Source organism: Papio anubis, chromosome X, assembly GCF_008728515.1.
Source record: "Papio anubis isolate 15944 chromosome X, Panubis1.0, whole genome shotgun sequence".
NCBI classification, from domain to species: domain Eukaryota; kingdom Metazoa; phylum Chordata; class Mammalia; order Primates; family Cercopithecidae; genus Papio; species Papio anubis.
The window spans coordinates 42,632,584-42,776,762 of NC_044996.1; the positions used below are offsets into that span (position 1 = coordinate 42,632,584).

Below are 144,179 nucleotides of genomic sequence, written 5' to 3' on the forward strand. Positions count from 1 at the left end.
ATCTTTGATACTTGTTCACTTTATATTTGCCTGAGTGTTATGATTTTACATGGTTTGAAATTATATATCGACAGTTTTGGAGGGTGCATGGAGATGTTCAAATTGACTCACCTGATGGAGACAAGTAAACTGTGATCCTGGAGAAATGCACCTCAAGTCTATTTAAGCCCAAGCATATTTTTCTTGGCTGCCAGAAGAATCCCAGGCAGCAAGAGAACTTTAACATTGCTGATTCTATTTCTGTAGCTTTAATTTTCTTCTTGCTATTGATTTTTGTGTTGCACATGACAAAAAGTTATTTTCATTTGGTGGCAGCAACAATTGGGAATTTGTTTTTATTGTTTGGCCATTTGGTGATCTCTACTGGGCAGATGGTGAAGTACTGTTCTCTGTTGGGTGAGAAGCAGAGAAACTGGTTCGTTTAGGCTTTTTGCTTGTCTATTTGCAAAATCAAATCAATTAAGAATTTTGTGCCTATTGTGAAGGAGAACAATTCTTTCATATTTAGACTAACAGAGTTTTGTATTTATACGTTTACACTCGACCTGTGGTAGAAGCTGTAGAACTGAAGCAATAAACTCTCCATATATCTTATGTTTTTCTGTAAATTAGAAAGTTCTTTCTCTCTCATGTAAAGTATAAAATAATTTCCTACCCATGAAGGGCAATACTAAATCTGATCATAATGTATCTCTGAGGAGGTCAGTTGTGATTAATTTATAGATAATGACATATGAATCTAACAGTGCTATAAATAACAGAAAATGTTTAAATGAACTTCTAATACTTTAAATGTGCCATATATTTACAAAATTCTTACAGAAATGTCTAGCTCAGAAACATTTTAAGAATTAATGTTTACTTAAGATGAATCTTTGGACAGTTTAGATTGGTTTGATAATTTAGATTTAAGGTTGGGCGCAGTGGCTCATGCCTGTAATCCCACCACTTTCGGAGACCAAGGTGGGTGGATCACTTGATGCCAGGAGTTCGAGACCAGCCTGGTCAACATGGTGAAACTCCGTCTCTGCTAAACACAAAAATTAGCTGAGTGTGGTGGTGCGCACCTGTAATCCCAGCCACTTGGGAGGCTGAGACAGAAGAATCGCTTGAACCCAGGAGGCAGATGTTGCAGTGAGCCAAGATTGCACCACTGCACTCCAGCCTGGGCTATAGAGCAAGACTCTGTCTCAAAGAAAAGAAAAAAACAGTTTGAAGAAAGAAAGAGGAAATCTCTAGGTCTTTTTCTCAAATTTTTATTAAGTATAATAAAATTTACATTTTATTTTTATAAGATTGTTTTCTTTCATGAAGAGACTATTTAATGTGAACTTCTTAAACATCTTTTGGTTTACCAATCAAACAAGCCAACACTCCTACATAATCTGTAAGATTATGAAAATGTAGATTCGTATTTTATTAAATGTCATCTTCTGACAAGTGTTTTACTTCTACTCTATGTTTTGTAGCTTGAACATGATTTGCAATATTCTTAGGTAAATTAAACACTTAGATTTCAATCAAATTAAACCAATTAATGAATAATTTTTGATTGCTAGATAATTTCTAGATGAAGTAGAATACTAAAAATAATGATTATTGAGCATAATTTAAAACTGTCATACATTTACTTCATATTTTTTATATGCTATAGGGTGACTATGTCTTTGGTCATGTTAACAGACATTTGCTTTTTGACACATTAAGATGTAAAAAGAAATTTGAGTCTGTAAAAAGTTGTGCATTCATAAGCTTTGCTAGTTGGCTTAAATTCTAGTGTGTGGCATTTCTCAATTATTTACCTCCCAGTGTTTTCTGTGAGTGGAATTTAGTTACTCTGGTTAAAACTTATTATTAGCATGAGTGGTTGAAACTATTCTAGGAAAAACAGTAACAGAGAAATAAACCTGGGTATATAAGGTTATGTGCTTTTTTATCAAGATAAAAAGTTAATGCTTTTTTTTTCTTTAAAGCATCTGATGTATAATTTAAAAGAAGATGGGAAAACACAAAGCTTTAAGTTACAGAAAGTTATAGATTTTCAGAAAGAACATTTTCGTTTGCCATAGTTTATAGTACTGACTCTGAAAAGAAGTAATAAAATGTGTAAAAAATTGCCAAAATTTGACTCAATTTTAAAGGATTTGTTCATAAGCAAAAACAGAGCTTGTGAAATTTTACTGCCAATATTACTGCAAAACTAGAATTTGGCTCTCTCTGTATTAAAATGATAAATTACCAAGGGACATGCAAATAGATCAATGGAATAGAATATAAAACCCAGAAATTTTAGATTGGTGCAAAAATAATTGTGGCTTTTGCCATTAAAAGTATAGCAAAAACTGCAATAACTTTTGCACCAGTTTAATATATCCCCACAAATATGTCCAATTAATTTCTGACAAAGAAGCAAAAGCAATTCAATAAATGGGGCTGAACAAATTGGATATCCATTAGCAAAAAAAAAAAAAAAAAAAAAATGAACCTTGACCTAATCTTCATACTTTATGTTTGACCTAATCTTCATACTTTATGTTAAAATTAACTCAAAATGGATAATGAACATAAGCATAAAATGTAAAACTACAAAACTTCTAAAAATATATATAGGAAAAAATCTTTGAGACCTAAGTAAGACTAAGCAAATTTCTTCGAATTGACACAAAATAACAGGATTGATCAAATGAAAAATTGATAAATTGGACCTCAACAAAATTTTAAAATTTTGCCTACAAAAGATTCTGTTAGAAGAATGAAAGGACAAATTCTATATCCAATAAAGGCTTTGTATCTGTAAATAACTCTCAAAACTCAATATCAAAACAAGCAATTCAATTAAGAAATTGACAAACAATATGCATAGATATTTAATCAGTGATGATATACAGATGGCAAATAAACATATGAAAAGATGTTTAATATCATTAGCCATTAAATAAATGGAATTTAAAAGTACAATGAGATATCACAACACACCTGTCAGAATGGCTAATGAACAGAATGAAAGATAGTGATAACACCAAATGCTGGTGAGGATGTGGTGAAACTGGATTATTCATACATTGTTAGTGGGAATGTAAAATGGTACAGCCACTCTGAAAAATTGGCAAGTTCTTTCAAATCTAAAAATGGGCATACCATATGATCCAACAATTGAACTCTTGGCATTTATCCCAGAGAATTGAAAAGTTACTTTCATGCAGGAACTTGTACATGAATGTTCCTAGCAGCTTTATTCATAATAGTCAAAAACTGGAAACTATTCAAATGCTCTTCAGTAGATGGATGGTTAAAAAATACTCAGCAATTAAAGAAAGAATGAATTATTGATACATGTAACAACTTGAACGGATCTCAAGGGCATTATGCTGAATGAAAAGAAAGCCAGTCTTAAAAACTCACATACCACATGATTTTATTTGTGTAATACTCATTAAATAGCATAATTGTAGAGATGGAGGAGAGATTTGTGGTTGCCAGGAAATAGGGGTGGAAAGGAGAAAAAATAACCTGAAGGAGTATTGTGGTGATGGTACAGTTGAATATGTTGATTGCAGTGGTGGTTACACAAGGCTACACATGTGATAAAATTGCATAAAACTACACACACACACACACACACACACAAATAAATGCATGTATAACATTTAAAATCTGAATAAACTCTGTAAATTGTACCAATATCAATTTCTTGGTTTTGATACTGTTCTGTGGTTGAATAAGTTGTCAACACTGTGGGAGGCTGGGGGAAGAGTAAATAGAACTTTTCTGTACATTTCTTTGCAGTCTCCTGTGAATCTACAGTTATTTCAAAACAAAAAAGATTTTAAATGAGAAATTGATCTTCAAGCTCTCCTCAGGGGGTAATAAGAAGATATATTTACCTTCTGTATAATATGCCTGATAGCAGAGATTTCATATATCCCAAGAATAACTTAATCTGCATTGTTTTGCCTCTATCATGTCCTTGATTTAAATATACATAAATACATATTATATATATAATGTATATATACACCCAAAGAGGGAAACAAAGAACATAGATGAAAGAACTAAGTTTTCTTATAACCATGTTACCTTCCTCTATAATTACTTTAAAATATTTTATTGTCATTTTTATTAAATAGATAACCAAACATTGTTTTTAAGGTACTCCTGATTCATCTTGATCGACAATCGACTTTGGCTAGTTGTTTTGATTTTGTCTTCCCAAGAAAGGATACCAATTTTTAAAAACTAAAATACAATTTTGAGGATACCGTCTTCATATTGCGTAAACTCAACACCATTGTAAATTCTCAATTCTGAACCAATGGTTAGCCATACTAGGTTAAATTTGAATAGATAACATGGTATTAATGTAAATATTTCAGAAATTATGCACTGTATGAGAAAACACTGGAGATTTGTCAATGTCCTCACTGGGAAGTATGTTTTTAAACTCAGGGGAAAACATTGATCAAACCCTTACGAAATAGTTCTGTTCTGTGTGCCAGTGGAGAATTTTACTGTCTGCCAATCTAATATTTGTGACTGTAATAAACTAACCATACAATACCCTCTCAGCCTCATTATTAGACAGATTTCTGATTCCTGATGCATGTGTAAAGTCTCTACTATAAGGTTTTGGTTGGAATTTGTGTCTACAACAAAAGTACAATCCCAGTGACTCGTGGATAGGATTATATCAGGTACTCTAAACATCTTTTTTTTTTTTTTTTTTTTTTTGAGATGGAGTCTCTATCTGTCTCCCAGGCTGGAGTGCAGTGGCTTGATCTTGGCTCACTGCAACCTCCGCCTCCTGGGTTCAAGTGATTCTCCTGCCTCAGTCTCCCAAGTAGTTGGGACTACAGGCACCCGCCACAATGTCCGGCTAATTTTTTGCATTTTTAGTAGAGATGGGGTTTCACCGTGTTAGCCAGGATAGTCTTGATCTCCTGACCTCGTGATCCACCTGCCTCGGCCTCCCAAAGTGCTGGCATTACAGGCATGAGCCACCGCGCTCAGCCCTCTGAACTAGTAATACTTTAAGAATACACGCTTGCTCAGATCTCATGTTGGAGGAGGGGCCTGATGGGAGATGATTGGATCATGGGGACGGATTTCCCCCTTTCTGGTCTCATGATAGTGAGTTCTCACAAGATCTGGTTATTTAAAGGTGTGTAGCATCTCCCTCTTCACTCTCTTCCTCCTTCTCCAGCCATGTAAGATGTGCCTGCTTCCCCTTCACCTTCTGCCATGATTGTTAAGTTTCCTGAGGCCTGTCCAGTCATGCTTCCTGTAAAGCCTGTGGAATTATAAGTCAATTAAACTTCTTTTCTTGTAAATTACCCAATGTTAGGTAGTTTTTATGTAGCAGGACGAGGCGCAGACAAAACTCCTCAGACACTGGATTAAAGAAGGAAGAGGTTTTTTATTCGGCCGGGAGCGTCGGCAGACTCGCGTCTTAAGAACCGAGCTCCCTGAAGAAGAAATACGTGGCCTTTTTAAAGGCTTACAATTTTAAGGGATCCATGTAAACGGGTCATGATAAATCAAGCATGCGTGGAAAACGTGACGAAGGGCTACATGCATCAGCTAACAGAACAAAAAGTTTTACAGTGCTTTCTCATACAATGTCTGGAATTTACAGATAACACTAGTAGTTTTGGTCAGGGGTTAATATTATCATTATTATTTTAACCACCAGCGCCAGGTGGTGGTGCCAAGGTCGTCTAGCTATTTATCTTACTTCTGTTTCTTTCCAACTTTTTGCTTTCTCTCCCTTCTCCTGTCTTATAAACTAGGGAAAAGGGGAGATGGGGAAAAGCTGGGAAAGACAGCAGAAGTGGTGGTCTCGTTCTATATTTATAGTGATGTGAGAACGGACTAGTATATTGCTTACATAAGTTTCAGACTGAATGGAGTGAGTGTTTCCAGGACCCTTTATAGTATAGAAATAGAAGGAAGACTTTCATCCAAAATGCAGTGGACACAAATGAAACAAGAATTAATTGCACAGACATAAATGAACTTATGAGGGCACAGGTAGTAAGCCATGTGGGGGCAGGGCCACTGCAGAGAGTTCCTATTAGGGTAATGCCCAGAAGAGCTGTGGGTACAGGGTCACCACTGATCCCCAAGAGTGTTAGAGTCTCACAGCTCCATTAGGCACTGCCCTAGTGGAGGCTGTCTGTGGTAGCTTTGCCTTCGGGGTGGCACGCGGCCTCGGTCCTGTGCCTGAGGGTCCATGGGCCTCCACCCTTTGAATTCTTGGCTGAGACAGACATGCCCCCACAGACTTAAAGTCTTTTGATCCACCTACTGAAGGATGAATAACAATGAATGAATAAAAATCAAGACTCAAATACATGCTGCCTACAAAAGACTCACTTCTCCATTAAGGACACAAGTAGATTGCAAGCAAAGGGTTGGAAAAAGATATTACACGCAAATGGAAATACAAACAGAGTGGGGATAGGTAGCTATACTTAGATAAAATAGACTTGAAGTCAAAACTGTAAAGCAAGACAAAGATGGTCATTGTATAATGATAAGGGGATCAATTCATCAAGAGAATAAAGTGATTGTAAATATGTATGCACCCAACATGGGAATACCTAAACATATAAAACAAATATTAATAGATCTGAAGGAAGAGAAAGACTGCAGTACTATAATAGCAGTGGATATAAACGTATCATTTTCAAAAAAGGACATATTAAGACCTCTTTATACCTAGATCAATTTTCTCAATTACTTTGTAAAGGCTTTAACAGTAAAAACCGTATTTTATATGCTGTGCAATGCTTTAATGTAATGTCAGTACTGCACATGTGTTAAAATAATAATCACTAGCTCCAATAGTGTGGGTAGTTTTGAAGGTTAGATTTGTTAGTTTTTTTGTTTGTTTGTTTTGTTTTTGTTTTGTTTTGTTTTGTTTGAGACGGAGTCTCGCTCTGTCGCCCAGGCTGGAGTGCAGTGGCACCATCTCGGCTCACTGCAACCTCTGCCTCCCGAGTTCAAGTGATTCTCCTGCCTCAGCCTCCCGGGTAGCTGAGACTACAGGCGCGTGCTACCATGCCTGGCTAATTTTTTGTATTTTTAGTAGAGACGGGGTTTCACTATGTTGGTCAGACTGGTTTCGAACTCCTGAGCTTGTGATCCGCCTGCCTCGGCCTCGCAAAGGGCTGAGATTATAGCCGTGAGCCACCGCGTCCGGCCAATTTGTTAGTATTATCTGAAAATGAGCCCAAAATTCCAACTCTGTTATGCAATACAAATCTGTCTGCCCAAATCTAGAAGATGGGTCACTGAGACATTGATACTAACAAAATTTTAGACACATAAGAGTCATATTTTCTGCTCTTTATTTATGTAAACAACATCAAAAAGCAGGCACATATGGAACCAAGGATAGATGAGCTGCCAAAATTTAGAATACACGTCATGTAATGAGGAACAGCATCTAGACATAGCAATACAACTTTAAAAATACCCAGGAGACATAAATTTACTAAAAATCATTGAATACTATACTTGAAATGGTAAATTATATGATTTTTAAAAATATGCCTCAATAAAGAAATACCCAGGAGAAAGAAAAAACTATAGTTCTTGAGTTACTATATGAATTTTAGAAAACATACAGATAACAAAAAAGTCCATTATAGTAAAACAAAAAAAACAAAAACAAAAACAAAAAAACAGGCAACCTGTTAGGTATTGTAGATATTTAAATCAAACAGATGTCTTACACAGCTGTAGTTTAATACAGGTGATACATGCCACTTTGGAAATGGATTTATTAATTAAACGTCAGATGCAATTAGAACTCTAGCTATTCAGGAATAAAAATTTCAACAAGTCTATTTTTTTTTCCTTTTCTGAAACATTTATTATCATGCACACATTCAGAAATGTGCAGTTCATATAACCAACCCATCAATGACTTTCACCTTGACCACAGACATTGTATGGAAAAACACCAACAGTATTTGCTAAATAATGTGCAGTTTCTTCTACCTAATTAGTACCTCAGGGCAGTTTGTTTATAAACAGAAAACAATAAGGGACATATTAAATATTCCCAGCAGTACTTTCTGCATACTGTCAGGTTTAGATATAAGGAAGATTGTTTGCATTTGAAACAATAAGCCAGCTAGCTACCAGACTTCCATTAAGTACAAGGGAACCAACTAGAATAACTTGTGATCCGTGAAAAAATAATGCTATCTGTAGCTTCGTACGCTGAAGAAGTGAATATAATTCCTTTTAGCTTCAAATCAAAAATATGATTAGAGGGCAACATGGACATAGATACTATACTTTTTGTTTCAATATTAATAAAAAAGAATGATACTAAAACTATTTCACCCTTGATGCTAACTATGGCCTAATTTTGTCTATCCCCCAATTTCCAATAATCACCCCCAAATGACTACCTAGTATCCATTTACGGATCACTATATAAATCAGCAACTAATCAGGGAACCTCTGGCTCAAGGGACCTGTAATGGGTTGCAGAGGATTGCACATCACTTTTCACATGTAGATGAGGTTGCCATCTGGTGGATTTTCTCTAACTAAAACCTAAAAACATTTATAGATATAAGCAAAGCAACTTTTTTTATAGTTGCAAAAGCTGCCATTTTTAGAAAACATATAGTTTCTTTTAACATTTATTGTGTCCATTTTCTGATTTGCACTGAATGGGTGCTATTCTTTATAACTATAGTATGAGAATACTAGGAAAGTGAATATAATAAAGCTTTAGATTTAAATGGTAAATGTGACTACATTTTTTTAATTTAGCAAGTTCTAAAATATCTAGAAGTAAGGCCTATGACCTCACAATGGCTGTGTTTTAAATAACAAAGTGACTTTTGATGTCATGTATGTCTTTACCTGATAGCTTTGCCATGAGAATTTGGGTTCAGATACATGCAAGAACTGTAAATGGTTCAATCTCTAATCTACTCTAATGCAGAATAACTGTTGTTTCACACACCACTACCCACATTTTCTAGTTTTGCTCTTCTCTCCATCATTTCCCTATTGGAATTCTCTAAAAGTGATCCCCCCATATATTGTAATATGACATTTGTTCCTTAGAAGGCATGGTAATTGATTAAAACAGTGTGCTAGAAAATTGGTCATTCATTCTGTGTTTACACATAGGCCAGTTACCTGAACTCTGTCCCATGGTCATCAGTCATCTCACAACTATATATTGTCTGTTAATCACAAATTACAGCAGGGGTTAAAAAAAAAAAAAAAAAAACATGGGCTTGAGTTAGATCTGGATTAAAATCTTTGCTCTTTTTTTTTCCTCCTTCATAAGTTAGTTCTCCTTCATAAGTTAGTTCCACCTACTAAATAGTAAGTTTTAGCACGTCTCAGTTAAATGTGAGAAATTTGTTTTGGAAAAGTATGTGTTTTTCTGGCTTAATACAGTTGTCATGTGAATCATTGCCTTTTTTTTTTAAAAAAACTGGAAACCTATCTACTTTTCTACTCCAAAGGTTTTTATTGACACTATGATGTTTGCATGAAATAACCCACATCAAAGCTAGTCTAAAAATAAATATTAAACATGAGCAAGCAAATGCATATACATACATACATACATAAAAGTATGAATTTAATACTAATGTAGCAGCTATTCCAGGGGTATGACATCGCCACTGCATATGTGATATTATGTGAATGGGTATTTGTCACCTGGGATAAAATGTTCTTGAAAGCAAGATGATAATAATAGTTTTATATAATATGTCATGTAACCTAGAAATGAGGACAATGAGCTCTGAAAAACAGTTATATAACAAAACTAGACTCTAGTGATGTTCAAAATGCATGTGCATAATTCAAATGAATTATTTCATGAAATGGGATAAAGCGACACAGCAAAATTCATGTATTTATATAATGTAGCTTTAAATAATTATTTTACTAGATTAAAATTTCAAATGCCAAGAATAAGCATTTGATTCATTCATTGATATCCATAAAAGATTTTATAATCCAGTTGACAAGGGAAACTTTCTAGTGTCTTCTTTTGAAGTCTCCTTATATTTGAGGAATATAACACATCTTGATTACTACTAAATCTGTATCTCTAGCCTAACCCTTTCTCTTAAACTCCTGATATCTACATACCTCCTAGACATCTCCACTAGCATGTTCCACAGGAAAGACAGCAGAGCCAAATAGTTATCAGTACAGGCCACAGGAGTTAAACAGACTGGGTTGGACTCCTGACTCCATCATTTACCAGTTCCGTATCTATATGGGAAAATATATTATCCATGGGAATATCCTATATGGGAAAATACTATATATGGGAATATCTATATGGGAATATATATATGGGAGAATATCTATATGGGAATATATATATGGGAGAATATCTATATGGGAATATATATATGGGAGAATATCTATATGGGAATATATATATGGGAGAATATATGGGAATATATATGGGAAAAATATATGGAATATATACATGGGAAAAAATATATATGGGAATATATACATGGGAAAAAATATATATGGGAATATATACATGGGAAAAAATATATATGGGAATATATACATGGGGATATATATATGGGAATATATATATGGGGATATATATAGAGGGGATATATATATATGGGGGAGTTTATTAAGTATTAACTTAGAGGATCACAAGTTCTCACAGTAGGTTGTCTGCAAGCTTGAGGAACAAGGAGAACCAGTCTGAAGAGCTTGGAGTCTGATATTTGAGGGCAGGAAGGATCCAGCATGGGAGAAAGATGTATGCTGGGAGGCTAGGTTGGTCTTGCCTTTTCACATTTTTTTCCCTGCTTTATATTCGCTGGCAGCTGATTAGATTGTGCCCACCAGATAAAGGGTGGGTCTACCTTCCCCAGTCCACTGACTCAAATATTAATCTCCTTTGGCAACACCCTCACAGACACACCCAGGATCAATACTTTGCATTTTTACAATCCAATCGAGTGGACACTCAGTATTAACCATCACAGCAAGTTACTTAGTTTCTCTGAGCCTCACTTTCTTCATTTGTAAGGTGGTGACAAAAATAATACTGACCTCCTATGGTTATTGTGAAATTAAATGAGATATATACCTAACACAATTGGCTGAATGGAATGTAGTTAACACTCAATAACTTACATATTCCATATGAGCCAAACACAAAAATACAAGTTCTGATTTGATATGCATATCAGCACCATGGAAACTGGCAAGGCATCGCTGAACTCAGGGCAATTGGCACAGAGCAGATGAGCTATGAATCAAAGCCTGAAGAAAACTGTTGTTGATGGAATTATGGACACAGATTGCTTCCCACCCTATGGTTCCCTTTAATTCTGAACCAGGAGACTTAAACTTGACACTTTGATGGACTAGATCATCATAGGGCATCACTTCTCGTTTGTAACCCCAAGTAACAAAACTGTTAGCCATTTAGAATACAGACATCCAAGCATAATATTGTTTCCATTACTATTTCCGGTTACAAGGAATACATTTATAGAAATCTTCACAATGTTGTTTTCTTATTCGAACAACAAAATAAATACTTTTCTATGTCAGGCATTTTAAAAAGTTTTGCATTCCATTGAGATAAACACATACACATGTACATCTTTGAAATCAGAAATTTTTTCCCTTGCATGACATAGCTGGCAGCCCTTTTTCTAGACTTGCTGTACCTAAAATCCTTTCAAGGGTGTTTTGTAGCTGTTATAGAAGATTGACATGTATGATTAGGGTACAAAGAAGCACATATATTTGGAATGTCAGCTATATAATTCATTCTATATATATTGCAAGTTGGCAAAATGGAAAATGAAAATATTTGTGTCATTCATGTGGTATTTTTCACATAATACTGTGTAGAGTTTGGCAGTTATTTTGTATATGTCTTATCCTCAACACTTGATTATGAGCTTCTTGGTAAAATAGATAGCATCTTAGACTTTTTAATATTTTTTCCTCCATAATGCTTATCACAATGCCTTGCACAAAGCAGGTACTCAGTAGATAAAAAGTAAGTAAGAAAGAAATCTACCTTCTTTTTTCTTTTTTTTGAGACAGACTCTCACGGTCACCCAGGGTGGAGTGCAGTGGCGCGATCTCGGCTCACTGCAACCTCTGCCTTCCAGGTTCTTCCAAGCGATTCTCCTGCCTCAGCCTTCCAAGTAGCTGGAATTACAGGCATGCACCACCATGCCTGGCTAATTTTTTTGTATAGTAGAGACGGGGTTTCGCCATGTTGGCCAGGCTGGTCTTGAACTCCTGACCTCAGGTGATCCGCCCGCCTTGGCCTCCCAAAGTGCCAAAGTGCTGGGATTACAGGTATGAGTCATCACACTTGGCCTCTTCTTTTACAATAAAAAAGAATAATGGAAATTCTGATTCTTAAATAATCTATAGGCTCAAGTATATCTTACTAGTCTTTTGGATAATTATTTATATTCTCATTTTCTAGATTATTTCCATTAATCCTAGACCAATTTTATACATGTTCCAGACTTTTGCGTTCTTGTTAATTTGTTTGACTGGATATGTATTAAGTCTTCCCACGCTGATATTATTTAAGACTTTTGTAAAGGTTTGGTCATTTGAAAACAGCAGCCACATTCCTTTCAAAAACAGATTTTAAAATCGTAGTAATGCCTTGGCAGGTTTCTCTTTCTTCTCTCTCTCCTTTTATTCTATCTCTTTCTTTACAAAGTATCTGATGGTATATTTTGGAAAACAGTAATCTATGTGTGATTTGAACATTTACTACATATGCAAAATCAAAGCTCCTGCTTGAAGTTTCAAATCATTAATCTTCAAATTCAAGTAGCTAAGATGAACTATTTAATATTAACATACTAAAAGAACATCAAAAAGCATGATAACGTTCAAAATTATGCTATGAATATAAATAAGTCTAGAACAGTCCTTGAGATTGGAAGGCATGGGGATGGAAAGAAAATGAGAACACCATAAGTATTTGGTGGTGTTTGCAACCTCTCTCCTCCTCCTTTCTCATTTATCCTTCCTTTTTTACTGCTTAAATATATTTATCAAATAATCACTAACCATTTGCTATTAAATAATTTATGAAAAGTGTTTAGCACAATTATTGGTACATAGTAAACACTCAATACGTGTCAATAAATGTATTGTGTGAAACTCTACTTCTTTGCTCTTACTGTACCCTTTTATTTAAATTTATATACAGGCTGGGGTGTGGTCAGGATTATGATAGAGGAAGACCATGCAGAGTCTTTTTTAAAAATACTTAAGTTCTGTCTGAAAATTTGTTTAAAAACTGTGTCTGCAATTCACCTATTTCATAAATCTAAAACATTAAATGCCTTGCTCCATCCTTCCATTCTGGAGCTGTTCCAATGAGTCACTAAATAGCATGCTTCTTAAGGTTCCTAAATGAGGTTAATTAATGTCTAAAGGCAATTTTCGTAAAATACATTCAATACATTCTGTATCCACAAATCACTAGACAAGCCCATATATCTTATGTTGATTTATTGACTTATCTATAATTTTAAGTATTTGAAAATTCATGTAATCCAGTTTTCTATAGCAACAGAGCTTTTGCTTTTTCACAGAGCAGTGAATAGTCATATATATGGCTTATAGAATTTTTAAATTTCATCTTTCTCTGAAACAGATTTTCACGTTTGTGTTGCAAAGTGGGCTTCTTATTTTCACACCCTTAGTGTTATCAGCTTTTGGCCATATTATTTCTCAATATAGAATGTGCTATAAACTTCCAGTTAGACAAGGCAGATTGAACACATGCATTTATCTCTGCTGTTTTGTGAGGTTCCACTAAAATAACAGTAAAAAATTTTGTGAGGTGCAAAAGGACAAATGCAGTATAAACGCAGAAGGATACTGGGCATGGTGATGCACACCTGTAGTCCCAGCTACTCCAGAGGCTGAGGTGGGAGGATTACTTAAGGCCAGTGGTTAAGAGGCTGTAGTGTGCTATGATTACATCTGTGACTAGCCACTGCACTTCAGCCTGGACAACATAGCAAGACCTCATCTCTAAAAAAATGCAGAAGGGGCCAGGCGCAGTAGCTCATGCCTGTAATCCCAGCACTTTGGGAGGCCGAGGAGGGAGGATCACTTGAGGTCAGGAGTTCAAGGCCAGCCTGGCCAAAATGGTGAAACTTCATCTCCACTAAAAATACAAAAATTTAGCCAGACATGATGGCTCACGCTTGTAATCCCAGCTACTTGGGAGGCTGAGGTGGTAGGATTGCTTGAACCCGGGAGGTGGAGGTTGCAGTGAGCCAAGATTGCGCCACTCCACTCCAGCCTGGGCGACAGAGTGAGGCTCCCTCCCCACCACACTCCCCGCCCAAAAATGCAGAAGGATAAAGAGAACAGGAGAGAAGATAACAGAAAACAAGTAAATTCATCAAAAATTCAGAGGCTGGAACACAATATATCAGATGAGTGCTAAACCAACATAATTGGAGAAAGCTGAACCCTGAGGCTGGTGGTGATGGGCTCAGTTCTTAGAGGTACTCTATACCTCTGAGGTACAGTATACCTCTGAGGTACAGGGTAAATGGAAAGCTTGCAAAGGAAAATTGATTGAAAGTCCAACTCAAGAAAAAATTAGATCAGGCCAGATGTGGTGTCTCAGGCCTGTAATCCCAGCACTTTGGGAGGCCAAGGCAGGTGGATCACCTGAGGTCAGGAGTTTGAGACTAGCCTGGCCAACATGGTGAAATCCCGTCTCTACTAAAAGTACAAAAATTAGCTGGGTGTGGTGGTGGGCACCTGTAACCCCAGCTACTGGGGAGGCTGAGGCAGGAGATGGCTTGAACCTGTGAGGCAGAGGTTGCAGTGAGCCAACATCACTCCATTGCACTCCAGCCAGGGCAACAAGAGCAAGACTCCTTCTCAAAAATAAATAAATAAATAAATAAATAAATAAATAAATAAATAAATAAATGCAAGATAAAAAATAAAAAAGAAGAAATTAGATCTCAAGAGTCCCTTGTCCATTTCAACAAAAGATTCAAGTTTTATTTTCTGGAGTAATTAAATCATCTCTCCAGAAAAGAAGCTCTAGTCATATAAACAGGCACAGCTGAGGGTTGAGATGATGAACTATAATGAAAATGGTGATTAAGTCTCTATATACTAAAAGGTAAGACACCCCACCCTAACTCCACACCCCCATCCCAAGCATTTTCTGCTTTCTGCTGCTTACTCTTTTTCTTTTTCTTTCTTTCTTTCTTCTTTCTTTCTTTCTTTTTCTTTCTTTCTTTCTCTCTTTTTCTTTCTTTCTTTTTCTTTCTTGTCCTTTCTTTCCTCTTTCTTTCTTTCTTTTCTTTCTTTCTTTTTCTTTCTCTCTCTCTCTTTCTTCTTTCTTTCTTTCTCTCTCTTTCTTTCTTCTTTCTTTCTTTCTTTCTTTCTTTTCTTTTCTTTCTTTCTTCTTTCTTTCTCTCTCCCTCTCTCTCTCTCTCTCTCTCTCTCTCTCTCTCTCTTTCTTTCTTCTTTTTTTTCTGTCTCCCTCCATCACCGAGGCTGGAATGCAGTGACGTGATCATTGCTCACTGCAGCCTCAGTCTCCCAGGCTCAAGCAATCTTCCCAGCCTCCTGAGTAGCTGAGACCAGAGGTGCACACCACCATGTCTGGCTATTATTATTATTATTATTATTTTTGAGATGGAGTCTCTCTCTGTTGCCCAGGCTGGAGTGCAGGGGTGAGATCTCGGCTCACTGCAGCCTCCGCCTCCTGGGTTCAAGGGATTCTTCTCCCTCAGCCTCCAGAGTAGCTGTGACTACAGATGTGCACCACCATGCCTGGCTAATTTTTGTATTTTTAGTAGAGATGAGGTTTTGCCATGTTGGCCAGGCTTGGTCTTGAACTCCTGACCTCAGGTGATCCACCCACCTCAGCCTCCCAAGGGGCCGGGATTACAGGCATGAGCCACCACTCCTGGCCTGGCCATTTTTTTTTTTTAAGTATAAGTGGGGTATCGCTATGTTGCCCAGGCTAGTCTTGAACTCCTGAGCTCAAGCCATCCTCCCGCCTCAGCCTCCCAAAGTGTTGGGATTACAAGCATGAGTCACTGCACCCGGCCTGCCACTTGGTTTCTAAGATATTGGCAGCTCAGCAGGAGATTGGAGGATTCTTGAGAAACAGACTAGCTCTAAAGTAAAGCCTTACAGATACTGATGTTTGAGTTTTTCCTATAGAAGACTGGATTTATGCCCAGTTACTCTTTAGTGAAGCTCAAAAATCTAAACACAATTTCCAGTCATCATTTTAGCACCTCACTTTTATTTATGGTGGCTAAATCACTAGACATTGACAACAGTTTCTAAAATGAAAGAGACCAAAACAACAACAATGACAACAAAAGTAAAAGGGAAAAGAGAAAACAGAGGGAATGAAAATAAAAAGGACTTAAAATATAATTAATAATATTCTTCAGAAAGATACAAGAAGATACATTAGAGACAAAAGATCAGCATGCTATAAAAAATGGAACTGTTAAAGAATGAGGAGATCTTAGAAGGTCAAAATATTATAGCAGAAATCTAAGAAATAAATAGAATACAAATTTAACGTTGAGGAGATCTACTAGAGAGTAGAATGAACAGAAAAAGAAATGAAAAATAATAGAGAAAATATGAGGAAATGCAAGGATTTGGTACTGCAGGGCCAAATTACAACAACAGAAGTTCTAGAAAGTGAGGATAGGGAAAGTAGAAAAAAAAATAAATTATTAAATAAATAATGCAAAGAAAATTCCTAGCACTCTAGGATAATGATATGATTTGGATTTGTGTCCCCGCCCAAATCTCATGTCCAGTTGTAATCTCCAATGTTGGAAAAGGGGTCTGGTGGGAGGTAATTGGATTATGGGGCAGACTTCCCCCTTGCTATTGTGATAGCCAGTGAGTTATCACGAGATCTGGTTGTTTAAAAGTGTGTAGCACCTCCAGGTTCTCTCTCTTCCTCTTGCTCCAACCATGCAAAAAATGTCTCCTTCCTCTTTGCCTTCTGCAATGGTTGTAAGTTTCCTTAGACCTCCTTAGCCATGCTTCCTGTACAGCCTGTGGAACCATGAGTTAGTCTCTCTTCTTTCTAAATTAGCCAGTCTCCGATAGTTCTTCATAGCAATGCGAGAATGGACTAATACAGATGATAATACAGATAGAAAAGTTCCACAAATGTACATGACAGTGAAATTTCAGAAGATGGATTAAAGAGAAGATTCTAAGAGCTTCCAGAGAGGAAAAACAGGTCATATACAAAGGATTGCAAATAATATTAAGTACGAACTTCTCAACTGTATCCCTAGACTCTGGAAGACAAGTTCTGAGGGAAAAAAATTTCCAACTGTAGTAGGCTGAATAATGTTCCCCCCAAACCCCACCCAAAGATGTCCTAATCTATGGACCTATGAATATGTTACCTTACATGGTAAAAGGTATTTTGCAGATGGCAATTAATTAAGGATCGTGAGATGGGCAGATGATCCTGGATCATCTGGGTGGGGCTGAAGTAATCACAAGGGCCCTTGTAACAGGAGGACCAAAGTAAGATGTGAAACCTTAACCAGAGGTTGGAGTAATCTGTTTTGAAGATAGAGGAAGGGTCCATGGGCCAAAGTATGCAGGCAGCCCCTAGAGACTGTAAAGAACAAGAAAAAAATGTTCTTCGGAAGAGCCTCCAGAAGAAAGCAGTGTTGCCAACACCTTGATCATTGAAAGCGATTTCACATTTTTGATGGAAACATAATAAACTTGTGTCATTTTCAGCCACAAAATTTGTGGTAATTTGTTATAGTAACATTAGAAAACAAATACACCAATCTAGAATTATATATCAGTTGAACTAACAATCTGATGAAATATTAGAACAAGGTGTTTTCAGACGTGTAAAATCTAAAAAATTGACCATCTTTTCTCATGAAGTCATTGGAAGATATTTGCCCACCAAAATGAGGAAGTTAAATCGAAAGTAAGGAAGACAGAGTCCAGAAAATAGAATCTGACATAAGAGATAGGCAAAAGAGATTTTCAGGATAAGGGTGAGGGGAAATCCCAGAGGACAGCTATTTATAAGGACTAAACCAGTTCACATTGGAGAAGGACAAAAATATCTAGCACAGACATCTTTACTAATCATAAAAAAGAAAGTTATTGATAACCTAATGTATTTGAACATACAAAGGGAAGATGTACAGATCTTTTGGAAAGATCTGTTTGAGAATGAGTGATAGATTCATAGAGAAAATCTTGAGCAAATAAAAATTAAATAAAACATGACAAAATTTTATAGAGAAGGAAATGTTATAACATACTTAATACATAGTTAAACTCTGAAAAATGTTTACAAAGTCATAATAATATAATCACTAAATATTGATTTCACCAAAAATTGTGGTATGAATATTCTGAGAGGAAAGACGGTATGTGTTTACGGCTATGTAAGAGAGCCTAATTGTCACCTATTATAATAAAAATATCAACAGATTAAAGCTGAACAATCAAGATATAGCAATACAAGCATGTTATATGGAAACGTGGTAGTAAACACCATAGGGAATAGCGAAAACTGTTTAAAGTTATTGCCCTTCAGTAGTGAGAATTAGAAATGGAGATGGGATTTTCTCAGTATACTATTTTTTAAAATCTGTGCATATGGCATTAATTTAATAAAATTAACATTTTAGTTTTCAAATGAATTATTCCCATGAACAGGGCCAGGGGCAGTGGCTCACACCTGTAATCCCAGCACTCTGGGAGGCTGAGGCAGGAGTATTCCTTGAGCCCAGCAGTTCGAGGTTGCAGTGAGCTATCATGGGACCGCTGCGCTCTAGCCTGGGCAACAGAGTAAGATCCTATGTCTAAAAATCTGTTTTTTTAAAGGAGTTATTCCCATGAACAATACACTTGGACTTAGCTTAATTATTCTGGGATGTGTTGTGTGCATGTTCTAATCTGGAAATCATAATTTTTAAGACAAGTAAAAGCCATCTAAATATGTTGTCATGTTTTCCACTTGCTCAATTCTTGAGGAATACAAACCAAACTCTTTCCCATGACCTGTAGGGCTTGTTGAGGTCTCTGCTGGCTCCTTTGCTTATTGTGCTCTACACATACTGTCCTTTTTCATTTCTTTGTTCAAACAAGCTAAGCCCCTTCTGTGATGGCCTGCTCACAATCTATTCACTTTGTTTGGAAGGTTATTCCCTCTGTCTGCTCCTGGTTGGCTCCTTAGTTTTCAAGCCTCAGCTTAAATGTCACTTCTGCCAAGAAGCTTTCCCTGACCATTAAATCTAAAGTTGGTCCCCACCCCAGTTACACATCGCCTGCTCTCTTGCATGGCTCTGTTCTTTACCACAGTTTGTAAAAACATGTTTGCATTCATGTTTGTGTGTTTCCTCTAGATTGCAAACCGTCTAGTGCATCTGTGCATAGCAGAGGCCTTGCACATAGTAAGTGCTTAATGAATATCCTTGAATGAACTTGTTTTAAGTGATAGAGCTGTGCATCTGACATTTATGAACAATGGTATGTTATATTCTTTTATTTTTGCTGTATGATAGTAAAAATTAAGGAGGATTGAAACAAACTAACACAATTCAGACTTTTTTTTTCCCTTTTTCAATTTTTATTTACGTATCGGGGGTACATGTGCAGGTTTGTCTCAAAGTTATATCGTGTGATGCTGAGGTCTGGGTATGACTGAATCTTTTTGAAAACTTCTTAAGAAACTTCCAAGTCATAATACATCCTGTCTCATTTAAGCACTAGCCCTTTATTATACAACAGATTCAGAGCAAGGTCTAGATTTTGAGTACTTATTGATTGAAGGGGCTATACTCAGACTATATTCAGTCTCCTTAAATCAAACATTTTATCATTTGTAGCTTAGTTGATTACGATAATTTTACAAATCAGGGGATTAATTAATAACATCACTGATCCATACAGGAGGCATATACTCATATAATCAAGTTCACATAAATATATTTTCCTCCTTTTCAAAATACTTGGTATTGAGATATATTTAGCCTAGTAGTCACCATAATACAGTTAAATGTTTGACCAAAGTGACTTGCTCCATATTCAATGGATTTTACTTAAAGAGATCCTTTCATGATTTTTAAACTTTGTCACTGTGGCACAAGAGGGCAGGGTTTGGTGGCTCACACCTGTAATCCTAGCACCTTGGGAGGTCAAGGTGGGAGGATTACTCAAGGCTAGAACAGCCTAGGCAACATCTCTACAAAAAAATTTAAAAATAGCCAGGTGTGGGCCAGGCGCAGTGGCTCACGCCTGTAATCCCAGCACTTTGGGAGGCCGAGGCGGGTGGATCACGAGGTCAGGAGATCGAGACCACGGTGAAACCCCGTCTCTACTAAAAATACAAAAAAATTAGCCGGGCGTGGTGGCGGGCGCCTGTAGTCCCAGCTACTCGAAGGCTGAGGCAGGAGAATGGCGTGAACCCCGGAGGCGGAGCTTGCAGTGAGCCGAGATGGCGCCACTGCACTCCAGACTGGGCGACAGAGCGAGACTCTGTCTCAAAAAAAAAAAAAAAAAAAAAGCCAGGTGTGGTGGCATGTGCCTGTGATTCCAGCTACTCAGGAGGCTGAGATGGGAGGATTGCTTAAGCCCAGAGGGTTGAGGCCGCACTAAGCCATCGTCATCCCATTTCACCCCACAGCAAGATCCTGTCTCAAAACAAAACAACAACAATAAAAAAAGCACGAGTTTATTTTAATTATTTCCGTAATATTATAGCTTTACTATGATTTGTAGTATAATTTTCTATAAGCAGCAATTTCATGTAAAGATTGGTTTTATAAAAATCTTTAAATTGTATTTGGATAAAATTGGATCAAATATATAATGTGTTTACCACAATGCTTGGCACATAAGGAGTGTTCAACAAAAATTAAGTTTCTTTCTCTGCCTCTGGTGACACAAGTAGTGATACAGCCAACTCTCATTTATTATAGTTCATTAAAACTCCAATTTTGTACTGCACAGTTGCTTTTTTTAAGCTAAGACTGATCTGATTTATTTCAGCTGATGTTTCGCTACTTCATATTTTAAAAAATTTCCTTCATATCTTTTTTCATGTATCCAAATGAGTTTATTTCTTTCAAAAGAATCACAACACATTTATTCTTACAAAGTTGCCATTATTTAATTCTTTTTGAATCTTGATTTTGTCAGTTCTCTTGCACGCCCTTGGGTGAATGGAGCAATTTGTTTTACTTGCTAGAATCTTGAGAAACAAAGCTACCTACTATAAACATTTTAAAGATAATTTCAGTAAAAATATCCATTAATAAATTAAACAATTTTGAGGTTATCCAGAAATTGACTCTATTATAGTATTATTTTAACTCTGGATTTGACCAATATAGCCAGAAAATAATTATTTTGGTGTTCCTAAAAGTAAGACAGTTGCCAATAATAATAATATTGTGATGGTTAATACTGTCAACTTAATTGGATTGAGGGATACAAATTGTTAATCTTGTGTGTGTCTGTGAGGGTGTGGCCAAAAGAGATGAACATTTGAGTCAGTGGGCTGGGAAAGGCAGACCCACCCTTAATCTTGTGGGCACAATTTAATCTGCTGCCAGTGAATATGAAGCAGGCAGAAAAACGTGAAAAGGAGAGACTGGCCTAGCCTCCCAGCCTACATCTTTCTCCCGTGCTAGACACTTCCTGCCCTAAAAAATCAGACTCCAAGTTCTTCAGCTGTGGGACTCGGACTGGCTCTCCTTGCTCCTCAGCTTGCAGACAGCCTATTGTGGGACCTTGTGATCATGTAAGTTAATATTTAATAAACTCCCCTTGAGATATATATGTGTGTATATATATGTTAGGTTTTGGCAACTTCCTAAGAACATAAACATCCACAAAGTGGAGATTATAAGTGGGTTTTATAACTTGAAACTTTTCAGCTTTGCTCGAAGACATTCACTATAATAATAAAGAAAAAAATATACAGAAAGTTTTGATGAATGATGGAAAATTAAAGAAATGAATCTAAAGTCACCTCAAGGATTCTGCAATGTGCTGTGTTTAAAAGATTAAGAAGAAACATTTATGATTTATCATCCTTTCAAGTTACATTACTTTATATTTTAATGCATATGCCACTATTGAAGGCTCTTCATTAAAGGAAAGGTCAGCACAGTGTAGAGGAGCACAGGGCAGGCATCAGAAGGGCTGGAGTCAAGCCTTAGCTCTGCTATTACCAGTATAATTTTGAAAAAAAAAAACCAAAAAAACTATTGATTTGAGCTTCTGCTTCTTGTCCATAAAATAAAAATAATGGATTCCATAGTTTTCTTTTTAAACTTTTGAAATTTCACAAACCATTAATCAACCCATGAATAAGACAAATCATCTATTGTTGGGATAGAATAGGAACTATGTTTTATTTATCTTTGTAATCCCAACAGGCCTAGGTATCCCACTAGGTAACTAGTAATTTATTTTTTGTTCAATAAACATTATTGAGTATCATCTAGTTTCCAGGAATAGCACTAAATCCTGGGAATTTAGAGATGATTTAAATCTGGTCTCCACCTTTTAAGATTTTACAGTACAAAAGAGGAGAAAAGTATACAGGTGATTTAAACATCAAGAATTATGACAGAGGTAGCCAAAGAGTGTTACTGGTGGCACAAAATGGGCACAATCTTAAAAGGGGTGGAGAAAGGCTTCCTGGAGGAAATTACACCTCTGATGAATCTTGAAGGAATAGTTAGCCATATTGATGAGGCAGCAGAGGTTAATAGCAAGAGCAATAACAAAGAAATGTAAAGATTATAAATAAATGAATATGTCATACATTCATTTCAAATTCCTTCTAAATTTTTAAAATAAAATATATCCTGTTCTATAAAATGGGTATGAAATCACCTTTATCATATAATAACTTATGCTACTTTATTTTCCATATTTCCTTTAGATTCTCAGAAATAGCCACATGTTTATTTTATCTGGGTAAATGTATATATTTCTTTAGAAAAAATAGAAAACCTGGGTTTTATATTTATATTAATAACATTTTATCAAAACAAACTTAGGGAAGATTGAATGTCACTTCTGTATAACAATTATTCCCATGCAACTTTTACAATAGTAACACATAACAGTTTTGATCAGGGTTACACCTGAAAGTAAAATAACATTATGAACAGGGAGGGCACTGAAAAGTGCCAGGGACTTCCCATAAAGCACACAATTTCTGAAATACTTATTTTAATAACATTTTATTAAAACAACTTAGAGAGGGCTGAGTATCTTTTTTGATCTAACAACTATTTCCAACATCTCTTTTCATAAGGTCAAATAATGAATCTCTGTGATTTTCCAAAGGCCCTCTGAGAAATTTCAGTGGTTTTAGGTTAAAACTTTTAGTTTTAGGTATAAAATATATCCTAAAGGGTCGGGCGCGGTGGCTCACACCTGTAATCCCAGCACTTTGGGAGGCCGAGGTGGGCAGATCACGAGGTCAGGAGTTCAAGACCAGCCTGACCAACATGGTGAAACCCTGTCTCTACTAAAAATACAAAAATTAGCCTAGTGTGGTGGTGCATGCCTGTAATCCCAGCTACTCAGGTCTGAGGCAGGAGAATTGCTTGAATCCGGGAGGTGGAGGTTGCAGTGAGCCGAGATCGTGCCACTGCACTCCAGCCTGGGGGACAGGGCAAGACTCCATCTCAAAAACAAACAATTATATATATATATATATATATGAAATGTTTATTTTATTTGATCAAATTTAGGAACTGATTTTGAGAGGGCAAAATTAAGAGTTGTGGAGTTGATTAGGTGAGATCATGAGTGCCTGAGAAATAAGACTTCTTTACCTATTTAATCAAAGTAAAAATAAAGCATTTGAAAAAAAACACAGAAGGTAACACTATCGTAAAAATGTTCATTATTTCATAAGTAAAAACCATATGTTCTATGGGATTTTTTCCCATAGATAAGGACATAATAAAGACAATGTAATCATAGAACATTTTTCTTGAAAGGCACAGAATCTCTTCTATTTACATAGATTACACAGAAGATAAGGATTAATTTTTTACATTGCAGGTAGAAGCATTAAGTTCTAAATAAAAGAAGCAAAACCCATCTAAGAAGAGGGACCATTGTAAATATCTTACTATATTTAATAGTTTATTTTCAGACTCAAGTATTATAAATCAAGGCAAATAAAATGCACTTTCCAAGTTTTGTTTTTCTTTCTGCTCTTTCATATTTGTTTTAGAGGATCTGTGAGGTCAAAACAATTTTCATAATAACGTCATCTGCCTATTTGACTCTCATTCTCTCATGAGTATACAGTGTTGTTTTCCATAGGTTACTTAATATATGATATTGTAAAGGATTTAAACTAGAAGTTAGGCCTGGCACGGTGGGTCACACCTGTAATCCCAGCACTTTGGGAGGCCGGGGTGGGTGGAACACTTGAGGCCAGGAGTTCGACACCAGCCTGGCCAACAAGGCAAAACCCCGTCTCTACTAAAAATATAAAAATTAGCCGGGCATGGTGGTGCAAGCCTGTAATCCCAGCTACTTGGGAGGCTGAGGCAGGAGAATTGCTTGAACCTAGGAGGCAGAGATTGCAGTGAGCCAAGATCACGCTACTGTACTCCAGTCTGGGCAACAGAGTGAGACTCCATCTCAAAAAATAAAATAAAATAAAATAAAATAAAATAAAATAAAACAAAATAAAATAAAATTAGTAGAAGCAGATACAAGGATCCAGGTGCCTTCTACCAGCCAAGATAAGAAAGAGATATGCGAATATGTGAAACAATTATATTCTTCTCATAAAATTTTCTGTTTTAAAAAATAGTTACTTTTTGTAAAAAAAGATCATTTATGTCAACATGCAATGTGTTCATCATTGCTATTTTTCACTGAATCAATCAATATTTTAAAATTTTCTTTTTTCTCTAATATGGTAAATATCAATATTTATAACTCACATTATAAATCACATAAGCAAAAGCTCTTTGAGGTTCTCAATAAATTTTAAAAGTGTAAAAAGGTCTGGAAACCAACAAGCTACTTAAGGAAAAACCTAATTTTTTCCTTTGAAAAACAAAAGCACAGATACTGTTGTAATTCTCTGTCAGTGTTATTACTTAAAGAGTTTAAACCACCCATATTAATCATAACTTTTAATCAAAGTAACTAATTTCTGTTTTAAAAAGAAAAGAGCCAGAAGGAAAATAAAGTGTCTGGCATATACAACCATTTTAATAGAGTAGCAGAGGTTAAGAATACATATGACAAAACTTTCTATAGCCACACAAATTCTTTTTATAACTTCCTAAAGTGGCAAAAATAAATGCATTCATGACATGACTCCAAGATATAGCTAGCCACTTAACAGCACTTAAAAATAAGAAACAAAAACATTTAAATTTAAAATTCTGTTTAGGTTAAACCAGTGTTTAATATTCTATTTTACTTAGAAAATAAAATATTTCTGGCCGGGCACAGTGGCTTACGCCTCTAATCCCAGCACTTTGGGAGGCTGAGGCAGGTAGATCGCGAGGTCAGGAGTTCAAGACCAGCCTGACCAACATGGTGAAACACCGCCTCTACTAAAAATACAAAAATTAGCCAGGCGTGGTGGCGTGTGCCTGTAATCCCAGCTACTCAGGAGGCTGAGGCAGGAAAATCACTTGAACCCGGGTGGCAGAGGTTGCAGTGAGCCAAGATCGCACCACTGCACTCCAGCCTGGGCAACAGAGTGAGACTCCATCTAAAAAAAAAAAAAAAAAAAAAAATTCTGTCCAATGATTACCCATTAATTAACTCAATTTAATGTCAGTCCATGATTTTGAGTTGCTTAAAGATCTTGGAAATAATCTTCAATCTGGCCTACTTCAAAGCATAATAGCTGTTGATATAAAATTTATCACAGTAATGATTTCATTTTCTTGAATACAACTTTACATCTTTTATAATCATAAACATTTTTTGGAATAATGTCAATTTATTTGATCAGTAAACCTATGCAAGTTTAGGAAAAAGAAATCCAAGTAAAATACAATTTATGCTTGTATTTCACTTTACACTAATAAGTCAGAAAAAACCATAATTGTCAAAATAATGTTAATTATGTAATCTTGGTTTCTGAATTAGTTTCTGTAAGAAATGTTTTGTTAAAGTCCAGTACATTTAAAGTATTATAAGTCAATTTGTTTGTTTTCTGGGAACTTAACATTTAATTCATACATGTACTTATGTTCTCTATTCAGAACAGTGCTCCTTTAATTTATTTTTTTATTTTTAATATATAAAAAAATTTTTTTAAAGCCATCAGCAGCTTATATTCCCAGGCAGTCTCCCATCCAAGTACTAACCAGGCCCCACCCTGCTTAGCTTCACGAGATCAGACGAGATCAAGCACATTCAGGGTGGTATGGCCATAGACTAATTTAATATCTTATAGGAAAAAGTTTCACAGATTCAATGAGATGTAAAGATCTTTCTGAATTATAGCCACACAGATTCACAGAGAACTTATAACTTCAGATCTACAACTTCAGGCACAGATCAAGATTAAACATAGAAACACAAATATTTGCCAATCCTGATATCAAAAACTATTCTTCTTCCTGGCAGCATAAATTTTTAATTGACTTGAAGACAAAATTGGCAGACAGACAAAATTCATAAGGGAATTCTGTTGTCTCTTGCCTAACAGGAAATAGTCCTTTATAATACATTACTATTAATCTATATAACCCATTAATGCAGAGATTGAATAATCATGCAATAATATCAGATTCCCAGCTATTGCTGCTACCAAATGGGAATAACCTAGTGGTCATGTATAAATTAGAAATAAAATAATAACCCCCAAAATAACCCAGGAAGGAGAATAACAAATGAAACAGAGTGTACAAAGTTAAAGTTCATTGGTTGCTTTGATTTACCTCAGGGAGGCAAGAAAAGACCTGCCCAGGCTTAAACAGCTCAAGAGCTGGACTTCTTCAGTAAGTTGCTTCCCAGATATGTGATCTTGAGCAAACAGCTTAACTTCTCCCATTCTGTTACTTCATAGGGAAGTTGTGTAATTAAAATATGATGATGAACATGAAGACGTTTAGTAACACTGTAAAGTGCCATACAAATGTTAGTGATAAATATAAGAATCAATATGATCAGTACAAGATGTGACATTAACATTAAATATGGATTTATATTATGTATTAAGAATTTTATTTTTTCCTGCTTTGTCATCAAACAGCAGAATATTTGCTCTTGGAGTTATAGAGTGTATAGTTAAAAGACCTAATCTGAATCTGTCATTTTCATTGTAAGTGAGAAAACTAAGGCTCAACAGAGGTTAAATGATTTCTTTGAGGTCATATAGCTAGAGTAGCGGGGTGGTGTGATATCTAGGACACATTGGTCTATTCTGCTTCTATTCTAATGTATCAGCTAGAAGTGGTTTTTTAAACTATTTTTAGGGTTTTATTTTAATAGTAAATGTATTTCTTTCTTAGTCCACATATAAGAAATGGTCTCTGTAGCTTATTGTGCTTTGTGGTATAATTCATAGCAAATGAGGCATTATAGTCTCTGATTCATGTGTAGAAATCTTAAGTCCTGGATTTTTTTTTTTTTTAGGACAAGTAATACTTTTGAATATTTGTGTCTTTATATTTCACTAAATATTCATATTTTATGCTCTATTTGGGCAGAAAATGATTATGCTTGTTTCATTATTCAACCATGACCTTTCTATATTTATTGTTATAAAACTGTAGTTTCACCATTATCATTAATTTTGTTAACAAAAGACCATGAGGTCTGCAAAGGAAAAACAAAGAAGAGTTTTCTTTTTTTTTTTTTTTGAGACAGAGTTTCACTCTTGTCGCCCAGCCTGGAGTGCAATGGTGCAATCTTGGCTCACTGCAACCTTCACCTCCCAGGTTCAAGTGATTCTCCTGCCTCAGCCTCCCGAGTAGCTGGGATAACAGGCATGCACCACCATGCCCGGCTAATTTTGTATTTTTAGTAGAAACGGGGTTTGTTCATGTTGGTCAGGCTGGTCTCGAACTCCCGACCTCAGGGGATCCACCCGCCTTGGCCTCCCAAAGTGCTGGGATTGCAGGAGTGAGCCACTGCACCTGGCCGAAGAGTTTTATTTTCTAAAAAAACAATCACAGCCTCTGTTGTAAACTGAAAGCATGCTATCGGGAAAGTTCCCACCCCAGCCCTCAATCAGGTCCATATGTGCAAATGAAGAATGCAAACTCTTTCAGTCCGAATTGGTTGAAAACTGCTGACTACCAAACGGGTAGTTTTCAAACCAGAACCAGAAGTCTGTTGGATGCTCCTTTCAGGCTGCTGGTGGGAGTTTTCCTGCCACTGTGTCTCAGCTCCAATTACTGGTTACAGGCACTGCCTTAGCTCAGAGGCTCAAACAGGATGTTCATCTGGAACTGCCCTGTCTGGGAACTATTTTAAATTTTAACATGTCAAAAAATGTCTAAAATACACAGAATTCCCAAAGCTATGACAATCAAGGCAAAAATAAAGTAAATGTAAGGGCTGAGCATATTACTCATACAGGCCTGGTCTGGAATCCTGGGTTAGTTGTCAACCTTATATGTTGTCTTCTTGGCCTGGAGATGGGGTTTTAGTGATCTGAATTTGGTATTAAACACTGGCATTGATGTCCAAGATTCTCCAGGAGTTGGTGCCATTTTTAGGTGAGATATATGTATCCAAGAGTCAATACACTGTAACTTGGCAGCACAGAGATTGATTAACAGTACCTGAAAAGAGTTCTTCTTCCAATAGGGCTGAAGGTAGTCTTTCAATTGATGTCTCTACCAACGTACATGATCACTAGGGTGGAGGCTGCGATGCTAGAGGTCGCCATCCGATTTGGGCCTGTAAAAGGATTCCACAACCTGGTGGTGGTTAGTCTTTAAAGCTTTGACAAGGCCTTGGTAGTAGGTTAGGAAGTCTCCCTGTAACTGAGCAGGGAAAACATTTCTTCAGTCAGGTACATCAGCAGACCAGCAACGATCTCAAAAGGGGAGAGAGAGTGTTTCCTAGTAGGTGTGGATTGTAAAACTAGCAATGTCAATGGGAGGGCCTTATGCCAGGGCAGGTTAAAAATACGTAGGTTCTCCGCAAATTGGGTTTTTATAACCCCATTTATCTATTCAACCAGCCCAAAAGATTGGAGTGGTATGCATAATGAAAATGCTGCAGAATGGGCTAAATGTTCCAAATTTTTGCTAATACTTGGTCAGTTAAATGAGTTCCTTGGTTACTATAAAGGGAGTTACTTGTAGGGCTGCAGCTTCAGCAGCTGCATCAACAAGATGCTTGCCCTTACTGTCTTCAGAGTTTTCAGGGGAGGGTCCTTGGATCTTGATAATGGCAAGAGATAATAGAGCCTGAATAGCTTTTAAAAATGTCAAAACAAAAATCTTTATTTTTAATAGGTTGTCTGGAGGAGGTCAAAAAACCTCATTGTTTCCAGGGCATACGAAATTATGTGCAACCCAAAGGCGAATCTACCATCTGTATAAAATGTTAGTTGTTTTGCCTCCAGCCAGCAAACAGGCTCATGTGAGGGTATGCAATTCTGCTTGTTAAGCTGACTAGACTGTGGGTAGGGGGACCTATTCAATAGTCTCTGCTAGGGAAACTATGGCATATCTTGTGAGGTAAGAGCCAGCAGGGCTCTTGAAAGAAGACCCGTCAGTGTACTAGACAAAGTCCAGGTTGGGTAGAGGCGTTTCCTTTGGGTATATGCTGGTTTGTAAAAGGAGGGTATCTGTAAAACTGACACAGTCACAGGATGTCTTCCACTGGATATGGTAAAAGGGTTTTAATAGATTGCAGTGGCCAATGGCTAAATTGGGAGAAAAAGAAAATAGTATCTCATAGGAGGTCAATCGGCTGGCTGAAAGATGTTGGGTATGATGAAAAGTGAGGAGGCTTTCAATGGAATGAGGGGCATACATAGTGAGAGGGGACTGTATGACTATTTTTTAGTGGCCTTTACAAACATAGAAGTAATAACAATGGTTCTCAGATAGGGGGGCAATACTTGTGCCACAGGGTACAGCTATTGACTATAATAGCCAATCAGTTGATAGTTGCCCTCAAGGGGCTAAGGCAAACCCCCTAATGTGTTACCCTCTCCTTCATGCACAAAAAGGGAAAATCATAATAATTTGGATGTCATAAGGTAGGGGTAGTGGACAATTGAGTTTTTTAAACTTGGAAAGCTTGTTCACCATCAGTAATCCAGACAAGGAAATGGGGAAAAGAGGCTTTAAGTAAGGAATATAACGGTTGTACCATTAGAGAGAAATTAGGTTCCATATTCTGCAGTAATCCACAGGCCCTAAAAATTCTCTGAGCTGCCTTTTTGTAGCAAGTAAGGTGAGGAAAAAGATGACTTGAATGTGAGAGGGATCAAGGCTTAACCCTGAGGAAGTTAATACATATCCAAGAAATTTAGATGAATCTTGACCAAATTGTAATTTTTCTTTAGAGACCTTATGACATTTATTGAGGGTCAGTTGACAGAAACAAAATGAAGAGTGTCAGCAAGGTAAGTGTTTTGAGAGGGCGAACATAAAAGCATATCATCAATATATTGTTACAGGGTTGAACCTTATAAAAAGGTTACCTTTTTCAGGTCTGCTCAAAGAATCTGGAAAAAATAGATAGGGCTCTCAGTATATCCCTGAGGAAGCACTGTCCATGTATATTGCTGGCCTCTCCACATGAAGGTGAAAAGAAACTTTCAGGTAAACAGGGATGCTGAAAAAGGCAACACAGAGGTCAAGAGTAGAGACATATTGGGTGTCAGAAGGCACATTATGTAAGAGTGTAGGTGGATCAGGCACAATGGGGTGTCAGGAATAACAATATTGGTTACAGCTCTAAGTTGTTGAACAAACCTCCATCCTCTCCCATTATGTTTCTGCACGGGTAAAATTGAGGTATTGCATGGGCTAGTACAGGGGACAATGAGTCCCTTAGAAATAAAATAATCAATAATAGGTTCCATGCCTGGTAATGCCTCAGAATTGAGGGGGTATTGTTTCGCATTTAGAAGAGAATTGTTAGGATCTATCTGAATGAAAATTGGTGGTGCTGTGTGAAAAAGACAGATATTGGTATTCGTTTTTGCCCATAGGGTCTCAGATAATTCCCTTAAGGTAGGTTATTCAGAAATGGCTGGACAGACATGGGCTCACAAGGGAAACACATAAGTGATGTCTTAGACTGGGTGCAGTGGTTCATGCCTGTAATCCTAGCACATTGGGAGGCCAAGGCGGGAGCACTGCTTGAGCCTAGGAGTTTAAGGCCAGCCTGGGCAACATAGTGAGACCTCGTCTCTATATGTAAAAAATGAGCCAGCTGTGGTGGCGACCACCTGTGATCCCAGCTACTCAGGAAGATGAGGTAGGAGAATCACTTGAGCTTAGGAAGTCAAGGATGCAGTGAGCCATGGTTGTGCCACTGCACTCCAGCCTGTGTGACAGAGCAAGTCCCCCTTGTTTTTTGTTTTTGTTTTTGTTTTTTAAGGTAGAGGTCTCAGGTGAGTTTATTCCTAAAATAACACATTTCCCTTATGGGTAAAAAATGTTGGCTTGACTCTTTTCAAGGAAATCCTTTCCTAATAAATGTACGGGAAGAGAGGGGAGAAGGAGAAAGCTATGGTATCCAATGATGGGTTCTATCTGATAAGGAATTGGATTTGGCTTGACTATCATTGGCTGGCTGGGGACCCCTATCATCTGGGTGGTTTGACTACTCTAGGGAAGGCGATCTGAAAAAGAGTTGGAGTTCAGCACTGAGAGTGTGGCACCAGTATCTATCCATGCCTGGACCAATTTGTTATTTATTTGCAAACCAACCTTCTTTAGCTGGTTCACAGAAGGAATAAGATCGCCCTTATCTCCCTGAAGCACCCCAATCTTGTAATGAAGAAAAATCTTGCATTTTTCTTAGCTTTATCTGGGTTCTTCTGAAGCCATCATTTGTATTTTTCATAACCTCTTTTGTAGTGATAAAAGCCCTTGTGAAAGAAATAGATCCTGTTTCCCAGAATCTTGAGAACATTTTGGTTCTGTGATTGTTTTTTAAATTGCTGAATATGTAGGGCCATGAACGTGGTGGCCTTTTCCTGATAATCAAGTGTCTTATTTATTCTTCCTTTGTCTCTTTACAAAGTCTTAGAGAGATAGTTTGCCAAGGAGGCAGTTTTGTGGGATTTCTTAAAGGTTCAATTGAGGTTATATTGTTTGACTAAGGCATTAAGAGTTCATTTAAGCTCTGAAAGAAAACTGGAATCAAAAAGATTAATGGTATCCTCTGTTAAGTCCTTGATACCAGAATTTTGCTGGAAAGATTTTTATTTTTATTCTTATTTTTTCAGACAGAGTGTTGCTCTGTTGCCCAGGCTGGAGTGCAGTGGTGCCATCTCAGCTCACTGCTACCTCTGCCTCCTGGGCTCAAGTGATTCTCGTGCCTCAGCCTCCTGAGTAGCTGGGACTACAGATATGCACCACCATGCCCAGCTTATTTTTGTATTTTTAGTAGAGATAGGGTTTCGCCATGTTGGCCAGGCTGGTCTCGAACTCCTGTCCTCAAGTGGTCATCCTGCCTCAGCCTCCCAAAGTGCTGGGATTACAGGCATGAGCCACCGCGCCCAGCTTGGAAAGCTTTCTTGAACCAGTCAAAATAATCTAAGACAGACTCATCTTTTATTTGAGTGAATCGTTCAATGGCTTTCCAATTAATTTGCCAGAGGAAAAGCACTGGAATGACCTTCAACAAATCACAGGCTATTTTCTTTGCTTTTGTTACGGCCATGTCCCTTTTGAAATGGAAGTCCTCTAGAGGTTTTATCCATTTAGTTAGGCATATACATGTTTAAGCTACAACAATGACCCCTAGCATGTGAATTAATTGATAGATTTTGGTGAGTCTGTGCTAGTACGCACTTACGATGAAACCAAAGTGGCATTCAAATTCAAGGAAGTCAGTTTTAGGACAATCGCCAAGAGTTGAGATTTAGACTAAGGAATGTAAGATATGGTCTAACCTCCCTCCGCATTTTCACTTATTTTAAATGGGGCAATAAGAGGAGTTGAGGGGTTATGGGTAGTGTGCCTGGGATAGACAGTGAGGAGAAAAAAGGAAGTTCAGAAAGTGAAGAAGGTAGTGGCAGAGGAGAATAAAGTAGAGGTAGTGCAGAGGGAGTGAAAGGAAGAGGAACAAAGGGTTTGAGTCCTTCTTGGGAATATAATCTGGGTTAGGAGGATTTTCAAGTTTTTGGAGGCACTAACTGAGTTCAGAATTAGTTTCTCTCAAGAAGGCAATCTGAAATTCCTGATTGCATTTGGAGTTTTCATAGTATCTATTAAAGAAAGCCTTGTATTGTCTTTGAGAGACCTAGATTCCTCTGTTCTAATTGCATGCATAAATAAATTTGATTAGGGATACAGAAAGTTCCCCAATTTAGTCAAAAGAGTTTTAAATCACCCTGGGTTAATTTTATCCAGAGCCTTAAATAGGCACAAGAATGTTCTCCACAGGTTTTAAATATAAAATTCATTGGTGCACCATCAGGTGGCTGGTTGGAGACCATTACCTTAGAACATGGGTTACCCACAGCACTGTGACAAAGGCATCCCTTTGAGTGCAACAGAGCATGAGTGTCCCCACAAAACTTGCAATGTGAGCATACTCCACCAAGCACAAGTACATTGCAAAATGCAAAAGTACTCCACAAAGTGTGAGTGTACCCCGTAGGGCCCATAGAGCCAGGTGAATGTGCTCCTTGGAGAAAACAAAGTCTCGGAGACCTCAACCTAAAAGCAGGAGATCTGCAGATGGGGAAACATAGCCTCCAATGTAAACTAAGTGTGCTCCAAAGAACAAAGAGTGGGTCCGGCTTAAATAGGGAAAGTTCTCCTCCCAGCCCTTAATCAAGTCTGTGTATGCAAATAAATAACTCAAAAGTAGTCCCCATTAGTTGAAAACAGCTGAGTCCTGATTGGGTAGTTTCCAAGTCCCAACCAGAAGTCTCTGTTGGATGTCACTTTCAGAAAGGCAGATGGCAAGTTTTCCTGCCATTGTGCATGTTACTCTTCAAAAAGACAACTGCCTAAGCTTCAAGATTTAAAGGAAACACCCTGTAGAAATAAGCCCAAGGGTCTTCTCAGGCTATGTTCTAGGCCCAATTTACCTCCAATCCTTTTTCTCCTTGAAATAATTTCTTCTCACAGCCTGTCTTCTGTATATATCCAGGCAGGGCAAAGCACAAATATAAGCTAAGGTGATATTTTAAATAGGGAATACACAAAACATTAGAAGGAGATAGAGTGAGCAATTATCTTAACAATGGTATGATGGTAGGAGAAAAAAGGGGAGTTTTGAGAAATAACCTCTCCTATACATGCCTGCCTAAGTGTAAGTTATCTGTAGTACTTTATTGTGCTAATGTGTAATTTTACATTTAAATGGTTCAGTGGAATAATTCAATAGATTGTAGATCAAGGCTTCAGGCTTTATCACCTCTATTTTACAAGTCATGCTTGCTAATGGGGGTTAACTGCTTGCAGCTTCCAGGGGACCCTGGAGGGCCCTGGTTTTTTGAGAACCACAGTTCGTAAAGAGCCCAAGTTCCAGTGATTTTTTTTTTTTTTTTTTGAGATGGAATCTTGCTCTGTTGCCCAGGCTAGAGTGCAGTGGCACAATCTTGGCTGACTGCAACCTCCACCTCCCAAGTACAAGCAATTCTCCTGCCTCAGCCTCCCAAGTAGCTGGGATTACAGGCGCTCACTAGCGTGCCTGGCTAATTTTTGTATTTTTAGTAGAGACAGGGTTTCACCATGTTGGCCAGGGTGGTCTCGAACTCCTGACCTTGTGATCCACCCGCTTCAGCCTCCCAAAGTGCTGTGATTACAAGTGTGAGTCACTGCACCCAGCCAGTTAGAGTGATTTTCTAAAAGCCACTTTTGATGCACCTGTAGGCCCAGCTACTTGGGAAGCGGAGGCGGAGACGGGAGTGATCTCAGACCAAACTGAGGGTGGGCCTACTATTTTTCGTGACTCAATAACAAGATGCAAACAAACTGGGGAGGAAGAGAGTTTTTTATTTCTGTAACTGTTTACAGGGAGAAGGCCTGGAAATTATCACCAGACCAACTCAAAATCACGATGATTTCCAGAGCTTATATACCTTCTAAGCTATATGTCTACATGTAAGTGTGCATTCATCTAAAGACATAAGTGATTAACTTTTTAAAATCTATAAATAAGGTCTGAATCTTGAAGACCTTCCTCTGGAACCTCAGTAAATTTACTTAATCTAAATGGGTCCAGCAAGGTGCAGTGGCTCATGCCTGTAATCCCAGCACTTTGGGAGGCCGAGGCGGGCAGATCACAAGGTCAGGAGTTCGAGACCATCCTGGCTAACACAGTGAAACCCCATCGCTACTAAAAATACAACAAATTAGCTGAGCGTGGTGGTGGGCGCCTGTATTCCCAGCTACTCCAGAGGCTGAGGCAGGAGAATGGCGTGAACCCAGGAGGTGGAGCTTGCAGTGAGCCGTGATCATGCCACTGTACTCCAGTCTGGGTGAGAGAGCGAGACTCCGTCTCAAAAAAAAAAAAAAAACCCTAAATGAGTCCAGGTGCTGGCGTGATTACCCTTATCTTGCCTCCTGCTAAATCACAGAGGTTTGGAGAGTTCCTTCCACTCCCAACAAACTTGTTTGTGGAGCCCTGGGGGAGTTTCTTCAGACCTACAATAAAACTTGTTTAATCCTGAATGGGTCAATAATTCCTTTGTTATTTTGTCATGTTTTAAGGTCCAGGAAAGGCCTAGGCAAAACTCTTGGTGGGCTTTAGTTACATTCCAGCCTTTGTATAAGGGCACTGACTTTTTTTAGCTTTTAATATTAACTTCACCACTCAGTACTGAAACAGTTGTTATGGAGGCCTTCGTTAGTGAGACATGGCCTGCCATAGGAGGACTGCTTGAGCCCAGGAGTTAGAATCAAGCCTGGGCAACAGAGCAAGACCCCATACCTTATAAGATGCCTTTTATTTTTAGTTTTTTAAAAATTTTTTCGAGACGGGGTCTCAATGTCGTCCAGGCTGCAGTGCAGTGGTGTGATCATGGCTCACTGCAGCCTCAGTTTTCTGACTAGCTAGGACCACAAGTGGGTGCTCCCACCCCCGGCTAATTACATTTTTTTGTTTGTTTGAGACAGGGTCTCATTCTGTGTCACCCAGGCTGGAGTGCAATGGCAGGATCTTGGACTCACTGCAACCTCTGCCTCCTGGGCTCAAGCAATTCTCCTGCCTCAGCCTCCTGAGTAGCTGGGATTACAGGCACCTGCCACCATGCCTGGCTTTTTGTATTTTTAGGAGAGACAGGGTTTCACCATGTTGCCCAGGCTGGTCTGGAACTCCTGACCTCAAGTAATATACCTGCCTTGGCCTTCCAAAATGCTGGGATTACATACTTGACCATTGGCACCTGGCCTAAAAAATAATATTTTTAAGAGACAAGGGTTTTGCTATGTTGCCCAGGCTAGTCTTAAACTCCTGGGCTCAAGCGATTCTTCCCAGTAGCTTGGGATTACAGCCACTGTGCCTGGCAAGGCACTTTTATTTCTGATATTCCCTTAGCCAACTCGAAGTAAAACCATCTCTTAAATATATCTTGACAAAACTTGGCAGCAAACAAAAAAATCTCAAACTTGTCTGTCATTAAAAGATTGTGGTACCCACGCAATGACACCAACACAATACTTAGGGTATGGTGTTTTTTTACCCACCAGTTTTGAAAAAGTTAATTACATTTGGCAATTCCCCATTCCCTTATAGTGAGGGGTCTCAGGAGCTGGCTCCTACACATAAAGGGGCTTAGAAGAGTGGCTGGCACCTAGGCCACCAATAGACTTTTGCCCCACCCAACCGGTGACACAGCCCGGGGCCCCTCCGCCCCCTGGCGGCCATTACGGATTTCCGCCTCCCTCACAGAAGGCAGCCGCTGCAACGTGCGTGGCCTCAGTTGCGTCACATCCGGCCCTTGCGATCAGGGCTTGAGGAACCCGCGCCATGAAGTGCGTGTTTGTTACCGTAGGGACCACCAGCTTTGACGACCTCATTGCGTGTGTGTCGGCGCCCGACAGTCTGCAAGTGAGTGAGGGAGGCGAGCAGGCGGCGGCTTGGCTCGCCACCCGCCGTCTCCGGCCTTACTAAGCCAGCCGCGGTAGCCTTGCCTGACCGTCACGCTCGGAAAGAAACCCCCGCAACTCTACCACAGGTGCCGCTGCCCCTTAGCTGGCTCCTGCCTACGCCCGGCGGGGCCCTTCGGCTACCCGGCTACTCGGGGTCGCATGTTTCCTCTTCCCATTTACCCAGGCCGTTCCTTTCCCTCATTTCTTCGGCTCCTTTCCCGGGCTTCCCCCGCGCTGTATTCTCCGCCTCCGCGTCCTCCGCCCCTCCTTCCAACGGCTCCGCCCCTCCGAGCCCGGGTTTTCCACCGGGCTAGGCAGTTTCTCCTCAGCCCCCCTGTGGACCGCGCGTCGGCGCCGGCGTCTCAGTCAGCCGAGCTCGCCTCAGAGCCCGGCTCCTTCCCCTCAGCGCTTGACCGGAGCCCGCGCGGTTCCCCTCAGCGCGCGTGGTCCCCTCAGGGCTCCCGGTTCTCGCAGTTCAGCAAGTGAGGCAGAACGGGTAGTCCCTGGGTTCCCCCCGAGTTTGCGACTCCTTTTCCAAAGTCTTTTCTTGCTGTGGCTTTCGCGGGACTCTGCGAGCTGGGTCGCTTAGATTCACGAGTGCTCGGGAGGTTCCTCGTCGGGCCCCGGACCGGAGAATACGTTAGTTTTGAAAACTAAGTGAAATTGGCCACAGGTAGGCTCTTTGGCGGCCGTGCTCCGGTCTTAACGTCAAACTTGAGTAGTGATGGTGGTTCCTGCTCTGTTTTACATAGCCAGTTTAAAAGGCCCTCGTGTTCTGATTTCCTCTTTCAGAAAATCGAGAGCCTCGGTTACAACCGACTTATCCTGCAAATTGGTAGAGGAACGGTGGTACCTGAACCCTTCAGTACTGAGTCGTTTACTCTGGATGTTTACAGGTACAAGGATTCCTTGAAAGAAGATATCCAGAAAGCAGATCTTGTTATTAGTCACGCAGGTAAAGGTGCCTTAGAATCTCAGGGTTGGGTCTTTTAATTTTAATTTTAATTTTTTTTAAGTTCTGGGGTATTCTGGGGCACATATGCAGGATGTGCGGGTTTGTTAACAAAGGTAAACGTGTACCGTGCATCATCTAGGTATTAAGCCCAGCATCCATTAGCTTTTTATCCTGATGCTCTCCCTCCAATAAGGAACTGACACTTGAACCTTTTCGAGGTAAAATAAAATCGCTAGCTGAACTCACTGTAGCCCTTTTTGAATACACAACTTATTTGAATATGATAATTGAGAACTTTATTGGAGAGAACTTAGTATTTTGGGGTGAGAGAAGAATGGGAAATTAATCACTGTAGCCCATCTTTACAATAAAAAACCCTAAACACTGAGGGGCAAAATAATTCACCCGGTGAAGTGTAATAAATTGTCAACCTGACATTAGTACTTGGGCTTAGCTAAAGGAGTGTTCTGCCTGCTGATTGGTTGGATTGGTCATGGAGTAAGTGGAATTGTAAGATTGTTTACACTTCTGTTGAATGTGAGTGAAATGAATCCAGTCAAAAATAGTAACAGCTACATACTGAGTAAATTGTTTCCTCTTCAGAGGACCGCCCTGATGGGCTACTTAATTAGACTTTTAGTGCATTCAGAAGAACTGCTTTTGGGGAGCAATGCAGTTTTGACTTGTTAAAGAAGGTTTATTTTTATTTATTATTTTTTTAAGTCTAGTTTGAGGAGAGAAAAGTCTTTAGAAATAGACATTACCAAAAGATTGGTGATTAAAAAATGTATCTCCTAGGAGGTAACAGCCTTTGGCACTGCTCTGAATGCTTTGTGTATATTAACTTTACTCTTTTAAACAATCCTGTGAACTAAGTACTGTTAGTATCTCCATTTTACACGAGGAAACTGAGGCACAAGAGTGGTTAAGTAATTTGTCCAGCCAGGAAGTGGTGGACAGATAACAATCTGGTGCTGGAGTTTATGTTCTTTTTTTCTTTTCTTTTCCTTTTTTTTTTTTTTGGAGACAGAGTTTCGCTCTGTTGCCCAGGCTGGAGTGCAATGGCGCTATCTCGCCTCACTGCAACCTCCACCTCCCAGGTTCAAGCGATTCTCCTGTCTCAGCCTCACGAGTAGCTGGGATTACAGGCGCACACTACCACGCCCGGCTAATTTTTTTTTTTTTTTTTTTTGTATTTATTAGAGACGGGGTTTCACCGTGTTGCCCAGGCTCGTCTCAAACTCCTGAGCTGGGGCGATCCACCCGCCTTGGCCTCCCAAAATGCTAGGATTATAGGCATGAGCCACTGTGCCCCTCCGGAGTTAATGTTCTTAACTAACCACCCTAGCGTAAGATACCCAAAAAGGATTTATCTATTCACGTATCAATCTCTTTGCTCTCATTTAAAATAGCTAGATGATTTTACATTTCAGAATTTAATTGATCCTAATATTTTATATTTGCATATTTATGGAAATCCATTCTTGACTGTTTCTGGGATAGCACTTCACATGTAAACCCATACAAAGTGGTCAAGGTTTTTCGTTATTGATGCCTGCCTGTCTCTATTGTAGGCTTGCTTTTCTACCTGGGGTTGAATAGAAATGAAATATAATTTCACATACAGTATGTGAAACCTCGATCTTATCTGCATTGAAGGCCATGCCCAAAGCATACTCCAGATGGCCCAATGTACAATGGTTTCACTTAGTTTTTCAACTTTATGGTGGTGTGAAAGCAATACACATACGCATTCAGTAGAAACTGCTCTGCGAGTACCCATACAACCATTCTGTTTTACACTTGCAGTATTCAATAAATGGCATGAGATATTCAACACTTTATCATAAAATAGATTTTGTGTTCGATGATTTTGCCCAACCACAGGCTAATATAAGTGTGTTCTGAGCACGTTTAAGGTAGGCTAGGCTAAGCTGTCATGTGTGGTGGGTTAGGTGTATTAAATGCATTTTCTACTTAGAATATTTTCAACCGCTTTTTTTTTTTCCTTTTTTTGAGGTGGGTTCTCTGTCACCCAGGATGGGGTACAGTGGTGCAATCATAGCTCACTGCAAGCTCTAACTCTTGGGCTCAAGCAGCCCTCCTGCCTCAGGCTCCCCAGTAGCTGGGACCACAGCCACCATGCCTTATTAATTATTTTTCTTTTTCTTTTTCTTTTTCTTTTTTAGCAGAGACAGGGTCTCTCTATGTTGCTGAGAGTGGTCTTGAACTCCTGGGCTCAAGCGATCCTCCCACCTCGGCCTCCCAAAGTGTTGGGATTGTAGGCATCAGCCACTGCACCCAGCCTGTTTTCAACTTATGATGCGGTTATACCCCATCATAAGTCGAGGGTCATTGGTACTAGAGAGCAAGTAGCATAGCACTGAATCATAGGCCATAATGTCATCATCAGTGATAAAATACTGTATTTTTCAAATAAAGTTTCTAACACTTTTTATTAGGGAGCAACTGATAACTATACTCTTGTCATTTTGAATGTATAATTGAAAGACCTAGCTTGTAGTTCTGTCAACTTAAGTTTTTTAACTTTTGAGTTCTAGCTATAAAACTTCGTGGGGACCTTAACTTATTTTAAATTGTGTTAAACAAATTTAATTTATATTTGTAGGTGCAGGAAGCTGTTTGGAGGCTCTGGAAAAAGGAAAGCCACTCGTAGTGGTCATAAACGAAAAGTTGATGAACAATCATCAGCTGGAACTGGCAAAGCAGCTACAGAAAGAGGGTCATCTCTTTTATTGTACCTGCAGGTATACTAGAGACTGATTATTTTTGATCTTTTGCTTTAATTCGTCCCTTGCTGTTCCTCTTATCCACCTACCTACCTCATCTGTCTCTTCTGCCTCTTACCTTCTCCCACTTACCAAACTTTTTGATTTTCTCAGCTCTAAAACACTCCCATTTGTTTGTCTCCCACTTTGCAATCTCTGTGTTATATTTCTATGTGTATCTGTGGCTGTTTCTTTGCATATGTGAATATCTGAGAGAGAGTGTGTGTGTGTGTTTAGACGCGCATGTTTCTGAGACACTAATTTTGGAGTTCTAAATTTTGAGTTCTTTATTTAGATTTTCATTATTCAAGGAAGACATTTGCTTATTTTAGTTAAAAGTTTTGCTTATAGTAAATCCACTAGAATCCATAAATTATGTTTACTCTTTCATTTAATCAGTTACACCGAATATATAAAAGACACTGTTTTAGGTGCTGTGGATACAGTAGTAAACATGAGATAAAGTCCCTGTTCTCATGGTGCTTACATTCTGGTCGTGGAAAATTGATAGTAAACAAGTTCACAAATGATCAAGGTATTTCACATGGTGAAATGTACTATGAAGAAAGTAAGACAGGGTGATGGGGTAACTGGGGTGAAGACTGATTAGAATTGTCAGAGAAGGCTTGGCAGAGTACCTAACATTTTGATCTTAGACTCGAAATACAAGGAAGAGCCAATCATATGAAGATTTAGAGGCAGAAGGAACAGCAAGTGCAAAAGCCTAAGTAAGGAATGAACTTGGAGCTTGGTGTGCTTGAGGAACAGAGGGAAGATTAGTGTTGCCAGAGCATAGTGAGCAATATAGCAATATAATAGAAGATGAAGCTGGGTGGGGGTAGCTTATGTAAGAGTTCTGATTTTATTGATGTTTATTGAGAAGCCATTGAAGTGTTTTAAGCAGAGAAATTATGGTAAGGAGTATTATTTTCTACAAGTATATTAGAATTCAACAGGAACTGATCATCGTAATAGAAGGATGAAGAAAATTGCTTGTTTGTTTTCTATTAGTTCTTCTTTGAGACACTAGAAGCTTGCCAAAGGGCCAGGTCAGTAATTCCCAAATGTTTGACTTTAAAACCTATCCTAGTTTGATGTTTCAAGAAGTAAATGCCTCATAGAATTACTATATATGTGTATATATATGTTTATTTACGTTATAGTAAAATGAAATTAATTTTAAAATAAAAATCCTGAGAAGAAACTGGCTAGAGCATAAGCTTTTCTTTTAGTTTTACTGCTTCTGTCTCTTAGGCACTCAGTAAATACTTATTCATTCATTAAATATTTATTGAGTACCTTCTATGTGCCAGGCATTGTTCTAGGCACTTGGTATACATCAGTGAACAAAACAGACAAAGACTCCTGTTCTTATTGAGAGGAGGAAGATTCATTGATTATTTCAGGAGTAAAATTGTTGGTGTCATTATCACTATAATGTTGGAGAAGAGGGAATGTCAGGGTAGCTGTGTAATATAGAAGCCAGTCTTGAACTATTTAGTGAGTCAGGAGAGAAGCTGGATTAAAGAGGAATAAACTTAATTTCCTAACTGATTTATGCAAGTCAATTTTTTCCAGATACTTTTAATTAGTATTTTCATTCTAAATGTTAAATCAGCTTTGATTTTATGTTAGCACATTAAAAGGAAACATTGATTTCATAAACATATCCTGATTTTTTACTCATGCTGAAAAGGAAGGAAACTGTACAAGTCTCCAATTTCTTTTCTTTTATTTTTTTTACAGTTTTAAATGGCTTTTTTTCTATATTAATTTCAAGAAAGTCACATAAAAGTAGTAAGCAGTAAGTCAATAATTGGTTATATTTTCTTTTCTTTTCCTTTTTTTTTTTTTTGAATTTCGCTCTTGTTGCCCAGGCTGGAGTGCAATGGTGCAATCTCGGCTCGCCGCAACCTCCACCTCCCGCCTTCAAGCGATTCTCCTGAGTAGCCAGGATTACAGGCATGTGCCACCATGCCCGGCCTAATTTTGTATTTTTAGTAGAGATGGGGTTTCTCTGTTGGTCAGGCTGATCTCAAACTCCTGACCTTAGGTGATCTGCCTGCCTCGGCCTCCCAAAGTGCTGGGATAACAGGCATGAGCCACCGCGTCCAGCCAGTAATTGATTATATTTTCATTTTCGGTAAATCATTTATTTTCCCCAAACCTAGGCTGGGGGGTGGTATGTATGTTCTAATTTAAGCGATTGGTTTAAATAAATTTCTGAAGTAATAGTTCTATGTTTAAAAGCTTATTTCTAGCATACATGGCGGTGTGGTATATTGTTTAATTATATATGAAGTCATGATAGTAAATTACTGGCAAAGATTATTTCACAATCTTCATGCGTGGTCTAGTAGTTTCCCCAGCTTATCTTGTCTAGCAGCTATTATTTTTGGTTTCAGTTTTTAAATTCTGTTTTCATGAATGAATTGTGCTTCAGTTTAAATATGCCCAGTCCTGAGAAGTATTACAAAGCCATGTGAAGACATTTTTTCATGAAATATCATTTCTGAAATAGTTGACATAGGAGATAAGGTACCTGCTGAATTTATATTGACATTTTATAGTACTCTTTGTATTGCTTTAATAATCCTAGTATGTATACTTATAATATTAAAATATATACAAATTCGCATGTGCAGTTCTTAGAAGTACCACTATATTCTTGGAAGTTAGATTCAGTCATCAGTGGGCAGCAGGTAAAGTATGGAATTTTCTCCCATGTTGCCTAATATTTTTCTTCTTTTGTTTTAGCACGCTTCCTGGGCTGTTACAGTCAATGGACTTATCAACACTGAAATGTTATCCTCCTGGCCAGCCAGAAAAATTTTCTGCATTTTTGGATAAAGTTGTTGGATTACAAAAATAAACACTAAACTCTCAACACTTTAAAAGCAACCCCCAAATTCAACCTATGGAATGTGATTAAATCAAATTAAATACATAATATATATATTTACAAAATAATATAATTAATAAACTTCCTACATCTATAGAATGTATAGGAAATTTTATGGTGTGCACATTTGCATTGGGTCCAAATCCTAATTGCAGTTTAGTAAACTTTCTAGATTTTTTCTAATCTTCAGTATGTAGTAAGCATTCACAGATTTTCTCCTAGAATCTCAAGTGGAATTGGAATCATGAAAATGAACGAGATTTGAAAACTTTCACAAAGATTATAAATGTAGTTTGATGTTCCTTAGAATAAAAAATGAAACAGTAACAACTTAAAAAAAATTTTACATAAGAGTTAGCATCTTTAGCTTTATAATCTAAGGAACCAAATTTAAAAAATGATGGATTACGCTCTGTGAAATGAAAAGACTATCAAGTTAGTTGATCTCTTGTACTGGGAAAAGCTACTTTTTTCCTAAAGAACACAGTGGAGTGGATATGTTCACTTTTTTTTTCTAAAACATATATACAAAGTGTTAAAAGAATCGTGCCTAATGTCAAAACTTTACTGGTTTGAGAAGAACAATCAAAAAGGATTTATACCAATAGGACTTACTATTGTTTTTTAAGGATCCCCTCTCACGGTGGTAATGAAACATTAACTGTAACAAATTTATAATTTATGTGCTTATGAAATTAGTTTTATGAATGAACAATAAACTGATGCATATAATGGCTTAAATATATGGTTTTAAAATTGACTTAACTTGAGCAAGATACATTATGAAGTTCTTTGATCAGAGTGTGTGGTCTCAAGACCTTTACAATAGATTATCCTTAAGTGTCCATAGCTCTCTGGTACAGTGTTTAGATATAGTTTATCTATCAAAATAGAACATTCACTATGAAGACCTCCCTTCCATTCCAGTCATACTATCCCAAAATGCTAAATGTTCCAAACATTTTATTTGGAATGCATTTTATGTTTTTATAGGTTTATTTTTCTGATTGTGTTTTATTTAGGCTAATATTTAAAAAATGCTTACTAGTGGTAGAAGGTGGTGACAAAGAAATACTCTGGGTAGCAGGAGGAAGCCAACTTGGATTAAAATTTTGCTGAGAATAATCTAAAAAGTGAGTAATCTGGTTGAGAATTCACAGCACCATAATCATAATTGCATATCGGTGTCATACTAATGTTTTAGGAAAGGTCCTATTCAAATCCAGGGAGAGAATCTTTAGTGTTTTCTGGGCCCTCATAAATATGTTTTTCTCATTTGAGAAAATTGTGACTCAAAGTTTATGTTGGTCACTTAGTTTATAGTTTATGATGAAGAATTAAAGAGAAACAAATGAAAGGCAAGGTCTACTCAAATATCAGACAACTAAAAGCCTATACAGCCCCTAAATCCTTTGCTATCTACTTTCCCAGAATAATGCATAACCTAAATTCCATTATTTCATTTAGCAGAGGCTTAAGCCATTGTTGTCAATTGTGTGCAGTAACATCTCTGACTACGCTTTTGTGGAATTTTGTGTCAATTTGGATTTTTAAGTCAAAGGAGACTTTAGAATCATTTTGATTTGGCAGGGATTCTTGAAATTATCTAGTCCAATTCCATCATATTCAGATTTTGCCATTTGCTTAAAGTAATACCTTTTGGCAGAACTGCCCCTAGGAGCAGCTCCTTGATTCCCAGTCCCCTGCTCTTTCTACCATATATAATATATGTTGTAAGCTTTTTGTTTCTTTATAGTGGTTTGCCTAGTATTCATTTTAGTTACTTGAATCCCTTGCAAGGTAGGTTTTGTTTGTTTGTTTATGAAAGTTATTTAGTAGGAATTTCACACTTAACTGGGTTTTCCTTTGGCATATGACAACCTTACCTAGGACTTAGAAATCTGTGATTTCTGAGTTTTTGGAATTTAGGAAAATGCTCTGGGTAGGATTGATAGTAGATTGAATAAATTAAGACTTTAAGACATAATTGTAGACTTTGGAGTTTGGAGATAATCTAAAGAATATTTTAAACCACCAGCTTTACAGGAGGAAACATGCTAAATTAATCACCACATTTACATCTTATTAGTCCTTATTAAAGAATGGTAACCAAAAGTCTGTTTGAAATGTTTGCTCAGTTTGTTTGGTTTCATTACATGATAGAGCTGCAGGTTCTTGATATTAATGAGTAAGAGGAATGCAATTTATTTAGCAGTTTTCTGTTACAGATACTGAAATTTTCAGGGACAAGGAAATGAAAGAGAGAGTTCAGTATTGGGAAATTTGCACCATGGATAGATTAAGAGGTGGTAGACAGTTAATAGAACATTTATGGGTTGGAGTAGATGAAAAGAGAGGTGATGTTATGGGATGACCTTGGGAATTAAGCATTTTAGATGCTTATAATTTGGGAGGAAAGAAAGCCTGAAGGATTTGTTGGTAAGATAGTATAACCAATGAATTTGACATAGGGTTCTGGAACATTTAAAAGTAGTCATTATCTGCAAGTACCGTCAAGTATCTGATTTTGGACACCTTAGACCTCTACTTTTTTAGTAGAGGCGGGGTTCCACTGTGTTGCCCAGGCTGGTTGCAAACTCCTGAGCTCAGGCAATCCGCCCGCCGCGGCCTCCCAAAGTGCTGGGATTACAGGCGTGAGCCACTGCGCCTGGCTTTACTTTGTATTCTTTTAAAGGCAAGTCATATATAGGCACAAAAAAGACAATACAAAAAGATTGTTTGCCACTTTAATATTTAGTTTGAGGAGTTTTCCAAGACTAAAGTAGGTAATGACTAGTAGTAATATAAATATTCTTCCTGGCCTTTTATTATGGTATAAGCACGTAATTCCTCTGATTTGTTCATAATGTAAAATTTGTGGAGATGACCAAAACCCTGCATATAGTCTGAGAAATAACACATATGGACAGATTATTTGAAATTAATTTTTGGGAAAGATTTGGAAAGGGTCATCATGATAGCCATGTGGTGATCAATTTTCTGCTGTACATGTAATACCATTTATTTATTTATTTATTTATTTAGAGACCAAGTCTCGCTCTGTCACCCAGGGTGGAGTGCAATGGCGTGATCTTGGCTCACTACAACCTCCACCTCCCAGGTTCAAGTGATTCTCCTGCCTTCGCCTCCTGAGTAGTTGGGATTACAGGCATGTGCCACCACGCTGGGCTAATTTTTGTCATTTTAGTAGAGACTGAGTTTCACCACGTTGGCCAGGCTGGTCTCGAACTCCTGACCTCAGCTAATCCTCCCGTCTCAGCCTCCAAAAGTGCTGGGATTACAGGTGTGAGCCACTGCACCTGACCGTAATACCATATTTTTATTGGGGAGTGGGGAGTGAAAAATAATTTTGGTTAACAGTGCTTTCTGTGTATCAGGTACTGTTTGGAGCACTTTATGCATATATACTCATTTAATCTTTAAATAACCTATGTCATTCTACAAATGACATAATGTGAAAAAAGTTGTATTCCATTTTAGGGTCCAAGAGATGTTGTGGAAATTGTAATTTGAACACAGAATTCCAGTATACTTCCATCCTTTATGGGGACAGTAGGAGAGAATATTTGAAATCAGAGGATTTTCCTAAGAAATTTGGATTGTATGCTAGCCATAGGTGTATAACCTTTTTGAATTTTTACACTGTTACTTAAAAAACCACAGTGATGGCTACTCGTAGAATCCATGTGGAGAAACTCTTCCAATTGGTTTACCTGATTGAAAGTTATTCACAAATCTTTTTCTTTTTTCTTAAATATTTATATTTTAAAGTTTCATTTTGGTCCTTGCTTTATTTATTTTCTTGGAATTTTCATCATTCCCACAGCTTCTACTGTTGACTCCTTTATCTGTATCTCCCAACTCTGATTTGGACTCCTAAATGGTATTTCCAATTGCCTTTGGTCCTGTCTGTCTGTTAATTCTGTAAGCACCTCAAACTCAATGTGTGCCCCAAACTGAAATAATATTTCTTTTCATTCTTCTGAGGTGCTTATCTTTATTAATGGTATCATCATTTAGTCATTCTTCTAGCCTTTAACTCTGTCTCCAACCCCTTATGTCTAATTGGTTTCTAGGTACTCACAGCTTTATTTCCTAAGTACCTAAAGCTCATGTATTCATCATTGACTCTTTTAATATAAATGCATAATGAGAATCTACCTTTTGTATCGGCAGGATCCAAGACATGATTCGTGCTCTGGAGGACCTATGTCTTACTCATTTTTGAGTTCTTTGCCTGAAACACAGTAGGCTTTCCATAAATGATGAAGTCACTTTTGTAACTTAGTACTCTTTTTTGATTACCTTGATTAGGATTAGGTATTGTTCTAGGAAACACTGTCATCTTGCACACATTTATTTCATACTGACTTTGATTTGACAGCAAAGTATCTAGTAAGTCTCTTGTTCAGAAGATGTGACCATCATATTGTATGGTAAGTTTGTAGGATCAAGCACATGTAAGAATAGCGTACCAAATATAACAGTGCTGATTCTATGCAATATCTCAATGGTATTTAAGGGTCTGTCAAATAATGGTACCTGTTGGGGATTTGTGGCAAAACATGATGTTAAAAATCAGGTATATAAAAAGCAGTAACTATAGTGTTTTCTAGTAAAAGCTTACATAGAGGTTTAGGATATTACCAAATGATTTTTTTTTTTCTTTGAGACAGGGTCTCTCACTCTGTCACCCAGACTGGAGTGCAGTGGCAGCTCCTCTGCCTCCCCTGGTCAAGTGACCCTCCCACCTCAGCTTCTGGAGTAGCTGGAACCACAGGCATGGGCCACTACACCTGGCTTATTTTTTGTAGAGATGGGGTTTTGCCATGTTGCCCAGGCTGGTCTTGAACTCCTGGGCTCAAGTGATGTGCCCGCCTCAGCCTCCCAAAGTGCTGGGATTACAGGCGTGAGCCATTGCGCCCAGTCATCAAATGATGTTTAATTACTTATTAAATGGCTAATGGCTAATTCCCTACATTAATGCTCTATGTATTGTATAGTTTTTAATTCTTTTTTTTTTTTTTTTTTGTAGGCGGCTAAACAAATCTGGCTAGGTTCAAACAGGAATGTAGAATACATGCTGCTTTTTTTTTTTTTTTTTAATGGAATCTCGCTCTGTTGCCCAGGCCAGAGTGCAGTGGCGTTATCTCAGCTCACTGCAACCTCCACTTCCCAGGTTCAAGCATTTCATCCTCCTGAGTAGCTGGGATTACAGGTACCTGCCACCACATCTGGCTAATTTTTGTATTTTTAGTAGAGACGGGGTTTTGCCATGTTGGCCAGGCTGGTCTTGAACTCCTGACCTCAAGCGATCCACCCGCCTCAGCCTCCAAAGTGCTGGGATTACAGGCATGAGGCACCTTGCCCGGCCAGAATACATGCGTCTTAATGTTGATACTGAGTCTTTAAAAATATTTTGACAGGCTTTTAATACCGTTATATACTATCGATGTTGGTATTTCTAGATCTTCATTGTCTTATAAATTTTTTTACCATATCATGGCCAAAATTACTTATTTTGATTGACACTTGTATCATAGCTTTGAACATGATTTTATTTGATGGCTGCAGTCCTGTTCTCTGAGGCAGTGGTTCTTAAGCTTCTTTCAGCCATGGAACTCTTTAATTTAAAACTATGACTTTTCTTAAAACTATGGCTTTTCTTCTATATATACATGATTTTGCATTGACTTTCAGGAAGTTTGCAGGACCTTGTGGCCCCACGTTAAGAATCCGTAGGCTGAGGCAACTTCGTTAACTTCATTTCTTGGTCATTGTTCATTATTATTTTGGTGTTAACTCCTAGACTCATTTGTAATTAAACCCTTTTGATTAATTACGTTTAAATTTAGTAATTCCCAGTTATAATGTAACACAAATTCAATACTTTTTTCGTTAAGTTTAAAGCATACCAGCCAATACATTTTTGAAACTAACCTTAATATTCTTATGCTATTAACTCAGTATCTGTAACCCATAATGTCTTATGTAGTGCCTTTTCTAATAGATAACAAGGACTACATGGAATTTTTTATTTGTAGTAATTATTTTAGAATATCCTACAATAGACTGGTGAAGAAATCCAGTAAGGCAATATAATATTGTATTTACTCATGGTTAAGTGTGCTTCTAAAGTACTTGTTTGCAGGACCCTGATAGTCACTTTTGGAATGATGTCTGTGAGACGCCTATAGTACATCTTTTTGATTGATCATTTCTCCTTTTGTGCAGGATTACATACTGGTCAATTCTCCACTGCCAGTGTGAAGTGAGTGGATAATACACTCCCCAAATTTAGTAGTGAAAAACATTCCTAAGTCCCTAGCCTAAATTAGTAGTTTTCTGGATCTCAGTTTTCCTGTTTGTGAATTAATAAAACTAACTTCTCAGGTGATTTCTAAGACATAAACCTAGTTGTGTGGCATGTTTTAAAAATTAAAAATGCTGTTGAAATAACACATTTTCTCTTGGTTAGTTTTCATTTTGAGAAGTAGGACTAAGATTTATTTTTAGAATTTGCAAAATACAGTCCTAAATGATTCAGAAAGCAGATTTTTCATTGAATTTCATATTTAAACTTATACTCAGTTTCTAATTGGGGTTATAGTTAGATAATTTAAGTTTATTTAGAAGTTTAAGTGAATGGGTCTTTCCAGTGCTTCAAATGTTCTGGATTTTTTCCCTCCTTCCCCTAATCCTGTCTCTAGAGTGATCAGACACTGCAGGTATCTTAAGTCAAAAAACAACCCTCCGCTGGGCATGGGGGCTTATGCTTGTACAATCCCAGCATTTTGGGAGGCCAGCGCGGGCAGATCAGCTGAGGTCGGGAGCTCGAGACCAGCCTGACCAACATGGAGAAACCCGTCTCTACTAAAAATACAAAATTAGCCAGGCGTGGTGGCACATGCCTGTAATCCCAGATACTCAGGAGGCTGAGGCAGGAGAATTGCTTGAACCTGGGAGGCAGAGGTTGCAGTGAGCCGAGATTGCGCCATTGCACTCCAGCGTGGGCAACAAGAGCGAAACTCCGTCTCAAAAAAATCCCCTCAGTATTTCTGTGCCAGTGTGATATATTTTAAAGCAAAGTAGTATTTTCCTTTTTTAAAAAAATCTGTATTGTCATGCTATCAGGTGGAAATGGGGAAGAGAAGAAAATGAAAGCAAGTGGTTCTTGGTAATATCTTATTTTGCATTTCCGAACAAGGATCACTTCTTTGGGAAATCCATTCTTTATCTTGCCTTTATTTTCTCCTTCCTAAAACTTGAGGAGGTTGAACAGGGCTGCCAGGCCACGCTTTGTTTTAGAACCATTGTGTTCCCTTCCTTCATAAATCTTGCTTTACTAATTCTGCTTGAATGTTCACCCTGAAAAGTTGATAGGCTGTGGTTCCACGGTTCTGTTAAAATATACTTTTAAAAAACATTACCATTATGTTTTCAGTAATGAAAGACCCTAAAAAGAGGTTCTGTAGAGTTATTTCCCTTAATTGGCTTCATGTTATTTGGTACTAAAAATAATTGAAGTTATTTACAGCTAATTTTTAACATACTGGCTTTTCAGTAGGTTCTGTTACAAGTTGTTATGTGTTAATACATGGGTTTGTTACCTTAAAAATCTAGGTCTGTTTATGTGGTAATGTCAGATTTATTCATTTTTATGTGGGCCAGTCATCCCCACTTTTTGCCAAGATAATAGGCTAATACCCCAAAAGCTATTTTTAATATTATCACAAATTTGACCACTTAAAGGAAGGTGTTATCAATATTTTAAAATTGATTACAAATTTTACCACCTAAAGTCTGTTATCCACTGTTGAATCACAGAGTAATTCCCTACATTTGGAAGAGTGCTAGAGCTTATATAGCCCATCTACTTTATTTTACAGATGAGGAAACTGAGACTTAAAGTGGTACAGCCAAGTTCATAATATTCTTTTCATGATACCATATTGCCTCTCAGAAACTAATAACTCATAGCATTTTGTCATATACATTTACAACTATACCTTGTGTGTCACAGGTAATGTATGCTTTAAAAAATAATTCCAGACATATAGCTCATTTAATTGGTTGAAACGTGAAGTGTTATTTTAGAATTAAAATCATTAGTATTTATATGTCACACTACAGTTTCCTCTTTTGATCAGTGGCGAAATAAATATAGCATTTAAAAGGACAAATTATATATTCTAGCTAAATTTCAGTATAAAAAGTAATAAAATTAAAGCCCATCAATTTCATGACAGGTAAACTATGTTATTTAAAGTTACTTTAATATTTTTTCAATTTATTTTAATTTGTGCCCAGAGGTACAGTGCTTAAAACGTCCTTTTTAAGACAATCATTTTCTTTCCATTATACTTAGATGTCAAAGGGAATAATTTCATTAGGGATGGGGAAACAGGATATGGACACATGTTAGAACTTTCATTTCCAGTAGAATTTCAGTGAAATTGCTCTGGTTCTTACCTTTTTTTTTTTTTTTTTTCTTGTACCAAAGAATGATTACTTGGTGAATGTTTTGTCAGGTAGCAGCTAACAGCAATCCATATTTAAGCACGAATGTGCTAAACACTGAATATACGGTATCTTATGTATTATTCTAACAACCTTAGGTTTAAGTCACAAAAATTTCTAGAGCAGTGTTTCTCAAACTTTGAAACATTGATAGGTGATCTATGGAGGGAAAAAGGTGTTTGGTAAAGGCTAGGTCAAAAATGTGAAGCATTTACTGTAAGCATTCGTTAGGACCTTTAATGTTGCTAATGGGCACTGTGAATCTCAAGGATAGGATTATAATATGCAAAGTTTGCTGTAATTTTGGCCTTGAAATTCTCTTTTTAGGAATACATTGTTCTAGAGCAGTGGTTTTCAAAGTGTATTCCCTGGACCAGCATCATCATCATCACCTGGGAACTTGTTAGAAATGCAAATTCTTGTGATTCATCTCAGACCTGCCTCAGAATCCCTTGGGCAAGAGGCAGTCTTTTAACAAGCCCTCCACTTGAGAACCACTGTTCTGGAGGTTTACAGGACTAAAGTAGTTTGCTGTGGAGAAAGCCAATTGGGATTTCAAGTGCGATATTTCAAAGGGCAGTATTAAACACCTTGAAGTGGCTTTTTATTATATGCGAGACAAAGTCTAGCATCGACCCACAGGTCTCTTTAAAATATTCTATTCTACTAATCTGCAGAATGGAACCTCTGCTTTACCACTTCTGGGCCTTTGTTCATGTATTTTCTGCCTTGGTATGTAATTCCTCTTTATGGCAATTGTGCAAACATCAGGAGATTTTATATAGTTTTAGTTTCAGTACTGTTGCTGATTGGATGTGAAAACTTAGGTCTTAAAACTATTTCAGACCTGTTTCTTCATCTGTAAAATAAGAGGTCCTTTGGAGCTGTAAAATTCCAATTACTTGTTTTCCCAGTTTATGATGCTATTGTTTCTTGCTCACTAATGATAAAATGTTTACATTTACTTTTTAAAATTAAGGTAATACATGTGAATAGTTAAAAATGTTAATTCTGCAAGGCTTACAACAAGGAACAGCAATTGTATGTCTTACTCCTTCCCATCTCTGTTACTTGCTTCTTACAGGTGACCATATTACTTTATGTTTTATAAATAATATGCTTAAACTGGCTTTGTTTTGATTTTTAAATTTGAATATCAGTTTAGGCTTCCTATATGGAACAGGAGACTTTCAAAAATTAATGTTTTTAATTTACAAGTCACGATTGTATATACATTTATAGGGTACAATGTAATGTTATGCTATTTGTGTACAATGTGGAATGATTATGTCAAGCTAATTAACATATCCACCTCACTTACCTATCATTTTTTATGGTGAGACGTTTGAAATTCTTATTTTGAAGTACACAATATATTATTATTGACCGTGGCAACTCTGCTGTACAAAAGATCCCAGAACTTGTCTTCTATCTGAAGTTTGTACCCTTTGATCAACAACTCCCATTTTCTCTTTTCCCACTCACCCCGCAGCTTCTGGTAATCATCATTCTAACTCTCTACTTCTATGAGTTCAACTTATTTAGATTCTGTATGTAAATCTTGCCCTCTTTGTCTTTCTGTGACTGGCTTATTCACTTAGCATATAATGTCCTCTAGGTTCATCTGTGTTGTCACAAATGACAGAATTTCCTTTTTGTAAACACTGAATAGCATTCCATTTTGTATATGTACCACATTTTCTTTATCCATTCATCCACTGATGGACACTTAGGTTGTTTCCTTATCTTGGATACTGTGAATAATTCTGCAGTGAACATGGGAGTGCAAGTATCCCCTGACATACTGATTTTATTTCCTTGGGATATATATCCAGAAGTAGAATTACTAGATCATATAGTAGTTCTATTTAATGTTTTGAGGAACTTCCATACTGTTTTCTATAATGGCTGTACTAATTTACATTCCCACCAACAATGTACAACAGTTTCCTTTTCTCTGCATCCTTGCCAACACTTATCTTTCATCATTTTAAATAAAAGCCATTCTAACAGTTGTGAGGTAATCTCATTGTTTTGATTTGCGTTTCTCTAATGATTAGTGATGCTGAGCATTTTTTCATGTACTTGTTTGCCATTTTTATATTGTCTTTTGAGAAATGTTCATTTAGTTCCTTTGCCCATTTTTAAATTGGGTTACTTGTTTTCTTGCCTTGTTGAGTTGTTTGATTTCCTTACAGGTTTCTTTTTTTTTTTTTTTTTGAGTTATTTGATTTCTTTACATATTTTGGATGTTAACCCGTTATTATATGTATAGTCTGCAGGTATTTTCTCAATTTCTGTGGGTTGTCTCATCACTTTGTTAATAGTTTCCTTTGCTGTGCAGCAGCAGCTTTTTAGTTTGGTGCCATACCATTTGTCTATTTTTGCTTTTGTTACCTGTGCTTACAGGGTCATATTCAAAGAATCATTGCCCGAAGAACTGTGGAGCTTTTCCCCTATGTTTTCTTCTAGTAGTTTTGCAGGTTCAGGTTTTATATTTAAGTTTTCAATCCATTTTGAGTTGATTTTTTAATATGATGTAAAGGATCCAACTTCATTCTTCTGCACGTGGATAGTCAGTTTTCCCAATACCATTTATTGACGAGACTGTCCTTTCCCCATTGTGCATTATTCTTAATACGTTTGTTGAAAATTGACCATAAATGTGTAGATTTCTTTCTGGGCTTTCTATCCTGTTCCTTTTTTTTGATGTGTCTGTTTTTATACCAGCATGATGCTGTTTTGATTATACTCACTTTATATATGATTTGAAGCCAGGGAGTGAGATGCTGCCAGCTTTGTTCTTTTTACTGAAGATTATTTTGTCCATTTGGGATCTTCTGTGGTTCTATATAAATTTAAGGATTGTTTCTTCTATTTCTGCAAAAATGTCATTGGAATTTTGATAGAGATTGCATTGAATCTGTGGATCACTTTGGTAGTGTGGACATTTTCACAATATTCTTCCAATCCATAAACATGGGATATTGTTCCATTTATTTGTGGGTTTTTGTTTTTTTTTTTCAGTTTTTTTCATGAGTGTTTTATAGTTTTCAGTGTTATATCAGTCTTTTACCTCATTGGTTACATTTATACCTACGTATTTGTTGCTATTGTAAATGGGATTGTTGTCTTAATTTTCTCTTTGGATAACATAGAAACACTACTGATTTTTTGTATGTTGATTTTGTATCCTTCAACTTTACTCTTTTTTTTTTTTTTTATCAGTTCTAACCATTTTTTTGTGTGTAGTCTTTAGGTTTTTCTATATACAAGAGCATGTTATCAGCAAATAAAGATAATTTCAGTTCTTCCTTTTCTAGTAGGATGTGTTTTCTTTCTCTTGCCTAATTGCTCTGGCTACAATTTGTTGAATAAAAGTGGTGAGAGGGGGCATCCTTGTCTTGTCGCTGATCTCAGAGGAAAAGCTTTCGATTTTTCACCCTTGAAAATGGTCATAGCTATGGGTTTATCATATGTGGTGTTTATTGTACTGAGATACATTTCCTGTATACCTAATCTGTTGACAGGGTTTTTGTTTGAGACAGAGTCTCGTCCTGTCACCCAGGCTGGAGTGCAATGGCACGATACCAGCTCACTGCATTCTCCGCCTCTCAAGTTCAAACGATTAACCTGCCTCAGCCTCCTGAGTAGCTGGGATTACAGGCGCCCGCCACCATGCCCAGCTCATTTTTGTATTTTTTTTTTTTTTAGTAGAGAGGCGATTTCACCATATTGGCCAGGCTGGTCTCAAACTCCTGACCTCGTGATCCACCCACCTTGGCCTCCCAAAGTGCTGGGATTACAGGTGTGAACCACCGTGCCCAGCCAAGAGTTTTTTGTTTGTTTTTTCATTATGAAGGGGTGTTGAATCTTGTCAGATGCTTTCTCTGCATCTATTTAAATGATCATGATTTTTATTCATTCTGTTAATGTGGTGTATCACATTTATTGATTTGTATATATTGAACCTTCCTTGCAGCCCAGGGATAAATCCCACTTGATCATGGGGAATGAGTCTTTTAGTGTGTTGTTGAATTTAGCTTGCTAGGGTTTTGTTGAGGACTTTTGCATTTATGTTCATCAGGGATATTGGTCTGTAAATTTCTATTTTTGTGGTGTCCTTGTCTGGCTTTGGTATCAGGGTAATACTGGTCTTGTAAAATGAGTTTAGAAGTATTCCTTCTTTTTCAGTTTTTTGAAAGAGCTTAAGAAGGATTGGTACTGGTTCTTCTTTAAATGTTTGGTAGAATTCAGCAGTGAAGCCATCGGGTCTTGGACTTTGGTGGGAGACTTTTATTACTGATTCAATCTCCTTATTATTGGTCTGTTCAGATTTTCTATTTCTTCATGATTTAATCTTGGCAGATTGTATGTGTCTAGGAACTCATCCATTTCTTCTAGACTATCCAATTTGTTGGCATATAATTGTTTATAGTAGTTTCTTGTGATCGTTTGTATTTCTTTGATATCAGTTGTAATGTCTCCTATTTCATTTCTGATTTGAGTCTTTTTCTCCTAGTCTAGCTAAGGGTAGGTCAATTTTGTTTATCTTTTCAAGAAACTAACTTCTAGTTTCGTTTATTATTTTTCTATTGTTTTTCTAGTCTCTTTCATTTATTTATGCTCTGATCTTTGTTTCCTTCTTTCTGCTAACTTTAGGCTGTTCTTCTTTTTCTAGTTCCTTGAAGTATAATTAGATTATTTGAGATCTTTCTTCCTTTTTAGTGTAGGCATTTACCACTATAAATTTCCCTCTTAGAACTGTTTTTGCTGCATCCCGTAAGTTTTTGTTTATTGTTTCCATTTTCATTTGTCTCAAGGGTTTTTTTTAAATTTCCTTTTTGATTTATTCTGTGACACATTGACTTGTTCAGAAGCATTTTGTCTAATTCCCACATATTTGTGTATTTTTCAAGATTCTTTCTGTTACTGATTTCTAGTTTCATGCCATTGTGATCTGAAAAGGTACTTGATATGATTTCAGTTCCCTTAAATTTGTTAAGACTTGTTTTTTAGCCTAATAATATGATCTCTCCTGGAGAATGGTCCATGTCTGCATAGCAAGAATATGTATTCTGTTGCTGTTGCATTGAATATTCTGTATATGTCTGTTAGGTCCATCTGGTGTAAAGTATAATTCAAGTCTGATGTTTCCTTATTGATTTTCTGTCTAGGTTATCTGTCCATTGTTGAAAAAGGGGTGATGAGGTCCCAAAGAGCAGACTTTTTCTTTTTTCTCTTCCCCATTTTCCTTCCCATCCTCCTAATTTAGTTTTATCAGTTCTGTGAGATTCATTTTCAATGTTGATATTGCCATGACTGCTTAACTACAGTATTATTCACATCTGAGCCATGTAGTGTTCAATGATTTGTTTCCTTTCCTGTAAAACTTCGTTTTATCTCATTTTGTTATTTTCTCATTTTCTCAGTTTTTAATAGTAACATCTCCAAACTTTCCAACAGAAGTGTACATCTCTCGTTATATTCAAACACATCGAGTTATCTAAACCTTTATTATCTTTTTCGAGATATCCACACTGGAGTTCTCCATCCTGTTTTTGGAAATACTTATTTTCTAGTCCTACTGAGTGTCTGTCTTCCTGTGATTTCCCCTTCATCCTTATCCTGTAATTTGTCTTTGCTTTTCTCTTGTGTTGAATCTCCTATCTCCAAGATTGCTCCCTGACACCCCAAGACTTTAAAAGAAAATTCTTTATTTTGGTTTCACATATCTTCAGTAGCTTTCTGAGAAAGGGTGGCAACATTTTTAAATTTTTTTTTTCTGAAAGCACCTTGTTTTACTCTTTCATCTGATAGTTTGCTATAGAAATAAAGGTTGGAAATAACTTCCTCTGTAATCTGGAGCTTCATTGTTTTCCGAATCCCAGTTTTTTGAGAAGTATATTGTGTTCTTATTTGTGTTCTTTTGTGTATAAACTGTTTTTCTTCTCTGAAAGCTTTAGGATCTTCTCTTTCCCCTGACTTCAGAAACTTTATTATTATGTCCAGGGATGATGATCTTTTTTGCTTTCATTGTTGTGACTACTTCATGAGCCCTTTCAATTTCAATATGGATACTCATGTTCTACAGTGCTAGAATTTTTTTATATTATCATCATCATCATCATCATCATTTCTTTCCCTCTGCTTCATCTCATTTTGGGCTTCCTGTTGGTTAGATGTTGGCTTTCCTAGATTGATAATCTAATTTTCTTATTTTTTCTTTCCAATATCGTTGACTATTCTGTGAGCTCCTCAACCCTATTTCTTCTGCTTTTTTGTTTTACTTAACTGTTAAATTTAAATACAGTAAAATTAGCCTGTTATATAGTTCTATAATTTTGACAAAGGCATAATCGTGTAACCACTGCCACAGTCGAGATGCAGAACAATTCCAGTGCCCCCATTTATCCCTTCTCTTTGTAATCAGCTCTTCAACCCCAACTACTGACAAAAACTAATCTGTTTTCCCTTCCTATCCTTTGGCCCTTTTCAATATGTCATATAAATGCAGGCATACAGTGTGTAGCCTTTTGAATCTTGTCTTTTTTTGGTTCACATGTTACATTTGAGATACATGTTCTTTTATGTATCATTATTTCATTATTTTCTATTCCTAGGAAGTATTCTTTTGTTTGAATGTACCACAGTTTTTGTCCATTCACCAGCTGAGAAATGTTTAGATTGTTTCCAGTTTTGAGAGTTCATGATTATGGATAAAGCTACTATGAACATTCACATAGAGGTTTTTGTGTTACCATTTCTCTTATGTAGATACCTAGAAGTGGGATTGCTTGATCATATGGTAACTCTGTTCAATTTTATAAGAAACTGCTAAACTGTTTTCCACAGTGGTTGTACTATTTTACATTCCCACTAGCAACATATGAAAGAGTTCCAGTTGTTCTATATCCTTTTCAACACTTGGTATTGTCAGTTAAAAAAATTATTTTAGTTATTCTAAGATGTATGTAGTGGTATCTCATTAAAGATATACAAATGGTCAATAAGCAGATGAAAAGATGCTCAATATCATTAGCCACTGGGGAAATGCAAATCAAAACCACAGTGAGATACTACTTCACACCCACCAGGTTGACTATAATCAAAAGATGGAAAATAACAAGTGTTGATAAGGATCTAGAGAAAAATTGAACCCTCATACACTATTGGTAAGAATGTAAAATGGTGCAGTTGCTCTGAAAAAGTTTGACAGTTCCTAACATTAGGTTAAATAGAGTTACCATATGATCCAGTAACTCCACTCATAGGTATTATGCCTAAAATAATTGAAAACATAAGTCAAAACAAAAACTTGCATGTGAGTATTTATGGAAATACTACTCATAATAGCCCAAAAGTGGAAACAACCCAAATTTCTATCAGCTAATGAATGGATGAACAAATTTTATACAGTGGATTGAACTATGTAGTGATGCACCATGCTACAACATGGGTGGACTTTGAAAACCTTATGCTAAGTAAAAGAAGCGAGTCACATAAGACCACATATTTTATGATCCCATTTATTTGAAATGTTCAGAATAGGGAAATCTATAGATTCAGAAAGTAGATTAGTGGTTGTCTGGGGTTGGTGGGGATAGAGGGATTAGAGGTTGACAGCTACAGGATGCAGAGTTTCCTTTTGGGATAAAGACAATGCTCTAAAGTTGATTATGGTGATGGATGCACAACTCTATACAACAAACCATCAAATTGTATGCTTTAGGTGAGTGAATTATATGGTATGTGACATACCTGAAAGCCGTTAAATTTACCAGTTTTAAGAGTACAATTTAATTTTTAGTGAATATACAGAATTGTACACATATCACCACAAAATAGTTTTAGTAGATTTTTGTTATTCCAGAAAGATTATTTGTGCTTATTTGTAGTCAGTGCCTATTTTCACTCCATCCCCGGGCAACTACTTCATCTGCTTTCTGTCTCTAGATTTACCCTTTTGGCATATTTCTTATAAATGGAATCATATTCCTTTTGGAATCATACAGTTTTTGCTTCCATCTTCTTAGGACCAGTTTCTCCAATCCTTATTAATGCTATTGTTTGTATTATTTATTATAGCTATCCTGGTGGGTATGTAATGATGTCTTACTGTGATTCTAATTTCCATTTTCCTAACGATCGATGATTTCAAATATCTTTTTATGTGCTCATTAGCCATTCTTGTATCTTTGGTGAAATGTGTATTCAAATCTTTTGTCTATTTAAGAAATTGGATTTTTTTTATTGTTGACTTTTCAGAGTTCTTCACATATTTTAGTACAAAGTTTTTCTGGTTAGATATGTTATGTAAAAATATTTTCTCCCTGTTTTGGCTTGTGTTTTCATTCTAACAATGTCATTTGCAGAGCAAAAGTTTTAAATTTTGGTAAAATCGAGTTAATTTTTTTTTCCCTGTTATGTATCTGAGAACTCACTACCTAATTCAGGATCTTAAAGATTTTCTCCTATATTTTATTTTAAAAAATTTTGAAGTTTTATTTTACATTTATGCCACTTTGAGTTAATTATAGTACAAGATGTGAGGTATAGGTTGAGGATCTTTTTTTGCATGTGGATGGTCAATTGTTCTGGCACCACTTGATGAAAATGCTATCTTTTTGCTATTGAACTGATTTTGCACCTTTATCAAAAATCGATGGACCATATTTGTGTGGATCTACTTCTGTGTGCGTCCCTGTGTGTTTTTTCTTTTGCTCTCCTTTTGTCTTCCTGTCCCTACTTATGTTTTTCTTTTTTCAGTTTTCTATTACTTTTCTGATTCTCTCCCTCCCTCTCCCATTTTCCCTTCTCCCATTCCCTTCCTCAAAATGAAGCATTTAGATTGCATTGTTTTATATATCATACTTATTTTTAGTTTAAAAAGCAGATGTGTGAAGCATTTGTGTTTTTCTCTACAAGTACAATATGCTGGAAACAAATTAACTTTTAAATTATCCTTTTTTTTTGAGATGGAGTCTCGCTCTGTTGCCCAGGCTGGAGTGCAGTGGCGCAATCTCAGCTCACGCCATTCTCCTGCCTCAGCCTCCGGAGTAGCTGGGACTATAGGTGCCCACCACACCCAACTAATTTTTTGTATTTTTAGTAGAGATGGGGTTTCACCATGTTAGCCAGGATAGTCTCGATCTCCTGACCTCATGATCTGCCCTCCTCGCCCTCCCAAAGGTTTGGGATCACAGGTGTGAGCCATCACACCTGGCCAAATTATAACCCTTAATTAATTTTTCTCAGTGAATTAGTGACCTTGTCGAAAGATGGCAATCTCTCTTCCCAAACAGTGTGTTTCAGAACTTTTGCAAAAGGCATCACTTCTCCAGTGTGACAGTTTCTTTACAAAAGAAATTAGTGGCTGGACATGGTGGCTCATGGCTGTAATTCCAGCACATTGTGAAGCTGAGGTGGGAGGATAGCTTTAACCCAGGAGTTTGAGACCAGCTGGGCAATGTGGCAAGACCCCAACTCTACAGAAAATACAAAAATTAGCTGGGTGTGGTGGTATGCACCTGTGGTCTTAGCTACTTGGGAGGCTGAGGTAGGAGGATTGTTTGAGCCCAGGAGGTTGAGGCTGCAGTCAGCTGTATTCACACCACTGCATTTGCACTTCAGCCTGAGTGACAGAGTGAGACCATTAAAAAAAAAAAAAAAAAAAAAGAAGTAGAAAAAGAAAAAAAAGAAAAAACAATTTTGAAAGCAGCTTAATGTTGTGCCTTCTCTAAAGCCAACTTTTGACCTATTTATTTTTTTAATACTTAAAAAATGTAAGAAAGGAATTGGATTTTTGCGTTTAAATAAAAATAAAAGACGCTAGATAGCATAGATAATAGGAACAAATAATACAAGCAATTGGGCCTGCCTTTGGCACTTACTATTTTCTGTGGTTTTTCTCAGAATCCAGAGTTATGTTTCTGGAAAAGTATGCTAGTAAAACATTGAAACACATCTCTCATTGTCTACCTCATCTCATACTGTACCATACCATTTCAAATGTAGTCTATTAGAAAGTTTATGGATATTTTCATGCTGCTTCCATTTAAATTTTTATTTCCATTTTTAAAGAAACACACTTTTGTTTTTGCATTTTTCTTTTTTATTGGTGCCATATAATACTTTGGAGGCCTTAGTCAAGAATTGTATAAGGTTTCCCTAGCATGGCCAATAAGATTTAGTTTCTGTGATCCTGGCAGAGATTATTATCTAGAAATAGAAGATTACTTCAACCCTATATCTGGAATATCCAGGTAATAGCTTTGGTACTTAGCTTGAACTGTGTCCTCTGCCACTATAGATTAAGGGAAGTTCCTTCTCCTTTTTTGTGTGTATTAAAAAGATATTAATGCAAATACTCACAGGTTAACTAGGTTCATCAAGATTCCCTCCCTCCATGTTTCCCTGAAACTATGAAAGGAGCAGGGAATTTGGGGGAGAGACTAGTTGAATATTCAGCTAGAGATCTTAAAGCAATGTAATGTTGACCAGGCTGCAACCTACACACCTGAGCCTCATTGTAGTCCCTTTTCAGCCTCGTGCAGCAGTTGCCCTGAGTTAAGCTGCAAAGTCAGTTTCCTTCTAGTCCCAAAGCTCAGCTGCTTATGCATACTTTTCTCAACCTTGGTCTGATTGGGTTAATCCCACTCTTACCCAAGGAGGTAACTCTAAGCACTTTCTCCTTCCCTCCCACGTCTCCTCCTCAGTCTGAGTTCCCTATTCCTAGGAGGATTGGCTCTTCCTCTTCTTTTCACAGGGTCCTGACTTGTCCTGGGCAAGCCAAGTCCATTGCTTCTGCTCCTGGGAAGTGCCAAGATTCTGCAGCGCTGACTTCAACTGCCTTCTCAGGCCTAGACTTTGGGCTGCTTTCCGGATACCTGCATAAGCAAGCCCTTGTTACTGCTACCCATCCTACCTGCACCCTGCTTTTTCCCTCTTGCCACACTTTTTTTCCTCTCCCTCTCACCCCCACCCTGTACAAAATGCATAAAGGATGGAAAAACTACTGCAGCCAGAAGTCTTTGAATGAGGCATCAATGGATGAATATTTAGGCAGCTTAGGGCTGTTTCGAAAGCTGACTGCCAAGGATGCCTCTTGCCTTTTTCGGGCTATTTCGGAGCAGGTAAAAGGAAAACATATCTTCCCTGTACTGAGTTTTCAGAGTTTGAGACATGGGATGGTCCTGTAGTTTGCCAAAAGAAACAAAAAAATTCCCCTGCTTTCTAGTGAAAACATCAGGCCTATCAGGTCCTAGAGAGAAGCTGCTTGCTCTTATTAGCTTGGCGCATGCCTTTGCTGAATAGCCTATATTGCTGTACCTTTGCTATCTTTTCTGTTTTTTAAATGCTAGTTTGTAATGTAGGAGGGGTAAGATGAGGCTAAAGACAACTTTGAAATATATCTTGATCCTTTGTAAGCATCCCCTGCTTCCTCTAATACCTAAGAAAAAAATTATAGGCTGTGCACATAAGGAGTAGAAAAGGGGATGGGGCATGACAGTCATCCTTCCCCAATTTCGTTGAAGATGATATTAAGAAAAACTTAGATGATTTAATTTCTCAATTTTCTACATATGTTCTGAATAAGGAAGGCTTAAGTGTCCAGTTCATAGTCTTGATTTAGAAGTGCCTATTTTAAATGACTACTGACAGTGGGCTGGTCTTTCTCTTCTTTTTAGTTGTTTTGCAGCCAGGTCCATCATTTGGAAATCAGGAAGGCTTGTGTCTCATATATGAGGGAAAATCAACAAACTTTTGAGTCTGTAAGTAGAATACATACCCAGGGGAGTGCTGGTAGACTATGTAGCAGGTGGGAAAGTAATTGTGAGCACCTACCAAAATTAAACTATATCATGCAGTCTCCTCAATAGCAAATATTTAATTCCCAACTGGTTCCCTTCCCAGTAGCTAACGTGCTTCTGGACCCTCTGCTAGAATTAGGTTGTTTAAAAATCAAGGTTAATTAAAAATCAAGAATAATCTACATTTTCCCACTACTTACCTCGTCCTACACCAAGAACTCCAGACCCCAAAAAGTTACATTTTGATTGCTGTTTTATATTATCCATACAGTTTTATTGAACAATTAATAATAGTTCATGAAAGGTTTGGCTCTGTTAATGTTTTGCAGTGCATATTTTAAAATATGTACAAATGGGAACCCCCTCTATTTTCTTGCTTAATCCTGTGGACAGTAATCTTCAGCCAGTCAATTTGAGGAATCTTGTAAAACTTAGTTGTAAGGGAACAAATGAGTCTAAGTATCTAGTCTTTCCATGTGATAAATTGTATAATTAGAGCTCTGCCACTAATGATTAACTTTAGGTAAAACAACTTACAGAAGACATTTGTACACCTTCATGTATTTGAATTCTTGTTAATGAAATTGGAGGCTTCCTTTTGTTTGTGTGTGTGTGTGTGTGTGTGTGTGTGTATGTGTGTGTTTTAAAACACTTCTGGCCCTTCCAGTGCTATTTGTTTCTTCTATTTATTGTGGGTATTTGCCTGCTGTTCGAGTTTTACTCTTAATTTTCTCAACTGGTTTCAGTGAATTTTAAAACTATGTGAAGACTTCTTGACTTAAAAGCTTGTTACCTTGAAGTTGATTGTAGTCTTCTCTACACCTGGAGAAAGGATTATTCGTGACATTACTTCAAATGCAAGACCACAGTGTAAAGCAGTGCATCTCAAGTGTTTCTGTGCATACAAATCACCTGGAGATCTTGTTAAAATACAGGTTTTGATTCAGTAGGTCTGAGTTGTGGCCCGAGATTTCTTTTTTTTCTTACCTTGAGACAGGGTCTTACTCTGTTGCCCAGGCTGGAGTGCAGTGGCAGGATCACGGCTTGCTGCGTCCTCTACCAGGCTGAAGCAATCCTCCCACCTCAGCCTCCAAAGTAACTTGGGACTACAGGCACACACCACCTCACTGGGCTAAGTTTTTTGTGTTTTTAGTAGCAATGGGGTTTTTGCCATGTTGCCCAGACTGGTCTCAGACTCCTGGGCTCAAGTGATCTGCCTGTCTTGGCCTCCCAAAGTGCTGAGACTACAAGTGTGAGCCACTGCGCTCAGTGGAGATTTCTGCATTTTTAACAAACTCTGAAGTAATGTTTGCTATTGGTTTGTGGACAACATTTTGAGTAACAAAGATGTGTGTAAAATTTTAAAACTACATAAATGAATTTCAATTCAATACTGAGTGATAGAAACCAAATCCCCTGCAAAGTTTATACTGTTTGATTTCCCTTATATAAAACTCTAGAAAAAATACAAGCCAATCTATAGTGACAGAAAGCAGATCAGTGGTTATATATGAGTTATAGAGGGGCACAAGGATACTTATGGAAGTGATATATTCACTATCTCAATTGTGATGATGATTTCATGGGTGTATACATAAGTCAAAATTTGTACTATTTAAGTTGGGCAGTTTATTGTATGTCATTTATTTATTTATTTACTTATTTATTTGAGACGGAGTCTTGCTCTGTCGCCCAGGCTGGAGTGCAGTGGCATGATTTTGGCTCACTGTTACCTCTGCCTCCTGGGTTCATGCCATTCTCCTGCCTCAGCCTCCCAAGTAGCTGGGACTACAGGTGCCCGCCACCATGCCCGGCGAATTTTTTTTGTATTTTTAGTAGAGATGGGGTTTCACTGTATTAGCCAGGATGGTCTTGATCTCCTGACCTCATGATCTGCCCACTTTGGCCTCCCAAAGTGCTGGAATTACGGGCGTGAGCCACCATACCCGGCCTGTGTGTCATTTATATCTCAAAACTTTTTAAAAGGAAAATTTAAATGATTTTTTTAAAGTCTAATGATATGTATCCATGGAACTAGAAATAAATCTATTACAGTCCTGAGTTTAATTTCATTTTTATTGAGGCATATTTTACATACAATAAAACTCATCATTTTAAGTTTACCATTTTTAGTTTTGGCGATAATATGCAATCATGGAACTGCCACTACAGTCAAGATATAGAATGTTTCCATCACCCCTAAAAAGTTCCCTTGTCCCATGGTCTTTTTAGAAACTAATGAAATTCTCTTTAAAGTTCCTCAGTTTAATTTTGTAAATGCATGTCTTGTGAAATTTGAAATCCTTAGAAATACTGGTCTTGCTTGATTTATGAAAATTGTCATTACTTAAATTGGCGTTTCAAATGAAACTCAAAAGCATACCATTTGATGAAATGCACTGGTATGTGGATATGCCAGGACCATTTCCTAAGATACTTTTATACTCCAGTTTTTCTCCACTCATGACTTTTGTGTATGTGCAAATCTTCTTGAGGTGCTGTGCAAAGTAGAAACTTACTACCATAATTGTTGAGCTGAGCAAAAAACCCATTGCAGGATAATATTGTAGAATATAATCAGATTTCAGTAATGCTGTGTATTTGGTTAAGTCGAGTTTGTTTTATTTTTGAAGTATGTGGAGGGATCTTTTGAGAAATACCTGGAACGGTTGGGAGATCCCAAGGTAAGATCAAATATGGGGGTTTAATCTTTTCAGAGTTATTTGGAATAGTAATGTAAATTTATTCATTCAGCTGTATTATTTTAGCCAGACCCCAACTATTTTATTTAGTAGTCAACTGTGTTGAATCCAATAGTTCTTGCATAAGTTTAGAGGCTGAAAATTGACCTATTGGTTTGTGTCGAATATTGATAATTGTGTGTTAAGAATCCCATCAACCATAGACTAGCAAAAGAGTATATACTACTTGGAAACAGGAGAAGCTTAAGCCTTTTCACTTTAATGGAGGAGGAGGGTGGTAATGAATTTTACCAAGAGGTCATTATTTTGTTATTAAACAATTCCCCTGATTTGTAGTTTTCTTCCTTTTATGTGGGAGTAAAATTCATAAGTTCATACTTTATTTAGAAATAATTTTTATATGATAAAGTTAATTCCATGGTTCTGGACTTAAAAAACACATTTACTAAATCCCTACTGCCTTTTTATTATACTAGTTCCATCTTTATTGTGTTTTCAAAATCTCTCCTATTAACTGTCCTTGTTACTTAATGGCTAAGTAGGGCTTTAGATCCTTTTTTCAGGATAAGTTTATGTTAATAAGTAGTTATCACAGTATTCCAAGCCTTAAAACAGGTTATAGTGTGTTCTACAAATTCTTCATCTAAAATAGTGCTAAGCAGCTAAAAATTTGTTGAACTTGAAAAAACTACCTCCTAGCTACAGAATGTTTTTTTAAAACTCTGTACACTATTTATGTTTAGGAAAGTGCTGGCCAGCTGGAAATAAGAGCTCTTTCTCTAATTTATAAGTAAGTTATATCCTCTTTTCTTTGAGAGTGGGTGTTTGCATGCATGTGTGTATAAGATCTCAATTAACGGTCTCTTCGGGATTGGGGAAATTTGAGGTTTGATGTGTTGATATCTAGAATGAAGAAAGCTAAGAGAGAGTGTTAAACTATTTTAAATGGTTGAAAAGTCAAAAGAAGAATGTTTCATGGGATGGAAAAATTATATAAAATTCAGATTTCAGTGTCTATAAAGCTTTGTTGGAACACAGTCATGCTCATTCACTTATGCATTGTCTGTGCTGCTTTCATGCTACCAAAGCAAAGTTGAATAAATCATATAGTCTGCAAAAGCTGAAATGCCTATTTTCTAGCCTTTTGCCAAAAAATAAAGGAGAGCACCACCCCCCAACTCACAGCCATACATACAATTAATAATTCATTGTCTTTACCCCTTCTCCTCCCAAATTAAGATACATTAAAAAAAAATCCATAGGACTTTAGGGGCAATTAGCCGTCTACTTTGAATTAACGTCATTTAGCCCTTTTGGATTATTTTAAAGCCAAACATTAAACCGGATATTTATATTGCTTTATATGAATAAGGTAGGCAATTTAAAAGCAGAAATAGTTGTTTCTATAACTATCTTTTACATATGCCAAATTATGTCTTCCCACTTAACCTTTGTTTTCCCCATGTAGTCGGGATTTCATTCTTTATCGCTTTCCTGGAAAACCTCCAACTTATGTCACAGATAATGGCTATGAAGACAAGGTAAGAAGATGAGTGAATGTTGACTTATATAAAAGAAGTTGAATGATGCTTCTGGCTTGCCTGGATATTAAATCATTTTTTTAACCTAATTAATGAAAAGCATAGTCTGAATGACAGGTTTCTCTGTTACTAGCATTTTCCTCTCTAGTCAGTTAATCTCAGTGTTGTTAGCCCTCTAAACAGATCTGATTGTCATTTCTCTGTGATAGGAAAAAACCCACCCCAAACCCTAAATGGCTTCTCAGTGACTAGAAAGGATAAGGTTCAAACTTTGAAGCTAGGCATTCAGCATCCTGAAAGGTCCCAAAGCAGCTTTATTTTCTTCCATCCTTATTATGCCATGCTTCCAGGTATTCTGCCTTTCATACTTTGTGTCTTTGTGTTTGAAACTTTCCCAATGCCCCTGGAGTCATTTTCTCACTTTGTTCTCCCCTAGCAGCTCCCAAGTAATTGTAGTATTTATTATATTGTGTTTGTCTTCATATGTATTTCTTTCATTATCTGAAAGTTTCTTGAGGGAAGTGACAGTGTCTACTACTGCCTGGTAAAGTACTTGATTGTTAGTTGAGAATACTCAGCAGATAAATTGTTTTTCAGCATACAGTTTCTCCTCCAAAAAGTTTATAAAAGAAAAACCTTTATCCTGATTATTTTATTAGTGAAATATAGACTACATAGTGTTTGAGTTTTATATGTCTTATTTCACAACATGGAACACAATTTAGACAAAATTTTAATGATGGCAAGACAAGACTAGAGACCAGGAGAACTGTTAGGATGCTGTTATGGTCATTGAGGGGGAATATCTGAGCTAAGGAGAAGTAGCATTAGGAATAGAGAAGACTGAGTAGGAGATAACTTAGAAGATAAGTACGAATGAGGTACATTAATTATCTCTTTTCTGAGCTTTGGGGACACCAAAATGAATACAGTGAAATCCTTGCCCTCCAAGAGCTTAAGGGGCAATGAAGACAGAACTTCAAAGGGTTAATTACAGCAAAGTGGTAAGTTTTATAATAATAAAAACTGTGCTAAAAGCACAAAGGAAAAACCCCTTCTTTCTGCTTGAGGGAATTTGGAAAGCTTCATGGTGGTAGTGACATTTAAATGGAATATAAAAGAGTCCGTCAAATATGAAGAGCAGTGTATTCAGAGGAAACACTATATACAAGGCATAGAAGCAAGAGACCCTTTGGCACTTAAGTAGTTGGATGTGAGGAGGGTGATGCTGGAAAGATAGGCTACAGTTACATAGTAAGAGGTAGAGCAAGCCATGCCAAATAATTTGTCTTTTCATTGTACAGAATAGTCATTTGAAACTTTTTCCCAACATTTTATTATGATGTTGAAACATACAGAAAAGTTAACAGAATTTTACGGTGAGCATCCATATACTTACCCACCACCTAGAATCTGCTGTTAACATCTTAGTATTCTTATAACATATCTATTCCTCGATCCATTCATCTGTCCATCTTTCTTTTTTGATGTATTTTAAAGTAAATTTCAGACACCAGCACACTTGACCCGAAACACTAATGGAAAGTTTTTAGGCAAAGGTGTGACATAATCTGAATTGTTTGAGGAAGAGGAGTGTTAGCTTTTGTATCTAAGCATTTGTACATAGCATTGCTTGAGATGAAATTTGGATCTTTACCAGGGATCTTTAAACTTCCAGTTCAGTTTTTCCCCAACATTGTATTCTGAAATTTTTCATACAGAGAGAAGTTTGAAGACTCATGTAATAAACATTCATGTACCCACCACTTAGTTCCTGCAGTTATACAGTTCCATTTTAAATGTCTTGTGTATCTTACAGAGAGATTATTTAGCTAATTTAGGGGGAACATTACCCATTGGGAACCATGAGTATACAAAAATGTCAGACCTTTTGAGTGTGTACAACCTACAAATATCCATACATGTATACAGAGCTAATGCTTACCAGCACTTGGATATTTGCATGTACAGGATAGTGCATATATATGTCTGATTTGGGAATTTATAGAGTGGGGGTGTGTGTTTATATTGAAAAGCCAGGTGCTTTTATTCTGTGATGCTTTACTTTCCCTAAAACTTTGTTGCTTTATCTCAGTTCACCCTCCTAAGATTGGCATCAGGACCGAGTTTTTAAAAATGAGGCCGGGTGTGGTGGCTCATGCCTGTAATCCCAGCACTTTGGGAGGTCAAGGCAGGTGGATCACTTGAGGTCAGGAGTTTGAGACCAGCCCGGCCAATATGGTGAAACCCCGTATCTACTAAAAATACCCAAATTAGCTGGGTGTGGTGGTGCATGCCTGTAATTCCAGCTACTCGGGAGGCTGAGGTAGAAGAATCGCTGGAGCCCAGGAGGCGGAGGTTGTGTGATCCGAGATTTCACCACTGCACTCCAGCCTGGGCGACAGAGCAAGACTCCATCTCAAAAATAAATAAATAAAAATGACTTTATTATAGGCGTGACCATTATTAACGAACCTTCTAAAAATATTTTAGAACAAACTTTCATAGAAGTAAATGTCTAATATTCACTTCGGTATCTTTCACCTTCTGTGTTGACTTAATTCTGCATTCTACATAGTTATCTTCAGTTTCTTAAGTGTATTCAGCTGAAATCGAGCCATCTTCACTCAGCTCATTTGCTCTATCTAAATAGAAGTACATACTTACATTAAAAACAAAATAAAATTAAGTCTGGAAACGTAGAATAAGAAAGTCCCCACTCATCCTCTTCAATCTTATGCACTTCGAAGTAACAAGTATTGGTTCTCATGCACTTCAAAGTAACAAACTATTAAGTATTGGTGAGTATCTTTCTGTATCATTTTCTTTGTATTTGTCTTTTAAATGTAAATGGGCTCATATTTAACATTGTTACTTGTTCTTTTAAAATATCCTTCTTAGTAATATAGATCTACCCCATTTTTTCACTAGTTTACTGCCATTAATTACATCCCATCTGCCCACTCCCAAACAAATCACCCACAAGTATGTATGAATTATTATTTCATGTTGGGATACCATGAGAAACATAAAAGCCATCATGCCTTGTTTTGCCTCTTCCAGTCAAAATGGAAATTCTTGCTACTTTAATAGAGAAATTATATAGTTGCCTGTCTTCTTTCTATAAGAACTGCTTGTTCATCAGTCTGGTTAACTGAATTCCTTTATTCCTTAACAGCTACCTCTAGTTATTAATACTTTTTAGAGTTCCCAGTTCTTGTAGCCCAAAGTACAAAGGGTTTCTCTGCTCACAATCTGCTCACTGTTCTTATGGGTTAATAAACTCTTAAATGCAGATACCCCTTGTGGTAGGAGAAACTTATAACTTAAACTTTACTGTGAGTTACTTTAGCTTGACATTTGACTTCAGTACTTTGAAATGGATTATTACTGAAATAGAATTGTGATTTCCAAAAAGACGAGTGAAGAATAATAGACCTGGGATCAAATAACTGGATTATTGAGAGAAGTTAGCCCAGGGAAGAGTAGGAAGATAGAAAAAAAGAATGCTTAGGATAATTTTTTTTTCTGCCAAGGAGGCTTGGTGGCAACATCTTTCCACAGATTGCAGAATCATTTTGAGTAACTCAGGTTGCTGATACCTTCAAAATGGAAGAACCTTAATCACTAGGGATTATATCCCTTATATAAGACAGATTTTTTTTTTAAGAGATGGGGATCTCACTATGTTGCCTAGGCTGGAGTGCAGTGGCTATTCACAGGTGAGATCATAGCACACTACAGCTTCAAACCCCTGGGCTCAAGTGACCCTCCTGCCGTAGTAGCTGAGACTATAGGCACACACCACCCCACCTGGCAAAGACAGATTTTTTTAACAAAAATTCAGAAAGGTTTTGGAACAGTTATGTAAACAAATTTCATCACATGCAACATTTTGACTGACAAAATTTTGCTTAACAAGCATGGCCTTTGAATTGTTTTGGGAAAAAAAAAAACCTCTAGGGATTCAAGGAATCAGCTCAGACGTTAAACTATCATTTTTGTAGCCTGAGATGTGCCTTAATTCATTGAGGAAGTCTCTCTAGTAGTATTGGTGCTATATAGTGTATTGATATATTGCTATTCAGTTAAATGGATAACTTTTTTTAAAATTTAGATTAATTTTATTGGCAAGGTTTATAAGAATGAATTAAATATTTAAAATCGAAGACGAATTATTAGGTCTCATTTAGTTGCTTATTTTGTTCACTTCTATTTACCTTTCCCTAGTGTCTGAGTAACTATCAAACAAGTCAAACCTGTGAAAATACCTGTTAACATTCAACATATATATTTCTGTTCCATGATGCAAAGATATTTTTCAACCCTTAACTGATACATCAAATGTGTCATTCTGTCATAAGCAGCATGTTTTAAAATTCAGATTTAATAAACTGATTTAAGACAGTAAATTTGAAAGACAAAATTAGTCTCATTCAGGAGTGGTCCATTATGTTGATCATCTAGAATCAACACTGATTAGCCAAACTTTAAAAGCCAGAGCCCCAACTCCAGAGAAACATCAAATTTCTTTAATGTAAAAGTATATTATTTTTGAGATACACTTTGTCAGAGATATCCACGATTGCTTGCACATTATATTCTGGCATTATAATCTGGTACTTTAATCGTAATCATGAAGGTGTCTAGGTTTCCAGTAAATATCAGCATTTTATATGGACAAAAGCAGTTAATAAAAATCGGTTCATTTACTATAAGCCAAATGTGCTTGTACTTAATCCCACCCTTTCCCAAAGTTTTTGAAGCTTTGATATGTTGATTTTTGGTCTGTCCTTAATATAAAACGTACTTACAGACACTTTTACAGAGTTAATACTAAAATTACAAATTGATGACACTTTCAAGACAAAGCAGGATAACTGTCTGTTCCTTCATGTTCCATCACTGAATTGACTTTCACTACTCCATCATACTGTCTGGCTGAACAGACATTCCATAGTCTACACCTGTAAAGATACCTACCTACGTGAGTTTAAAAAGTGGTCTGCACAAAAGAAATTTAAAAACTTTGTATACAACAAATTGTTTTTTAAAAATACAAAAATAACATCTGTCACTTTTGTCATGCTGACAGTCTGACATATATACACATGCAGGAGAAAAGTTCCAATTCAGTCATCTGGACAACTGTAGCTTGTATATTTTTAATATGATGGACACACTGCCACTGAATTTTCACACTGACAGAGATGTGTATTCAAAATATTTCATATACTAAATACTGCAATCTCTGTGTGTATAAATCCCAGTCATAATAGTTTTTGTTCTACTTGATTAAAAGTGTGCCTTAAGCAAGCTAATATTAAGTGCACTAAAAACCACAACAGTTTAAGAATCTATGACCTTATATAAAGAAACCCAAAATGTACAAAATACAACTATAAAAGCAAGGAACAGTTAATGCCATGTAAGATTTTAAACTAAAAATGGCATAGAAATTCAATTTAAAATAGCCAACTCAAATTCACATAAGACTCAAAATAAAAAGGTCAGCAGTAAGTTCTAACGTTGCTTAACAAGGATTTAGAAAAGGAAATACATTCTCTTTGCTGGTATAATGGTATAAATCAGATCTTCAAATCTGTGGGAACGAGTCATCTTCTCTGTCCTCTATCTCAAGAAATTAGCTCTTTTACAGTTGTTTTTATGAAATATTTTCTTTCAGTTAAATCATAAATAGGATAATTTTCATAGACCTTTTTGCAAATCTGTTTCATTGTGACTTCTTCCAAGTTAGCACTGGCCAGTAATTTCTTTATTGTTTCCTTTAATTCTTCATCTGTAGGGGGTTTCTTCAACTTTTTAATTAAAGGTTCATCATCTGAACTATCCTCAGACTCGCTTTCTTTTTTGGAACTGTTTTGATTCTTCTTGGTGGTGCTGCTATCTGCTTTCTTAACATTGGCACTTTTCACAGATTTTTTACTTTTAGAAGTAGCTTTCTGTTTAGGTTTTTCTCTTTTGGCTGTCTTTTTTGGTGGCTCCTCTTCACTTTCTTTATCTTCATCATCTGAAGACTTCCTTGTTTTTCTTTTCATCTTCATCACTATTAGATTCATCTGACAGAATTTCAGGACATTTGGTTCGCTTAGCCTTCCTTGCCATTCCAGAACGGTTCCGTTCGTTTTTACTGCCTTTGCTAGAAGTTTTTTTAGATTTTGGCTATGGTTTGCCAGAAGGCTTTGGATGCATTAAGAAATTCAAGATCCTCTTCACTAGTTCACTATTTACACCTGATCTCTCTAAATCAAGAACCTCACAGATGTTCTTTAGCATGGCATTTCTAAATTTTTTCAACATTTCTTCCTTGTTTTTATATTGGACACTTCCTTTTTCAAACGGAAAGCCACTGAACTGACCCACATTCTTCTTTAATGAGGACACAGTGCCTGGCCTGTTGTAAAGCAGTTTGTGTAGATTTCTAACTTCATCGGTTTTCTTCTTACATAGAAAAAAATGTATCCTCTCAATTTCACAAAGTTTCTGCCCCTTTCCTTGTGCAATTGTAAATGGCTCTCTCTGTAAGGAAGAGACTTGCATTGTCAACCTCTCTACTTTCTTCTTTTCCCTCTTGCCTTCCACGATGAGACTCTTCTTTTTTCTCCTCCTCCTGGTTGTCCTCATCCTCTTCCTCCTCGCTCTCCTCTCTGGGACTGGGCATTTCGGGTTCTTTCTCGGATGCGGGCTGGGCGGGGGTTCCCTCTCCCTCCGCAGCAGGGGCCAAGGCGGACATGCTGTGAACCGTGGATCTCGGCCACTGCGGGCCTGGCACACGAGGGCACGAGGAGGTTCTGGGAGGTGGCGGCGGCCGACACCGAGGAGAAGGCGAGCGGGCTGTTTGGCGTGACGCTCGTGCCACGCGCTCGGCTCCCCAGAATCAACAAGATTTTCAAAATGGATAACTTTTTAAATAATTGAATAAAATCCCTTTCCTCCCTTAGTCTGAGTTTGGAGTATTTGGGTATTTGACCTAATTTTTCCAGTCATTCTTAGAAGTTAACTGGGTCTTTTGGCATCTGTTAGGCTTTCTGTTATGTTCAATAACTCAATTTCTAAGTGTCCCTTTTTTTTTTTTTTTTTTTTTAGCAAATTTGTAAATCAGGACTTGTTTGGCATATTAATGTGATTAAGGCTCACAGTGTAACCTTAGTAGTAATTTTAATCTTGGCATTTAAAAGTCACTGCCAAGAAAATCTTTATGAGGTACAGGTTGCGTTTCCTTGTATTTAGATTTTAAAAATCACTTTAAAAAAAAGAAATTCAAATAGTTATCAGTTACTGACTACTGTCTCAATTTCAAGTTAATTATCATCTTAATTTCATGGTTTTAAGATGTGTAACATTCACTTAATTGTTCTGTGTGTTTTTCTTTAGATTCTACTCTGCTATTCAAATAGTGGTCACTACGATTCTGTGTACTCAAAACAATTTCAGTCAAGTGCAGCTGTTTGTCAGGGTATGTGAAGGCTTTATAAATTTTGGGTGTGATTTCAGATGACTTGTTTTCACTCAGGGACCTACCATGAATAGCACCTTTAAAACCTTGTTGGTACCTATTTACACGCAGGATTATGACTATTTTCACGTAGGTAATATAAATCTTATTTTGACAATTGGAATTTCGGCCATTTTTTCTTCAGCTGTATTGTATGAAATTCTCTATAAAGATGTGTTTGTTGTGGATGAAGAAGAGTTGAAAACTGCGATTAAATTGTTTCGAAGTGGTTCTAAGAAGAACAGAAATAATGCTTTGACTGGAAGTGAGGATGCCCATACTGATTACAAGAGTTCAAATCAGAATAGGTAATAAAGGGAAAGGGGATATTATAATAATTATGTTTCATACTTATGTGCATAGTCATTTGAAAGTGGAAGAGGCCTGGCAAGCTTATGAGTTAGGTTACATATTCACACATACACATATGTTAGGATATATATTTTTAATGGGGGGAGAGTTTTACCAAAGAGATGTATTGTGAGATGCCCAGACTTTGGGGGTTTTGTTCAGGTTCGTTTTGTATTGCTAGAAGAAAGTTCAGAACTATCTAATTACATGGTTCTCAAACTTTAGTTGTATAAGAATTACAGTGCTTGTTAGAAAGGTAGGTTCCTGTGCCTACTGTCACAAAATTTGAGGTCAGGATGGGACCACGAATCTGTTTTTTAAACAAGTGTGCCTAAGCATTCTGATGTAGGTAGGCTGTGGATCATACTTTGAGAAAATACTGATTCTAAAGTAGCACCAAGCTCATTTGGGACTGCCAGGAGTGGCAACCATGTATTAGGGTAAAGGTTGCTTCATTTGTCACTGATCACTTGTCTTAAGGACTTTAGGCTTACGGAAACTACAGTAGTCGGAAGGCAAGGTGTATTAGTTATGTTTTGCTGTGTAACACTGTTACTATAAAGTTGGCAGCTTAAAACAGCACACTTTTCTCACAATTTATGTGGATTAGGAATCTGGGCATGGCTTAGCTGTATCTTCTGCTGAGTGTCTCATAAGACTATAATGAGGTTGTTGGTCAGGACTGAGTTCTTAGCTGGAGCTTTGACTGGAGAAAGATCCACTTCCCCACTCATGGTTCTTGGCAGCATTCAGTTCCTTTGAACTATAGGACTGAGAGCTTCAAGTTTTTGCTGTCAGTTGGCCGGAAGTAATTACCTCACCTCTGCTACATTGTGGTGGTGAACATGGCTGCTTGCTTCCTTACAGGCGGCAGAGGAGAGAGAGAGAGACCAGTAAAATGAATGAGGCAGGGATCATAGGGATCACCCTAAGAGTGTGTTCTCACAGGAGTTGTAAAATACAGGAGGTAATCTGCTAAGTATATTGTAGCACATACTTATAAAAAGGAAGCGTAAATGCAAATGTTGGAATGAAAAAGCATTTGCCTTAGTTTTAGAACTGAGCTAATTTACCACTAGGTGGTGGTGTAGTCGTTAGGCTTAAGATAAGTAAATTCTGCATTTATAAAAAGCTCTTTGCTCTAAATATTTTGAAATAGGATGGAAGAGTGGGGTGCCTGCTACAATGCTGAAAATATACCAGAGAGCTGCAATAAAGGAACAGAAGAAACAAAGGTTTGATATTTTCTAAGGCAAAGAATTTTCATACTCATGACAAACTAGTTAAAGTCAGATAGTATATTCTAGTTATATGGGTTGAGGGAGGAGTTGGTCATTTTCCTTTGTGAAAGTCTTACCTATCTTTAAACTTAAAATGCATGCTTAATGTTCTTTGAATTCTTATTTTTACAGAATTTTAGATTTTTCAGAACAAACTGAACACTTCAGAAATTCCCGGAGCAATATGCTTTTAAGTTAAATATTACAAACCCAATATTTAGTTTGTAATCAGTCTTGTGATACAATGCCTATCTTTATTTTCTTCAAACTAGGTGATAATCATGGTTTAAAGTTAGAGAAACAGGAGAAATTTCACCATCCATATAGGACTAAAATCAAATAGGCCTTCAGTTTGAGGCTAGCTAAATAAGTCAAATACTATTATAGCAATCTCTCTGTGTACCTGAGGTGCTTGTAATTTTGGAATAGTATTGAATATAGTGAAATTCTAGGAAAGCAGAAGAAAAATGGTAGTTCCTTTGGAAATTTTAACAGGATTTGACCAAAATGAAGTAAGCTTCAGATATTTCCAGGTATTGTAGAGTACAGAAATACTTGCACCTCCATGTCTATATCATAACACTTCCTGAATAGCTCTGAATTTTTAATCCTGGTTTGTGTTGCATTGGTTTATATGGGATGTGTCCTGAGTCATTGCCTCATTTAGACATTATTTCCCTTCTGCCATCTAAAACCTTTTAGATTACTTGCATTTTGCTGCTTTAGTCTCCTGATTTTTAAAATAGATGGCAAAGTTTATTGTGCGATTTATTTCTTGTTTTTTTTTTTGTTTGTTTGTTTGTTTTTGTTTTTTTTTTTTTTGAGACGGAGTCTCGCTCTGTCGCCCAGGCTGGAGTGCAGTGGCCGGATCTCAGCTCACTGCAAGCTCCGCCTCCCGGGTTCACGCCATTCTCCGGCCTCAGCCTCCCGAGTAGCTGGGACTACAGGCGCCCGCCACCTCGCCCGGCTAGTTTTTTTTTTGTATTTCTTAATAGAGACGGGGTTTCACCGTGTTAGCCAGGATGGTCTCGATCTCCTGACCTCGTGATCCGCCCGTCTCGGCCTCCCAAAGTGCTGGGATTACAGGCTTGAGCCACCGCGCCTGGCCTATTTCTTGTTTTAATAAAGAACAACTTTTTTTAAGAAGGAAGCAACTTAATTTTTCCTTCTTCATAGAAGGAAGACTAAGGATTGTGAGTTTCTAGCATGATTATTTTTGTTTTAGTCTCCAGAAAATCCATCAAAGATGCCCTTCCCCTATAAGGTGCTCAAAGCCCTGGATCCGGAAATCTATCGTAATGTAGAGTTTGATGTTTGGTTGGACAGCAGAAAAGGTAATGAAATATCAACAGAATACTTTTGAATCCTGACAACTTCAGGAGTATAAATTTGCAAATTATGGTGAACACCTCTTATAAGAAATACTGTTATAAAAAACAGCCTGATGCTTTTTATCTTTATATATGATTTAAATCCACAGGAGAGAACATAGCTTCAGATGTGGGAGGGATTTTTTAGAGTTTGATGTTTGCCTGGGACTTCAACTTTGCAAAGACTGTGTGGAGATAATTTTTAGATAGCTTTAAGAAACTTAGTGACTGAAAACAAGCTCATCTTAAATTCCAGGTGTTAAGACCACCTTCCTTGATAAATGAGTAGGTTAGGCCTGTGGGTCAAATCTGACACACCAGCAGTTTTTATGTGGTCTATGAGCTAAGAATGGTCTTTAATTCTTAAATGGCAGAAAAAGTTAAAAGAATAATATATTGTGACACATGAAAATTATATAATTCAAATTTCAGCATTCATAACATTTTACAGCAGAGTTTGAGTAGTTCTGAGAGTCTACTCAAGACTCTCAGAATGTATGGCACAAGAAACTGAAAATACTTATTATCTGGCTCTTTACAGAAAAAGTTTACCAACCTTTGAAAACAGGTCATTGTTTCTCTCCTTATAACTAAAGTGATCAACCTAGGCCTTAAAGTTTTGCCTTCAAGATAAGCCTTTAGTATTTCACATTCAACTGCTTGAACCCTGGTAAACTTAGCTGTAGTTAACAATCTAGAATGAGGTTAAGACCTTGGGAAACACAGTAAGTTGTTAAAAAATATATAGGTTGATTTGAAGAAGCTGAATAGTGTTGCTTTCAAATTGTACCTCATTAGTGTTTGACTATCTCTGATTAGAAACTCCCAATTTCCACGTATTTGTTTTTTAAAGCACAAAATTATTCTGGCAGATCTCTTTAACTGCAGAAATAACTCATCCAGAATGATAGGATGGCCCTTTGGCACTTTACCCCTATTTTCACTTATAGTGGTAGCATTGTCAACGGCACTACAGTAACATGATAAAAGTAAATGAGGAAATTAAATGATATAGGAAAGGAACCAGTTTAGTTGAGCTTGAATCTTCATTTTCTTTTAATAGAACTTCAAAAATCTGATTACATGGAGTATGCTGGGAGACAGTACTATTTGGGAGACAAGTGTCAGGTTAGTTCCTTCTTCAAGAATCAGTAGTTTGTTTAAGAATGTGCTTGTAGTCATAATATGAGTTGAGCAAGACTTATTTACAAAGTACTAGAAACTTTTTTTATTTTTATTTTTAAAGAGATCGGGTCTAGCTCTGTTGCCTAGGCTGGAGTGTAGTGGTATGATCATGGCTCACTGCAGCCTCGAACTCCTGGGCTCAAGTGATCCTCCTTCCTCAGCCTCTCTAGTGGCTGGGACTACAGGCACATACCACCATGCCTGGCTAAGTTTTTTAATTTTTCTTTTCTTTTCTTTTTTTTTTTTGAGACGGAGTCTTGCTCTGTCTCCCAGGCTCTGGAATGCAGTGGCATGATCTTGGCTCACTGCAAGCTCCGCCTCCCGGATTCACGCCTCAGCCTCCCAAGTAGCTGGGACTACAGGCGCCTGCCATCATGCCTGACAATTTTTTTGTATTTTTAGTAGAGATGGGGTTCCACCATGTTAGCCAGGATGGTCTTGTTCTCCTGACCTCGTGATCCACCCATCTTGGCCTCCCAAAGGGCTGGGATTACAGGCATGAGCCACCGTACCTGGCCTATTTTTATTTTCTTTTATAGAAAGAGGGTCTTACTGTGTTGCCCAGGCTGGTCTCATTCCTGGCCTCAAGCAATCCTCCCACCTTGGCCTCTCAATGTTGGGATTACAGGCATGAGCCGCCACACCCAGCCAAAAAAAAAAAATGTTTATTTAATGTCTGTGTTAAATTTTAATTACAAATTTAGTGATTAGATGTAGGGTTCTTTCAGTGTGTGCTGCCTCCTTTGATCCAAACTGGCAGTGTTGATGTGAATTACTTTAAAAAGTAGACACTGAACTCCATTTGGGGAAAAGTGGTATTTTGTTTGGCGGTAGCCGTGTCTGTCACTAGTTTTGAGACTAGATGTATTCTCTTTTCAGGTTTGCTTGGAATCAGATGGAAGATATTATAATGCTCATATCCAGGAAGTTGGAAATGAGAACAATTCAGTAACAGTCTTCATTGAAGAATTGGCAGAAAAGTAGGAATATGATAATTTGTTGAATTACTGAAATCTTTGGTTCTTGGTTCCATTTTGTAATATTAAATTGAGAATTACCAGGATGCTAGTAAGAGAACCAGAATTGTATCTAGTGTTGGCCTAGGATGACTTACCTTGAATTATAAAAGCATGTGCTGAAGTATGAAATCTCAATATAGGTATTAGATATGTATAAAAGTTTTCAAATCTTAGACACTAACCTAGTTATTAGAAATATTAAGTACAACGGAATTCTGATACAAAACTGTTCACAGTAATTGCAAAGTTGGATTACTGAGCCTCTGCCAGTATGAAGATAAACTAATCTAGTCTTTCTCAAACTTTACCATGCACCAGAATTACCTGGAGGGCTTGTGAAAACACAAGATTAGTGAGCCCAGTCATTAAAGTTTCTGATTCAGTAAGTCTGAGGTGGGGCCCAAGAATTTTAATTTTGAACAAGTTTCCAGGTGATGGTAATGCTGCTGGTCCACTTTGAGAACCATTAAATGAGGCTATGCTGCCCTAACAACCAAAACATTTCAGCAGCTTAAAACAGTAAGGTCCTTTCTCCTTCATTTAGCATGTCCGTAGTGGGTCAGAAAATGGGATCTGGTTCAACAGAGATCCTCTTTTAACACGTGCATCCATGATTATGGGGAATAAAATGAGAACAAACCACTTGTCTGAATCTTAAAATGTCTCATACTTTATTAAGCAGAGTGGTTTACATTCCCAAGCCTCATGTTAATGGGGTGGGGAGATTTAATCCTCCAAAGAGGTGCAGCAAATATTTGTGAATTAATATGGTCTACCAGTCTTTCTTCTGAAATGTGATCGGTACTAGAAACAGCAGTGAAATTGCACAAACTACTCTTAGGTTTTCTAAATTAATAACAAACAAGGAAACTGGTGTCAACCAGGTTTTAATAGAATACACTTGAAATATAAGGGGTGGGCTATGTGTATTGAATGAGAGTTAAGTCTGTGTTGCAGTATCTTCATGGTGATACCTTTCACTGTTAAGGCATGTTGTTCCACTGGCTAACTTAAAACCAGTTACCCAAGTGATGCCTGTTCCTGCCTGGAATGCTATGCCCAGTCGGAAAGGAAGAGGTTATCAGAAAATGCCTGGGGGATATGTCCCAGAAATAGGTTTGTATGCTAAAGGTTGTTATTTTATTTTCCTCTTCATGTACCTGCTTTTACTTACCTACATTGTACTATTTTTTAAAGATATGTCATATGTCTTGTTGTAGGGTAGGGTTTCTCAACTTTAGCACTACTGATAATGGAATGGATACTACTTCATTGTCGGGATGCTGTCCTGTGCATTGTAGGGTGCTTCATAGCATCCCTGGCTTCTATCCACTAGAAACAAAAATGTTTTCAGACATTGCCAAATATTTCCTAGAGGAGTGAGAGGCAAAATTGTCCCTGGTTGAGAACCATGGTTCTTAAGGGACTTTGTATAAACTTGAGCACTCATATTTGAGGGCTAAAAAGAAAAAAATGATATTGTGGAGATGAGGAGTAGAATGATGGTTACCAGAGGCTCAGAAGGGTAGTGGGGGTGGGGGATAAAGAGGAATTAGTTAATGGGTACAAAACTAGGTAGTAGGATCAAGATGTAGTATTTGGTAGCATTATAGGGTGACTATAGTTAACAAATTGCATATTTCAAAACAACTAGAGGACTGGATTTGGAATGTTCCCAACATAAAGAAATGGTAAATGTTTGAGGTGATAGATATTCCAGTTACCTTGATTTAATCATTATACATTGTATGCTTGTATCAAAATACTGCATGTACCCCATAAATACATACTGTTCTACACCTATAAAAATTAATTTTAAAAACTTAAGCTGACATGGATCTTAACCTGAGGGGGAAAAATATTTCTTAGAGAACTAGGAGAACACCTCATAGAAGCAGCCGGGGATATTAACAGGCATAATTTATTAGAGAATGGTAATGTATGTGATTGGATGACTCAGTGTTTTGGGGGCTTTTTGTTTGTTTATTTTGTTTTTCTTGAGACAATCTCACTCTGTCGCCCAGGCTGGAGTGCAGTTGCGCAATCTTGGCTCATTGCAATCTCCACCTTCCTGGCTCAAGCAATTCTCCTGCCTCAGACTTCTGAGTAGCTGCGATTACAGGCACACACTACCACGCCTGGCTAATTTTTGCATTTTCAGTAGAGACGGGGTTTCACCATGTTGACTAGGCTGTCCTTGAACTCCTGACCTCAGGTGATCCACCCACCTCGGCTTTCCAAAGTGCTGGGATTACAGGCGTGAGCCACCGTGCCTGGCCATGGATGACTCAGTGTTTTGATGACCTATACTAACCTGCCCATACTAGGGATAGTGCCGAGATATACCTGTTGATACAGAAATTACCTGCTGGTTTTGTCCTTCCAAATAGAAGATTTAGTATATCCTTCAAAAACACAAAAATTCCCTTCCTATGTTTATTTGGTTTGTTCCTAGGGGAAGCATTGGAAAGTTTAAGGCAGTGTGGTGGTGACAGTACACTGGGCCTTTTGCTTTGATTATGAGCTTATTTGCTACTTCTTTGTTTGCCTAAAAGTTATATCAGAGATGGACATAAAGCAACAGAAGAAGATGTTCAAGAAAATTCGAGGAAAAGAAGTTTACATGACTATGGCTTATGGCAAGGGAGAACCTCTCCTCCCACCCAGGCTACAACACAGTATGCATTATGGGCATGATCCTCCAATGCACTACTCACAGACAGCTGGCAATGTTATGTCTAATGAACATTTTCATCCTCAACATCCATCTCCGAGACAAGGTCGGGGATATGGGATGCCCAGGTAAGACATTGACAGATTTGTATTTTCATGGTCTAGGGAAATATGAAGCAGTTGAAGAGATCCAAGAAGATAGAATGCCATCAAGATGAGGGTCTGTGTGACATACAGACTGTATTTCATTAATAATAGATAGGCCTAATGCCAATATTGCAGAGAGCAGAGCTCTTTCTAGTTGAATGTTTTTAGAAAGACAGATTAGTTCTATTTAACTACAGAGACTGACTACTTAGATATTGGTGAATAGAGAGTTTTATTTTTCTTTCTCTTTATTCTTAGGAATTCATCTCGGTTTATAAACAGGCACAACATGCCGGGCCCTAAAGTTGATTTTTACCCAGGCCCAGGTAAAAGGTGCTGCCAGAGCTATGATAACTTCTCTTATAGATCTCGGTGAGTATTGTGTTGAAAGTCAGAGAAAATGGGTAAGTCTGAGTTCATTGCTGAACATTAGTGTTTTAAAAAGTGTCAACTTTGAGATATTTGAACTATTACTTAGAAGTTAGGAAAAGTTATATTTCATCATTTTTACTTTTTTATTCTTTGAACCACTTAAGTTCATTTAGACGTAGTCACCGCCAGATGAGTTGTATGAACAAGGAGTCCCAGTATGGATTTGCCCCAGGGAATGGACAGATGCCCAGGGGCTTAGAAGAAACTATTACTTTTTATGAAGTTGAAGAAGGGGATGAGACTGCTTATCCAGCTTTACCTGTGAGTGGATCAGTGCTTTACTCAAAAAGCTGTTTACTTTTTTCATTTATTTTTTTGAAGTAAAGGCAATGTGGATAAATTTTAGATTTTGTACAAATAACCAAACAAAGCCTTTTCTGAAAATTGAAAATGAGAAAAGAGACATTTTCTCCCAGCTGTTCCTAGAAAAGGGAATAGAGGTAGACTTAATCTTGCCTTTAGAGTATGTGTTAATATTTTCTGTTTTCTTGATTGTGACTTCATATTTTTTGTATTCTAAACTGCATGGAAAACAATTACAGAATTCTCTTACAACAGAAGTTCACATTGTTAGGCTAGTTTTTAAACTGCCTTTTAAAACGTCCCTGTAGCTTTTTTTTCCTGACTATATAGTGAGAATTGCAGTATATGTGTCTCTTTGATACAGAATCATGGAGGTCCCTCTACAATGGTTCCTGCTACTTCAGGATACTGTGTTGGAAGGCGGGGACATAGCTCAGGCAAACAGACTTTGAATTTAGAGGAGGGCAATGGCCAGAGTGAAAATGGTGAGTCAATTACAGTTAAATATTTTTTAAAAGATTCTTGTGGCATTGGCACATCAGGACGGTGAAGTAGACCAATTTGGTTTTGGGGTCTCTCTCTGTTCTGCTAGCTTAGTTTTGAAAGATTTATATAAGTTCTTAATGCTTGCTGGGTTTTTGAATATGTCCTGGTATTTCTCAGAAGAATAGACTTCTATTTCAGTAGGCTGCTACATTGTTATAACTTGTTTTCAGCTCTCTGCATAGGTCTTTAGTGAGTTTTTGACTTGGTGTCAGATACCAGTATGGAAAACATCTGTTCGTTATTAGGCACTATTACTATACTATACAATATACAACTATACAGCTATACAACTACAATATACAACTATACAAATACACAACTATATAGTTGTCCTCATCATTTGTATATGTTAGGCTTTTCGTGTAACTGGCTGTTATTTTTTAAGACTGCTATGAAGTAACTTCTTTGCCCAAATAAGTCTATTTGATCTATAAACATTACTCTTTATTGAACCCTGTGTGATATCCACTCTACTAAGTCATTATATTCATAATATAGTCCTTCATGTGTTCTTCTGAGGAATGTGCTGTCCCTATTTTACATATGAGGAAATTGAGATTCAGAGGGTAAATGACATGGCCACAGTCATATCCTTGGTAAATGGCAGAGATATAATTTTTTATAACTGTTTTATTGAGATATAATTTACATATCATACAATTAAGCTATTTAAAGAATACAATTCAGTGGGTTTTTTATTTAGAGTTGCATGCCATCAGCACAATTAATATTAGGACATTTTTATCACCACAGTAGTGAAATCCTGTGCCCATTAGGAGCCATTCCCGATTTGCCCCAACCCCCAGCTCTTGGCAACTGTCAGTCTGTTTTCTGTCTCTATGGATTTGCCTCTGCTGGACATTTTATATAATTGGAATCATATACACACACATACCCTTAACAGTTTTTATATTGACTCCTACCATGGAATGTGTTTATTTTTACCTTGTTCCTTTTAAAAGATACTGTAAATGCCTATTGAAACAATTGTGGAGCATTGAATGGCTTAAGGAGGTGTCAGGCATTCCCAATGACTTAACTTATGAATAAGTTTCTTATTTTCTTGTGGTACTTTTTTTTTCTGCTAGTATAGAAAAAAAATAGATATTTTTAGGAATTTAATGAGTGAAAAAATCTAGTACAAGAATGATCTGTGAAAACTTTGTACATGTGTGCATGCGTGTGCTTAAGGACATTTACTGTCTGCTCTCTTATTTAGATGACCCTTTTGTCTTTTAGCTCTATGGGTGATGTGGCATATTTGAAATAACCGAATCTTTGCTCCCACCTTAAATCTGGAGGAGTTTCATGCATGTGTGTTTGATAAGTGGTGTGTTTAATAATCAAATTTAGTTTAGAACTGCCAGATTATATTTGGTGGAAAACCATCTGATTGAATATTGACTTACTCTGCATTTCGATGATACAGAAATCTTAAAAGTAGTTCAGTCTACTGAGCGATCCTTTGAGGACACACTGATTTTACATGTATTACTTACGTGAAACAGATTGAAAAACAGATGAGGCATAACATATTCACTTAATGTCCACCTAAGGAAACAGTAGATTATACTCATACTTTATAGTCACCATTGAGTATTTAGTATATGTAAAGCACTATGCTAAGTTACTTTTACTTCCATTAACCATCCTCAAAAGGCCTATGAGCTAGGTACTGTTACTCCATTTTACAGTGAAGAATTGAGGCACAGAGATTAAGTAACTTGCCTAAAGTAGTGTAGTTAATCAGAATTCAAATCTAGGCAGTCCTCACTTCAGAGCCTATGTGCTTAATCACCACACTGTAGCCTCTCTGGAAAAATTGGACACAACTGAGTTTTCACCTCTGCCTGACCTCTAAGAGCTAAGTGGATTTTCGGAGGAGAAATTTGTACAGCATACAACTAATCTCTGGCTTCAATATCTGTTGACTAGTGTGAAAGCTCATATCACTTTCCAGGATGTATGCATTTTAGTTTTGAACATATAACCATAAAACTGGTGGAAAAAGCAAGTGCTGGCCATTTGGCACTGCTGAGCTAAAAAGGCCTATATAAACACATTTCTTCTGTCTTGTCTTTTTTCCCCAGGGGGATATCATGAAGAATATCTTTATCGTGCAGGTCAGTAAGATCTAGAAGTGATCTGGCATTCATCATTGTTTATAGAATTTCAAGCTATAAAATAATGCTCATTTTTTACTTTGGCTATATTCTCTAGAGCCAGACTATGAAACTTCAGGTGTTTATAGCACAACTGCATCTACAGCAAACTTGGTAGGTATTTAATAATAGCAAAGAGTTATAGCGCCTACTATGTACTGGGGCACTGTTAAGAGCTATACATATAAATGTATTTAAATCAGAACAACCCTGTGAGGCTTAATATCATTCTCATTTTGAAGATGAAGAAATTGAGACAGAAATTAACTTGTTTTCTGGAACTAATATATTTAGAGATATTCTAGAGATATTCTAACATAGGCAGTAATGATCTTTTAGAAGGTTTTATGTTTTTTTATTATAATGGATCATACATCTCAATATAACAAAAGTTTGCTTCTCCTTTATGCTACATGTCTAGTAGAGGTCTATAGAAGGGCTTGCTCAGGTACTCAGGCTGATGGAAATTCATCCACGATTGCCAAGGCAGGAAATAAAATTTGGTAACTGGTGCACTGGCTCTTACAACTTCCACCAGAGGTGATACATGTCACCTTCTTTTCCATTTCGCTGGCCAGAGCAGGTCCCACTGAAGAGTCTAACTTCTTTGTGCCTGGAAGGCAAAAAGAAACATTTTAGCAGCACTAAGAACTGTATCATTCAACTTGCCTTCCCTCTTATAGGCAGAATACTTGTTTCTATGTCAAAGGAGGCATCCTAAAAGGTCCCATTCAGTGTAATCAAACTCAAAGCCTGGGGTTTCTGAGCTATGTGTAGTACTTGTTATATTGGGTCCAGATGTAGCTTCTTGTGATCTTGAGACCTAAAACCAAAAATGTGGAGGTTTTTTATTTTTCCCCCCTCCCTCCCCAGTTTACAGTGCTGAAGCAGGGACTGAAATTTCTATTCAGAAAGGGAGAAAATAGGGAATAAAAAAGCAGTTACTGGCCTGTAGCAATTCTGAGAACTTCATGGGCAGACGTTGTAAGGGCACCCAACGTACTCATGGGACTCTTCCCTGGAGGATCTCTCGTTTATTTTCTGGGGCTCTTGGTTACTCCCAAGGCCCATCCTTCCTGGCAATATTTGGAGTAGGCATTGGAGAATAATCTTTCCTTGGCAACAGAGCAGCTTTCTAAGCTTGCTACTTATAGAAGATTGGAGGCGCAAGGTGATTTTATCTCAGTTGAATGGTTTTAGTTCTGACTCGTGATTTCTTTGACTGTAAGATTAATTTATTCTGCTTCTGTTTGATTTCTTTTGGTTTCATGTACCAATAGCCATACTACAATTTTTTCTATAGATATACTACTAAGATTTGCTATAATTCTTTGTGGTTTTATCCTTATTTCTGTCTATTTGATTGCAAGTGGCTTGAGTTCATCAGGCATTGATGGAAGAGCCATGCCTTTTGGACATTTTTCTACAAGCCATTTTGTTGAAGTGCAAGGACTTACTAGGTGTTACATCCTTAGTTGAACTCAACTTTGAGACATCTTAATGCACTCGGGTTTTAACCAAAGAGTTGATTCTTGCTGTGAGGTCAAGTTTTCACTGTTTGTCGTCATTGAAACCATTCGTCAATACTACATTTTATAGTTTAGGGTTGAAACAGTTATTCCTTCAACCCTGTGAGTCCCTGTATTCAAGGAATCTATTCCCTTTCATTCCTGCCTGCAAACTACTAATTCTGTCCTACACACACCTGTCTTAAAATAACTTGCTTTAAACCATGCCAACAGTAATCAAAGCACAATACTAACATCCAGTCTTCTAAATTGCTTACCCTGAGAGCTGCATGTTCATAATCTCCTTCTTAATTAGGATTTTGTTATAGCTGTACCCTACTTCTAGTTACCAATTTCTGTTTTAGTCAAGCTAGGTTATGCTGCAGTAACAACCCCCAAAGTCTCAGTGACTTAACTCAGGAAAAGTTGTTCATGCTAATGTTATATAGTTCAATGCGAGTTGGCAGCAGGCTGCCAAACTGTGACTGTTCTTCATAGTCACTCAGAGACCCAGGCTGATGGGCACATGCCATCATGATCATCGCAGCAGGGCAAAAGATACAGAAATTGAACACTGACTCCTAACGGTTCTGTTCATATTTTATTGACCAAGTAACATGGCCATTCTTGACTTTGGATGGAGCTGGGAAGGGCAATCCTACCGTCTATTCAGGAGAACTGGAATATTTATGAAGAACTTGAATAACTACCTTAAATTCTCTAATTATGACTAATTTTAACTGTGGCAGCTTCGTGTACTAATTTTTTGTTTTTACTGTTTAGACAATATACCTTAGGAAGGAGAAGAAAACTCTGATACGTAATTCTCTTTCTGTTTTTTCTCCTTCCTTTACTTTGCTCCTTCCAGAGAAAGTTTTTTTCCCCATTTCCTGCCACCATTACTATTCTCATATCATGTGCTTTTGATATCACCTTTTGAAGTAGCCATCCAAGTGAAAAGGCAAGTAAGAATCTTACCATGAGGGATGATAATACTTTTTTTTCTGTTCCTTCAATTTCACTTGTCACATGTTCCTTTTTGTTCTGAATTTAAACAACTCCAGTAGCTTTCAATTTCTTCATATGTTCCAAGCCCCCTGCCCCCATCACCAAATCCATAGCAAATTTCTGTTGTTGCTAAAATAAAGGATAAATGTCTTCAGAATTATCAGCATACATTTTAAAAAAAACCTCGTTTTTAATTTTTAATTTCAATAGGTTTTTTGGAGAACAGGTGGTGGTTGGTTACAATGACTAAATTCTTTAGTGGTGAATTCTGAGATTTCAGCGCACCCATCACTTGAGCAGTGTACCACTGTACCCAATGTATAGTCTTTTATCCCTCACCCCCTTCCCACCATTTCCCCCAAGTCTCCAAAGTCCATTGTATCATTCTTATGCCTTTGTGTTCTCATAGCTTACCTTCCACTTCTGAGTAAGAACATACAGTGTTTGGTTTTCCATTCCTGAGTTACTTCACTTAGAATAATGGTCTTTAATTCCATTTAGTTGGTTCAAATGCCATTATTTTGTTTCTTTGTATGGCTGAGTAGTATTCCGTGGTATATATACACCACATTTTCTTTATTCACTTGTTGGTTGATGGACATTTGGGCTGGTTCCATATTCTTGCAATTGCAAATTGTGCTGCTATAAACATATATGTACTAGTATCTTTTTTGTGTAATGACTTATTTTCCTCTGGGTACATACCCAGGAGTGGGATTGCTGGATCAAATGGTAGTTCTGCTTTTAGTTCTTTAAGGAATCTCTACACTGTTTTCCATAGTGGAAAATGGTGTACACGGTTGTGCTAGTTTACATGCCCACCAACAGTATAAAAACGTTCCCTTTTCACCACATCCATGCCAACATCTATTTTTTGATATTTTTTATTATGACCATTCTTGCAGGAGTGAGGCGGTATCACATAATGGTTCTTATTTGCATTTCCCTGATAATTAGTGATGTTGAACACTTTTTCATATGTTTGTTGACCATTTGTGTATCTTTTGAGAATTGTCTATTTATGTCCTTAGCTCACTTTTTGATGGGATTGTGTTTTTCTTGCTGATTTGAGTTTCTTGTAGATTCTTGATATTAGTCCTTTGTCGAATGTATAGATTGCTAGATTGCGAAGATTTTCTGCCACTCTGTGGGCTGTCTGTCTGTTTACTCTGCTGGTTATTTCTTTTTGCTGTGCAGAAGCTTTTTTGCTTAATTAAGTCCCATCTATTTATCTTTGTTTTTGTCCAACGCAGGGCTCTTTGAATAAAGATTTCCAGGCACAGCCTTCTAAGAACTCATGAACATTTATTTATACTTCTTATTTCCATGTCTAACACTCAAATAAATGTTTCTGTAGAAGCATTTGGTATTCACTTGGGAACTTCTGAGCCGGGGCAAATGTTTGCTTTTTGGCAGGGGCTTTGGCTATACTTGAACACAGACTTTGGAATTGTCCATGTTAAGTAGGGCTCACCTTTTCACAGTAAGGTACTTCTCATTGTTTCCTGTGATTTCCTTTCCCTGTTCTGTCTGTGCTCTTACTAATGTAACCAATCTCTGCTGCTAGAGTTCTTGCTGCCATGACAGTCTATCATTCATGAGTCCAAGCCATTCAAAATCATGTTTACTTTTAGAAAGACAGGGTCTTAAGCCAGAGGAGAATGATATTTGAATCTTACAGTATCTGTTAAATCCCACTTAGATAAAATGCAGCTGAATAACCAGTTTACCCTTGTACCAAGCTACATATTCAGATAGAATGCCTTTTTTTTTTTTTTTTTTTTTTTTAAGCAAAACTATTGTTGGTCCTATGGTACTTGAAGCTTTTAAGGCAAAGATCACTGAAAAGGTGTTTAGATTTCAATCATCAGTTACATTTTAGTATCTACATCAGGACTTGAGTTAGATGTGCTGAGGATTTCTGTAGATACATAACAAAACAGTCACCTACATCACGTTTTAGAGTGACAACTTTTAGAGCTTTGTCTTAGGAGTCACTTCCAAATTTGAATTATTTCAGGACTGAACACTTTCATATAGTTGAAACAAAGTTATTGATGTGGTTTTTTTTTTATGTAACTATATTTTTGTATTCATTAAAGTCTCTTCAGGACAGAAAATCATGTTCTATGTCTCCTCAGGACACAGTTACCTCGTACAACTACCCCCAGAAGGTAATCTTCATAGTGTTATTAAGCAGTTACAATGGCCTGAACAGAGAAAAATGAATTTTCTCTTTTCATTTACCTTCATCATACTTCAAAGCAACTGCTTTCGTTCCTTTAGGTATTATTGTACCTTCCGGTGTCTGACACAGTGATTAGTAAATTAATTCAACAAATTATTGAGCATCTACTGTGTTCCAGACACTGTTCTATGTGCTGGCTTTAGATTACTCATAGTTTACTGTGAACCTCTTTTATATAAAGAGTGAGTTAATCTAAATTACCTGTCAATTCTGTCTCATTAACTGAAACTTAATTTTAAAGCTTTCCTGTAGAATCGAGAGTCAGCATTATAAAAAGGTAGCTGAAACCATAGGAGTAAACAAGATCATCCTGGGCAAAGGAAGAGGTTGAGAAGAGTATCTGGAACAGAGCCCATGAATTATCAAATTTTAGAAAATGGGCAGAGAAGGAACATCCAAGGAGGGAGGAAAAGCATGAGAGAGGAATATTATGGAAGCCCTAGGAAGAGAATGTTTCAAGGAGCAGCCAGGTGTCAGTTGCTGCCAAGAGGTCAAGCAACATAAGGCTTAACAAAAGTCTATTAAGATTTGTTGCCATAGAGACCACTAGTGACTTTGAATACAGTTTCAGAGAACCAGTGTGGGTAGCAGCCACACTGGTTGGGTGGTAAGAAAATGGAGACTCCCAGTGAGGACAGTATGTTCAAGAAGCTTCTGTTACCATTTATTGAATATCTTTCTGTGCACAGCTCTGTACTGGGTGCTGTGGAAAAATAGTTTATTCTGTTAAGGAGCTGTGGCCTAAGCAGAAAAAAAAATACAGTCTTACAATGTTATAAAAAATGCAAGGCACCTTTTCTCTTTAAAAAAGAAAAAAGTGTAGGCCAGATGCAGTGGCTCATGCCTGTAATCCCAGCACTTTGGGATGCTAAGGCAGGCAGATTGCTGGAGCCCAGGGGTTAAACACCAGCCTTAGCAACATGACAAAACCATCTCTGCTAAAAATATAAAAAATTAGCTGCGTGTGGTGGTGCGTGACTGCAGTCCTAAGCTACTCGGGAGGCTGAGGTGGGAGAATCACTTGAGCCTGGAAAGTTGAGGCTACAGTGAATGAAATCATGCCACTGCACTCCAGCCTGGGCGATGGGAGTGAGACACTGTCTCAAAAAATATATATATGTTACAAATCTTTGGAATAATATGCAGGAAGCCCAGAGGTTAACTGGGGAGCAGGCAACTAGGCAGACGGAGGACAGGGCTTGGAGGAAAACTTTCCGTTGTATACGATTTAATACTTGATTTTCAAATCATATTAGTGTGTTACCTTTTTAGGAATAAATGAATTAAAAAATCAAAGCTCTCAAGTGACCTAAGATCTTCTGAAAGAAATAACCTTCCTATATAAGGTTTACATAAAGATTGATTTTCAGTGTTTTAGTTGTCTAATTACTGTTTTCTGAAGTTTAGGTTCAGATAATCTACTGTTTGAGAAACCAAACTTAGAGTTTTGAACTTTCTTCCATACTTACAGGTGATGGGAAATATTGCAGCAGTTGCAGCTTCCTGTGCCAATAATGTTCCAGCTCCAGTCTTATCTAATGGTGCAGCAGCTAATCAAGCTGTTAGTACTACTTCAGTTTCCTCACAGAATGCTATACAGCCTCTATTTGTATCTCCACCTACACACGGCAGGCCAGGTAGGTTATTAGCGGATGCTTACTTTGGAAGCCTCTTTTCCTATTCATGAACATGCACATCCAGCTATTCTGGTTATCAGATACCATTACTTTAATTTCCAGAATTAAATTTATTTAACCTACTTAATAAATTATGTTCTGCCATTGAACATAATCTCAAATCCATGAGATTTGAGAGTCAGGGATTCAAGTTTATTGCAAATTTCGTGCAGGTAAGATTTTATACCTTTCATTTTGCTACCTGCTGAATTAGGGGACTTGTACTAGTTTCTCAAACCTTGAGTTAAGTTTTATCGTATAAGAGTTAAGATAATGATGTTTCTCCCCTTATAGCAAACTTTTCAGGAATTCTATAAAATACGTTCCTTTGTAATGAATAATTGTCCTGTAAATATCATAATAAAAGATACAGGCTCTGGAATTTAAAAGATCTGGGTTAGAATTGTGGTTTTACAACTTATTGTATAATTTTGTACAAATTGTTGAAGCTTTTTATCTGTGACTTGGGGGTACTGATAGTACCAATTCATGAAGTGGTTGTGGATTTTCAGTGAGTTAATAAAATTTTAAGTTATCAGCAGACTTTTAGGAAGGTGGTGGCAACAACAGCATTAGCTTTTCTGAGTCTCAGAATAAAAATGGAAATAGTGAAGTCAAAACCCATGACACCTACAAAAAACTAGGTGACGAGGTATCCCCATGAACCCCAGGATTTAAGCAGGTAGGGACAAACCACCAGTCACAAGACCTGCGTGCTATCAGGGTCTGTGAGGGAGCAGACCTCTTCTTACATAGAAGCATTGAGGATGTTGTCTTATGTACCTGAGAATTCCAGTGAATAAGAAGTTACTGGAAAGTGGGGCCGACAATTTGGAAGCAGCAGCCAAAACTGGGAAGGGATTTGGTTTCTCTAATACTAGATGAGTGCATGCGGCACATAGTAGAAGGACTTAAAGGGCTTAAAACAATTTAACCTCTAACTCTTCAAAATTGACCTGCCAGAGCTCCCTTTTAGGATAGTATTCCTCACTGGGAAGAAACTGCTAAAGAATGGAATCTGAATCGATCAGGATAGAGAAAAGAGCAGGTCAGGGAAAAGAACAAAAGAAAAAGATTAAGGTCAAATGCTACACGAATATATCTTAAGGAATAAAAAGCAGAATGTCCCTACAGACAATGAAAACATGTTAGAAGTGAAACACTAAACAGAACTAAACAAACTAAAACTGTGACAAACTAGTTCAAAATGAGCTACAGATTTTAATAATACAAAACATTAAGGAATAACATAAATCAGAATTAGAAAAACTTACCCGAGGTAATAGAACTCAGGAAAGAATTATAAATGGGAGAAGATCGTTTTAGTAATGGAGACTAAACTATGATGAGCTTGAGCAAATTCAGGTTGAGTATTCTTTATTCAAAATGCTTGGGACTAGAAGTGTTTTGGACTTAGGATTTTTTTAGATTTGGAAATATTTGCAATATACTTGTTGAGCATCCCTAATCTGAATTTCCAAAATTCTCCAATGAGCATTTCCTTTGAGCACTATGTAGGCACTCAAGAAGTTTTGGAATTTGGAGCAGTTTGAATTTCAGATTTTCAAATTAGGGATACCCACATTGTATGTAGAGCAGATAATGCTTTAAGAGAAATGAGTGCTGTAGGCTTTAATTTTTTTTTTTTTTCGAGACGGGGTATTGCTCTGTCACAAAGGATAGAGTGCAGTGGCATGATCATGGCTCACTGCAGCCTGGATCTTCAGGGTTCAAGCAATCCTGCTGCCTCAGCCTCCTAGTACCTAGGACTATAGGCACACTCCACCAAACTTGGCTAATTACTGTGTTTTTGTAGAGACGGGGTCTTGCCATGTTGCCCAAGCTGGTCTTGAACTCCTAGGCTTAAGTGATCCACTCACCTCAACCTCCCAAAGTGCTGGGATTATAGGCATGAGCCACCACACCCGGCCGTAAACCTTTTTTTTTTTTTTTTTTTTGGTAAGAAGAGGGAAATCTAACATTGAAAGAAAATGAAGATAAAGATTTAAAAGCGACGTATTTGAAGTTAGGCAAACAAGATCAAACACGGATAGAAGTCCCTGAAAAAGAAAACCAAAGTAAAGGAACAAAATAATACTAAAAGCTATAATTTAGAAAACTTTGCTGAAGTTTTGTATTAGGTTGTTTTCACACTGCTATAAAGAAATGCCTAAGACTGGGTAACATATAAAGGAAAGAGGTTTAATTGATTCACAGTTCTGCATGGCTGAGGAGGCCTCAGGAAACTTGTCATCATGGCGGAAAGCGAAGGGAAAGCAGACACCTTCTTCACAAGGCGCCAGGAGAGAGAGAGAGAGAGAGCAGGAGAAACTGCCATTTATAAAACTATCAGATCTCATGAGAATTTACTTACTATCACAAGAACAGCATAGGGGAAACCGCTCCCATGATCCAGTCACCTCCCACCAGGCCTCTCCCTTAACACCTGGGGATTACAGCTCAGTTTACAATTCAAGATGAGATTTGAGTGGGGACACAGAGTCAAAGCATAAGTTTAAAAAGTTTTAAAAGTACGTACTTGAAACAGCACCCTGAATACCTGAGAATATTGACCCAGAGTGATGGACAGCAGAATATTCTAATAAAATTGTCAGACTTAAAAAGTCCTGAGTATCTAAGAGTTTATGGCATATAAGAGAAATACAATGATAATCATCAAACTTTGACAGCATTGTTTTATGCTGGAAGAAAGTGGAATAACATTTAAGATACCCAAGGAAGGAATATGTGAACCAACAATTTTGTATCCATTCAAACTGATTTTCAAGCACAAAGGGCAACATGTGAGAACCCAAGATTATTATTCCCATGAACCCTTCCTGATGAATCTGTGAGAGCTGTGCTGTCAAGCAGGGTAATCACTAGCCATGTGTGGAAACTAAGTTAATTACAGTTAAGTAAATCTGTAGTTGCATCAGCCACATACCAAGTGCTAAAAGCCACATGTGGCTAGTAGCTACTATATTGGACAGCAGAGATATAGAATATTTTTACCATCACAAAAAGTTGTATTGGACAACAGTGTACTAGAGAATAAACTTTGAGTTTTAGGTTACCAGAGTTTTAGGCTACCAGAACAATTAGAGACATTGTTCTGTTATTCTGTAGCAGAACAATTAGAGGCAGAACAATTAAAGACATTAGAGACATAAGACGTGATGATAAATACTAAATACATAGTTACCCGTAGAAGTAAGACACGTGAGGGCTGAGAAGTTGAGACTGTACTATGTAATAGCCTTATGTTTGGAGGGTATAGATGTAGTTATTTTTTTAAATGATAGAATTGAGAGACTATGGGCAAAGCATTTTTTCATGCTGTCAGTCACATCAGATTCTTTAATACTCAGAAAGCTATTCTGAGACTGTGTAATGTGGGCTAAAGCAAATGAGTAATTATGGGATATTCAAATTTTATCCCCTGTGTCCTAATGAACCAGGATTCTTAGTGTGGGAAAAAAGGTAATGCAGATGTTATAGAGGCTAATTAAAAGCTTTTATAGTCTTGAATTTGAATTAGAAGTATCAGTATGAACTTGAGATATTTTATCTTTTAATATATGTAAATGTTTCCTCGCTCTGTCCACTGAAAGGCCTGAAAACAATAAGTATTCCTAGCACCTAGTTTGTGGTCTTAAAATAACATTTATTACTTTTAAAATAAACTGGGCTCTGTGGAGAAATGGCTGACTCCAGGTCTGGGCAGGAAATGTTCAAGATGATCCTGGAACATCCTGTCATACCAGATAGCAAGGAACATTATCAGAGTATAGGCATCATGTCAAAAGGACTCAGAAACGATCACAAAGAGAGATTCCCACTGGCCAAAGATGGAACAATTTGAGCCTCAATGATCGTTGCAATAGATTGGAATATACCAAGTATGTTGAATATAAAAGTTCTTAGTGATATTTTAAAAATTGCTTACTTTAAGAGGATGATAGGAAATCAATACATTTTCTTGAAAACTGGAACATGAAATAATCAAGCATTTATTCTGCCTTCCTTATATGAACTATACCACTGAATAAACAAATAGATGAGGGTAAGTATCTTTTTGTAATAGTATTCTAACTAATCAATTAAAAAGTGACAATAATTTTGCAGTCCCTATTAAATGGATGAACATTAAACATCAGTAGCTACTAAGATTGCAAAGTCAGTCAAACTTTAGCTATAGCTGTCCCAGAAGAATCAGTCCTGAATCTGATTCAGTTTCCTGGATCTAGCTGCCTATTGACAGGAAATACAGAATAACATGTTGGATTGCAGCATGAGTATGTAATCTGCAAAATCCAGACTATGGGAAGCTTGTCAGATCAAAGGGCCCAGGTTCTTTAAAGCAGAACTTGTCAGGAAATGGATGGAGGAAGGACCAATAGATTAATACAGTCAAGAAATATCCAATTTTTTTAATGGATAAAACTAAAAAACTGTTCAAGGATGCACATTTGAGTGACAAAACTGTGAAAAGACCCCAAGGAAGTGGTTACTATTAAAGTCAAAACAACGGTTGGTTATGGTAGGAGGGAAAAGTATTCCTAGACATGGGTAGTATCCACATTAAAATAACTCATTAAGCAACGTATTTGATTTGTTTGCTATATCTGTTTTATTCATAAAAAGATAAAGTGGGCCGGGCGTGGTGGCTCACGCCTGTAATCCTAGCACTTTGGGAGGCCGAGACAGGCAGATCACAAGGTCAGGAGATCGAGACCATCCTGGCTAACACTGTGAAACCCTGTCTCTACTAAAAAATACAAAAAATTAGCCGGGCGCAGTGGCAGGCACCTGTAGCCCCAGCTACATGGGAGACTGAGGCAGGAGAATGGCGTGAACCCGGGGGGCGGAGCTTGCAGTGAGTGGAGATTGCGCCACTGCACTCCAGCCTGGGCGACAGAGCAAGACTCCGTCTCAAAAAAAAAAAAGGGCAGGGCGTGGTGGCTCATGCCTGTAATCCCAGCACTTTGGAAGGCCGAGGTGGGTTGGTCACCTAAGGTTAGAAGTTCGAGACCAGCCTGGCCAACATGGGGAAACACCATCTCTACTAAAAATACAAACATTAGCCAGGCATGGTGGCACATGCCTATAATCCCAGCTACTCTGGAGGCTGAGGCAGGAGAATCACTTGAACTCGGGAGTTGGAGGTTGCAGTGAGCTGAGATCATGTCATTACACTCCAGCTTGGGCAAAAGTGAGACTTTTTCTCAAAAAAAAAACAAAAGTGCCTAGCACAGTGCCTGGAACAAAAACATACAGTAAATGTTGATGATGATATAAATTTTTCACTGGAAATGTTAATGTAGACCCTACTTCTACTACTTTATGCTAGTTGTAAGGGAAAGTGTTTGCTGTCTGCTTTTAGCAGCTGTCTGAGCTTAAATTCAAGTGACAGATGAAGCAAGCATTGTAATGTTTTATTTATGTGGAATCATTGAAAGATTACCATTTAAATGCCAGATTTTTCTAAAAATGCATACTGCCTTCATTTATTTACTTTTTGTTCTCTCAGTCACTTAATGAACCTCAACTATAGATCTTTACTAGATCTGGCTGCTTTTTAGTTGCTCTTTGTCATTCTTGTCAATCCTATTGATGAAACAACTGATTTTTCCCACTTTGTTCTTCATATGTCTCTCTGGCAGGCCCCTTCCATCCTTAAGTGACTTCTAATCTGCAAGGTAACAAGATATGATGATTGCCTTTAAGTATGAGTCTCCTTTTAGGCATTAAATCCTGTCAACTTCAAACTCTGGATTTCAGTAAATGTTCCCAAGTCTTTTGCCAGGGCTGGGATCAGTGACTGTCCCTGAATGCAAAATTTAATGGAATGCCAAAAAAAAAAATACAGTAATCAAGATAATAACACTTTAATTCATCATTTTTAAAAATAAAGATGATTATAAAAAAATTTGAGAACAAAGTATCAATTTTAAATAAAGACAGGATCTGTGGATCAGGTTTAAGGTGAGTTGAGTAAGGCATATACTCTTGGGGTCATGTAAGTACAGGGTTAGATCCTGTCTTTATTGAAAATTTTGATGTTGTATTCATAATAGTTTTCTTTGTATTAGTTTTGGTAGCCCCTTAAATTTTGCACTGGAGCATCTCACCACACCTTGGCCTTGGCCCTGCTCTGTGATTTCTAGAGAAGCAGCAGTATCTTATTATAGTTATGTTCTCTTCTGAAGTGTCCTGAAGCAGACTACAGTTACATGGACGGGGGAAATAAGCATTCTGAATGCATTACATTGATTTCTACTAATATTTTAGAAGACGTTTCTGTAATTCTTGAGCCATTCCTTGAAGTGTATCTGTTAAGCCTGTGGAGCTCTTCTTAAGTCTGAGGATGAGATGCTCATGCATCTCTTTAGAAACTTGAAATTGTAAAAGCTTTTACTTAGAGGGTTTATTGTAATACTGTGCATTTATAAGGAAGGTGAATTCAGACAAAGTAACCTCCAAATTGTGTCTACTCTTGATTCTTTCAGGCACATGAGAATGTATTTAGCCACTTCTATGTCTAGTAGTTGGTTTTTATCTAGTGATCATAATCACATGCTACTGTCTTCAGCTAATTGCCTTTCTCCATTTGCTTTTTTTTTTTTTTTAAATGGTATGATACATTTTCAGTGCTAGTTTAAAAGGAGTAAGAGCAGAGCTTTGTTGGGGGAGCCATTTTATTTTAAAAAAATGTATGTCTAGAACATTTGGGGATATTCTGAAAATTAAATTCCTCTCCCAAAACTGTAAAAGTAGAGATTTCTGAATATATGACAAAACTCCAAAACAGCTAGTTGAGCAAGCTTTAAAAATTTACTGTTTAATTTAGATACAGAATAATTCATTTTTTTGGTGCCCAGTTCTGTGAGCTTTGACAAATGCACAGAGTTGTGTAACCACCACCACAATCAAGAGATAATTGCATCACTCCTAAACAGTTGTTTATCAAATTTTAGATCACCTGAAGACACAGATCTATTACTGTTAGCCTGTAAATGTACGAAAGATATAGATGAGTATATTGTTAGTACTGCTCACTAAATGGAAACAATGTGGATTATGTCTTGCTAAAATATCGGAGTAACAAATTCAGGTTGTGTGAATTGTTCCTATGCTAAACTCAGTGTGCTGAAACTCTGACTTTAAACATTTATAGAATGATAAGACTAAACTTTCTATGTTTCTTAGGGTTAAAATGATAATGCAGATAACAAAATGATGAAATTTTGTACTCGGGTTTCAGCTGGCTAAAATGATTCAGTTTAAAATTGAAGGGTTTGTATTCATCTTTTGTAAAAAAAATTAACAAATTTACACGTTATATATATATGCAGGTATGTGTTTTTACTAGGTTGTAACCACATTGTTTCCTTTATCGTCACAGAGGATTAATATTTAAATATAATTACATCTGAATTTCTTATGTCAAAAACAAACTTTTAAATATTGATTATTTCTAAGCTATAGTAACAGGTATAGAAAGCTAAAGGGATAAGATATTGTATCTATCCTGTTTTTAGATTCTGTACCTTCTTAGAAATGGAACGTTCATGATTTAAAGTTCCCTATATTCCTGAGATGCTACCAGTAGAAACTTTCAAGGATTGCTAAAATCTGTGGTCTGTGCACTTAGTCCATCTCTTATTAGCTTCTGCATTTTGTGATTTGACTGAGAGTGACAGATTGCTGAAAACATTCTTAAATTTGCATTGGGTATTAAACTAAGTAAAAATTTTGCTTTAATTATGTTTTATTTATGTACCTGTTAGCTAAATGTTCAAAGTCTGATAGTCAAAGCTCTGCCTCTTCCAGTTTTTTCCCTTTTAATTTCCAATACTTTTCTTAAATCAAAATGACTTGTTATGAACAGGCTCTCCATTGGTATGTCTAAGAGAATGTAGACAATTCACTGTCCAAGTTTTTTTTTTTTTAAAGCCAAACCATAAGAATTAAGAGTTCTTTGACCATACTGGAGACAAGAAAAGTAAATGAGCCTGCTGTTCATAAAGTGTTATAGTTGTGTATTGCTACTTTATGTTTTGTTTCTTTGTTAGTGATTGCCTCACCATCCTATCCATGCCATTCTGCTCCTATTCCTCATGCTGGTGCCTCTCTACCACCACCACCACCACCACCACCACCGCCACCACCACCACCACCACCACCTCCTCCTCCTCCTCCTCCTCCTCCTCCTCTTGATGTGGGAGAGGCTTCAAACTTACAACCACCACCACCACTACCACCTCCACCTTATTCCTGTGATCCAAGTGGCAGTGATTTGCCTCAAGGTAAGTAGATTTTGAGATTTAGGTGAGGGGTCTGAGACTTAAAAAATATTGTTAGAGCATATCTGTCTTTGGTTGACCTATTGGGGAAGGGGGAACCAAATGAAAATTGACTTGAGAACACAATGCTGGAAGTGACTAAGGAAAGGAGCAATTAAAAGCAGAAAACTGAGAATATCTTCTACATAACCAACAAGTGGATGGTTGAGTTGACGTGTGCTGCTATTTTGTTTTGTTTTGTTTTGTTTGTAGCTACATGCCTACCCTGAAGAAGATTCTCAAATGGATGTCTTTGCTTTTCTTAACTGTTTTTCTTGCAAAACAGGACTTGGTATCAAATTTTTCTTTATTTCTTAAATTCTTTCCATAAGTGCATGAATTATTGCAGTCTTTTATATTTAGAATTTCAACTGAATTTTAAAGATTTGGGGGAGTGGGGATTAGGAGTCTTATCTGCCTTGAATTTCAGCTGTGTTTTCTTAAACATCTAAGGAGTAGTTTTTCATTGGAGGTTCTTTATTACTCCTCAGTTTGGCATATTTCTCAAGAGAATTATAGTTGAGAATTGTTTGTAGCTTATACTTTCTTGCTATAACATTTTCTTGGTTTTCCTAGCTGCTTCTCTATTTTTGATTTTTTTTTCCAACCACTAATCACCAAGATTTTCTTTAACTTCCTTCTGTTTTTTCCCTACCTTTAAACTTCACTTGTACTTCTACGTAGTTTATTCCTAAATCTAGCTAGCCTTGGCATCAGAAGTTTTAGTTACTTGTCTCCAGATACTTGCTAGACATTTTCACTTAGCTTTTTAGTTTTCATTTCAACAATGAAATTCCTCATATTTATCTTTTCCCCAGGCCACACAAAACGTTGGCTTTTCTCCTTGGTTTTTTATTTTGTTAATAGTGGTATCATTTCCACCTAATTTGCCCAATATCTAAACCCTGATTTCTTTACTACTCTCCCTTCCCTTACCTACATATGCCCGAGATGTACTTAGTCACCACATAATGCTGATTTTGTATTTTTCCATTATTTTACTATGACAATATTCAAATATTCATCCAAGTTGAATTTTAAAATGAAGTCATATCTATCACTTAGATTCTATCATTAACGTTTATACTTTATCACATATCTGTCCATCTTTCCCTCCATTCGTCTCTATTAATCCATCTTTTTGATACATTTAGAAGTAAATTGTAGACATTTGTACACTTCCCCATAAAAACTTCAGGATAGATATCATTAAATAGTTTTTTCCTTTTGATGTACAGTTTACATGTAATATACAAAACTTAAATGCACATTAGCTTGGTTTTAACATATGCATGCATGCACTTGTGTAACCCAAATCCCTATCAAGGTATAAAGTATTAACATTGTCCCACAAATTTCCCTCATACTCCTTCCCAGTTTTTTCCATGCTCCCCCTAGAGGTAACCACTGTTTGGACTTTTTTCTACCATAGATTAGTTTTACCTGTTTTAGAATTTTATAGAAATGTAATCATATAGTATATAATCTTTATAGAAGGCTTCTTAAACTTGGCATAATTTTGAGATTTGTCTGTTGTTGCATGTGTCAGTAGTCCATTTGTTTTCATTGCCAAGTAGCATTTCATTGTATGACTGTTCCACAGTTTGTCCATTCTCCTGTTGGTGATAGATGGCTGGACTATTTCCAGTTTGGGGCTGTTATGAAAAAAGCTACTATGAACATTCTTGTAAAAGTCTTTGTAAACATACGTTTTTATTTCCCTTGTGCAGATACCTAGCAGTGGAATTGCTGGGTCATAGAGAGATATGTGTTTACTTTTATAAGTAACTGCCAAACATTTTTCCAAAGTTGTACCATGTTACACTTCCACCAGCAGTATATGAGAATTCCAGTAGTTTGTCTTGCTCACCAACATTTATTGTCGCCACTCTCTTTAACTTTATCCATTCTGGTGACTGATCATGTTTTTTAAAAAAATCTATTTTATAGAGCGGTTTTCTGTTCCTTGCCAAATTGAGAGGGAGGCATAGGGATTTGCTCTTTTCCACCAGCCCCCACATGTCCATAGCCTCCCATATTATCAGTGTCCCCCACCATACCAGAGTGGTATATTTGATACAATGATGAACCTACCTTGGCACATCATTATCATCCAGGAGCCATAGTTTATATTAGTGTTCATTCTTGCTCTTGTGCTTTCATGAGTTTGGACAAATGAATGATGACGTGTATCCTTAATTATAGCATCACATGGATGCTATAATGGAGCATCTCTACCCCAGAAATCTGTGCTCTGCCTGTTAGTATTCATCCCCCAACTCCTGGCAATCACTTATTTTTTACTGTCTCCATAGTTTTGACTTTTCCAGAATGGCATATAGTTGCAGTCATGCAATATATAGCCTTTTCAGAGTGGCTCTTAGCAGTATGTATTTGTTTTCTCACCAAATCATTATCCGAATGTACCACAGTTTATAGATCCATTCACCTACTGAATAACATCTTGGTTGCTTCCACTTTTGGTTACAGTTGCCCTAAACATTCGCATGCAAGTTTTTTTGTAGAAATATATATAGAGAGATGGAGTCTTGCTCTGTCACCCAAGCTGGAATGCAATGGTGTGGTCTTGGCTCACTGCAACCTTCGCCTCCCGGACTCAAGCGATTCTCCTGCCTCAGCCTCCTGAGCAGCTGGGATTACAGGCACCCACCACCACACCTGGCTAATTTTTGTATTTTTAGTAGAGATGGGGTTTCACCATGTTGGCCAGGCTGGTCTTGAACTCCTGACCTCGTGATCCACCCACCTGGGCCTCCCGAAGTGCTGGGACTACAGGCATCAGCCACCGCACCGTTTGGAAATATATTTTTAACTCCTTTGGGTAAACACCAAGGATTACAATTGCTCTATTGAATTAGAATATGTATTATTTTGTAAGAAACTGTCAAACTGTCTTCCAGAGCGGCTATATCATTTTGCATTCCCACCAGCAACGAATTGAGTGTTCCTATAGTTCCACATTCATACCAGTATTTGGTATTGTCAGTGTTCTGGATTTTGGCCATTCTAATAGGTGTGTAATGATATCTCATTGTTTTAATTTGCATTTCCCTCATGAAATCCGACGTGGAACATCTTTTCATGTGCTTATTTGCCATCTATATATCTTTGGTGAAACATCTGTTAAGGTGTTTGGCCCATTTTTAATTCAGGTTGTTTTCTTACTGACTTCTAAGAATTCTTTGTATATTTTGGGTAACAGTCCATCATATCAGGTATATCTTTTGCAAATATTTTTTCCAAGCCTGTGGCTTTTAAGTGTCTTTTGCAAAGCAGGTGTGTTTACTTTTAAAGAACTCCAACATATAAATTATTTCTTTTATGGATGATGCCTGTGGTGTTATATCTAAAAAGTAATTGCCAGACTCAGGGTCATCTAGATTTTCTCCTGTGTTATCGTCTAGGATTTTTATGTTTTGCATTTTACTTTTAGGTCTGCGATCCATTTTTAGTTACTTTTTTGTATGTAAAGTATGTGTAGATTCATATTTTTTCATGTGGATATCCAGTTGTTTGAGTACTTTTTTCATGTGCTTATTGGCCATTTGCATATTTTTTATAAAGTGTGCACATATTTTGACTACTCTGTTTTTTATTGGGTGCTTGTTATTGAGTTGTGGAAGTTCTCTACATATTCTCTATGCTAGTCTTTTGTCAGGTATGTTTTGTGAGTATCTGCTCCTATTCTGTGGCTTATCTATTTTCTTCATGGTGCCTTTTGATGGGTAGAGGATTTTAATTCTGGTGAAATCTAATTGATCATTGTTTGGTATATATTGCTTTTGTAATCTAAGAAACTGGCCGGACGTGGTGGCTCACACCTGTAATCCTAACACTTTCGGAGGCCGAGGCAGGTGGATCACTTGAGGTCAGGAGTTCGAGTCCAGCCTGGCCAACATGGTGAAACCCTGTCTCTACTAAAAATACAAAAGTTAGCTGGGAGAGGTGGTGCGTGCCTGTAATGCTAGCTACTTGGGAGGCTGAGGCAGGAGAATCACTTGAACCCAGGAGGTGGAGGTTGTACTGAGCCGAGATCATGCAACTGCACTCCGGCCTGGGCAGTAGAGTGAAACTTTGACTTAAATTAAAAAAAAAACAAAAAAACAACAAAAACCCTTTGCCTTATTTGCCTTTCTCCAAAGTCATTATGATTGTTTCCTGTGTTTTCCTTTAAAAGCTTAATGCATTTAGTTTTATGTTTAAGTCCACTATCCATTTCAAATTCATTTTTGTGGATAGTGGAGGTGATTTTTTTTTTTTTTCTTTATGGATCTCCAGTATTCCAGCAGTACCATTTGTGCAAAAGATTTTCCTTTCCTCGTTGGATCACTTTGGTGTTTTAGTCAAAAATCAAATGACTGTTTTAAGTGCACATCTATTTTCATGCCCTCTTCTGTTGCGTTGATCAATTTTTTAATCCTTACATCAGTACTGTACTGTCTTTTTAGTAAGGTTTGAAGTAAGGTAGGGTCATTTGCATGTCTCTTACACTATCAAATTTTACCAAAAAAACCTTCTGGAAATTAGGAATTGTGTTTATAATCTATAGCTCAATTTGTGGAGAATGTCAGTGCTTACCAGTATGGTCTCTTTGAATTCATGAACATGGTATCATAGTATACCTGCTAATTTATTTAGGTTGCATTTGGTTTCTCAACGTTTTTTTGTTTTGTTTTGTTTTGTTTTTTTTTGTTTGTTTTTGTTTTTGGTGTAGCAGTCTTCTACATCTTCTGTTAAATGTGCTCCTATGTATTTGGGTTTTTGGAGCTGTAGTAAGTAGAATTTTAAAACTTTTATTTTCCTATTTTGTCCTGTACATGAAAATAAAATTGATTTTTGCATGTTAACCTTGGCTGATTTATTAAAAATCTGTGTTTCACAGAGTGTCTTTAAAAAATACCCACTGCCTCTTTCCTGGGTCATGCCTTTATAACCTTGTCCCTGAACAGTTAGAGTAGCGTCTCCATTGGTCTCGCTGCTCTGGTACTATTCCACTTTGTGTGTGTTTCTAGCTCAGAACTCTTCAGTGATTCTTTGGTTTCTGTAGATTAAAGTTCAACAGACTAATTATGGCATTTATGACTTTGCACAATCTAGTCTCTCTTCCAACCTTATCTCTTTCTACTCCTGTGTGAACTCTATGTAGCAGGTTTTCTTTTCCTAAGGCTTTGCTGGCATGGTGATTCAACTCAAATTCTTTCCCCATTCACTCTCCCATCTAAGTTCTGTTAACCCCGAGAGTATATCATGTATTCATTAGTAGGTGCTCCCCATTCTTCCTGGCCTTAACAATCACTCCTCTAGTTTGGCCATGGATTTGCCTATTCTGGACATTTCATGTAAATGGAATCATACAATATGTGGGCTTTTGCAACTAACTTTTTTCTCTAAGCATACTATTTTCAAGGTTCATGTTGTCGCATGTATCAGTACTTTATTCTTTTTTATGGCCAAAAAAAATCCATTGTATGGATGTATTGGCATACTCCATTTTGTTGCACTTTGCTTTAGTGTGGTTTACAGATACTGTGATTTTTATTTTTTTACAAATTGAAGATTTGTGAGAACCGTGTGTCAAGCAAATCTATTGGCATCATTTTTCCAACAGCGTGTTCTCCCTTTTCTCCTTTCATTTCTGTCAGCATTTTTTTTTTAGCAGTATTGTATTGTATATTTATTTATTTATTTTTGAGATGGAGTCTCTGTCACCCAGGCTGGAGTGCAGTGGTGCAATCTTGGCTCACTACAACCTCTGCCTCCTGAGCTCAAGCGATTCTCCTGCCTCAGCCTCCTGAGTAGCTGGTGTTACAGGCGCCACCACCATGCCCGGCTAATTTTTTGTATTTTTAGTAGAAATGGAGTTTCTCCATGTTGGCCAGGCTGGTCTTGAACTCCTGACCTCAAGTGGTTCGCCTGCCTTGGCCTCCCAGAGTGCTGGGATTACAGGCGTGAGCCACTGTGCCCGGCCAGCAATAACGAATTTTAAAATTAAGGTATGTACATTGTTTTCTTAGACCTAACACTATTATACTCTTAAAAGTCTTCAGTATAGTGTATAAGCATAACTTTTTTTTTTTCTTTTTCTTTTTTTTGCAATGGAGTCTTGCTCTGTTGCCAGGCTGGAGTGCAGTGGCGTGATCTCTGCTCTCGGAAACCTCCACCTCCCAGGTTCAAGCGATTCTCCTGCCTCAGCCTCCCGAGTAGCTGGGATTACAGGCACGTGCCACCACACCTGGCTAATTTTTGTATTTTCAGTAGAGATGGGGTTTCACCATGTTGGCCAGAATGGTCTCGATCTCCCGACCTCATGATCCACCCACCTCAGCCTCCCAAAGTGCTGGGATTACAGGCCTGAGCCACCACACCCAGCCATAAGCATAACTTTTATATGCACTGGGAAACCAAAAAATTGGTGTGACTCACTTCCTTGCAATATTGACTTTACTATTTTCTGGAACCAAACCCATGATATCTCCAAAGTATGTCTGTATCATATTTTATCTATTAGTTGAGGAACATTTGGGTTGCTTTCACTTTTTTGGCTATTAATATTGCTATGTGCATTTGTGTATACAAGTTATTTGATACATATATGTATCAAGGAGTAGAATCCCGTGCCACTCATGAATTTATTTCCTGCTATTTTTAAAAAATATTCTGTAGCTAGAGCACTGGGCTTTTTGCTATGCTCCTATATAATAGTCAAAATACAAGCTGATTTTTTTTTTTTGTGGTTTCACTTTGTTTTTCAGTTTTGCTTATACTTTTTAAAGCTCATTATAGAAAAGTTTGAAAATGCACAAAAGTATTAAATTAAAACAGCCGGGTGCAGTGGCTCACGCCTGTAATCCCAGCACTTTGGGAGACCAAGGTGGGTGGATCACGAGGTCAAGAGATTGAGACCATCCTGGCTAACATGGTGAAACCCGTCTCTACTGAAAATACAAAAGTTAGCTGAGCATGGTGGTGCGTGCCTGTAGTCCCAGCTATTCGGGAGGCTGAGGCAGGAGAATCGTTTGAACCCAGGAGGCAGAGGTTTCAGTGACCCGAGATCACACTGCTGTACTCCAGCCTGGCGACAGAGTAAGACTCCATCTCAGAAAAAAAAAGAAAAAAAACACCTATAGTCTTTCTCCCATAGGTTGCCTTTTTTTTTTTTTTTTTTAATTATACTTTAAGTTCTAGGGTACATGTGCACAATGTGCAGGTTTGTTACATATGTATACATGTGCCATGTTGGTGTGCTGCACCCATTAACTCATCATTTACATTAGGTATATCTCCTGATGCTATCGCTCCCCCTCCCCCCTCCCCACAATAGGACCTGGTGTGTGATGTTCCTCTTCCTGTGTCCAAGTGATCTCATTGTTCACTTCCCACCTATGAGTGAGAACATGCGGTGTTTGGTTTTCTGTTCTTGCGATAGTTTGCTGAGGATGATAGTTTCCAGCTGCATCCATGTCCCTACAAAAGACACGAACTCATCCTTTTTTATGGCTGCATAGTATTCCATGGTGTATATGTGCCACATTTTCTTAATCCAGTCTGTCACTGATGGACATTTGGGTTGATTCCAAGTCTTTGCTATTGTGAATAGTGCTGCAGTAAACATACGCGTGCATGTGTCTTTATAGCAGCATGACTTATAATCCTTTGGGTGTATCCCCAGTAATGGGATGGTTGAGTCAAATGGTATTTCTAGTTCTAGATCCTTGAGAAATCACCACACTGTTTTCCACAATGGTTGAACTAGTTTACAGTCCCACCAGCAGTGTGAAAGTGTTCCTATTTCTCCATATCCTCTCCAGCACCTGTTGTTTCCTGATTTTTTAGTGATTGCCGTTCTAACTGGCATGAGATGGTATCTCATTGTGGTTTTGATTTGCATTTCTCTGATGGCCAGTGATGATGAGCATTTTTTCATGTGCCTGTTGGCTGTATGAATGTCTTCTTTTGAGAAGTGTCTGTTCATATCCTTTGCCCACTTTTTGATGGGGTTGTTTGTTTCTTTCTTGTAAATTTGATTGAGTTCTTTATAGGTTCTGGATATTAGCCCTTTGTCAGATGAGTAGGTTGCAAAAATTTTCTCCCATTCTGTAGGTTTCCTGTTGACTCTGATGGTAGTTTCTTTTGCTGTACAGAAGCTCTTTAGTTTAATTAGATCCCATTTATCAATTTTGGCTTTTGTTGCCATTGCTTTTGGTGTTTTAGACATGAAGTCCTTGCCCAACAAGCTGATTTTTTTAAAAATGGCAGTAAATGTATTTGTATGTGTAGGGAGTCTCCAACTTAAAGAGGGGTTTTCTGAAAGTTCATCTGTTAGTGGAACTCAGATTATGTTACTTTGTAAATAAAAATATGTGTGGATCTCAGGTCAAGCAATAAAAATACATTTAGAGGTGCAATTGGAATGCTAAAAGCAATTTTTGTTCATTTATGAAATAGTTCAGTTTCATAATGTCAAGAAAAATTACCTTGCTCATTGCCCTTCTCTTTAGAGTTCTGGTGGTGGTATGTCAGTCATGGCAAATAAAAACAGGATGAATTGTTTCATATTGTTCTAATTGTCTCAGCAGGCATCACTAATCTCTGTCAGTAGAGTATTAGTCTGTATTGTATATAAGTGCTAGTAACTGAGGACCAAAATAATTGCTTATGTTCTAGAAGTGTATTAAAGTAAAAATTCCATTTTGAAACAAACAAGAAAATGCCTTTATTGGATTCTTCCTAAATATTACCCAAGTGACATTCTTTTAACATCTGCCTAAAATTAAGATTAGAAATAAAAATTTTATTTGGTAACTAAACCTTAGATGAGAAAATAATTTTACCTATATTGGTAGGTAAGTAGTCATTTACTATAAGGTAAAATTGAGAATGGTATTAATGTGGCAAGATTACATTGATATCTTAATAATGCTGAAACAGAAAAGCTCTTTTTTTTTTCTTTTTTGAGATAGAGTCTCACTCTGTCACCCAGGCTGGAGTGCAGTGGCATGATCTCAGCTCAATGCAACCTCCACCTCCCAGATTCAAGTGATTCTTATGCCTCAGCCTCCTGAGTAGCTGGAATTACAGGCATCTGCCACCACGTCCAGCTAATTTTTATAGTTTTAGTAGAGACAGGGTTTCACCATGTTGGCCAGGATGGTCTTGAACTCCTGACCTCAAGTAATCTGCCCACCTAGGCCTCCCAAAGTGCTGGGATTACAAGCATGAGCAACCACGCCCAGCCAGAAGAGCTTTTAAAAGATAATTCTAATTGCTTATGTCAGTCAAGTCACTAATTTTTTTGGTTTTTAATTTTAGATACAAAAGTTTTGCAGTACTATTTCAATCTAGGATTACAGGTAAGTGCCATGTTAAAATTTCTTTGATAAGCCCTATTTTCAAAGTATAAACTGTTTTGATAATCAGACCCTTGAACTTCAAAAAACCAAAAGCACTAAGGCGACTAAAAATTTTATTTCTGTCTGAGAGATCTCTCAAGATGAGGTAGTTCAGTTGTCTGCTTTAGCCTCCCAGTTCTTTAGTTTCTCTTACAAAATACTCATTAAACTGAAGAGAGGGGTACTGGGCTGTAAGCAGCACAACCTCAGCATATATTAGATTAGCCATCATATTTAACATTACATACTAACTTTTCACTGTGGTGGTCTGTCTCAAAATAAATGAATTATCCTAAAATATTTTTATGACTATCTTTCCATTTTATGTGAAAATTAGACAGATTCAAAGATACTTAAGGCACTGTGTTTTGTTCTTTGAAACCAATGAGAACAAAGACACAATGTACCAGAATCTCTGAGACACAGCTAAAGCAGTGTTTCGAGAGAAATTTATAGCACTAAATACCCACATGAGAAACCGGGAAGTATCTAAAATCAACACCCTAACATCACAATTAAAAGAACTAGAGAAGCAAAAGCAAACAAATTCAAAAGCTAGCAAAAGACAAGAAATAACTAAGATCAGAGCAGAACTGAAAGAGAGAGAGACACGAAAAACCCTTCAAAAAATCTGAATCTAGGAGCTGTTTTTTTTTTTTTTTTTTTTTAAAGATTAACAAAATAGATACACCATTAGCCAGGTGAATAAAGAAGAAAAGAGAGAAGATCAAATAGACATAATAAAAAATGATACCACAGAACACGAACTACTGTCAGAGAATACTATAAACACCTCTATGCAAATAAACTAGAAAATCTAGAAGAAATAGATAAATTCCTGGACACACACACGCTCCCAAGACTAAAGCAGGAAGAAGTCGAATCCCTGAGTAGACCAAAAACAAGTTCTGAAATTGAGGCAGTAATTAATAGCCTACCAACCAAAAAAAGTCCAGGACCAGATGGATTCACAGCCGAATTCTACCAGAGGTACAGAGAGGAGCTGGTACCATGCTTTCTGAAACTGTTCCAATCAATAGAAAGAGAGGGACTCCTTCCTAACTCATTTTATGAAGCCAACATCATCCTGATACCAAAACCTGGCAGAGACACAAAAAAAGAAAATTTCAGGTCAATATCCCTGATGAACATTAATGTGAAAATCCTCAGTAAAATACTGGCAAACCGAATCCAGCAGCACATTAAAAAGCTTATCCACCACAATCAAGTGGATGCAAGGGTGGTTCAACATAAGCAAATCAATAAATGTAATCCATCACATAAACAGAACCAATGACAAAAACCACATGACTATCTCAATAGATGCAGAAAAGGCCTTCTATAAAATTCAACACCCCTTCATGCTAAAAACTCACTATAAATTAGGTATTGATGGAACGTGTCTCAAAATAATAAAAACTATTTAGGACAATCCCACAGCCAATATCATACTAAATGGGCAAAAGCTGGAAGCATTCCCTTTGAAAAACCAGCACAAGACAAGGATGTCCTCTCTCACCATTCCTATTCAACATAGTATTGGAAGTTCTGGCCAGGGCAGTCAGGCAAGAGAAAGAAAGAAAGGGTATATGAATAGGAAAACAGGAAGTCACATTGTCTTTGTTTGCAGATGACATGATTGTATATTTTAAAGACCCCATTGTCTCATCCCAAAAACTCCTTAAGCTGATAAGCAACTTCAGCAAAGTCTGAACTTGTGTGCAACACAAAATCAGTGTGCAAAAATCACAAGCATTTCTATATACCAATAATAGCCAAATCATGAGTGAATTCGCATTCACAATTGCTACAAAGAGAATAAAATACCTAGGAATCCAACTAACAAGGGATGTGAAGGACCTCTTCAAGGAGAACTACAAATCACTGTTCAACGAAATAAGAGAGGACACAAACAAAGGGAAAAACATTCCATGCTTATGGATAGGAAAAATCAGTATCATGAAAATGACCATACTGCCAAAAGTAATTTATAGATTCAATGCTATTCCTATTAAACTACCATTGACTTTCTTCAATTAGAAAAAACTTCAAATTTCATACAAAACCAAAAACGAGTCCGTATAGCCAAGACAGTCCTAAGCAAAAAAGAACAAAGCTGGAGGCATCATGCTATCTGACTTCAAACTATTTTACAAGGCCACAGTAACCAAAACAGCATAGTACTGGTACCAAAACAGGTATTTAGACCAACAGAACGGAAGAGAGGCCTCAGAAATAATGCCACAGATCTACAACCATCTGATCTTTGGCAAACCTGACAAAAACAAGCAATGGGGAAAGGATTCCCTATTTAATAAATGGTGTTGGGAAAACTGGCTAACCATATGCAGAAAACTGAAACTGGACCCATTCCTTACACCTTATACAAAAATTAACTCAAGATGGATTAAAGACTTAGACATAAGACCTAAAACCATAAAAACCCTAGAAGACGACCTAGGCAATACCATTCAGGACATAGGCATGGGCAAAAACTTCATGACTAGAACACCAAAAGCAGTGGCAACAAAAGCAAAACTAAAATTGACAAGTGGGATCTAATTAAACTAAAGAGCTTCTGCACAGCAAAAGAAACTATCAGTGTGAACAGGCAACCTACAGAATGGGAGAAAGTTTTTGCCATCCATCTGACAAAGGACGAATATCCAGAATCTACAAGGAACTTAAACAAATTTACAAGAAATAATCAAAAAGTGGGCAAAGAATATGAACAGACACTTTTCAAAAGACATTTATGTGACCAACAAACATGAAAAACTCATCATCACTGGTCATTAGAGAAATGCAAATCAAAACCATAATGAGATACCAGTTAGAATGGCAATCATTAAAAAGTCAGGAAACAACAGATGCTGGAGAGGATGCGGAGAAATAGGAACGCTTTTACACTGTTGGCTGGATTGTAAATTAGTTCAACCATTGTGGAAGACAGTGTGGCGATTCCTCAGGCATCTAGAATGAGAAATACAATCTGATCCAACCATCTCATTACTGGGTATATACCCAAAGGATTATAAATCATTCTATAAAGACCCATGCACACGTATGTTTATTGCAGTACTATTCACAATACCAAAGACTTGAACCAACTCACATACCCATCAATGATAGACTGCATAAAGAAAATGTGGCACACATACACTGTGGAATACTATGCAGCCATAAAAAAAGACTGAGTTTGTGTCCTTTGCAGGGACATGGATGAAGCTGGCAACCATTCTCCACAAACTAACACAGAAAAAGAAAACCAAACACCGCATGTTCTCACTCATAAGTGAGAGTTGAACAGTGAGAACCTATGGGCACAGGGAGGTGAACATCACACATCGGGGCCTGTTGGGGGATTGGGGGCAAGGGGAGGGAGAGCATTAGGACAAATACCTAATGTAGATAATGGATTGATGGGTGTAGCAAACCACCATGGCACATGTATACCCATGTAACAAACCTGCGTGTTCTGCACATGTATCCCAGAACTTATAATAAATTAAATATAAAAATAAAAATAAAGAGCTGCATTTTTAAAGCACTCATGTGTTCAAAGATGCTTGCTCAACACTGGTTTTTCACCACTCCCCTGAGTTGTAGAGGCAGGTGGGTACTGACAAATGTCTTCATCAATGAAAGGTGTCTCTGATTTGAGGTGAGAGCTCTTTTATTTTAGTCTTTCAGGGATCACTTTCCCTCTGAAATACACTTGACTTAAAATGTAACAACATGGCATATTTACTGAAAGGAATAATGCATCTTAAGATCTCTCAGATGATGATAAACTCTATGCTGTCCTGGATGAATGCTCAGATTAGTTCATATTCCCTGACACTGATTTCCCTAAAGCTTTAGACATGTCAGTGCCAAGAAAACTGTCTTCCCAAATAGTACACATCTATAAATTAAGAGTAATGGGGTGGGTTTTTGTTCTTTGAGACTATTTTTCCTAAATTCAGTTTCAAGAATTGATAAACCGCTTGCCCCTTCTGTTATGTTAGTTTATTATAGTCACATGTGGAAACTTTGTAATCTATTTCACTGAGGCATTTAAAAATATTTTCCTGCCTTTTACATCATGGAATACCAGGAGATGCTGAGTAGATATTTCAGTATTTTTCTTATTAGAAATCATAATGTCTACTGTAGTACATTTTGAAACTATGGTATAAAGAGAACTAAAATCACCTCTATGATCACTGTATACTTTCATATATTTTCTTACAACTTTTGTATTTTACAAACTATGGATTATGCTGTATAATTTTTTAATCTTTTAACAATACAGGCATTTTTTCTTTAAATAGTTTACAGCATGATTTTCGTTGCCTGTATAGTATTTCATTACGGGTATATAATTTATCCAGTTCCCTGTTGTTAAATACTATGTGCGATGTTTTTTGCTTTTAAAAATACTATAAAAGACACCTTTGTATACAGGTCTTCTAGACGATTCCCTGAAAGAATTTTTAGGTTTAAATATGAGATACAAATTCCGCAAAAGATCCTGAAGTTCTTATAGAGAACAGACTAAAGTGTCAAGTTTTTAGGTCAAAAAAGTCATTGCTACCTCACCTGAAAATCATGTCCCAATTCTTACTTTTTTTTTTTTTTTTTGGTCTATGGGGAACTGTATTACATTAAGAATAGAGAAAAGTAAAGTTTCTTGTTTTTTTGCTGCCCTTTCTTGCTCAAGTGCTATTACCACAACTACTGGCACTCCATGGTCTATGTGCCACAGATGCAGCAGCAGCTTCATGTAGAGAATTATCCAGTCTATACTGAGCCACCTCTGGTAGATACAACCATTCCTCAATTTTACAGTGAGGTGAGGAGAGAAGATGGCACACAGGCGGAAGCATCAGCAAATGGTGAGTATGTAATGAGATTGCCAGCAAGAAAGACAGTTGGATTTTATTGTGTGTAATTCAGTAATAACTTTCATATGTTTCATGAGGTCCATATACTACACCAGTGATTCTCAAAGCATGATATGTGGACCTCTTGTGGTCCCTAAGACTCTTTCAAGGGAGTCGTGAGGTCAGAAGTGTTCATAATACTACTAAGATTTTATTTGCCCCTTTCACTGGCTTGTATTTTCATTGAGGGTATAGAAACCAGTGATGGGTAAAACTGCTGGCACCTAAGCACAAATTGATAGTGGCCCCAGACTCTGCTAGTAATCAGTGTTTATCTCACTGCCATACACCCATGGTACAAAAATGCCAATCTTATTTTTTTTTGTTTAATCAAAGACATTTTTACTAAATTTTTATCCTTGAATAGTTGTATTTTTCTTTGTGACAAAAATGAAACTACTTATAAAACACTTCTGCATACTAAATGAAGTATAATGATTAACTTAAGGAAAAAGACTTGTGCTATTAAGTTATGAGTTGTACTTGCTGACTTGAAAGAGGGATAAATTATCATTATTCACACTTAGTTGATCTGGTCGCCATTTTCTTAAATGAACAAAGTGAGCCTGTCACTTTAGGATAAATAACTAGTAATATTTGTTTTCAAAGATACAATTTTAGCTTTCAAATAAAAATTAGAATTTAGGAAAACATTTATTTTCCACCACGAGCTTGACACCTTCCCACCAACTGAAACTCCTGTAATAAGTAGAGCTGAATGTAGTTTCTTAAATTGTATGAGGAAATGTGTCAACATTTGGAAGATCTGCATAACTCAGTGAAGGAGGAGTTTTACCTTTGAGGAACTACCACTTATGTAGTTTGGGTGTAGCATCAAAGAATATCTACAATTACCTGAAAGGCTAGGTATTAAAATACTGATGGTTCACGCCTGTAATCCCAGCACTTTGGGAGGCTGCGGCAGGTGGATCACCTGAGTTCAGGAGTTCGTACCTGACTTGCCAGGGTTGTTACAGAACTAATTGGGACCTTATGTATAAGTATGCTATTACCTGGTGCATATTAGGAATACTGCTTTCTCTCTTCTTTTCCTTTTTTAAAGCATATTACATTGTCAGTCTTTTTTTTTTTTTAATTTTGTGCAATATACCTTCTATAGAGCTATTTTTAATTGTAATTAACTATGAGGCAGTGGCAGTCTTAATTTCACAGAGTTAATCTAAGCCCAAGTAATGAATTTTTTTTTTTTTTGGTCTAATGTGTATGTTCATTATAGCAAGATCAAAACAGCATTTATTTCCACTGGAACTGACTTGTGGCAAAAGTGCTATGAAATTAAAATTTGATCTTAATGACATTCAAGAGATGACACTTTTAGGGTGCTCTTCAGAATTATACTTTCAGGTATAGACCAGACTGTCCAGACACCTGAGTTTTTCATTGCTAAATGGTTATTCGGATGATGTCTCTTGTAAAACTATTGGATAACTCAATTGTGACCACCTCTTATAAGAATTTAACTAGAAGGACTCTAGAGAATATTTATGTATTTAGCTTGTTGATACCTAAATCATCCCAGAAAGATAGCTGTCTGTACGTTGAATAGATTTGACACATGTATTTCACAGTTTTTTAATTTGGAAATTTTCATATTTAGTCATTATTTGTATTTAAAGTACTCCTGCTGCAATTGCTGTGATCTTTCTTATAGTCAATAAATTTTATTTTCACACATAAGAACATCCACTTATGTTGCATGGGGTTCTGTTTTGGTGAATTTTTGTATGTAAAGTAGACTGTATACATTCTTTCTTTCAGATACTTTTCCGAATGCTGATCCTTCATCTGTCCCTCATGGAGCAGTCTATTATCCAGTAATGTCAGATCCCTATGGGCAGCCACCTTTGCCAGGTTTTGACTCCTGCCTCCCAGTTGTGCCAGATTATTCCTGTGTTCCCCCCTGGCATCCAGTTGGTACAGCATATGGTGGTTCTTCTCAAATTCATGGTGCTATAAATCCTGGGCCAATTGGCTATCTTGCTCCATCTCCCCCAGCTTCTCACTATGTACCTCAGGGTATGTAAGATCCAGCAGTATGAAGTATTCTTGCACTGCCATTTTCTTGCTGTTTTTGTTTTTAGAAAGTTTTTTATGTTAGTAGTTAAATGATTTAGGTGATTAGTGTTTACTATTTGTCTTTAAAATTATTTTACCTTTTGATTTAAAATAGTACTTTAAAATAAAGGGATATTATTTTGGGCTGTGACTAAGGAAATTGAGATGGATGTACAACTAGCCCCATATTGAGCATACTTCATTGTATTCAGCTGTTTTCCTGTCAGCCATTTGTCAGCTTTATATTAGCTGATGGTACCAATTGATAAAATGAATATAAAGTATTTCATTGGTTCAGAGATCACACATCATATTAAACCATGCAGAATTGGAATAACTTGAACTTTTTTCTAGAAAGTAAAACCAAGAGCCTTTGCTTCTGGGTAACTCACTTAATATTAAATTAAAGAGCTCTTCAGGTTTCTTGAGAATTGTCTGAAGCCAGTTGCATTCTGTGATATCAGTTTTGAAGGCACATGGTTCTCTGCTTTAGATTTATCCCATACGCTATTGTTTAATACTGGATGTATGTAAGTGTTTTACTGCACTGTATTGAATTGGTGTCTTTTGCACAGTTAGCAGTAAATAAAAAATAGCATTTAAAATTGCCAAAACAAGTGGGATTTTTTCTTTTTGTGTTTTCATGTCAGCAAAGAGTACCGGACGTTTGATTGTTTCAACATGTTTTTTCTCTGGCATTTTGGTTGTCAAAGAATGTGAATTTTTAGCATGAACTGGTGGGGAGTAGTTGCAGAGCCACTTGAAATGTTATTTAATCTAGAGTCATTGCAGCACGTACTACCATATCTACGCCTTTTCTCTGGAAAATGTTTCTTTTGTGTGTGTGCATGTTTTTTAAAGCATCTATAACCCTCTTATAGAACTTTAGACTTCTCATTGTCCTATGCTTTCAATAGTTATAGGGGCCAAGGGAAAACTCCTTCACCCTCTAAAGGTTCACCGAAAGCTCACGAAAGGCAGGTAAAGAGGAGAAAGGGCATACAAATTTTAATGTGTACACGGGAACCTTCAGAATGAAGACCCAAAAATACAGGGGAAATTGTCCATTTTTATGCTTAGGTTCAACGAAGTATGGACAGCCATGTGGAAATATAATTGGACAAAATGGGTATGATCTGCTAATGGACTTGAGTAGGGGAAACCCAACAAGGCTTATTCGTGTTCTTGGCCTCTCTGAGCACACATTCCTTCCTTCTGGGTATGGGACAGGATCCTCTCTGGAATAGGGGGTCTTATGACAGTCAAACCAGGTAGATCAGATAAATGTTTTATGGCCAGTTTTTACACAGAAAGGTGTAGTAATATTTTTAGGTTTTAGAAAAGTTCGAGTAATATTTTTAGGTTTTGTGGCTGGCTTTCAGGAAAAAGGGGTTCTGGTTTCTATGACCCACCTTGGGGAAGAGGGACTCTAATTTCTATGGCTAGCTTTGAGGAAGAAGGAGACTGAGAGACAGGAGGGCAGGAGAAGGTCAGAGAAAAACTTGCTACTGAGGCCTTCATTTGGGGTTATTGTTTTCTGAGTCCAGACATTGTCACATCTTACCGTTTTTGTTTTTAGACTTAATCTTGTATCTCTGAAGGCCTGGCTTGTCTTTGGCTTGCTGTGAGATACATTTCATCATCCTTTTTTGCCTTCTCCCTTTCATCTATCTGAAGACCACAAGATGTCCTGTATTGATCAGTTCTTCTCTGAGGGGAAAATAATCCTGAATGCTTTGCTCTGTCTCACCTGACAAACAGCTATTTAAAAAGTGTTCTTTGGTTGCCACAAAACCTATTTATATCACTTTCTTAAAAGGTTATTTATGTTTGTGAATCAGTCTCTCCTTTCCCCCTGTGGCTACACCCTGGCCAAAAAGAACAATTTGAGACATCAGGGCTTGAAGTACTTGAACAGTTGAAGGTACTGGAGTGGAACATTGCAAAGAAGATGTATCTTCAATGTACTGTTCTCAAGGTGATTGATATTGATGAGTTCTAAATAAGCCAGTGTGGTAAAGGGTTCTGCTTCATAATAGTACTGATTGGATTTGGTTTTGTATCCTTGATTTTAAGAAGGCCTTGCACTACAAGTTAGCATCTGACAACTTAAGGTGGATGGCAGTGCACTAATGTTTTATAACAACCAACTGTGTGTATTAGTGTTTTTAACTTCTCTGCTAACCTCCTGGGTTCTCAATTTATGCAGCCTGCAAATTGTGTTTTGCATGAAGGTTTATTTTACTCAAGCTTATAACATGGAATAGCCCCTTCCCAACATTTTTTGAATGTGCAAACATTTCTGAAGTATACATATCACAGAAAGTGCTTGTCCTCTGTCTTCAGCTGTCAGTGGTTCACTAGCTTCTAAGGGGTGTTTTAGAAGATTGTAGTCTTGAGAATACCGGTTTGGAATTTGGCGGGTTTTGAGACAAGCGCATCTGCCTTAGATTTCCAGTAGATTTGTTTTTATTTCAAACTTGTATATGCTGCCTTGCCTTGTGGTCTATTACCAATTAATGAAATTTAATCATGATTGGTATTAACGTAACCTGGAAGCAATGTGTGTACTAGATTGTGAACTATCAATTGAGGTCAGTGTTTATGGCCTGCTTAAATCATACAAGTTCTCTTTGTTTATGTATTACAATCAGTCTTCTCTAAGAAATAATCAAGGAGTGAGTCCTGGCCTTCCTATTGTTGGGGTAGAGGTGAGGGTAACCTGTACTGCTGCAGAAGTCTGCAGTCTTTCTTGGAGGCAGCTGCCAGGTAAAAAGGAAGTGGTTTTTGTGATGAAAACCAGAACAAAACCCTAACACTTAATCACCATATAGGATAAACATAGTGGTAGACTTCTCCTTTTTACAGATTACCTCTTAAGTTGCTCTTGTTGCAAAAGGTATCCTGTCTTTTCTCTGCTTTTAACCAAATTTCATCCATTTAGAATTGTTTAGGGAAGGAAATATAAAGGCACTGTAGTTTGTTTGGAACCCTTTACTTACAGCCCTTTCTTGCCATGAATCTGGTTACGCTAAAGGTAAATAGCTGGATAATTTCTCATAGCCAGGAAAAATAATTAAATTCATTTGTATGCTGTATATATTCTCAAAACTGATTGTGGCTTTCTGCCTTGATTAAGAGCAGATGAAAACATTGAGTTGGTTTTACTGTTGAAATGTAAGACTTATGAATTTAAAACAGCTTTCATTTCCTTAAAGCTTATAATCAAGGTGTAAGCTTTGGATTTAAAAGCTTTGGATTTAAAAGAATAAACAAATCATGGGATTTTTTTTATGTGAACACCAGACATTCAGAACTTAAACAAATCTCCATAGATAATGAATGATATAGTCTATTGGGAAGGGTGGAGCATGAACTTAATCTAGACTTTTGTAAATCTGGGCCAAATTTAGTTCATTTCATATGAAACCTCTTTAAGGCCTTTTATATTTACGTTTATAATGAAGAATTCATATAATTTATATAAGAATTCAACAGAACTAATATGAGCATCCCTAATCTGAAAATCCGAAATGCTGCAAAATCTGAAACTTCTTGAGCACTGACTTCCTGCTCAAAGAAAATGCTCTTTGTGGCAATTTGGAATTTCGAATTAGGAATGCTCAACCAGTAAATATAAAGCAAATATTCTCAAACCTGAAAAAGTTTGAAATTCCAAACGCTTCTGGTCCCAAACATTTCGGATAAGGGATACTCTATGTAGCAAGAGACAACCTCTTGTTTCCCTCCATCCTACCTAGAATGTTAAGTTTCAGTAGGAGCAGCTTGATTTAGAACACTTGTCTTCTCTTCCACCTCAATGACCAAAGGCAGTTTTCCCTAAAATAGTTTTCATGGACATGGAGGGTGCCTGTGTGTGGGAGATGTAGCTTCAGGAAAGGATTGACCTGAGTTTAGGTAATGACCTGCTGTGTGACTAAAACTGCTTTAGAGTGATTATGGGAGGTGCTTCAAAATAATTTCAGGATGAGTATTATAGATGAAAGAACACTAACTTAATTATTCAGTGACACTAGCTGTGTGTCATTGAATAATTATCATTGAAACTTGGGTTCATTATGCTATTTTGTTTGAAATTTTTGATAATAAAAACTACCTTGGTAACCTGCCATCTGGAGAGGAGATGTTTGCTTATGAAGTTAGTATGAATTTGGTTTTTTTGAAATGTTATCTTGAATCCTGAAAAGAATTATAAGGTTGTAGAGAGGCTGTCACATAAAGTCCGCCCTTTAAAACATCTAGAGTTTTGGGGAAAGCTATGGGATGGAAAATGGGTTCTTGAAATTCTGTAATTAATATTTGCTAGCTACACATAAAACCAATTTTAATAAACACATGACATTTATTTGTAGTGGAAACTAATTGAGGTAAGTGAACCAATTCAGGTTTTATTGTTTCAGTAATTGTTTTCCCAGTAATCACTACTTTTTCTTTTTTTTGAGAAGGAGTTTCCCTCTTGTTGCCCAGGCAACAATGGTGCAATGGTGCGATCTCAGCTCACCACAACCTCCTCCCCTTCCCGAGTTCAAGTGATTCTCCTGCCTCAGCCTCCGGAGTAGCTGGGTTTACAGGCATGCGCCACCACACCCATCTAATGTTGTATTTTTAGTAGAGACGGGGTTTCTCCATGTTTGTCAGGCTGGTCTCGAACTCCTGACCTCAGATGATCCACCCACCTCGGCCTCCCAAAGTGCTGAGATTATAGGCGTGAGCCACCGCACCTGGCCGATCACCACCACTTTTGAGTTTACTTTTTTTCTTATGGCCGCTGGTGAGAGGTGATCTTGGAAACAAGAAAACCTGACTATTGTTTAGTTTTTTTCCTGGTAGGTGTCTCTTGCCACTGAGTAGACCTTTTGTGAAGGGGGTGGGGTCATTACAAACAATATTGAGGTTAAACTGAATCAGTTCTTGTAAATTCAGACCAGTCAGTGGATAAAAAGGTTAAAATCTATTCTAGCCAAACATTATTGGTTCATAGTATTGATTTATTAGTGTTATATGGATGGTCAGTCCCCTCACCCTAATTAGCAAATCTTTCTTGCAGAACTTTTGACTCTTTCCAGACTATATAATACAGGTTTTTCCAAATTGTTTGCAGAATTGCTGAAAAAATTCTACCCTAATACTAGACTTAAACTAATGTTTTATTTCCTTTCTCTGGTATATTGGCTACCTCAAAGTGAAAATTTTTACCTTCATAAAAAGCTATTTTATATTCAGTTGTTTTGTTTGTTTTAGCAGTTGAAGTTTGTTTCGATTTTCTTTAATTCCTTTTAGCTCTGCTAAAATAGCTTCAACTACCCAAGAAGTTTTTCCTTTCCTGGTTGTTTTGAAACATGGCATAGGATATTGTTAATTTAGTTCTTTTTCTTTACTCACTGCTTATTTTTTCTCCAACATTTTATTATAAAAATATTTTAAACACAGAGAAGTTGAAGGAATTGTTCAGTTAACATCTGTATATTTACTACCTAAGTTCTATACTTAACATTTTCCTGTACTTGCTTTTTCACATATCCATCTATAAGTCCTTATTTTTGATGCATTTCAAGGCAAATTGCAAACTTAAGTACAGATTACCTGTTGTAAACACTTCATGCATATTGTTAACTAGAGTTCAACAGTAGTTAAAGATTTTTTTCTTTTGAGGTAAAGTTTACATGCAGTGAAATGCACAAATTTTAAGTGTTAGATGCAGTGAGGTTTGATAAATACTTGTGAAACCCAAGCCCTGATCAAGATAACATTATCATCCCCAGAAAGTCTCTTCATGCTTCTTCCCAGTCAAATCTTTCTATCCCATTCCCCTAGGTAACCACTCTTGGTTTTGATTTTTCCCCAATAGATTAGTTTTCTGATTTTCTAACTGTACATACATGAAAGTATATGCTCTCTTGTATAAGACTTATTTCAGCATAATGTATTTGGAATTTATGTTGTGTGTATCAAAAATTTATTGCTGAATATTATTTCATTGTATGAATATGCCATAGTTTATCCTTTTGGTGGACACCTGGACCGTTTCCAGTTTTTTTTACATGTTATAAATAAAGCTTCTATGGATATTTTTCTGTAAGTCTTTTTATGAGCACATGTTTTCATTTATCCTGGAATAGAATTGTTGGGTCATAGGTGAGGTGCATGTTTAGTTTTTTTTTTTTTTTTTTTTATGAGAAACTGCAGGACATTTTTCTCAAGTGGGTGTACCATTTTAAACTCCCATCAGCAGTGTATGACAGTTCCAGTTTCTCATTACCATCAGCAGATGATGGTGTCAGTGGTTTTTATTTTAGTCATTTTGGTGGATGTGTAGTAAGTGGTATCTCATTGTAGTAAGTGGTATCTAATTTGCATTTCCCTGATTGTTTTTCATATCAAGCATTTTTATGTGCTTGTTCATTTGTATACCTTTGTGACATGTGTTCACATAATTTATGTTATTGCATTATAGAAGTTCTTTGTATATGCTGGTTGCAAATCTTTGTCAGGTATACTTCTGCTTATTTTAATTATCCTTATCTAACCAGTGTGTAAATGTTGTACACTCATTTATGCTTAAAATAATTAGGCCAAGACTTGCAGGTGAGTTATTTAGCTGAAAGTTAAGCTTTTCTGATATGCTAACCAGTGCCCTGCTGGTATAAAAGTTAATCAGTAAAATAAGACAAACTTTAGGAATCTGAATTAGTGGAACGCTAGTTGCTGAAAAGTTTGTTACTACAAAAAAAATCTGAAGGAGAAATGTCAACTGATTCTGGAATTATTGCTCAAATGTCCTCACATGATACTGGTTTAATCATGACCAGCTTAACCTCCGTTTATATGTTTTCTCACTGTCTCACAGATTCCAACTCTTCTATGCAATATGTATCATACTTTAAGTACTCAGTGAAGAATAATTAATTTCCGGGATCGGGCCTCTAAGGTTTTTCGATGTTGTAAGCTATAGCTTTAAAGCTGTATTGGTCTCTTTACTTCAGCCCATAGTTCTTATAAATTATTATTGAATTCTTAATTACTAGTCAGCTTTGTTTAATGGAAGATACAAAAATCAGAATATTTATTCTCATATACTTTTCAAAATATATTAGACTGTGGAGGTCTCCCGTTAGTGTTTCTGCTAGGCAGATTACATTGTGAAATCTGTTGTTCATAAATGTTAATAATAGGTGGCTACAAATGATTACACTGAAAAAGGGAGGAACATAACACCTTAAATCTGAGTTGTCACACATTTAAGGGAAAAAAAGTAAATACTTTATTTTATTGATACTGAAGCTAAAAATACACAAAATTATTTTATTGTACCAGATTCTTTTTAATACATTAAGATTGACACTATGCACTTACAGAAAGTGTTTAAATAAAAGTGATAGTTATTCAAAGAGATTTCCACTTTTAAAATACTCTTCAAAGCCAATGCCATTTACACAGACACATTTGGAATTTTCCCTTTTCATGATTACGCTACAGGTGTATCATTTTAAACTGAAATTTGACACACTTTCTCTATGGTGATATGTGGTTGGGGCTGCCAACTAGGTTTAGAAGATGAATTACACATAGCCCATATTTTCTAGTATTCTCCTTCCTGCTACCAAATATTAGCTTGTTGCTGCAGACGGCATTCATTGTTTTGAGTAGAAAGAAACTCCCATCCCTAATTTCAACCCCATTTTTTCGAAATGTGGAATAAATTAAATCCTGTGAAGAGTTTATTCTTCTGTTGAAGAGTACCTCTGGTGTGCATTCTTATGTTATAAGAAACAAACTAATATGTATTTGCTTGAGAAGGATGTGTTTATCCTTATCTGAAGTATCCTGGGGAACGTCTGTGTCTTTACTGTTGAGATAAGATAAAGCTTTACTTTTACTTTAAGGTAATAATTTGAACAGTTAATTTTAAAGTTAACTTATCGAATTGAATTTCCTTTTATACTAAACCACAGACTAATGTGTTAACCGTTTGGGTTTAGAGGACTCTTCTTGTGCTCACATAATATTCATTTTGGTGCCATTGGTCCCAATTATCCTGTTAAGACACTTGAGAATTCTGTCTGCTTCTCCTGCCCAAGTACGATAAGCACAGTTATCACTGATTATTGGACTACAGGTTACTTTGCTTTGGATATTTAAACTGATTGCTTAATAGGTCCTGCAAGGTGTGACCACAACATGATGAGGCTATACTTTAAATACTATGACTAGATCTTATACAGGAAATACCTAATCTGAATATGTGACTTTCAAATGACCTGAACATATTCAGCTAGCTGGCTGCCATCTTCCCATTAGAGTCTCTTTCCATTGCTTCTGCCACCATGGGTTCTTATGAGTCCAAAATCCTCCCTTCTGTTCTCTATGGAGGTTAGTGGTTTTTCTTTACCACCCCCCTCCCTGATAACAGCCTAGTCATCAGAGCCTCTGTGCTATACAATGTCATTTCTTAAGGATCAAATAAGTTTGAGGAGTCAATTCTGAGTTTCCAGAATAAGCCATTGGAACTCAATGCATTTTACTATTTAAACACAAATGTTTCAAGGGTTAATCATTATGGTTCCCAAATCAGTGAAGCTTCTCTATCTAAATATATTGCTCTTTAAGGTGTTCTCTTCAGGAGGCTATGTGCTTATTCATGTAAGGCTGCCACTGCTCCAAGCATAATTGAAACTAGATTCCAGGATACAAAGGGGAACAAGGATTCTTGAGGGGGTGACGGAGATATTCTATAACTTGATTTTGGCTGGTGTTTCCAGGGGTATATACAACTCTGAAAACTCACCAATTTGTATACTTTAAATGGATGCAGGTAATTGTACATAAATCATTCCTCAATAAAGTTAATTAGGGGAAAACACTAGATTCCCAAGAGCAGTTCCAGATCCCTTACAAATCCCACAAGAGACAGTCTCATTATTTTATAATTGTGCCTATCAAAGTGCCTATTGTGTAATAGCACTTGAAAATTTTTTTTGTTTTGTTTTTTTGTTTGTTTTTAACCAGAGAAAGTGGTACTCATCTTGACCACCGCATGTTTTACCAAGTGTGGATCTAAAATTACTTTTGGCAATTTCTAAATTCCTAAAAATTTAATCTTATAGGATCCTGATTTTCTACCATTGATGATATTCAGAGATTGTACTGTGGACTTTGAAAGTCATTTCAAAAGCACAAGTCCAAAGTGGGTTGAGTAATGGCAGCATCATTAGAATATGGGTATGGCTTTTTAAGGTGACTACTTTAAAGGACCACATTCATTTGGGTGCATAAATTCTGGTATGTTTATGAAAATATCAGTCATTATAATCCTATTTTATGTTTATTCCAAATTATGAGGCTAAAAGATGACAGCAGATATATAATCTGACTTTTTGCCATAGTACCCTTCCTTAATTTTAGCTTTCATTTCTTTTTCATGTTGCTTCGACAAACCCACTTTATTTCTTAGATAAAATTTGAAGAAAGTGATCTTTCCAATTGGCTAAAATGTGCATATTTATAAAAGCCCATCTGTGGTATTTCACTATGGGTGTGGTGTGTTGAACTTATATTCACAGTGATCCCAAGGTTGAGAACTTGTTAACACCTGAAATTTAACCCAAATATGACCCAAAATTTGAAGAATGATTTACAGGTAGTTCTGCTTTCATATATTGTTGCAGTTTTTGAATTTAATTAAAGGAGAAATGGTGATGTTAATGTTTTAATTAACCATTTTAAATTACATTTTTTATTCAGGTGATTCATCTCAATTTGGTCATCCAAAAAATTGACAATTTGGTGGTTTAGCCCCATGTTTTAAAGTGCATATCCTCATTCGTCCTTACTTCAAAGGCTTTTCCAACTGTCTCTTTACTACACTATCACCATCTAAGTTTCCCAATCCCAGCAAAAATCCAAAGCCTCCTTTCTTCCTTCCAAGGATCAGCTTTAAGAGTTGTGTAAGACTGGATAACTGTCAAGACGGTTCCTAGGTTGGAAGGCAATTGGTGGCAATGAGTATTTTGGGGATATATTGAACTTTGGGGAAACAATATAAAATGGCCAATCCCAGCTTAATTGTACTTTCAAATGGTTGGCTGCCTTAGGTTTAAATAAAAGGCACACTGCCACATATTCGTTCAAGTGCCATTGAGGACAGTGCCTTTTGTGTGTACGTATGTAAGCTCCTGGGATGTTAGGTTGCCCCCAAACCTGCTAAAGTCAAAGGGCAAATATGCTGAAAAATTGTGAAAATGACCTTCACATTGCAAGCCATTCTAACCTACTTCAGTTAGTCTTTTTTGGTTCTATCAAGTCACTGGAGTTATAAAGAAAGTTCTTTGAGGGGGAAGAGGGTAGGACAGATACATGCTACTTTGATGGATGTATAACAGTTGATTTCAATGATCAAAAGTTGTGGGCTGTTTATGTTCCTACAGAAATTGTTTGCCATTTATTTGTGTAGTAACAGGAAGCCTCTAGAGCTTTCACAACTTTTCACATCAGATAAGAAAACTAGCTTTTTGGCATAAGGGCATTCCACTTAGTTTTATATTTAAATATTATAATTCTTAATATGTATATGTCTCTCAGGTACCACAAACATTGATGGTATAGCTTTAGAAAAAGAATGAACACAGATCCAATAATCAAGTGCAAGATACAAATCCACTCAAGTTGGGGATAACACAAATAGCCTAAAGATGCTAGAGCACACTGGCTTGCTGCCTCTATCATTCCAGCAGTTAACTCTGTTTCTTAAACATTACATTTTCTAAAAGTAAAGCTCTCACAAGGCACCCACTAACACCTCCTCTGGATCACCACACAATAGATGAAAATCCTAGGCCATGTGCCAGCATATGAATGAATATTAACACCTCAAGTATGCATCAAATCTCAGGTATACAGTAAATCTGAAGTATGCAGACTTACTTTATTTTGCCAAAAATGTGTATATTTGAATCTTCCAGGTAAGTTATTCTGACCTAAATGCTTTTTTCTTTTTAACAAAACCAGAAACCTCAAATTTTGATAGCTCTCAATATAAAAGTGCTACGGAAGATGCTGTCATGGCAGTTCATTTTGGCAATTCCTCACAGCTCAGGATATGTCTCCATTGAAAAGTTATTCTTGCTTCCCTCTCTTCAAAATGATCTAGTAATTACCTAAAGGGATAAAGGGCCAAGGGCAGAACAATCAAATGCTATTAAGTTTTGTTATGTGTGTGTATGTATATACATAAACACGTTCTCACTTTTACAGACATCCCTCAAAAGGCAAAGCAAGCCAAAACCCACATCTGTTGGAAAAAAGTTACTGGAAGGTTCATTGGAAATATAATGGTAACAATGTTTCTCTGTGCTAAAGTAAAGCTCACATTCATTTGGGGTACTCAGATCCCACTGTCGAGTTCTACACCAACAAGGTGGATATTTGGAGCAATTATCTAGATAAAGTAAGCCAAAGAAACAATCTAAAATATCCATAGTTTTGAGGCAAAGCTGCAGGGGTTGAAGGTAGGGAGAGCTGTGAAGTAGGTATGAAGAGGTTATTTAAATGATCTGAACACTTGAATCAATTTGCATTTACTATGTCTATATGAGCAATCTTTTGAAAACTTGATTACCAAGAAAATATACTATTTTTTTCTTAGGTACTTTTATTTATGTATTTTTGAGACAGTCTCGCTCTGCCACCCAGGCTTGAGTGCAGTGGTGTCATCTCAGCTCACTGCAACCTCCGCCTCCCAGGTTCAAGTGATTCTCATGCCTCAGCCTCTCAAGTAGCTGGGACTACAGGCGTGTACCACCATGCCCAGCTAATGTTTGTATTTTTAGTAGAGACGGATTTCACCATGTTGGCCAGGCTGATCTCGAACTCCTGGACTCAAGTGAACCGCCCACTTTGGCCTCCCAAGGTGCTAGGATTATAGGAGTGGGCCACCATGCCCAGCCTCATTTTTTCTTAGGTACTTTTAAACAAAGGATTTGCTGCCTATCTTCAAGTACTTTTTACCTGATGATTTAACAAACCAAGGTCTGGAGCACTAAAACTATTAGGCAAAACACCACTTGAGTTTCACCCACGATGCAACGTGAATGCCAATGGTTATTTGTATTTTCAGGCTAAGGTATGGCCTCATTATTATCTCTAAAATTCCCACTGAAGTTTTCAGAGGAGGTTTGCACTGCCATAAGAACTATAAAGTTCTTTTTGGAAAAGGTATTAAGTCATTTGAAAAGTGGAGGTGTTCGTTTTTTAAAAATTATCTAATCAAATTGCAGACAGGTATTTATGACTTAGCTGAAATAGCCTAAGTTAGGTCACGGTGGAATGAAAAATGATGGAGGCAGAACAGGGAATTTTTTAATATCTCCATGTAAGTAGACAGAAGCATAACTTGAAGCATTTATATCCCTGTTAAGTTTGGCATTTTCCAAAAATGATTTTAAATTTAGAATCTTTCCTCTGTCTTTGCATTTCACTGGACTTAAAGCTGGAAGTGGAGATACTTCAATAATGGTCACTTTCTAATAGAATTCAAATATTTTCTTTGTAATTTTTACCTTTATTATTAGGGTGACTTTATGAGATCAAATAAATGAATCCAAGGTGTCTGGAAGTGATAAGCCAACTGTAATGTAGGTGGACCATGATATGGATATTTTAGATAAGTAGTAAATGACTTTTATATTATTTGTGTTTGACTTTGCAGTACATTTTTAACTTTACATTTAAAAATGTAAGTCTGAAGTTTTTGGAGTTCGCAGCATTTTTGGCAAATGAACAAAAGGGTGTCTGTAGTGGCCACTTCATGTTCACATATATATATGACATATATGCTTACTAATAAATGTCTTCTATAATCTAGAAGGCTTGAGTTTATTGACCAGCTCTGTGACCTTGAGCAAGTCATTGTCCTTCTCTGGGCCTCTTTATTTTCTACTTGTAGAATATGAGGTTGGAATAGAGTAGATCCTTTATAAAGTTCTCTTTTAGTTCTTAACTTTTTATGTTTATAAATGTACTCTCAAGTTGGCTTATAACTCCTCTGGGGTCAGAAGATACACCTAAGCATTTTCACTTGAAATACCTTTTATGATACTTGATCAAGAGAGTAAGGAAGTGAACAGAATATTTTTCCTTTCCTACTTTGTACTGAATTAGAGTTAATAAAAATGTTGGTGTCACCAACATGGAAGTTAGGGCAATAGCTGTTTAGCTTTAACCCCCATCCTAAATGAGGCTTCACTATAGCTAGTGAAGTCCTAAGCCCAAGTCACAACGATAACCCTGAGAAGATCTGAAAAGGAATGTACTCCTGTGACATATGACACTGGTTCTTTCAATAGTAGAGATTGATTTACACATATTATCTCTTTAGAACATAAGTGACAGAAGACTTTTGGAATACAGTTCCATGTCTGGCTAGCCTGTTTTCTGACAAGTTGATAAGGTCACTGCTAGAACACTTATACATAAGTTTTCAGAAGTGATATACATTTCTGAGAAAAACATGTTTTTCTTTTTATAAAATGGGGTTATATGCCATTTTGGTGCTGTTAATATGAGTTAGGAATGTAGCCCAGGTTCTATTATTATTCAAAGTGAATTTGACAATTTGGAAAGCTGAATCTGTAAGTTTAGAAACCTTTCTGGAAAGTAACCTGTTATTAAATGTCAAGGCCATTTATGATAGTCTCAGTGAAGCAGGGCAGAAATTGATTTGAGGAAATAACCACTTCAGATATGATCAAGGAATTATTTTTGGACAACCTCTTGCCAAATGGGTCTTGACGCAGCGTTTTCACTTGATCACTTTTCCCTGGATCCAAGGCTTTATTCTTCAAAACCTCCTCCTATTTCTGGCCCCTCTCCCTCCATTTTGCTCTTCTCCAGGCTAGAGAGAGAGATGGGAATCCATTCAAATAACAGAAACCACACTATCAAAAGCTAGTTTGGAGGCATATTTGCAGAGTGAAAATTCCTCATTTCTCTTACTTGTATGTTTACATATATTAATCTAAATGGATTCCTATTGGTGGACATTTAAAAAAAACAGGGTGACACCTAACTATTTTACTTTTCTGGGCTACACACTATTAATATAATCTCTAGGACTCAGACCTAGAGTTGTTTCAGGTCATATGTTAGAGTCTAAATTGAGGGAACCTTTGTGCTAACGTTGGTAAAAACCGTCCTTGCTCAGCAGGTTCTCAGTGGTTATTAGGTCTAAAATGATGACCATATGCATTATGGACTTTATTTTTTAACTTGAACTACTGTATTCTGATGAGGTACTCTTAAGCTGTGGAAAAGAACTTGTTTGGATGTATAAATGTGGCTTCCTTGGAAGACAGTAGAATTTGGATCACGTTTATAATTCCATGAATCCACTAGGGTTGTTATGTTATATATCTAACATAATTTACACATGCAAATTCCACTACCCCCAATGAATATTAAAACTGCAACCTGAATTAGGTTATCTATACCTAGAATTGCCGTTTTTATAAAGCAATTAATTAAAATGAAGATGCTCTTTTCTCATATTTTGACACTTCAGCAATATGCCATTTTTTTCTGATAAAAATATTTCAAATTCAGGCTTTTATCTTAGAAATTCTTTGATAGCTATGATAATTAAAACTATCAACAGTAGAGTAGGACCCGACAAATATGACAACTATTTATCTTGCCAGTGTATGAGATGTGGTGACTATTGGTTGGAGTGTAGTAGACGTTTTTAAAAAACAGCACAAATTCTAAATACTAATTTTGATACTATCAAATTTTAAAATGTAGTAAGTTAACTGAAACACACAAACACAGAAAAATAATTCACCTAACTTATTAGATATGACATATACTATCGGGTAAATATTTCATTGGCACACATTAGGAAACTAACACATCTTTAAGAAACAAGAAAATTCAACAGCCCTCACAATAAGAAGTTGTAGTATTTAAGAACGAAACAAGCCACTTATACCTAGAAACCACAAGCTGACAATTCTTTGGAATCTCTTCAGCCTCCCTTTGATGCTGTTCATTGACCCAGCATGGGCAGCGTGTAGCACTGAATGGCAACAAAGATGGGCAGGGTAGTTTGCCTTATCTGATAGCTGGTGGGGACTGCTGACCACATCCCTCAGCTCTGTGGGAAGATGGCATGAGATCCTGAGGATGGTCAGGAATCTGTGTAGCAGCAAGAGTAGCAAAGTGGCACCTGGGGCTTCAAGGAAGCATGGGTGAGAAAAGCAAAGCAAAAGGGTTAAGCACCCAACTGCACCTCTAGTGATTAGGTGCAACACCCCTTCAGTTGGTTGTAATATGGACTTAGTGTGTACAGATATTAAAAAGGCAAATAATAATGAAAGTAATAATAAGAACAAAAATGGAGAATGTGGCTATAAAAGATGATGCAAATAATAGGAGTTTCACTCTCCTTTCTTGGGGGCAGGGGAAGTGAGGGAATCATATTCTGTGTCACCTCTGAGAGCAAGGAAATTACAAATTTCTGTTGAGTTCCAAAACAGATGATTAGGGCTTGACTTAGAGGCGAGTTGTAACTTGTTCTTCCTGTCCATCACCCCATTTGTGCATGAGCAAGTCACAAGCCTCTCCCCAAGTTTCAAATACATCCTCTGAGGAGTCTAAAAGTTTAGAATTTGAGGAGCAGATGCTGGATGCACAGTGAAGAGAGCTGGAACAGGCTAGAGGGCATTCACTGCTCTGAGCAGCGCCCTGGACTTCACCTAATTCTACCTCACTGAGGTTAATTTCACTTTGAGAACAGGCCTCTGCTTTCCCTTTCTCCATCTGAGAATATCTGATGTCCTGCCACATACAGTGCTGCTGAACAATTCCATCAGAAATTGTGTACATTGGCTCTGAACTGGGTTCAGACATATGACCATTAAATTTGGAGAACAGGAGACCCAGTTTCTTGAGAGAAGGACCCATGAAGGAGCGTTTGCTTGATGACTCAGCTTTTGACTTTCCTTGGGCACCACTGGACCTTGGCATGGTTCTGATGAGAGGTGGCCCATGGCAAGCCTTTTTCTTGCAGCCTAAATTAAAAGAGACACTCTTGGATTTGGCTCGAGCCCCACCACTGCCATCATTAGTATCATCTCTCTGAGAGAGTTCAGTGCTGCTAGTGGAAAAGCTTCTCCTTGGGTGTTTTCTATTTCCCAAGAGGTCAAGCACTTCATACCGAAAGCTGGAGATGTCTTGCTTTAATTCCTAGGAAAAGAGAGGAGACATATTATGTCAAGAAACTTGGTCTTTATTTCAAAGTAGGCACATTAGATACCTTTGGAATGTTCCAGGTTTTTGCCTAGTAGTAAAGCACAAAATAAAACACCAGAAAAATCTGCCATTATTCAAACACAAGAAAAACATATTAATAATTCCGTGGGCAGGGCTGGCCACTGGCAAAATTGTACAATGGGTAAAGTTGATTCAGGATTAGCTAACACTTTAGTAGGGATTAGTCTGTTGAGGCGCTTTCATAAGGACTAACTCCTGCTCAAGTATTAACTAACAAGGTATTAGATTAGGACACTGGCTCTCACAGGTGTCTGCATATAAAAGGACTACTGAAGAGGAAAAAGCTTTTAAGACTCTAACGAGTGAAACTAGAGAAGTGGAATGTCAGGTGATGAGACTGCTGTTTTGAGACAGGGGGCCCTGTTCAAACCTTTATGAAATGTCTTCTATCTCCAACTGAATGCTTACATACTAGACTGTTCCTTTAAAAGCCAAGCTGAAATTTATTCATGTACTTCCCCTGCTCAAAACTTGTTACTAACTTGTCACTAACTTTAGGAAAAAATAGAAATGCCATACCATGGACTACAAGGTTTTTCAAGGCCTAGTACCTGTTGCTTTCTCCAGTCTCATCTTTCTACTCTTTTCCTAGGCTCTCTGCTGTCCACCTGTATGGACATATTCTCCCTTGCCTCTGGGCCTTTGCCTGTGCTGTTCTCTCTGTCTAGAACACTCTTCTCCCCAGCTCCCCTTTATCTGGCTGGCTTTGCTTTCAAGCCTCAGCTTAAGCATCACTTCCATTGGAAAGTCTGTCTTGACTCCCCAAGTCCCAGTTGAGAGTCCCTCCTCTCTGTGTTTCCACAGTGGCCTGTGTTTAACCTGTCAGAATATACAATTGTTCATCACCCTTTATTATTGTTTGTCACTCCTTGAGAGTAGGAGCTGGTTAGATCTTGCTCACCACTGTACCAGAGCACGTAGAAGAGTGCTTGGAACATAGCAGACCCTCGGTAGATGAATTATGTCTATGAATTAGAATAATGGCCTTCCTGTGTGCCTTAGAAAATATAGACGTTCATGGACACAGGGAGGGGAACATCACACACAGGGGCCTGTCGGGGGGTGGGAGTTAGAGGAGGAATAGTATTAGGAGAAATACCTAATGTAGATGATGGGTTGATGGGTGCAGCAAACCACCATGGCACATGTATACCTATGTAACAAACTTGCACGTTCTGCACATGTATCCCAGAACTTAAAGTATAATAAAAATTTTAAAAAAGAAAAATATATATAGATGTGTTCTAGGATAGGATTTCTCAGTCTTGGCACTATTGACATGTTGGGCTGGATACTTCTTGTTGTGGGAGGCTGTACTATTTATTGTAGGATGCTCAGTAGCAACCTTGTCTTTACTGTCTGGATACCAGTGTGACAACCAAAAGTATCTCCAGACATTGCCAAATGTAGTTTTGGGGACAAAATTACCCCTGGTTGAAAACGATTGTTTTAGGCTAATGCCACTAGTAGAATTTTAATGTTTAATGGTAGAGTTTCTTAAGACCTTATATTTAATAACAGATTTATGATTATTATTATTTTTAATTATACTTTAAGTTCTAGGGTACATGTGCACAACGTGCAGGTTTGTTACATATGTACACTTGTGCCATGTTGGTGTGCTGCACCCATCAACTCATCAGCACCCATCAACTCATCATTTACATCAGGTATAACTCCCAATGCAATCCCTCCCCCCTCCCCCCTTCCCATAATAGGCCCCGGTGTGTGATGTTCCCCTTCCCAAGTTCAAGTGATCTCATTGTTCAGTTCCCACCTATCAGTGAGAACATGCAGTGTTTGGTTTTCAATAACAGATTTTTTGATTTTATATCTTTTAAGTAAAGAAGATCTTTAAGTCTCCAGGCATCTTCCCTTTGCTATCTTGTCCCTCACCACCATGCATCCTTGCCACATCATTTAAAGCATTCAATTTCCACACTGAGAAACACTCAGAATATTAAAAGAACGCATACAGCAGATTTCCTTCTTTCATGACACTGATTGTGGTGTGACATACATTGGTAAAATCTCTCGGTCTACTGGATGAGAGACAATTCTAAGAGAATAAGCATTATAACTGGCTTTGCTATATCGTAAGCAGATGAAATTCCATCACCAGAAACCTCACACACTGTGAAGATTAAATGATGCTTATGATATGTAAAATGAGAAACCACTTCATGATTAAATTACCTTAAAATTTTCTTCTGTTAGCCCCTCATTTGTTTTGGAATTTCTTATCATAGCAGCCACATATCTTTTGACTAAATTCCTGATAACTTCCTGGAATTACAAAACATGAAGAGGCATTCAATCTCCTTCTCAGGCTCTCAGTACAATAAGAAACTTACATAGGAAATAAAACATGCTTAAGACCTCCTTTCCAGTGGAAAATCCTCATAGGATCCAGCCTTTTACTATAAAAAATGAGTTAAGTCTATTGGCTAAACAACTATTGTGTCTCTGAATTTAGTGTCAGAATCAAATTCACCCTAAAGGAAAATTTTTTACCCGAGCATAAGGTAAACATGTATTTCCAGTGGAATAATTCTTGCATGGTCATATAGTTAATATTCTTTTCCTTTAGGATGGATTGCACGTTAACACTCCTAGTAAAATGAGAGTTTTATTCTCCTTTTATAAAATTGAGAGAATTTTCTTCAGAGTCACTAAGTCTGCTGATTTTAATGTCCACTAATTACATAGTGAAGATATTTTTCTCATAGTCAACCTACACTTCTCCTATACAGGAATGTCCTCTTTTCACTTAGCTCCCAGGGGAGTAGTCTGCACGTGGTCAGTACAGTTTGTATTAGTGATGGTGATGATGATAGCTACCGCTTATTGCAATGTGTCAGGCAACACATGCACATAATACATATTATACATACTCATCACTCAATTTTCACAACTCTAAGTTAAGTTTTACTACTATCCCCATGTTACAGATGAGGAAGTCAAGCCTCAATAGGCTGACTCATCCAATGTTACACAACTAGTAAGTGTCAAGATTAGACTTTCATTCTACTTCAGTCTGATTTTAAGGCCAATGGTATTGCTGCTTCTACTATGTGTACTTGAGGAACTCACTGAGATGTGCAGGAATCATTTTTTTTTTTTTTTTTTTTTTTTGTTATCGTTGAGGGCTATGAAGCAGAACATGAAGACAATGAATCTTATTTAAGGTTTGTTATTATAAAAGGAATAACATTTGAAGGCGGGAGTAGGGAGAGGAGGTTTACATACAAAATACCGTATTTTCTGCTTCTCTTTGTTAGTTATGGTCTAAGGGGAACAAAGTTAGGAGAAGTGACCTATAGAATAAGGATGCATTTCCTTCAAACGCTGTAGAACATTTTTCTACTTTGGTTTTCTTTTGATCAGGATGGTGAGAGATGGTTGTCTCTTATTTGTGATTTGCAAGGATTATTCTCAAGAGATGTTGGTGATATTTGTACGCTTGGCTGTTTTCTAGCTGGTGGGAAGAGTGCCCTAATGTTTATTAGGTTTATTACTTTTTTTTTTTTTTAACAAAATACAGAAGTGCTTCTCTATTTCTTTGATTAAAGTCATGTTGTAATTTATCAAGATCTAAGTTCCTGACATTCAGATAAGCTTTTACTTCATTGAGGTTAGTTTCCTCCTGTTATATATTACCATTACCCTATGTATTTTTTCTACATGGCAGTTTTTATCCTTTTAATCACTTAATTTTAATACAATCATCCCTTGTTATACACTGGGGATTGGTCCCAGGCCCCCCGCCTCGTGTACCAAAATCCATGCATACTCAAGTCCTGCAGTCATCCTGCAGAACCTGCAGATGCAAAAAGTCAGCCCTCTTGTATATGTGGTTTTACATTCCATGAATACTATATTTTCTATTTGCGTTTGGTGGAAAAAATCTGCCTGTAAGTCGATCTACACAGTTCAATCCTCTGTTGTTCAAGAGTCAACTGTAATTTTAATGACGTGTTATTTTATCCCTGCTAGATAACAAATTTCATAAGGGCAGAAAGATTGCATCTTTTTTGTTCATAGTGATTTTTCTAGTATCTAGTGTAGTATTTTATGTACAGTAGGTACTCATATATTTGACTGACTGACCAACCACATATTCTATTTTATGTAATTTCAATGAAGACAGCTTTCTAAGTCATAGTTGTTGCTGATCAAGCCGAGGCAGTGCATAAGGGCCATGAACAGGATTATAAAGCAGGTGATTCCACTTGGAGAAGGTACGTCAGTCCTTGATAAATTACAGCCTTTCCAAGCCTCCTATCCCAGTCAAATGGGATCGTGTCCAGACATAGCCAGAGTGAAGTTTGCTTCTCCTCCACAGAACCAACCAACAACTATTGTGCTTCATCCCTGTGAGGAAGCTTTACCTGATAATGTTGATTTTGTATCAGGCTGTCAGCATTGCGTTCCTATAATTGAAAATAGAGATGTTACATGAGCAGTCCCAGCACCCTACCCACCCAAACATCTGAATATATTTTTAAATATTAGGACTGGAGAATGATACGGGAGCTCCTGCCTGACAAACCCCCAAAGCAAATATATGTTGGAATGATTTTATGATGCTTAAAACAGTGAGTGTCACAAAGGAGGGACAGGAGGAAACAGTTTTGTTTAATAAGATTCATAATTTTGGTCAGGTGCAGTGGCTAATGCCTGTAATCCCAGCACTTTGGGAGGCCAAGGCGAGAGGATCACGAGGTCAGGAGTTCAAGACCAGCCTGGCCAACATAGTGAAACCCTGTCTCTACTAAAAATACAAAAATTTGCCCGGCATGGTGGTGCTCGTCTGTAATCCCAGCTACTTGGGAGGCTGAGGCAGGAGAATCGCTTGAACCCGGGAGGTGGATGTTGCAGTGAGCCGACATGGTGCCACTGCACTCCAGCCTGGATGACAGAGTGAGACTCCATCTCAAACAAACAACAACAACAACAACAACAAATTAGCCAGGTGTGGTGGTGGACGCCTGTAATCCCAGCTACTGGGGAAGCTGAGGCACGAGAATTGCTTGAACCCAGGCAGCAGAGGTTGGCAGTGACCCGAGACCATGCCACTGCACTCCAGCCTGGGTGACAGAGTGAGACTCCATCTCAATTTTTTAAAATTATTTTTTAAAAATTAAAAGTCTTACTGTGAAGCTTCTCAAGTTGCGCCTTCTCCGTCTACCATCAGGGTCTCTTTTGGGGCAGAAGGTGTTGTTGAACCAGTTACCAAGGTATAGAAATGACTTGGGGCTGGGGATGATGTTGAAAGGAGGTGGCAAGGTGCCACCTTCATCAAAGTAACTCATCCAGAGCTTTGTCCTTGCAAACTTCCACTCGATATCAGCATGATCCTATGAAAGATAACGAAGTTCAAGGATTTGGGATGGGAAACTGCATGATGTACTCACTTCTCATTCTAAACTTTCTAGTTGCTTCTATAGAGGGCAATAAGTCAAGAGCTATATAAATTCAAATTATACATACCCTGTCACCCAGTAACCCTACTCTTAGAAATATATCTTATCAATATACTTACAAAAACATGTATGTACATGGTTGTTTACTGTAGCACAGATAATAGTAGCAAAACAACTGGCAGCAATCTAAATAATCAGCAGTAGAACTGGTTAAATAAATGGTGTTATATCTACAAAATAGTATAAATACAACTACTAAAATATGGTAGATACATAAACATTATATATATGTATCTATATGCATCTGTCCAAGCCCTCTAAGTGAATAAAGCAATATAGAGCACAACATATATTATGTACAACGATTCTATTTATACAACTGGAAAATCTTTTATATTAACATGCTTACATGTTCTAGACAAGTACACACTAAACTGTCAATAGTAGTTATTTTTAAGGTGTGGGATTATGGTGGGAGGCTCTTTTTTAAAAAAAGAAAAATCAACTTTATTGAGGCATGATTTACACAGAATAAAATTCAACCATTTAAAGTGTTTGATGACAGGTATATATACCCATGTAACAATCATTATAATCAACACACACACACATATCAGTGTACATTTCTAGAAGTTTTAAGAGCTGCATCGACTGATGTAACCACTACTACAATCAGGATACACAACAGTTCTATCACCCTTCAAAGTTCCCTATTGTTACCTCTTTGTAATAAAACTCTCCCAACCTCTAACCTCTGACAACTGCTGCTCTGTTTTCTGTCCCTATAGTTTACCTTTTCCAAAATGTCATATAAATGGAATCATACAGTAGGTAACCTTTTAAGAGTGGTTCATTTTACTCAGCATAACACCTTTGAGATTCATCTGTATTTTCGTATGTATCAATAGCCCATTCAATCACATTGCTGAGTAGTTTTCTTTTATATGGATGCACGATGGTTTGTTTGTTTACCCACCGAAGAACATTTGGGTTATTTCCAGTTTTTTAGCAATTATGAGTAAAGCTGTTATGACCATTCATGTACAGGTTTTTGTCTAAACATACATTTATTTTTTCTAACTTAAATATCTAAGAGTGGTATTGCTGGATTGTGTGTTAAGGGTGTGTTGATAATAAAATGCCGAACTGTTTTCCAGAGTGGCTATACTGTTTTCCATTATCACTAATTGTTCTATATCTTCTTTAGTGCTTGTCAGGTTTTTAAAGTTTAGTCATTCTAACAAGTATGTAGTGGGATCTCATTATGGTTACAGTTTGCATTTCCCAAATGGCTAATGATGTTGAGCATCTTTTCACATGCGTATTTACCATCTGTATATCTTCTACGATGAAGTGTTTTTCAGATCCTTTGCCCATTTTTATTATATATACGTAATATAATATAGAATATATATATATATTCTAGATACAATCCCTTTGTTAGATATATGACTTGCAAGTATTTTCTTTCAGTCTGTATCTTGTCTTTTCATTCTCTTAATGATGTCTTTACTGGAGCAAACTTTTACTTTTGAGAAAGTCAAAATTATCATGTTTATAAAACTATCAATTTTTTTATAGATTGTGCTTTTTGTGTCATGTCCAGGAACTCTTCAGCTAACCCAAGGTCATGAAGATGTTCTCCTATGTTTTCCTCCACAACTTTTATAGTCGTAAGATATGCCTTTAATTCTATGATCCATTTTGAGTTAATTTTTCCATAAGGGAAGAGGTTTATGTTGAGGTTCTCTTTTAAAATATGAGTGAACAATTACTCTGACACTATTTGTTGGAACAACTCTCATTTCTCCATTGAACTGCTTTTGCCCCTTTGCTGAACATCAGTTGGGCATGCTGGACTACTAGACGTCCACATTCAAAAGAGTAAACACCTACGTTATAAAACGTACAAAACTCAACTCAGAATGGATCATAGACCTATACTTAGCAGATAAGAACTATAAAACTCTAATAGGAAAGCATAGGAGTAAATCTTTGTGACCTTGGATAAAACAATTTCTTAGATATGACACCAAAAACCAAGTGACAAAAGAAAATAGGTAAATTTGACTTAATCAAAATTAAAAACATTTTTACATAAAAGGACAGCATAAAGAAAATGAGAAGACAACTCATACAATGTGAGAAAATAATTTAATATCATATACTTACTTGATAAGAGACTTGTATCACAATATATAAAGAATAATTATGGTGGGGCATTCCAAGTTGGCCAAATAGGAATAGTTCTGGTCTGCAGCTCCCAGCGTAATTGACACAGAAGACGGATGATTTCCGCATTTCCAACTGAGGTACCTGGTTCATCTCTTGGGACTGGTTGGACAGGGGGTGCAGCCCATGGAGGGTGAGCTGAAGCAGAGCAGGGCGTCACTTCACCTGGGAAGCACAAGGGGTTGGGGGATTTCCCTTTCCTAGCTAAGGGAAACCCTGAAGGACTGCTTGGAAAAACAGGGCAATCCCGCCCAAATACTGCACTTTTCCCAAGGTCTTAGCAACTGGCAGACAAGAAGGTTCTCTCCTGTACCTGGCTTGGCAGGTCCCATGCTCACAGAGCCTTGCTCACTGCTAGCACAGCAGTCTGAGATCAATCTGCGAGGCAGCAGCCTGGCTGGGGGAGGGGTGTCTGCCATCGATGAGGCTTGAGTAGGTAAACAAAGTGACTGGGAAACTCAAACTGGGTGGAGCCCACCATAGCTCAATGAGGCCCACTGCCTCTAGACTCCACCTCTGTGGGCAGGGCATAACTGAACAAAAGGCAGCAGACAACTTCTGCAGACTTAAATGTCCCTGTCTGATAGCTCTGAAGAGAGCAGTGTTTCTCCCAGCACAGCGTTTGAGTTCTGAGAACGGACAGGCTGCCTCCTCAAGTGGGCCCCTGACCCTCATGTAGCCTAACTGAGAGACACCTCCCAGTAGGGGCCGACAGACACCTCATATAGGCGGCTGCCCCTCTGGGATGAAGCTTCCAGAGGAAGGATCAGGCAGCAATATTTACGATTCTGCAATATTTGCGATTCTGCAATATTTGCAGTTCTGTAGACTAAACTGGTGACACACAGGTAAACAGGGTCTGGAGTGGACCTCCAGCAAACTCCAACAGACCTGTAGCTGAGGGACCTGACTGTTAGAAGCAAAACTAACAAACAGATAGGAATAGCATCAACATCAACAAAAGGGTCATCTATACCAAAACCCCATCTGTAGGTCACCAACATCAAAGACCAAAGATAGATAAAACCACAAAGATGGGGAGAAACCAGAGCAGAAAAGCTGAAAATTCTAAAAATTAGAGTGCCTCTTCTCCACCAAAGGATTGCATCTCCTCACCAACAATAGAACAAAGCTGGATGGAGAATGACTTTGACAAGTTCACAGAAGTAGGGTTCAGAAGGTCGGTAATAACAAACTTCTCTGAGCTAAAGGAGGATGTTTGATCCCATTGCAAGGAAGCTAAAAACCTGGAAAAAAGATTAAACGAATGGCTAACTAGAATAAACAGTGTAGAGAAGAACTTAAATGACCTGGTGGAGCTGAAATCCACAGCACGAAAACTTTGTGATGCACGCACAAGCTTCAATGGCCGATTGGATCAAGTGGAGGAAAGGGTATCACAGATTGAGGATCAAATTAATGAAACAAAGTGAGATGTCTAGATTAG

General features: G+C 37.2%; 2 protein-coding genes and 2 pseudogenes across 24 annotated transcripts; 1 reads left to right on the forward strand and 3 right to left on the reverse strand.

Annotated features, from left to right (window-relative positions):
• Positions 1-26,365: 26,365 nt before the first annotated feature.
• LOC116272181 lies at positions 26,366-26,485 on the reverse strand (annotated as a pseudogene).
• Positions 26,486-37,078: 10,593 nt separating this feature from the next.
• On the forward strand, positions 37,079-119,344 carry ALG13 (ALG13 UDP-N-acetylglucosaminyltransferase subunit). 22 transcript variants are annotated; one of them, XM_021932535.2, is made up of 28 exons: positions 37,153-37,260; positions 38,198-38,256; positions 40,886-41,024; positions 42,057-42,094; positions 43,803-45,080; positions 64,179-64,262; positions 66,935-66,985; positions 67,747-67,793; positions 68,472-68,544; positions 75,940-76,021; positions 76,206-76,368; positions 77,571-77,646; positions 78,917-79,025; positions 80,125-80,189; positions 81,126-81,226; positions 82,254-82,381; positions 83,821-84,067; positions 84,344-84,457; positions 84,622-84,778; positions 85,185-85,305; positions 87,457-87,489; positions 87,587-87,642; positions 92,147-92,218; positions 93,764-93,929; positions 102,047-102,280; positions 111,647-111,687; positions 116,432-116,606; positions 118,434-119,344. In XM_021932535.2, exons 6-28 carry the CDS (start codon positions 64,233-64,235, stop codon positions 118,697-118,699), a joined length of 2,607 nt encoding a protein of 868 aa, XP_021788227.2. In that variant the 5' UTR covers positions 37,153-37,260; positions 38,198-38,256; positions 40,886-41,024; positions 42,057-42,094; positions 43,803-45,080; positions 64,179-64,232; the 3' UTR covers positions 118,700-119,344. The 22 variants fall into 22 exon arrangements, with proteins under 22 accessions (XP_003918197.1, XP_003918203.1, XP_009196397.2 ...); XM_021932536.2 differs by lacking the exon at positions 37,153-37,260 and adding an exon at positions 37,276-37,387; XM_009198133.4 differs by lacking the exons at positions 42,057-42,094; positions 43,803-45,080 and adding an exon at positions 63,257-63,623 and having other exon boundaries at positions 37,105-37,260; positions 38,094-38,256; positions 92,186-92,218.
• On the reverse strand, positions 72,656-75,313 carry LOC101007675 (annotated as a pseudogene). Its single transcript, XR_163414.4, has one exon. The product of XR_163414.4 is annotated as a protein DEK pseudogene (transcript).
• Positions 119,345-130,625: 11,281 nt separating the features above from the next.
• LOC116271797 (short transient receptor potential channel 5-like) lies at positions 130,626-140,474 on the reverse strand. The gene is made up of 4 exons (XM_031660439.1): positions 140,231-140,474; positions 139,466-139,507; positions 137,271-137,360; positions 130,626-134,987 (listed from the first exon to the last, which is right to left on the reverse strand). The coding sequence occupies exons 1-4, from the start codon at positions 140,387-140,389 to the stop codon at positions 134,295-134,297; spliced, it is 984 nt and encodes a 327-aa protein (XP_031516299.1). The 5' UTR covers positions 140,390-140,474; the 3' UTR covers positions 130,626-134,294.
• Between the last annotated feature and the right edge of the window lie 3,705 nt (positions 140,475-144,179).

Excerpts from the sequence above, each read along its gene's own strand:
- ALG13 (XM_009198132.3), top strand. The coding sequence starts at position 37,180 with ATGAAGTGCGTGTTTGTTACCGTAGGGACCACCAGCTTTGACGACCTC. Across the intron at positions 79,026-80,124 it reads TTGGTTGGACAGCAGAAAAG|AACTTCAAAAATCTGATTAC; the intron begins GTAATGAAATAT and ends TTCTTTTAATAG. Across the intron at positions 87,643-92,146 it reads CTGCATCTACAGCAAACTTG|TCTCTTCAGGACAGAAAATC; the intron begins GTAGGTATTTAA and ends TATTCATTAAAG.
- LOC116271797 (XM_031660439.1), bottom strand. The coding sequence starts at position 140,389 with ATGAGTTACTTTGATGAAGGTGGCACCTTGCCACCTCCTTTCAACATC. Across the intron at positions 139,508-140,230 it reads GCAACTTGAGAAGCTTCACA|GAACGCAATGCTGACAGCCT; the intron begins GTAAGACTTTTA and ends TTTCAATTATAG. Across the intron at positions 137,361-139,465 it reads TACAAAATCAACATTATCAG|GAAGTTATCAGGAATTTAGT; the intron begins GTAAAGCTTCCT and ends TTGTAATTCCAG.